The following is a 141878-nucleotide window of genomic DNA, read 5'->3' as shown; positions in this document are numbered from 1 at the left end:
ATTAACACACACATTTGGTTGTGTACCGCCGCCAGCTGTATTTACCATTAGCCACACGCATACACACGCACACACACACATGTATACTCCCCCTAAAGCTCCTCTAAAACATTTCAATATTTCGTATGTTGTCCGTTATTTGCTTTTGTGCAGCTAAGCACATCTCCGATTGAATTATGAATTTCAATTTTACTTCATAGCCACAGCCAAGAGCAGCAGCAACACCAACAAAAGCTGTATCCAGCAATGCTAACAAATGCATAAACAAACAGTAATTGCTACCTAGCCTGTTGGTAATCTTCAAATGAGTGAAGCCTTCCACAACGTTCAGTTTGGTTTTCGATGAGGATGGCCAGAATATAGATGCAGCTGTTGCTCGGCAACAAATACGATTTCAACTATCAGCATGATGATGATGGGACTGACGCTGCTGCTGGCTGTTCCATGGATATCAAATACAAATTTATACATACACAAATACATATGTATGTAATGTTCATTAAGACTTTAAGCTGTTTGTCTGCCGAGCAATGCATACACAGACGCTTGTGCACATGCACACACGCTTTATATTTTATTGTTCTTGATTCCCTCACAAAAAGGCAGGGCATTGCATCACATTAGGAAAGGTGGGGGGAAAGGTAGAGATGTGTATGTGTGTGTGCGCCATTATTTGATTGAGTTTTGTGCTGTTGCTTAAACTCAAACATAATATTTGATGTGATTGCTACTTTCGGGTTGTGATGGGGCTGTTCAAACAAACTATCCACATGATTTTCATTTGCCCTGTGAAGAAATATTATCTAATTGATGCTGCCGTTATAAGCTTGTCAAGGCTTCCAGGCTTTTGGGGCCGAGCATGCCAAGCGAGCTGCCCAAGTTTCTGGCTAATGAGCCGCATTTACTCAACTATAAACAACATGTTCGAGAATCAGATGCAGCGGCAACAACATGTGGAATACAACGCAAACTGTTGTTCAGCATTGTAGCTGTACCTGCGCAGCAACCACGCCCACTCTTCAAAAGAGCCGAGCACGTCATGTAGCTGTTGCTTGGCCTGCGGCAACTTTTGCCAACTTCAGAGCATAACACATGCGGCAGGGCGCACCGCCCAAAATCCGTGGCTGGGGACTTGCTCATAATACACTCGGTGCGGCTTATTTCATTAAATATGGCAGCAGAAGTGAGTAACATGGCCAAAGAGCCGCCAGCAAAGTTCGTAGTCGGCGTTAACAATGTGGCTTCAAAACCACTTTTTGCTAACCTGAAACTGTGAACAGCTCACAAGCAACGTCAAACCAAAGTGTTCAGATTATAGTCGCTGAAAATTACGCACTTAACCGGAACTGTAGTTGTAGTCTGTCATACGGCCATAATTACACGGAATCAAGGCACACAACTCAAGTATTGTTTATACCTACATATATAGTGATCCAATATTTAAACGGGGAACTCAGCATAATAAAGAAAGTTACCACAATATTAATTAATTTGTGCGATATTTGAATTATGTTAAATATCTGTCGCATAACCAGATAATCGAAAGCTTTCAGAATCCTCAATCGACTGCTTTTGCCAATCATATATATATATATATATATATATATATATATATATATATATATCTATATATATCTATATATGAACGCTGGTTTTTCTGATGTCAATTGTTATATTTGTAATACTAAAATATCTTCAAACACTGCTGATCATTATCCAACTTTGAGCAGAGCTGCAGTAAACCCAAATATTCGAGCATGTCAAGTTAAACACATTCATTTGATATTTTTTAATTTGGTTTTTAATTGTCGATTATTTTGTATTTTCAAGCTTAAACACCTTGCGTTCAGTAATATTTTTTCTCGGCAAATATCAAAACGCATTAACAGAAAAGATCCTTTTTATTCAGTTTCTTCTAACTAACACAGTGTTCTTTTAAATAAAGTGCGAAAGCTACTGCTCCCACTATGAATAACATCTGAACTATTCAGCTCAATACACATACAATCTTTCAAAAGAACTTCACAGACCAGTCAATATAATTTGATTACAAACACTTTCATTAAGCATATTATAAACTGTTATCTATGAACAGTGGAATGACTCAAGTCAAATAATAATTGCAGTATTAATTATTTACACTTCAATTAGACGAGAATGTCAAGAGTTGTTATTTGCAAATAAATTGCTAAGTCAAATACTTAATTACCATGTTCATTGCTTTTTAATGAATAAATGCAAGAAAGAATTATATAGCTAACTTTGTCAGCAAATCCGTCACACACACGCGTAGATATATTTCTCAGCAAATTATGTGATGGCATTTTAATTAAATCATGCAAATATTTTCAAAGAATCGCCAAATCGCACGGGAAGGGACTTAACCCCAAGCCCCTGCGCCTGCTATAAGTGGCCTCATCAAAGGAGCACTCTAACTAATAGATAACACGAGCGTTAAATTACTTTAACACCACAAGGACATCAACCCTTTTCATTTACACGTAGCTAAGCAACTTTAATTAAATGCAATTGCCTGGCAACAAGCAATTGACCGTTGCACATAAGGTAAAACAAAAAGAAGACAAATAAAAGAGAAGAAAAGAAGAGAAACAATTAAAAGTCCGAAGTTCAAGACAAGAGAAGTTCTATATTAATTTGAAAGCCAATCGCTTGGTGTCGGATGTGCGAATATGTTCAATATGCAAATCGATTAGTCCAAAGCCGAACGCAGGCGGAAATGGAGGCTTAAGCTCAGAGCAAAGCGGATGGGCAACGGGCCAGCATGGCACCTGCAACGGATTGTTATCCCGTGCAAGCCGCAAACAACAGCTACGCATTAGGCTTCAGAACAAAAACAAACGCAGCAGCAGAAGCATCTGTTTGACAAGACTCGAGAGCGACTTAGTGCAGCAGCAACATGTTACAGCAACAACAATATTCTGGCAACAACCTAAATCCCAGCACTGGCAAAAATCTCTTGCCTTTTGGCATGCAGCACTTGGGAGCCTGCTGGATGCTGGCTGCTGGCTGCTGGCTGCTATTATTTAGTGCGTAGGCAGTGCGAGTGCTTAATTACTTACATGCCCATTGACCATGCCCACTTTTCGGTAGGTGCGAGCCGCCTGCTACTTGGCCAAGATTAAAATGCCAGCTTAGTGTAGACTTTTGCATGTGAAATTAGAAGCTTAAACTGTGTGCGGCGTTCAACGGCATGGGGAGGCAAGAGTCGTGCCAGTATATAGCTGCAACTTGTTTGTGGCATGCTCCAGCAACATGTATGTATAACGGCATACACACACGCACACAGCTGTAAATTTGTGTGTGCTTGTTGCTGCATGCGTATGATAAAATAATTCACTCGACTGCAACTCATAAATTCTCTAAGGTAGCGCATAAATTTTCGACAAATCTCGGCAAAATGCCGCAAAGCAGCCTCCAACCTCAGATGCAGGACCAACCAGGGAGGCAGCACATGAGATGAACCCCAACAGCAACAGCAACAACAATAACAGCAGCAGCAGCTGCAGACATCGCCGCAAGTTGGCCTTTTCAGCTTAGTCCACGACTCTTGGCCACGATTGTTCAAGTTGCTGCTGCTGCTACTTAACTTTTACTGCAAGACAACATAACAACATATTTACGTAGCTAAGTATATAAGTAAACAGCGCCAGCACAGCATGACTCATAGCCCGACAGTGAGAAAGAGAGCTGACCATATGCTAGAGTTCAACCATAAATTGATTTGTTGATTGATCTAATGCAGGTATTCAAAAGCTTTAATGATCTAATTAATAATATATATACGAAGAACCAAAATAAGGTAATGAAAAAACACTCATCAAACGAGCAATTGAACTAAAAAGCGACACCTGCTCGCAGCCTGTCCACAACTTTCCAATTGTATATTTTGTATACAAAAACGGATCTGTCAATGAGTTTGATTTTTACACTTGTTAAAGTCAATGCATTTTATAGGGACAAGGCCAGTGGGCAAAAACAATTGGGGAATAAGTGAAATCGAAAAGAAAAACGAAACAGTACAAGCGATGCCAAAGTGTTTACAATGTAATGTGTTGCCCGAAAAAAGAACAACAACAATATCTGCCAGGCAGCAGGCAGCAGGCAGCACCAGCAGCAACAAAAAAATTACCATTTAAAAAATGCCAAAAATTTGTTGCCGTTGCATTTTGCACGCATCATTGGGGCTCAATGGAGTGTGCACACACTGATACAAAATGGCGGCAGGCCATGTGTAAGCGTGTGTGTGTGTGTGTGTGTAGCAAAAGTTTGCATGCACAGAGAACGCCTTGCTTCATTGGCTTGCGTTTGGGCGCAGCTAGTAAGTAGTTTGTTTGGCAATTGTTTGCGGCCACTGGCAAAGTAAATCAAAAGGTTGCTCTAATAAACGGAAACGGAAATGCGCACATGCAACTTTTGTCAGCGCAGGCCATGAAAAATGCACAGCAAAAGTTGCTGCTACAACCGAAAAAATACAAGAAAAATACAATAACTAAAAGCAATACAAAAATAAAAAGCAAACATTTCGGAGTTGAAACTGACGGGCGGAAGGTTACCCTGTTATCTATTCCAAATTTGGTGTCTGTTGTCTAGGTCATCTTATCCGAATCTTCATTGAATTTGCTGTTGTTGATAGTTAACGAAAAAAAATTTCTATACATGAGATGGCATATAAAATGTTTCCAGGTTTACTTCAGTTTCTATGTCAAATTCTCTAGTTCTAAGGAAAGACTGAAAACGACGAATTTCATCATACAATTTTTAATATTTTATAAATGAATTCTTACAGAATCTGCGAGGCACAAAAGACAGAGAGACAGACAGATGGACAGATGGACATATGAATATATGCAGATTCATCGACTAGACCGCTCCTGCTAGCTAAAGCTTAGTTAGCACAATAAAAATCCCGTTTTAAAGCTCTGTGCAAGACATACAGGGTGCGCAGCATGCACATAAATTTCAGAGACCAAACGAAAGCCCCCTTTGAGCACTGAGCGGCTTGTTCGCAGTTATTGACTAACTCGACCTAAGAAACCAGGAAAACAGTCAACGAACAGACGAACGAACAGCGTAGCCCAGCATTGGCAATCCCTTAAGATTCTAATTTATATCAGTGGCAAACTTATTTCCTATTTCCGCGCTGCTGCGAAAATGCCGTACGTGATTCAATTATAAAATGCGGTCTCTCAAATCGTTGCAAAATTTATGTATTTCATTTTATTCGCAGCGTCTGCGTCTGCCACTGTCTTCGGCTGCTGCTGCTGCCACATGTGGCCCAAGGGTGGCTGTGCCCCCGTTTTAATGGACTGCCTCGTAAAATAGCACAAAAAATGTCACGAAATTTATGCGCACCATAAAGAGCGGGAATATCTTAAAAACAAAGCATGCCAAAAAGGACACCAGAAATGGTACACTTCAAGGATCGCCACTCGAGCTGCACTTTGGCCATTGCGCTTACTTAGGCGCATTTCAAGCGTTTCCGTATTTCACGGATATCAAATTAATTATGCACTTACCGGGCAGATGAGTGCCGTACTTTGGTTCGCTGAACGGTGCCTGGTTCTGGCCGTGTCTAGCACTGCTGTTGATGCTGATTTCCTAATGAAAGCCTCTTGCGGTTGCCATTGTTGGAGGCAACTGCACTTGCATCGCTTGCTAATTAAGGTGGTTGGATGGGCTGCGAGGGTCGAGCGCCACTAACTGCACTTTGTACCTGCGACCGCGTTTGCGTCCATCAATTTGCACAGTTAATTGCTGATTGAGCTCAAGAGTTGCTACTAATGTTACCGATAATGTGCGCTTGCGGTTAGTTCGCGAATTCATTTAGCATGCTGCTCCCCGCCACTTCTCGCTCTACGGGCGCCATTAAAAATGCAAAAATAAAAAATATAAGAAAAAACAAGAGAACACGAAGACATGAAAGCACATGAAAAATGTATTTTCATAAAACGGCGAATGGCATTGCCAAGAAATGACAGACAGCTCGCTGGATGTTGCATTTCGCAGTTCTTTTGCGTTATTTCCTTAACATTCGTTTGTCCTGCCATCACTCAGCTCTGTGCGAAAGTCATAAATCGTAATGCGTGGATTATGCAATTTTCATGTTTGCATTTGCGAGGGCAGCGCACAAAAAGGCTGACAACAATGCGTTACATTTAGCATCAAGGACAGCAGCAGTAGTAGAAGCAGCAGCAGCAGCGGCCTCAGCAAAAAAGCTCCAATTTTAAATCTATTCTGATGTGGGCAGAGGAAGGCAACAGGAAGCGTCAGTGTATGGAAAGCCCGAATAGCTAGGAGATGCGGCACTTGCAGCAGCTACAGAAACACCGGAAGCCATCAAACAATGACGTCTATGACGGCAGCAGCACGACAGCCTCACATGCAGCACACAGATGTGTAATACTGAAATAAATGCAAAACATATTTTAGAGTTGAGTACAATTCGGATAAAAAGATTGCAAAGAAAAGTTAAATATATCTAAAGAATGTATTAAATGTAATTTCAGAATCGAGAAAGAGAAGGAAAATGTCAAAATTATTTGTATTATTTAATTCAATATAGTTCAGCTCTCTACATGTCTATACGGATTTAGCATGTCTATACGGTTTCGAAGCATTAAATTAAATATAATTATATTTTTGGATACTATGAAGATTTTACTCAAATAACTGCAGCAGAGTCTCTGCTCATTATCAAATTTGAACAAGATTTTATTTTAATAAAGATTTGCCTTTATGTTTGCCTAGTCTTTCCCATGGCAGCTGTGCTTCTTAGTAATGTAAGAAATGGCTGCTATATACTGTGTATGACATATGTGTATATGAATATCTATATATAATATTCAAATATTTGTATAGTTTGTATTATGATACAAATTTTACATTTTACAAGCGTTACTCTACCATAATAAAATGTCAGTCCAAACTTAATAAGACTCAACTTTAAAATGAATTATTCAATAAAAAAGTGTTGCCAACTCAAAGTTGTTAGCTTTTACAAAATACACTACAGATAATGTAACTTTTTTGTCAAATGTCTCCTATGTATATAAGTAAAATAAAAAAAATATTAAAAAGTATGACAGCTTAACAATTAATACTGTGCACTCTTTATCAATTTTTATATCATTTGTATTCAGCAGGAAAGTGCTGCCATCCAATATCACTTTTCTTTAAGATTAATTTAATCAAATACGCATTAAAGCTAGGATCTAACGCTTTCATTAATATCGAAGCTCGGATAGAAGTTAGAACTGTTGCTAAATGAATTTTTCACAAAATATATTTTTAAGCTGCAAGTTTTGCTTTGTGTTGCACCAAAATGTTCTTGCCTTCGGCTGAACCACTGGCGGCTTATTAACATTGCGCTTAATATCGTGTATAAAAACGCAGTGAATTGTGGGCTGCTGACTGGTCAGCCACACACTGCAACAGCAGTCGGTCGGCGTAGAGCTAAATTATTTAGTTGGCTCTGCGGCCAGCTGCAGACACAAGTTATGCCCCTGCGCCGCTTGAAGCGGGTGTGTGGCTGACTGGGCGAAGTGGTGCGGAGTCAGCAAACGCGACTCACTGACACGGCCATTCGACAGTCGACGGTCAGACCAGGCATCAAATGATTGCCCAGACACTTTATTATGTATGAGCTGGCAGTAGCAACATAACTGAATAAGCAACAGCAACAAGGGCAGCAAATGAGAATGAACAACGAGCATGAGTAATCAAATTATTTATATTTAAATTGTTTGTGTGTGTCTGCATTGTTGGCGCTTATAAGTTTTGCACAGCATACATATGTAGACATGTTTTCATATATCTAACATATATATATATATATATATATATATTATATATAAACTTATATGTAGTCGAGCTCAGCATGATTATGTTGCGGGTGCAGCGACTCTTTTTGTTGTGCCTTTGACGGCTGCAGCGAAACCAGACCAGTGAGACAGACAGGATACGTGTCCTGCTCTGCAACGAGATCCCTGTGCAAAGTTTATTTATGCATTTCATTTGGGGCTGCACTTTGCTGTGGGCACACACAGACTGACTGCAACGAGCTTGTTGGAATGGGCTGGCATTGTGGTCCGCCTTTGAGTTGATGTATTAAAAATTTTCACACATGGCAGTTGCTTGGCTATCAGTCGCCCTGCTGCGTTAGCATAGAGCAAAATTTGATTTTCCTTCTGCTTTAACCAGATCAACACTCCCCCAGCTACCCCCCAGCTCCCGCTAGCTTAGACTGTACAATTTTGAGCGCTTGATGTGCGTTGAGTTAGCGCCACTGGATTTGGCTTCAAGCATCGGTAGTTGCAAAAGTGTCGCTAGATGCGTGCTGATTAGCGTATGCCTGGCTGCAGCTGCTGGCACTCAGCTGCCAGTGTTTAACTTCTTAACCGAGCTTAAAAACTGCACTCACAATTTTCATTAAAAATTTCATTAAAATTTTCAGTTGCCGTTAGCACAAGTTGGAATCGCTGCACTTTTCAGTGCTATTTTAGAATATTCCATTATATTTTATGATCATAGACCAACTTGCCAAAGATCAACGATTACCGTGTGCATCTCAGCTCTTAAAGAAGCTTAAAGATTAACCAGTAAATTTATTTATACAGCAAAGTTAAACATTAACAAATTTTAGATTTTTAACAAATTTAGATTTTTTCAATTTTTAAATTGGTTTTAATATAGAAATAATAGTAGATTTCCTTTATACTTAATTTCCCTTACTTTTTTACTACTATATATGGTATATATATATATATATATATATAGAGAGAGAGAGAGAGAGAGTAGCACTCATAAGTGGCTATGTGGCGCTCAGTCGACTAGAACACAGTTGTTAATGATGCAAATTTCGCAATTAATTGATATTTAAGTACAAGTAAGGAGATAGGCATGCCATGAATAGGAATGGTTTGTGTATAGTTTTGCAAACAAAGCCAAATTAATGTAAGCTTATCAGCCTTATTTATTATTTGTTATTTGTTTAGACAAATGCTGCAATTGTCAGGATCGCATTTCAGTCAACACGCATCGAAAATAGGCTGTAGGAGAAGAGGAAGGAGAAGGTTTGCGTTTGAGCAAGACAAGAACATCTGGAATGCAATTTAATCAAAGCGTAGTTCAGGCAAACGTCAAATCATTTTTGTTTATAATTAATTTGCATTTTGATTGGAATTTGACACTGTCAGTCGGCTGACATCTGTCGGCTTTCCTTGCAAAGCAATTATATTGCAAATTTCTTGCAGGAGCATTTTCTGAGCAAAGCGCCTCAAGTCAATTCGATTAGTGTTAAAATTTCCCATGAATTTTTTAATAAACGTTCAACTGACAGTTGCCCTAAAAACAACGCAATAAATTGCCTGGCAATAATTGATTAATGCGAAAGGGACTGTTTATCATACCAGCTATGCGCGATTTCTTATCGTGCAAAAGCTAAAGAGAGCGCTAGTTGAGAGCTGAAAAGTGAAAACTTTTGCCGCTTACTTGGCGAAACAGACTCGTCTAATTAACATGGCCGAAACGCCCCAAGAATTTGGGCTTTGTGCGGCAGCACCGCAGAACTAATTTAGATTGATTGAATATGCTTCGATGGCAATTCAATTAACTTTACGCGGACTTGTGGCACAGTTTTCGTTGAATTCTCTTCTACGGTGCATTTAAGGTGCAGAGTTGCCAGAGCGGCCAGAGTCAAATGAGATTCGGTTTGTCATGGCATATGCAGCCAGTTTGCATAGCAAGTGGCCGCGTTGGGTGCGGAAGTAGCGGACCAGAAACTGTGCCTCGTCTCATTGCATTTTGTGAGCCAACTAAATCACCAGAAATCAGTTATAAATCCGTTGGACTCCGTGCAGCTGGACACTCGACATACAAATACGTATGCATAATTCCCTTTGCCGCCGACGGTCCTTGACGCTGATAGCACTTCAGCCAGTATGCTCATATATTCTACTGTGCGACTGTGTGTGTGAGTGTGTGTATGTGTATGTGTGTGTGAGTGTGTGTATGTGTGTGTGTATGTGTGTGTGTGGGTGTGTGTGAGTGAGCCTTTCAATTATTCAAATAACACAGCATTTTGGCAGCAATGGCTGTCAGGATGTGTACAGCAACGACCACGAGGATTCTGTGTACAGCCGTCGCGTTATCCTGGCCGCCCAGAGCGGTATGCAACGCTCATTTAGATCGTCAGGCAGCTAACGACAGCCCCACAGTCCGTTGGTCAGTCATGGGGTCTGCATGGCTGCCCATTAGTATACGCCTTGGGGCTTACCATGCGCTGACTTTAATCTATTGCCTGAAATGTATACACTCACACACACACACACACATACAGCTTCAGCTGCTTGTGTGCGACATGAAAACATCAAACAACATTCGTCGGGTTTTAATTATTATTTGAAATCACGATGGCGCTGACGTTGTCTACCGCCCCGTAGTTATGTTAGCCCGTGCCTCTGGTGTGGGCAGTGCAATCTAATGAAACATTAGCTGCACGCCTACAACAACAGCAGTAATCGGCAGTCAATGTGTGTGTGTGTATAAAGAGAGTGGGTGAATGTAAACGACAGACAGACAGTGTATTACACTGTTATTTGCACGGCAAAACAGCAGCATCAACGAAACAGGTACGAAATGTGATGCTCGCATCTTCGTTGTCAGCAAGCGAACAGAACAAAAACAAATGCGAATAGAAATGTAACAAGATATTCAGCAACAGTCAAAGTTAGAGACAAAAGCTAGCTGGCCAGTCAATCCGTGATGGACAGCAACAAATAGTGGAAGAGTGCCAGACAACAGATAATTATGGCCACGTATATACAATCATGAGTGTGTAATATATAAATTAATTAAATGAAAATTCATTGTCGTATTTAGAGCAAAGATATGGTTTACAAGCTTTTGCCGAAACACCTTTACATTCACAAAATATTTGTCTATAGTGCGTTTTATGGTCTGGAGGAGTCATTGATCGATATGTCATGCTCATGATTGTGATGATTATGAAAACTGGTGTTCCAGGTTGCATCATCGGGGCGGAAATATAGCTAAAGTTATATTTAAGCAATAAAGTCACAAGATTTTCTATGTAGTAAAGTCCGTTTCATTGACATTACGAATATATTGCTTTTATTTTATTATAATTTAAACTCGGAAGTAGGTAAGATCCGTGAAACTAAATACTCGTTTATTATACAAAAACACCTCAATTTGTTATATAATCAAATGTTATACAAAGTCAGTCACAATTTATATTTGAAGTGTGGAAATTCGAAAAGTTTGTAAAAGATATTTTTATTGCCTCCATTTGACACGTTTCCTGAATACAAGCCTAAATAGCAAATCTACAGCGAAATTTACTATTCGAGTTTTCAAGCAGTCAATTTTGAATGTTTTCTGATTCTCTGCATTTCCAGAAGTTCTTTTTAACTGATTCAACCTAATCTACACGATTATATATTATAAATTTGAATGGCTGTGTACAAGAAAAATATTACCGAAACTTTTAATTTTGTGAAAATATTTGTTGTTTGTTATTTTTGACAGAAAAATCATATTTCCCTATCATAAATAATAATTGATTTTTAGGATTTTTAGGGCGAAGCTTGAATACTGCAAGAGCTCGAGGTTTCAAATTTATTGTGTTTCCAAGTTGAATGTACAGATTTTGTATTTTGATATTTACTATTGACTTATTATTTTATTAATTAAAAATTTTATATGACGCTTATGAAAAGGGAATATCATGTCTCATTTATTTTATACATTGAAAAGCTTGAATTTCAGCTTTTGGCTTATACGAAAAAGTTATATATCACATACGCTGCTCCGGCGATACTTTGACCTCAATAGTTGTGCAATCCAATGAGTAAATCTCTTATAATCTGCCACACATGTGCTGATAACCGCAGTTGAAGGAGCCAATTTGATTGATAGCACCGGCAATGCCAGCAGCCTGTTGTCCACACTGTCAAGTGCCAATTAAACTAAAGCGTGGCACGAGGCAACAAGCGTTGTGTGTAGGCCGATAAAAGTGCCAGTTATTTTTTTTCTTGTTGCCTGATCCTCTCGACAAGTTTTTTCCCCGCACTAATGACAGAGGACACTACCTTCCAGGGCCCACACCACGCACCGCCGCGCTGACGTTGATAGGCCACAACAATTTTCATTGGACAGCCATTTACAATAAACGTCAGCGATTGCGAGGCAGCAAGCCTGGGCGTTTGTTAAATGCTTGTCGGAAAAAAGAAAAAAAGAGAAAAAGGAGACAGAAACGTCGTGTAGTTTAGCTTAAGCGCAAAATCAAAGTGCCATTGAGGTCGGAGCTTGATAAGCGCTAATGAATGGTTTTCTTGTGCGCTTCAATGGGCCGTGTCTATGGCTGGCCGCAACCATGGCAGCCGTCGCAACAGGACACTTGTCGCGGTTTGGGCAATTTAAGTGGCGGTTGATGTTGTCGTCCATGTCGCTGTCGCTGTCGATGCGCCGACGTTGACGCTGATGCTGATGCTAAAGCTGAGGCTGACGCTGACGCTGGTACTGCGGCTGCAACTGCGGCTGCAACTGCGGCTGCCATCGCTGCCTGTGGTTGGGCTGACGCAAATGTTTGGTTTCGCTGGCAATTAACGTGGCCAAAAAACAATGCTGCTCCAGCTTTTTTCCATTGGCCATTTTTGGGGCTTGTAATAAAATGGCAAACGTATGCCTGCAATCAATAACCAAAGCGAACTGCCCCAAAAAGCATGCTACAGTTTTTTTTCTCACTCCTACTGTGTGTGTGTGTGAGCATTGCTACAATGATTCGCACACAGCGACAACATGCGACTTAATACAGGCCAAGTTGATGAAGACACAAGACAGATGGATAACGGCAGGTAAGCCAGGCATACAAATAAGAAATTTTTGCAATAGCATAGCATCAAGCCGAAGCTGCAAGAGTGGACGATAGGATAGGTATATGGGTCCAATGCTAGCGGCAAAACTTTTGAACAGCCACTCCATAGCACACGGCACTCGACACAATGGCCAGACTCCATTGTGCTGGCCATTGCAATACAAATCGCTACCAATTTTCAACCGGACACACCAGAAAGCAGCAGGAAGGCCGAGCTAGCCAAGCCATAAGCAACGGTCAACTATATGGCCAAACATGCGGCGCACACCTTTCATTTGTTGTACGTTTTATACACGTAGCCAGCTACTTTGCCACCTCTCTCTCTCTCCTTTTCTCTTTACCTCTTTAAATACAGATGCAGTTGCATGTGTTGGTGGCGTTGCCAACTTTCATAGAGAACCGCGCTGGGTATTGAAAGCTTTTCGACCACGTTTGTTACCGGCCACCTGCCACCTGCCACCTGGTCCATGTCTCTGCAGCGGCTTTATGTTGTGCATGTGTCTGGCCGAGGTCTTTACGTTGGCTTGATTGGATTTGCCGATGCAAATGAAGAATCCAATTTTTAAAGTTTGTTTTTCGTTATCGTTTCGTTTCTTGTTAGTCCTGCTGCTTCTGGCTCCTGCTCATCCGACTTAGCTTTTTTCCTTCACATTTGTGTTCTTTTTTCCTTTTGTGCACATGCAACGCGACTGTCTCATCCAGAGTTCAAAATGTTGACCGTTTCTTGGACTATCTATCCTATCACGGCAACAGCTGCTTTTGGTTCTGTGTGTTTGTTGTTTGCACGTTTGTTGTGCATATTTTTTGGTCACATCAACACAGATATGCACACATACACCTGTTCAGCCCTTGACACAAGCATCAGCATTCCCAGCCAACAACAACAACACTAACAGGCGATTTCAGCCAAAGGGAACCATACAAACACAGGCTAACCGAAAGCAAACGGGCTTAGCTAGCAAGTGACCGACTTCAAAACACTCTAGCTTCCAGCTATAGTTACATAATTGCCAACAAATATTTATCTTACTTTTCAGTTTATCCTTAGATCGGCTTTAATTGATATCCCGAATATCAAATATCGATAGTCAGCTTCCATGCTGATCAAGTAACACAAATATATATTTAAACTCAATATGCCCTTTCCGAGCACTTATACAAAGTCAATCCACCCTTTCCATAAGGTTGAGGCCATAAAAAACACAATTTTTGTGCTTTTGATTTTGGACGCCAATTGTCAGCTGTGTTTTCATTGTGCCATTGTTGCCGCTGTTGTTTTTTTGTTTTTTTTTTAGTTTCTGTTGGCTCTGCCTCGCCACAAAATCGAATTTGCACTCCTAAACAATTGACGTGGCCACACCCGCACGTCATAGACTTTTTTTAGTTGTCACTCTTTATTTTTGTTTCATTGGTATTTCATGAATTTCAATTTGATATTTGCTTCTAGTTTTTGCTCGGTTCGGCCTAATGCCTCAGACTTTAGCTTCTCATTTGGTATGTTAAGTTAGTTAAAAACGCTTTCCCACTTCTAGCCTGCCAGAGTGTCTCCATTTAGCTGCTGAAATATTCAGTGGAGGACGCAAAGTGCCCCGAAAATAGACTTCCAATTTAAATACAAATAAAAAATATATATATTAATGGCCATTTACGTCTATTACGATAATTTATTTACAATTAGCAGCACAAGCAATGCAAATTTATTATTCATGCCATTTGAGTATTCATTTTATTTATCTGCAGATAGGTCAAGTGGATGGAAGCCGCAAGTTGTTTAATTTTCCATCTGAATTTGTTGCTCGAGCTGAAATTTAGCGAAATATTCATAAGCAGCCATAAAACGATCAAATTAAATTGCTTGAAATTTGATAGCAGCTCTTGGTAGCGCGTAATAAAGCCGACTCTAACGCGCCGGACACTACATTAAATAATGGAACACCCAATGCTGGTAATTTATCATTAATGATTGCCACAATACAAAAACAAAGCATTCAGCTAATGTTTAATTAAGAAACTGACTATGCAATACCCTGTAACTTAACTTTTGATCAATTTACGAAAAAAATATGTAAAAATATAAATTAGAGCGTAGATTGAAAAAAATAATAATTAACAAATATAAATATTTAAATATTCAATAGAAATTTAATAAGTAAATTTAAATAAGTAAATAGAAATTAATTAAGTTTTTCAACTTAAGTTAAGTAGCAAAAAGTCTTAATCATTGATATTAAATACCAAACTGATTCTTTCATCTTAAGCAACCCTCCTGTACTGTTGAGCTTAGGGTATTTTAACAAGGTATGCTGTCAGTGTGCCCCGGCAACGTACACGCCTCCAAGGCAAATTACTTATAAATTTGTGTGCCATGCGAGCCATTGACAGAAGCTACAATTACCGCAGGCACAAGATACTCTGCCGCGGGCAATGAAGCAACAGAAATTCCCATAAATAAATCAGCTTTGGGCATGCATTAATTTCCACAGAAAGAAAGAAAAAAGCGCCGCTAATTGCTTGCACAACATTAACATATTTAAGGAAGCTATAAAAGTATCTCATAAATAGATGCTTCGCTGCTTATAATATAAATACCGGAATTAAAAATGTTCTACCTTTAATATTAAGATTTGGCCTCAGTTTGGAATTTTTCGCAGTACATTCCACAGTTCAAATCCCACAATTCAGACTATTGCTGAAATATTTTGTAAGGTAAATAAAAAGAAGAACGATAAAAAGAACTCACACAGCTGATGAGAATAGCAAGAACTGTGTTAATCTGTTTGCATGTTAAGCGGCATTCAGAATTAGCCCCCGCTTAAGCCATAAATCGTATCGCGAAGAGAGCGTTAAACGTTGGTCAAACAACAAATATCAAGTTTTATTGACCCACAAATAACGTGCAGATAATTACAAAAACAATGGCAACCGCCAGCGGCCAGTTGGTGGCCAAAACTAACGCGCAAGTAGTCTCCGCCTCGGCATTTGTGGCGAGGGTGGTGCAGTGGTGCGATGGTGGAATAACATGGCAAAGTGGAAAAACTACTTACAAGTATGTTAACATGCGCAATTGTTAGGACCCATTGCCGTCGTCTTGTAGCCCTCAGGGAGAGGGCGCCAAGGCGAAGTCGAGTAGCAACAATAGCTTCAGCATTTTGCTTTCCTTTCTCTACGCTTTTCCCACTGCTCAAGATGCTTGAGTTTATCTGTTGCGGTCATGGCAAAAAGTAATCCAAAAGATAAAATACAATAAAATAAAAGGCCAAGCGGTGAGTAATGTGTGCTCTCAATGTTGTTGTTTTCTATGTTCTATATATATTTTTTCTTTTGCGCTGATGTTGTGGCTAGCGCTGCATTTGTGGGTGAGTCGCTTAGACAATACCTTCGAGCTGGCAGCTTGTTGTGTGTGCATAATTTATACGGTGAGCTACTCATGTTTTTGGCTAAATTATTTTCCTGGGGCCGGCACGTGCTGCTGCGTTGCCTGGTCGAAGATTCAATGGTTCCGGCGCAAAGGCTTCAGGTCAACAATTTGGTCATAAATTTTGGCGCCTGCCCTGCGACACGCTCTATGACATTATTGAACCCGAAAGGGAATATGGCCAATAAAAAACACCAGCAGCAACGGCAGCAACAGCCAACGGCCAAAGGCCAAACAATTGACCTTGAAAATTGTTGAGAGACCGCAGAAAATGAACTGTGAACTGCATATAAAGGTTTTTCTAATATGTGTAACTTATATAAACACAATACAATGTTAATCAGAAGCTAGGCTGAGCCGCAGATAAATTATTATTTGATCTGAAGGCAACTTCAAAGCAACATAGATAGCAGCTGTAAATAAATTTGACAGTTGTATTTTTTGGCTAACATAAAGAGAAAGGTAAGCAACACGAATAAAAAAATATAAACTAAATTATGCTTTGATAGAACGTGGAGAACTTTGCAGGAAACTCGTCTCTCTCTCTTCTAAAATTGTGCTATCTTAAGAGATAATTCAGTATAGGAGATAACTTTAACTTTACTTAAGCAAGGATTACTATTTACATATCCCATTGTGAATCAGAGCAGGGTCATCTACTCTTCTCTTGAAATTACATAAATGGCATAACTCTGAATTCCACTCTAAATAAGTAAAATTAGAAGGCAATCGACAATAAAATCAAAGAATGTTTAAATTAAATTAAAGTATAATTTAAATTAAATTATACATACATATTTCGCAACGAAATTGTTATACCCGCTCTAAGAAACACATATATAATAAAAGCACAGACTTATGAATGTCTTGATTAGGGATCTTTTTTATTGGGCAAGCAATTGCTCAAGACTGAATTTTTCATTGGTCTGCTCGGGTGTTTAAAGCCAACTGATGCCTTCCCGTGTTGCTGTTTTTGCAGTTGTTTCTACTGTTGCGGCTGCAATTGCTTTGGGACCATTTAGCATTTTAGAAGTAACCACATGGGGCTAAGACCAAGCGGCAGCAGCTCACCCGTAAATGTTTGAGAACGCCGAGTCCAGACAACATGGAAGCAGCATCTTCTACGAAACGCAGACGCCGAAGCGTTGAAATATTACAAAACTCTAAACAGGCGTAAAAGTTTCGCAAAAAGGGAAATTTTCTTAATTTGATTTCTTCAACGCCCCTGGAGTGTAGTGCCTAAATGCGCGTGTATATTATATATATATATATATATATATATATATATATATATATATATATATATATATATATATATATATATATATATATATATATATATATATATATATATATATATATATATATATATATATATATATATATATATATATATATATATATATTACACAAGCTGCAGCCCAAAGCCAGCCGACAAGCTATAATACAACAAGGAAAGAAATTTCCAAAAAAAAAGGCTTGGGCACAAAGTTTTTAATAAAGTTTTTATACCTTGCTGTCGAAATAAATTCGAGCTACGGTGCGGACCAGCGCTGCAAACGGAAATAATTGAGCCAATTTGTTGTTCAGGGAATAGAGCAATGGACCTGAATGACGAACAAGGTAAGAGATGGACTTCAGCTCGCGTGGATTATGGGCAACTTAAGAATGTCTGAATAAAATTGACACTTAAAGAGCTCTCCGCTTATAAGAATTTTAATTGGAAAAATTAACAGATGCCAATTTCATATAAGGGCTGCAAATGGCACTAGTTTAGCACAAGCTTCTGATGAATATACTTGTCTAGGCGTAAATTACGATGCCGAAGATTAGGTCAAGTCCTACGACTAAACAAAGCTTTTTCATGCGCTGATTCCACTTAAAAATGCTTCCAGGTAAACTCAAGTTCTAAGGAAACTATACCATTCATAACTACATTTTCTTGTTAAAGGTTGCTCATTTCAATAATGAAATAAAGAAGTTATATTTGTAGTCACATTTGTTGTACTGCCTTTAGATAAAGTTTATAGAGTTTACACAAGTTTATTTTAGTCAGCAATAAAATTCATACTCAATCAAATCAAATTAGCAAATGCTATCCCAGACAATTTATATTTAAGTATGCTTTAAAGAAATTTAAAATCTAGCCATTAACATAATGATTCAGATTGCCTGCTGATCATTTGAGTAGAAAATTACGAATAGAGAAATGCAATTCCTTAGGAATTTGGAATAACCACAAGCTTCTCACTGCTTGAATCTCATTTCAACACAATTTGTAAAAGTATCTAGCAAAAATTTGTTTGGCAGATAAGCAAATTTGCAGCCATCCGCTGTTGCTGAGCCAGCAGTGGCAAGTGCGTGCCAGGATCAGGAACTATTGGCCTTCGCTCTACAGTTCCCTGTCAATAGTTTTACATGTTCGTTCTTTATTTTTTTATGGCTATAGTATTTTATTTCTATTTTTTGATGAATTGACATTGCAATGCCATTTGTCAGCAGTCAATATGCTTGTTACATCAAATTGCCAGCTGACTGCTGGCGGCTGCAGTTGCCGCAGCTCCTGTTATTGCTGCTGCTGCTGCAGCAGCACTTGTTCCATTGTTAATATTAGACGCGCTAGTAACAAGTATTACCCTGAGTTTTATATATATATATAGATGTGTGTTTGTGTGTGGATATTTAAAGGGCTGACTGACAGTAGTTGAACAGAGCGCGGTGGCAACGCTAGCAAATTGTTTTGTATTGTGCAGCCGACAGGCGACAGCTCGATTTGCATGGTCTCTCTCTTGCTCTATGTCTGTCTCTCTGTCTCGCTCACTATTTGAAATAGGTTACGCACATGGCATGTTCAGCCGGAGCGTGCCAATTGGCATCCGCATTTGCATCTACATTCACATCCGCATCCACATCCGTTTTCACATTCGCATCTGCATCGAGCGTTTTTCGCTTGAACTTTATGAAAAATTGCAATTGAAATTGAACATTTGTGCTCACTGCCACAACAGCAGCAGCAGCATCATCAACAGCAGCAACAGCAGCAGCAGCAACAACGGCGATAGCAGTCCAATCAAAATAGTTCTGTTCCACGATTGCAATCAACTAGTTGCAAATTGTCATCAATAGAATATTAGTGTTACAGAGCTCAAATTGCATTTCCGGACAGGTGTCTTTATTGACGGAAATAATTTGGGGAAATAGGTATACGTATGAATGAAACGCTGCACGCATCGAATCGAATCGAATCGAATCGAATAGAAACGAATCGTAAGCGCAAGTGTTACTTCCCCATGACTTCATTTATTTTGTGGCTTTGCAGCCCCCTGCTATAAGCCTTTGTTAGTCTTCATTCTTATTTTCTTTATCTTTGGCTTTCATTTCATTTCATTTTGCACCTAGCCACGATTTGCATGTGAATTTCTATGCCCAGCTGCGGCTGCGAAGCAGCGGAAATGAGATTCTATTTGCTACGTGCTTCACGCAGCTCCAGCAAATACTTTCCGAATGGCAACTAGTTGGGTCTTTGTTTGCTGCCACTAAAGAACAAAACAACTTGCATTAAAACTTTGCTAAAACCAAATAACAAAACGTACTGACTGAGAGATATCCTGTAGATATAATTGACAAAGCTGTTCGACTGCAATTCATCTGTCTCGCATGAAATCTGAATCATTCAATAAAACATAATCGATTAATTTGCTTTTCGAGCAGCTAAAAAATTCGGATTTATAGATTCATAGATTTTCTTATTTTTCAAGCATTTTATTTAGTCAGAAAGCCTATCATACCCCACTCAATTGGCATACTTTTCCACAGGGTATTGCAAGAAAAAGGCAAGCAATTGTTGAAATAATAGGAATAAAAAGAATTCACATCTATTGAGAAGGAAATCAGTTGAGGCTGAAGGGTTAGAAGTTGGTTTGCTATTGCGTGACCTTTTTAGCTATTCAAGTCTTGCGATGTTGCGTTCGAAATGCGACTAATATGCAATTTGCATTAAATATTCAAAACATTTCGCTGACGTCAAGCCTTTTGGCCGGAAATACAACGCCCCATAGACGAAGTTGGCGTTTGTGTTAATGATGTTTTCCCCATTGCCATTCCTCGCGATGTGTTCTGAATTTTATAAATAAGTGCATGTCAACATAAATTATAAATATTCCCAGTTGATTAATAATGCACAAGAAAAATGTCACAAAGAAATATGTTGGAATACATGTGGCTGTTGGAATAGCCTGCGCCCCGCATCCCGTTCAACCTGCACGCACTTCACGTCCCATGGATGCACAGGGCTGAAGCTCAGCCAAAAGCACAAAAGTAACAAGAATTAAATAATATGCAATGGGCAATGGAACGAACAGGGAATGCCCTTTAAGGATGATAGCCAAAAAACCGTCGTCCATGTGCATATTTTATTTCAAATATTATAATTGCTTACAGTAGTGCCTAGGATAGTAATTGGCAACAATAATATTTACTATTGATAATTCAATGTAAAATATTTATTCAAAGCAACAAAAATTAGTTTCGATGTAAACTGCAATTGAAACAAAACAACTAAATCGATTGTTCAAATAAAATGCATTTAAATACAAATTTGTTATAGTACAACTACGCCGAAACAATAAAAGTAACAATAAAAAAAACAAAGATTATTTTTGCCATAATTGAAAAATTCATTTTCGCTGGCTTAATTATATTGCGGACATGCACAAAAGCCGCACACTTTTTATTACAGCAATAATCCTGTTACGCACTTGCCTTTGTGTTATGGCCATAGAATCATAACATTATTTGGGACTGCAGCTAATTTAAGGCCCAACTCGTATCAAATTTGCATTGTTTTTCATTTCAATTTCTGAATAATTGAAAAACTGAAAATTAAATAAAAATTAAGAAAGCTTTTCTCTTATGACGGAGAATACTTTTATCCCGAGTTAGGGTATTAAAATATTGCACAAAAATAAAGTCATTAAATTTGTGTATGTGTGTGCAAAGGGGAAATGTAACAGTTGCTAGGTGTACGGGGCGTGGCTGGGCGGCTTGGCAGTGGTGCTGTGGTCGTTCTGCATGCGTGCAAGAAATGGAAATGCGGTTAATTTCCGTAAAGTATGCAATAATTTCTGGCTCGGAGCATAAGTAAATGTGTGTGTGTGTATTTGCGTGTGTGTGATTGTATTTGTTTGTGTGCGAGTTGCGAAGAGTGCAGCAACAAAGGCAATGTGTAAAGTAACTGCCACGCCCCACGCAAGCTTTGCATGCAGCAAGTAAATCTCTTTGGCAGTCTGTGAAGACGGAACTAACGAACAAACGGACATTCATCAATATAAATCAAGCAGCGACCACAAGGATCAGGCACAGGACCTGGACCACCCTGGACCCAAAGACCGTGCGAGCGCACGCGGCCCTGCAGAGAATAAATAAAAACATTTTCGTATGAAAATTGCTGCGAATTGGTTGGCAAACGGGCAGATGCCAGGCGACGGCGGAGGTGGCGGCGGAGGCTGTTAAAATGTTGGCCAAAGAAATATTTGCATGTTTTTATTTATTTTCCTTATGCAGCAAGCGGCCGAGAGAGAGACCGAGAGATGGTAGATGGTCGACGCTCGATGGCATTTGGTAGGCGGCAAGGGGACAGACGGCAGTTGACTTTGGTTGTGGACGCCGCATTGTGCATTTGGGAACCAGGCTATCCAAGCTGTCTGCCTGTCTGGCTGTCCAACTGTCCGACAGCCCTTGCCAGAGCTGTGGCCATAGCTCTGTAGCTGTGGCTGTAGCTGTGGCTGTAGCTGTAGCTGTAGCTGCCACTGTAGCATTTTCGTTTCATTATGTTCCGTGCGCCTAAAGGATTGCGATATATATTTGCATTTATTTTTATTATTACCCTTTTTTTATTTGCTGTATTTTTTGCAGCAAGGACAACATGGGCATTGGGTTACAGTTACATCAACTGCATTCGCGTTGCTATGCTTTGCAACAGCAGCAATGCTTTGGGCCAACGCATTTTGACTTCGGAATTTGCGGCTTTTTATGTAATTCATGGTCATTCAATGTACGACTGTGCATGCCGCTGTACATGTGTGTGTGTGTGTTGTGTGTGTGCACAAAAAATATGTATTGCATTTTTTCGCAACGACTTTAATGCTCGGATTTGGCCAAAGAAGCGTACCCGAAAATCACGTAATTTATGTGATTTCCGTGCTGTGCCAGTCGGAAATCGCATGATGCAATTATAGCCAGGCAGAAGTACACTTATTACTCACACAACCGCATACGCAAGCATAAACTACGCTGTCAAACGCCAACACGAATATCAAATACGATCAATTTCGTTAAGCTTCCTTTAAGTAGCCAGAGTGAATGACTCAGACAGGACGAGAGTCCTTGGCTAGCCAAACGGCAAACGGCTATATTCACGACTTCAAATTGAATAAAAATAAAAATAAATAAATACTAATATTATAATATCAGCTCAATGTTCTAGTCAAAACACTATCTTTGCATACTTGTATTAAAAAATAAATCATTTTTTTTATATTTTATTATTTTTATATTTTTTTATCTCTTTGTTATTTTTTCTTGTTATTTATTATTCATATAGTTGTTACTTAGGTACATCGAGTTACATTTATTTAGTACTAAAACTCATCTTTATAATATATAATATATTCTCTTATTTAAGGACAGCATATTACAAGCTCTGAAGCAGACATATTTAATTGGATTTGCTTACTAAGTTTTGATGTTACCCTTATTTGATGCATATGTAGCGACAAAACGTATTCACAGCCTGTGTGAATTACAACGTTTTGACCCGAAAGAGCGATGCTATTTATTTGAGTTATCAATGAGAAACTTGAAATATTCGTTTACCTTTTCATTAAAATATATAATATATAATACTTCCCTCTCATCTGCCATATATCTTTATCTATATCTCTATATATATAAGTATAAATTGTAATTTCCGCTGAACTGTCTTCCACCATGTGTTTTTCAGAACGACAATTTCTTTAACTCTGTCCTGGTTCAAGTGCCTTTTAGGCACCTTCTATCAGATTCTCTATTTCTAGTCGTATTCTCTTCCTTTATCGAAGTCAAACTTACTCGAATAATACAAGCTATCAGTCTTTCTCCAATACTATAACATAACAGCTAACAAACTTTGTTGTTCTATCGTTAACATAGTAGATAAATGGACCCAAATGAGGTGGCAGTTGATACCATTATGCTTGAACAGATTCTATAAACGGAGGTAAAAAATCGGGTGTATAGGCTTGCACATTTGAATAACAATAGTTGTGTCTGCATAAAAATATATAATTACTTTATTATTATTTTATATTTATTTAGTCTTTTTTATATAAATTACGCAAATATTTCTCTCAAACTCTATTAAATTATACATAATAATTAGCACCACTTCTGCAAAGCATAAAAACTCTTTCCAAATTAGGCAGTTCAATGCAGCTAGCCAAACCCATAAAGCTTCTCACAGCTACAAACATGTTCCACTTAAAAAGCGAATGCCTCCTACGGCTATGCAATTTAATTACGATTGCATTTGGCGACAGCAAACGAAATTTACGTTTTCGATAGCAGTTTTTGCAGTGCATACGTGAATGACGCAGCATTTTATTTGTCATTTCCGGTTTATGCAGGAAGTTTAAATTATTGAATACGACAGGAAGTGCAGACGAGTCAATGCATACAGAACGTCGTAGCTGAAAAGTGCGTTTAAAGCGCCACATCAGAGCGAAACAACGTCCCTCTGTATAACTCATATACATATATAGAGAACAGCAATGCTGTGTGTTTGTATTGTCAATGGCAATGGCCATAAATAAATATATAAATTTAAATAAATGCCAGGAGCGCACACAGACACACAAGCACAGAGATACATGGGCATACAGTTTGTTTGTCAATAAATCAGAATGCTTATCAACGTCAAACGGCCACAAAGACTTTAAGCAAACAATATAAGCGGCCAGCGGAGCAGAGCAACAGTAGTTGCTCTGAGTACGCCTGTGTGCGTATATATATATATGTATATATGTGTGTATGTATGTTTATGGAGCATCTATAAGAGCCTTGTATATTGAGCCTGCGACGGTTTATTACGCGCGATTAAATTCATTAAAGAAATATGCCTGGCAAGCGACATCAAGCGGAATGAAAACAACGGCAAACGGAACGAAACGAAACGAAATCAGCTGCCTGGCTCGACCAGGCGTAACCACAAAATGGCAACAGCAAGGACAATAGCAACAACAACAGAAAGAACAAGTACAACAGACAGGACAACAACTGACAGCTGACATTTGCCGCTCTATCTGGGCGCTTGCAGGCATTGTGGCCGCCAATTTATGGCCTGGCCGCAAAGTTTGCCCCACTAAACCCGCTAATTGTGCCGCTTTAGTCGAGTATCCACCCACTCAGAGGGCTCCCCTCGAAATTATGCTCGATTTACGCCTCATCCTGGACTGTTACCGCTCTTATTGTTTGCATTATTAGCTGACAATTTTTGAAGAACTCCAGGCGCGGCTTGTGCGCCGTCTTGCTGTACGCAGGATTATCTGGCGCTTGGTCTCTGCCATAACACGAAAGGCAGCAGCTGCGGCACTGCTAGTGGCAACGGCGGCTGTTGAACCAGATGCCTGATAAGCCCTTTGGCCCAGCAGTGGCTGTTGCTCTTGTACTAATCCTTATTGTTTCAGGCCGAAGCTCAATGCTAATTTGACTTGCTGAACTACGCAACGGCCTCTAATAGTTCAGTCAATGATGGCATTTGTGAATCTTTCAAGTTTCATTTAAAGCTAAACACACTATTTAAAAGCTCATCAAACTTTGGTACATTCAATTCCATTTTACATAGATTTTAATACTGAACACGTTCAAAATGGGACGCGGATCTTATTGGAAATGGAAAAATAAACTCAAGCAATGCAGAGTAAAAGAGCGGGAAAATGTCTGTCTCTCTGTCTGACTCTCTGTTTGACTCTCACTCTCTCTCTATCATACTCTCTCACACTCTCTCTCATACTCTCTCTCTCTCTCACTCTCTCCCACTCTCTCCCACTCTCTCTCTCTCTCTATTTCTCGCTTTCTCTGTCTCTCTCTCTTGTACATCACTGCTAGTAGGAGGCATAATTGTGATCTGGAAAACTTGTTATATTGGTGAAGACTAATCTATATTCCCATTTGTTAACACGATCACTTTTTGAGATCGTGAAGATAAGCTTACAATATTTATATTCATATATTATTAACTGAGCAACTTTTAAAATTCTTTATCATCAATCTATTAACGCGACCTACCGAATCGAAGACATCAAATTTGTTTGATGCTTGGCATACAATTATTTCAAATTCTCATAACATATATTCTTAAATTATATTATATTAATTATATTCTTAAATTATAAAATGTGATAACTTATGTAAACATAACCAGGATCACATCTCAGGGTATTCCCAATCCCCCATTGTATTTATATATATACCTATTCGATTATTTGTTGAGTTTTTGTCTAGTGATTTTGACATGTTCAAAACGCTGATTGTGCCCTTTATGCAACGGCAATCGATTTAACCCTCAGCCGTGTTCGGCGTTTTTTCTAGCTGATATATCAAAGAACTGCCGCCAAATATATAAAAATCAAATAATTGACAATTTTTTTTTTATAAATATGATGGTTTTTAACAGTGCTCCTCAGCTAAGTGAAAAAAGCGGTGCATCCATAAAAGGTGATGGCACATTAAAGGATTCAGCGCACTCAATAGCAATGTGAAAAAAATGGAAAATAGAAGAAAAAACTTATACATAGCTCTGCGATTTTATATAGTCGTATATCATGATGAGATAACATTCAGTTTTCGACCGCCATTTCATTGGCAATATAATAAAGCGTTATTAACAATGGTTTGGTTTTTAGTGCGGTTCACTACACATTAAGCATAATTTATGGAACACAACAAAATATATTGAAATTATTTATATTAATGGCTGTGCGTGCGGCTATGCAGGTGAACTAAAAATAATCAACATTAATCGAGAGATATAGCAGCAGAAACATTAAAATATTGTGCTGACAAATTACTCAATATAATTTAATTTATATAGGCGTGCATTAATAACTCAACAAATTGTATTTGTAACCTATTTAACCATATCGAATATCAATAGAGGCGCAGAATAAAGCTTTACATTTCATAAATACCGCAACCAATTGCTGCATCTTCGCTATTTTGCATTCAGAGCTATAAAAACTAACTGAAAACCTCATAAAGGCAGAGACTTGAAGTTTCGAATATACATTTGGATACAATCACATCTGAAGTGACCAATGCTATTATATTTGATGCTTGTGTTTGCAAAAGTTTTTTGTTATAGAGATATGCTCGCTGGGGATGAGATGTAGAAACATCAGCCAAAAGCTGCATTTGGAATTGGAAAATGATCTGAAGCACTCTTGTGCTCGTCAATGAATTTTTCTGACAATGGAATATTTAAAATTTTAATATTTTGCCATTGACTAAGTCCTTGATGAGGTCAGTTGAGCTGTTTTACTTGTTATAAATTAATAAAAGCTTATGAAAAGTTTGATTACAAAACAAATAAAACAAAACCAAACACAAGAGTTCTTTAGTTGAGAAGGTTCGACTAAGAGAAACTCTAAACCCAGCAAAGAGCAGATATTCCAACCATTCTACGCTTCTCATATACAAACATTATAAATCACACATGCACATGCACACACACACACATACACACACACACACATTCAAGGTCTCTGCTTACTGCACAGCTTAAGCAGCGAATGCGCTTGGGCTTAACTATGGGAAGGACTACAAAAAAGTCTCTCATATTTTTCATTTTAACACACTTTAATTGGCATGCTCCAAGCATTTTACTTATCAAACTTTCAGAGCGTGATAATGACATTCATATAAGCGTATTTACTAAAGCTCTTACTTATGTTTGTAATACACGAGTCTATATATGTGAAATTTCAAGTCTCTAGCTTTTGTAATTTACGTGATTGTTGAAGGATAAGCCTAGATCGACTCAGCTCAGTCGCCCTGAGCCAAAATCTAAATACTTCAGCTAGTTCAGGGGGTAACTAATGAAAATGTGTGTAGATATAAGTTAGAATCAAGCGAGAAATGGAGAACTCAGTATCGATGTTATAACGAATTCTATTTTGCTTATTTAGATGTGTGGCATTCGCATCCACGAACCTGGCAATGCTTTCAGTTCAGAGCAAAAAATAAAACTTTATTCACAAAATACTTAATCTTTATAAATAATAAGTCCATCCATTTCTTATGAACCATATTTCTTAACTTAAGCAGACTCTAAATTTGCATCACAATTAAAGATAAGTGCTTGAAAGCCACAAAGAGCGAATCAACTGAACGAAAAGACTAACAATGTTTGGTTGAAATTATTTTTTAATTATTTTATTGAATATAAAATTGCTTGTTTTTAATTCAGTTCACAATATAATGTTTGCATTAAATTCGATAAGTAGAAAAGCGAATGCAAAACAAATTACCCACGGGCCGCAACGTTTGCCTGCTGTGGCGTTCATCAAAATGGCAGGGATGGCAGCAAACAAAGCGAGTGCACGGCCCGCACTTCCTGTCAATCCTTGTATACTTATGCGCATCCGGTATGCAAATGCAGTCGCCTATAGTCATCTCTGTGCCGCTGTCATCCTGCATGTCAGCCTGTCGGTGTGTCTGTGCGCATCGAACGTAGCGACGTTCGTTGTCATTCGACCGGAAGAAATTATTGTTATTCGAATTGATCTGCCATGGCAACCGATGTTGCTGGCATCGATAGGCAATGTCGCAATATCGCCGCGCTGGCCAACTGCTGGCAGAGGGCTGATAACGTCAGCGCAGAAGTATGCAAAAGTATGCATCCAAACGGCCCGCTCACGTTATTTATGGATGCTCACATATGCATAAATAAAAAAGAACAACACACAAATGGAGCACTCAGCCTGGAAGCCTACGAATGCACAATAAATTGCAAAAATATTATTTTATCAACAATAATTAATTAAATGCACTTAATTGCGTGCCGCAGTCACAGTTGCCCATGCAGCTGCTGTCGACAGACGGGCAGCACTGGCGCTGGCCAGGGCATTGGATTGTGTTCGGGCTGAAAACATGGTCATCTGCATATGCTTAAGCAGCGTTGTAAGTAGACGTGTAAGTGGGCAAGCGACCGGAGGGCAACTGTTGCCACATCGCTCCCCAACTGCCAGCTATGCAGCAGCAGCACAATTTTTGCCAGGCGACTCACGATTTATGTATATTTTTAAGTGGCATTAAGTGCGCGTTAACATCTTATGCGAGCGAACACACAACAATAACTTACGAGTGCTCCAGCAACAACGGCAACTGAAGCAGAAGCGCAGCAGCAGCAGCAGCAGCAGGAGATGGAGTGGCCATTAAGCGCACTATTGAAACGCCCCAAACAACAGTTAATTGACAATCGGTGCGCGTGCAAGCCATGCTTTAAAAAATTTGTCGTTCGCTCTTAATGAGCCGTGCGGCTAATTGTGGCAGCTGCAGCAACCAAGTTGCCACACATTGTTGCCGTCGTTGCGTGTTACATTTGCATTGACCAACTTGTCTGCTGATCCAAGTTTTGGAAGCAAGCTCGCATGGACATATGCTCCAAAGGAATATTACACATACGCCATGTTGTACCCTGCTGTTGGGCAAAAACTTTGCACGTTTTTGTTGTAGCACGTGGCCTGGCCACTGACGTCTCATTTTGGCTGCTCAAGCAAGCAGTATCTACAAATTCAATTCATTTGCCTGCAGCAATACAAGCGCAGTGTGCGTGTGTGTGTGTGTGTGCGTGTGTGAGTTTGTCTGTGTAATTTACAATCCCATGTGCATGCCATGTACGCATGCATGCACGTGTATGGGTAAATTGTTAAATTTATATACAAAAGCAGCGCAGTTGCAACTGCCAAAGTAATTTGCGATAAGTGCGTCAGATTCTTTGGGGAAAAATCGACCGCACACTGCAGCAGCAACAAAAACAACAACAATAACAATAACCTCAACAAAGAGCAACCCAAAAAATATGCTATATAAAAAGTGAATATTTATTGAATGCAGCTGCAGCTAATGAAGCTGGAATTCACTTGTTACAATCCAGAGCAAGTTAAAAAAATTAAGTTATTATTAACAATAATATAATAAAATTAATTTTTTTTAATAATAATTTTACTATGAATTATTGTAAAATACTTATTAATTGAATGCCCAGTCGGGTGCTATCGACTGCATAATACTCCAAATATTTGGTATACATGTTTTTTCGGATTTGCCATGCCCCCAAGATGTTAATAGTTGTACATTTTAGGTGGTCAAAAGTAATTTAATTTTTATATTTTAAGTACCAAGCTTCACTTCTACCTGATTTGCCATGCCCCCAATGGACGATGATATATCCTTGCCATATCTTGAGTATATTTTATATGTTTAACTAATAACGTTTCTGACATATCAAATATAATATTTCTACGCCCCTAGTAGGCGTATCGTAAAAATCTTGACACTTCATTTGACTCAAGGTGCCCAAGAGTAAATACATACGGATACGCAGAAGGACGGACGGACGAAAGGACGGACGAAAGGACGGACAATATACTCTTTCACGCCGTGAAGAACTACAAAAAAGTCTCTCATATTTTTTCATCTTAACACACTTCAATTGACATGCTCGCTGCCAATTTCCAAGCACTCAAATTGAAACAACAAACAGGTTAATAGCAACTGATACTTTACAAAGAAAGCAATAATTGAAATTTCATAACTTTGCAAAGACTTTTTCAATTTGCCTCTATTAGCTGACAATTTCAGTCACAATCTCTCTCAAGCGCACAGTCTTGCCTTCGAGATTTAATTTCATTCTATGAAATGTTGCATTGCATCAAGTTTGCTGCGTCTGGAATATGCTTTGATCTCCTTTGCAGCGCTGCAAATGAAATGTTAAAGCTGTGATACCCGAATGCGCAATAGCCAATTGGATTGGGTGCCAGCGGCAATCAGATGAAGGCTACGGCAACTATTCAAATAAGCAGCAACTGACAGGACGAGGCGAACGTTTCATTTGTGGCTTGTCCTGTTCGCCGCAATTCCGTGTGTATGTGTCTGTGTCTTTCTGTCAATAACTCACACAATGCATGTGAGTAAAAAAGAAGGCAATTTGTATTTCAAGTGAACTTTTTGCTGTTGCTGTTGCTGCTGCTGTTGTTGCTGTTGCTGTTGCTGTTGCTGTTTTGTTCTGCAGCTGCCTGCTCGCATTGTAATAATAAATTGTATGAAAGTATGCAATGAAAATAAAAATGCCAGTGCGTAATTAATGAGTCAAGGTGGTGTCATATGGCGCATACACACTCACTCACACACACACACACGCACAAAAAGAACGCGAGCACATTGCGTGTTAAGTCGCGTATTTCATGGCGTTTATTTATTATGCACAATGTGCCAGCGAACGTACACTGCGACAGAGCCAAATTATTGACTCAATTTGTAGACACACACACACACACATATATGTACACACACTCACGTGTATGCCTACAAGATATTCCATGCGTGTGCGTCTGTGTCTGTGCGTAAGCCCTGTAGGCGCGTTAATTGCTTATGTAGCGCACATTATTCAACTGTCATTTGGCAAGCAGCTGTGCGACAGTGCGGCACAGGGCGGGGCAGCAGAGCGAACGTCGCTCGCTAAGAAGCGCCCCAAAGTTGCGGCTTTGGCAAACAATTAGGCAGCTAATTTGCAGCGGCTCAGAGAGGAGCAGGCGTGTATATGTGGGGCAAAGCGTGCTAATCCTGTCGCACACAGACATTGCCAAGCAGCAGAGTCCTTGTCGTGCTGTCCGTCAGAGGCGTTCGCTGGGCGGGCGTGAAATTTGGGCCAGTTGCTAAATCACAGGAAAATCCTTTTGTCAAATACCCACAGAGGGACGGCAGCTGGGCTGAGCTGGGGCTAACTCAGCTGAACTGAACTGAGCCGAAAGGATACGAAAACGGAAACGCTAATATGGCAAGTTATTCAAAAGGCAGTCGCTGTGGGCCACCGCGCCACGTCGTCCTGCGCCACCCCAGATAAATGCACTTGCCGTAAAGCGGAAGCCATGTCAACTGTATGCGCTTGTCAACGCCGAAAACTAAAAGGTGACAGGGATAAACGCAACCCATGGCACGGCTTGACAACGCACACATGTCTGTGGAGCAACTGCATCTACTGTGGTTTACAACCGAACCCAGCCAACCACCCAACCAGCCAACTTTCCCAGATGGGCGCATGGCAGCTGTCATGCGTGCAGCGCTGCGATTGGGAGGACCGGGAAAACCCTTAGCAAAAGTTGCACTCGCTGCATAGGCAAGCACATCAATCAGCCATTGCTGCCGTAGACGTCACTTGTCAGCCGTAATTTACGCGCATTCACGGCGTTCCACACGCGCCAACAAACAAAAGATTCAAACGCACCCGGTGTAAACGCAGCAGCCACAAATCGTTTTGATTTTGCCCCACACGTGACTGGGGTCATCCACTCAGCCATCAACCAAACCAGGCAGCCAAAAGTTCCTGACAAAATGTCTCCGAGACAAGCTCAAGCTGCGCTGATGTTGCGTTTTACGTTCAACTCAAACTTGAGCCACGGCTCACCTCACCGTTCGAAAATGGCAGACAACTTGTGGCAAAGTTCAATGCTTAGAGTCATAAAAGACTAAAAATCAGCAATAATGAAAATTTAAATAGAAGAAAATTGTCTGCACTTTCTTGTCTTATAAATAATTACAAAAATATTTCTTGTTCCAAAGAAAAATGTTAAATTGAAAACTGGTAAACCTTTTAAACGAGCAAAAAGTTTTCTGAGAAAAAGAAATACCAGCCAAAGTACTTAAATGGATGATTTCATGCAGCTTTAATTTTTCTCCGTACTCCAAGCCGCTATGGACCGAGCTTCGATAGATGCACCAAATAGCAAAAGGTGTTTCCAAGCGACGGGCTCTAAGAAAACATTCAGCTGAAGTAGAGATGAAATTTCTGCAGAATTTGAATTACTTTTGCGGCAATTAATAGGTTTTCAGCTGAGAACTTAGTTTGCATTTAGTGAAATGGTAATTAGTGAAGCCTCTTTAAAGACGTCGCAACAATTGATGCACTTTTTTAAAAATCAAAATCAGTTTCGCATATATTTTTGTTGCCTATTCATTTATTTTGTTTTGCTGTTTAGATGGAGGCTGGCACACAAATTTCATTTTGGCTGCCATTTGTAATGAAAACAATTTAATTCAATAGACAATAGTTGTGTGTGTGCCGTGACGTGCTTGGATAACGAAATCAATTTCTTCGCACTCGCACACACACGCACAGGTGATCAATAGATTTGGCAGGTCGCAACGATTCGCAACGAATTTACTCTATTATTGTGGAATGGCTGTCTATTGAATTATTATAACAGTTTCTGCTGTCAACGTTGCCAACATTGTTAGCGGCGCTGTCCGTAATCTGTGGCTGTGTATGTCCTTTATGTGTGTGTGTGTGCGGTTGTTGTTGGCAAGTACGTGACAGACGCGGTTTGGCGCGATTAAATTACGTTTATGATTATATTTTGTTACAAAAACACAATGTCATACAATGCTAACGCACACATAAGCCATAAACAATCGCTGGCTGGCATACACACACACACACAGAGGCACACACACATGTGCATAGCTGCCAGCCACAATGTATTGAAGTGTAAACGGTTAACAATTGTGGCAAACAGAACAATAAGCTACGCATCAACGAAATTGAAGCATAGCTACTGCTTCTGATGCTTTTGTCATTATATGACTATAGCTAAATAATTTATGTAGACATCGTTTTAATTGCATTTTCATAAGAACAATGCAGAGGCAAATTGAATAGCTGTGAACGAGGCTTAGAGAATTATTAAAAAGATATTTGCGCTATGTAATTAAGAGTTAATCGGTCTAAGCTCTGATTATCTATGCTAAGTGCATTGCAATTGGTAAATCTCTAGCTCTAGCTATTCGCGTCATCTACGCGCCCTTAAACATTTATTACAGTATCATGGAGTGTTACTTGCCAGCTGACGTTGAGTGCTCTCATAGCCGTTTTTCCACTCAGTTCGGGGTGACACTAAATATCATTTGGGCTGACACTTATTGCTTATTGCAAAAAAGCAGCGCCTGTTTATTTCTATATAATGCGAAATTAATAACAATCATACGCCACGTTGCCCGCCAGCCAGTCTCATGCTCCGCTGCCAGTTGCAACTGACAGACGCATTCACGGGTTCATAACTTCTGCTCACCATGATTTTCTAAAACTGTCAGAAATTGCAGTAAAATTACTCGCAGAATTGAAACAGGCGGCGGAGCGCAGCTGCAAGAATGCTTATTAAAATATAAATATGCTAAAATACAAAAAGGCGCCGCAGTGAGTGGGAAAGCGGGCGCGGCAGAAGCCCAGCAGCAAAACAACAGAACAGCAGAAAAGCAGCAAGCGAACGAGAGAGCAGGAGCGACGAGCGAGCCAAAGTTTAAAAAACTAAAGTTTTATACTATAAAATAATTTCAACTACTCGAAATGAGCACGCGCTAAGGGCTGAAGTGCTTTGGGGTATGTCGATAGGGCGGATGAAAACAAAGAAAAACATAATAGAACAGCTATCTTTCTCAACGCTGAATATAGAATGCCCTATCATGGGTTATATAAAAATGTATGTCAAATATCTGATCTTCTTGAAGCACTCAACTGTTAAGACCCAAACGTAAATCCTTTTTACAATATAGAAATAAAAATATGCAAAGAAAAAAAATTCATAGAACTAATCTTATGTATGGATAGATATTTTATCATATAATATTTATTGGCCTTATCTAGCTTTTCCGAAGCTCTATGTAATTTGAAATAAATTTTTTAAGTATATATATTGTATATTTTTTAAATATTTATATTAATATTTATTTATATTGTTTATATATTTTATATATTCAATTTAGACAATTTAGATCATTTGCCGGAATGCTTGAAGCACGAGCATTTGCACTGAAATTAGCGAACGATCATTAGGTTCTGAGTTAAGCTCGAACTAACAGCGCGGCCTGAGCATGTTCAAGCCAATGTTAATAGTACAGAGAAAACAGAACCAATGACCGAAATTTCTTTAAAAATCCAAATCTCTTACAAAGCTAGTCTATGGAGCCCACAGCTGCTTTTAAATTATGTTAATAGTACAGCCATTTGCTGGGCACAACAATATTCACAACGTCAAATTTAGATTTTTTATTTCATTTGGACTTCAACTCCACAGCAGATCAGTGCCATAAAAGGCAAAGAAAGATAGAAAGATGCCCACCTTGGTGTGTAACGACAAACATTGAGCTAATTTTGTAAGACCCGCTGCAAGGTATGGCAAAAAAGAGAGGAAAAGTACAAAATTTACTACAGTACACAAGTAAAGTAAAAATTTCATGCGCGCAGTCCAAACTTTGGCACTTTACAAGCGTCCCAGCGCAATACCGCGGCCAACCCGCGCTGCACCGAAAGCAACCCAAGGGACGGCAAAAGCAAAGTTATTCTTTGCAAACAATGCACAGTTCTTCTTCTGGCGCATTTCGGACCAAGGTTGTTTCTATATACATTATGCAGGCGCTGCCAATCTGATGGACGCTGCTGTCGGGAATCTGCGTGCCGGCGAAAGAAAGAAAAAAGTCTTTGCACAACAGTTGTCAGCACAGCTGAAAGCCAAATACAAGTTGTTTCACCTGCAACTCGCATTGCAAATGGCGAATGGCGACTGTACGTTGAATACAATTAGTCAATGCACTATGCTTATCATACACTCACGCCGTCTGCCCGGCTGCGCGTCTGCCTTATTCACAGTCATCAATCAATTAGCCACTTAGCTCAATATGCTCATCAATTTCCATGGAAAAGTAACTAATTGCCGACAAGCAAACGCTAAACACATCTAATCAAATTTAATTAAGCCATCGAGCAAACAAACTTGCAAATCAAATGCACCTGGTTGGGATCTGTGCCTACGCCCACGCACACGCCCTACCTTTTAGCTGGCGTCTGTTTGATTTGCAGTTGAAATATGTGAATACTGCACGAACCAAGAGAACTCACACCTTACACACCCCAGACACACACACAGTTTGGGTTATCAATTGCAGTTGCGTTGCGCCTAAAAGTAGGCACTGCACAACGCAAAAAGGCGCACAATAAGCAATGCGTGGCACGACCGACCTTCCTTAGATATCCGTATCCGCTGTATCCGCCCTAACCACTGCTCTGCAACATGAAGGCTGTGCTTCTGTTGCGTGCCCAAAAACAGACTTGAGGTAATTTTAAGAGTTTTTATAGCCAAGTTGTTGACTGTTTATTTGCGCATTATAGACAGACTGTACGAAGCTAGACTATCTGCCCGAAAACAGCGAAACAAACCCAACGTTGTCTGATTGCATTCGACTTGGGTGCCCATTACGTAAATGGGCTTTTGCAATTGGAATTGTGGATTGCACAGCTCAACCATTTTGCCTGGCCCACGCGTTGAGATAATCAACTAAACACTTCATTATTTCGTCGGCGCGCGCAAATTGTTTCACCAATGCGTTCCCTTTTTCCATTTCCAATACCCTGTTCTCTAGTCAAATGTTCAACGGGAGTGTTTTCACCTCGTCCTGTCATATATCTCTAACATACAATAGGAGACAGTTTCATCAACTTGATTCATCAAAACTACTAAACATAAGAAAGCGAATAAAATGATTTTTCTAAATTAAACATTCCTTAACTTTGGATGATGTTGGATGTACCTTTCAGGCATTGAGCAATATATTTCAGTAGTACACAGGATAGCAACGTGTCGATCCCCTCCCAAAAAACGCATTTTTACTTGTTTTGCCATGGTGTTGGCGAGCGAAGGAATAGTGTGAAAACTTTCCGCTTTCATTTCACACATTTCGTATGCATGCGTTTTCTTTTTTTAATTGAATGATAAAATTCCAATTGTGGCTGTTGTGAGTGAGGGACATCAATTTAGATTAGCGACTGAAAAGCACAGCTAGTTATTATAGCGCTAAACGGGTTAAATTTCCACATTAAGTTCTCTTTAAAGAGGTGTTGGTTTAAGATTAAAAATTAACTCGAACGTTTAAGTCGGTTTATGATCTAAATTTCACGTACGAGCGGGATAGAGAGAGAGAAAAAAAAGGAAAATGGGAAAAAAGATATAAAGTTATAAAGTTATAAATATATAAAGATAAAAAGATATAAAGATATAAAGATATAAAGATATAAAGATATAAAGATATAAAGATATAAAGATATAAAGATATAAAGATATAAAGATATAAAGATATATAGATATATAGATATATAGATATATAGATATATAGATATATAGATATATAGATATATAGATATATAGATATATAGATATATAGATATATAGAGATATAGAGATAAAGAGATAAAGAGATAGATATCGAAATAAAGAGATATATTGAGAGAAAGAAAGAGAGATTGTGAGAGGACTTTATTTCTTGGGAATTGCATAGTAGAACGATAACAAAAAAATAGCATGTAATTTGTATCATACCATTATTGACTTATCTCTAAGTGTTTTTTTTAAATCCAGAACCGTATATGAGCTTAGCTTAAAAGCATTGCATAATATTGCATTTACATGGAAACATTTCAGTCTATTACTTGGTGCACATACTCACACAGAAGAAGAATTTATACTTTTACTTTTACTATACTTTTCAGTACATCATTACGTAATGTCCTATAAATTTATGCTTAGATGAGGTATTTGACTAATTCCCAAGAAACCAACGGACCAATGAATTATTATATATTAGTTTAACATCTCAAACCCTAAGCAACATCGGCCAGTAATGGACCTTAAGTAGCAGAAGATGCATTTAATTCAAAGTAGTAATATTTTTTCTTTTCACAAATGCTTTTCTACTGAAATATGCTAACGATTATTGATCTTGCGCTTGAGCGAATTTTGAGAACTCCGGTCGTGCGTGTATTGCAGACTAAGCATAGGCCACAGAAGCTTTAGCTACTGTTAAAATTTAATACAACCAAATTAAAGTTCATGTAGCTCAATTAATGCAATTTGTGGCACTGCAAAGCATCCATATATTTAATTATTAATACAGTTATAGAAGAAGTCGTAGAAATCTTCCGTTTCATTACTAATTAATACATATTAGCTCATGGAACTACATGGAATGTGGGAATTTGTTAGCAAATGTACAGTTTTATGCCATAAAACAGGAAAAACTAAGCCCTGCTAAGCCCCAAAAGGTTAATGTACACAAAACATTGTTCAAAACTCATCGGCTGCAAATAAGCACAAATATTAGTTGATATGGCAGAAACAATATACTGCATAATTCCTTTGTAGCCAACCAAACGCATTGCGCAGATAAAATGTTATAAAATAATGTGAAAATTTGTGTATGCAAAACAATAACGAGTGCTTGGGCAGATGGATGGATGGGAAAATAATACATTTTCCAAAAAGTTGGAGAAAGCACAACACTACAAAACCATAGCGAAACGCGAAAGTATCGCTGCCTAGCTGAGCGATACCCTGTACTTAGTCCGAGTGTGCCCAGATGGGAAGCTTATTAATGAGACTTCAGCACTCTCAAATATAGATTTGAGTTTTTATTTTTTTTTGTTTGTCTTAAATTTCCTAATAAATATTTAAATTAAATTAAATTTAATTAATATTGATTATATTAATCAAGGTAAAATTCGGGCAAATTCACCATATTTCCCCTAAACATATAATGCAACTATTTTTATGAACATAAAAAATTTTTCTTGATTTTACAGTACGTTAAATATAGACTGAAGGTCTCTTATTCCTTTTCAGTGCATCAAATGCATATTTGAACACCTGGTTACTGAATCATGTTGCCATGTATTATTATTAGGCTCAAATGAAAATATTGAATAACTATCAGAAACCTTTAACAGTGCGCGAGCGTAAAATGATTTGCTATGCATGTGCATTTGTTGGGGGCACACCAATGCTAAATGCACTTAGCGCTGCAATATGAACAGCAATAACAAAATTTATAATCGTTTTATAGTGCAAATCGCTCACACACAAATATTATCAGCACAACGCGCCTAGCGCCGAGGCGAAACAAAGTTCAGCAAGCACACACAGTCGCAGGAGCTCATGGACACATATTAAATATGAACCAAACCAGGCAACGAGGCACGCGGCATCAAAAATAACGAAATGCTTTTTCATTATGCACATTTTGTCAAAAATTTAATAACCAACTAAGTTTAGCATAATTAAAACGGGCGCCAAAGCTTGCGGGCCTGCTCCACCTTCGCACTGCTCGTTCGGTTCGTATTGATTTTAATAATGCAAAAGCATTCGCTGCTTGCGAACGGAACCAATTCCAATTGATATAACCATCCAGAACGAACTTAGCCAATCCAATCGATATCTAAGGTAGCAACGTATGAATTCTAGGAAGTAAGTCAGCGAGCCTAATAGTAGTATCGCCATTTGATCTTTGTTGATCAGCAAAACCCTACTGACAGCAGACGGAGTGCAGCCCATCCTTCATTGACATGCACATTGTTTGAAATGCAACTTTAATTAAACGTATTTTGTTATAATTGCATATTGTGAATAATGTAAACAAAAATTATATATAACAGTAGAAAGCACTTAGGCAATGCTGCAATCAGATTTCTTTAGTAGAAAGTTTATTTATTGAACCTACAAAAGCTAAATCCAGTAGCTGCTGGAGTAGTCAGTGCTCAGTCTACACTGAAGGGTTCTCATTTAGTGCTTACCAGCAAGCCAAGTCCTGACTCTATAACGATTCGAAAGCAATTATGTTAAGGTTCGCAGAGGGAGGGATTGGTATGTGCCTTTGTTTTTGTCTCTGCTGTCAGGGCTGGCAGTGCACTCGAGACGGCCCATTGTCGTTTTATTGACAAATGAATGAGCTGATTTGCTTGACAGCATTTGCAGCAGTATGGACAAAATCCAGGGTCTGTAATTTTCTGAATTAACTTGCTGTTGGAAATGTCAAGTATTTGAGCATTTCACACTCATTAAGTTTAATTACATATTTTGCACGCTCCGGCAATTGTGGCATTTCGATTGCAGCTCTAATTTAAAACTTGCATCAAGAACTCTGAACAGTGCTCAGCTTAGAGCTAGTGTTAAGTAATTAAATCGAAAGCTCACTGCTTGTCGAGGCTTACCATTGACATTGTATTGCATTAGCTGAAATCGATTTATTATTTTGTCCTCAATCTTCATTCAATCAGCTGTCATTGCGAGCGAACAACTAGCTCGGCCAACGTGCAACGCATTTGCTTGACATTTTTTAGTGGCACACACAATGCACATAAGAGGCATAAAAAGCCACATAACAAATCATTAAGCGTTCGCTGTGTATGCATTGGGGAGACCGAATAGACAGCAAACAGATGTGCTCTTGCCCTTTTAGCGGGCGAGGTCTGTAGCCAGGCTCGATGGTGGCCAGCAGAATCGTAAAATCGGGGCTCGTTAGTACCGAAGCTTGGCGCATTTTATTGCTTGGCCAACACGAGACAGCACCACGTTGTGGTTGTCTCCCGGCGCACGTAAAAGCAAATCAAGCAAATGGACAAATGTTGAGCCGAATGCGAGAAACGCGACAAATGCGCTGCCAGTCGGCAAACCCGACTGGGCTGCATGATTGCATTTTATGTTTGCGTTAATTTTTTATGTCTACTTTGCGAGTGCGAGCATCATAAATAAAGCAACAATCAATTTTCATACGCACCGTTGTACGACAAAGTAGAGAAAGATTGTGGCCTAGCGTTGCCTGGTTGCCTGGCACCGCACAACGAATCGTAAAAAAAAGGAATGTCAGAATCGAAATTGTATATTTTAACATAATATTATTGCACAGCTGGTTGCGGTGAACGCTCCACCCACTACACCGGGCTCCTCAACTGCGACGCCCGCCCCACTACTTAAACATCATAAAATATGAAAATTCATCTGCAATTCATCAATTATTTATTTATGGCAATGTTCTTCTGCGTTTTACGCATGTGTTAATGAATAATTTTTTGTCATTTTTCGCCAGCGTGTGCGTGAGTGCGTGTGTGTGCATACGTGTATCAGCGTAATCAATTCGAATTCTCTTCTGCATTTTTATTGCACTTATGCGCATTGGCAGATATACATATACATTTGTACATACATACATACATACATACATAATAACAAAAAGCAACCCATCAAACCAAATATCGCACATTAATGGACATAAAATTTTCTTTGTATACTCTGCCAATGGATATTTGCCATCTGGCAAGACACTGGCAAAGATGGACTAACTATATTAATCGAATTCAGTCAATAAAAATAATTAAATAAATAGAAAGCAATGTAAAGCAATGTCTATATCTATGAATTAAGTTTTCAATGTCTAGAATTTCAGATGTGATTTCAGCCTTCATACCCTCCATACGCTTATTCCACTTGATTTTGCATCGTTAAGTAATCACAGATCAAATCGTGGAATCGTATTTTTACCCAATTTTGTATCAATTTCAATCACTTTTACCACAAGTTTTATTAAGCAGCCCGCCTCTTTCTCTATTTTAAATCTTTAGATCTTAGGATCGACTTCGTAATTTTAGTAGACCTAAAGAGTGATTGAATTAATCTTATATTCACTTCAATTTATCTTGCAGTTTACTATTTATATTATTTTTTTTTCTCAATTAATAATTATTTACCCTTTAATTGTCATTTTTGATTCATTTTAAAATATAATTAAATTTGTATATATATTTACTTTCAAGATTTTATGTATCATTTTATACAGCAATATACATCATTTTTATATCAATATATGAACACATCTAAATTGAACAATTTCTCTGACTCTACTTGGCTCTGATGTGGTTGCACGGGCAAATAAAATCTTGCTTTTTTGCATTAAGACAGGCCACACTTAACAACATTCTTTTCAGTTCCAGCTTAATACATGTATTTAAATGTATACTGTATTAAAATGCTATTAATATGTAGAGTATAATATTTTGACTTAAAATTCTTTCATATATGGTAGGGCCGATGGGGACAACAGCTGCCAAAGGCGGCAATTCGATTCAGGCCCAGCCTCGGGGCTTACCAATCACACATATTCCTCTATCGATGCGCACAATTTGCAATTTAAATGCTGATGTTCGTTAATGCGACGAACAACTCAATTGGCAGCCGGACAGATTGTTTAACTGAATAGTATAGTTTATGCGAGTGCGAACTTTCCAACTGCCTGCACATTGTAATGAGATGAATTGTATTTCCCATTAAAGTTTTCACACACATAAATCGCATTCCTATTGCAAATGGGCTACAACTGTGCACTCGACATACAAATTAACTGTTTTTGAGCCGTTAAGCTGATTTCGAGAGGCTTCAATTACACAATAAATGCACTCGATAGATACATAGCAAATATATGAACACATGCTCAAAGTGCATAAGTCTCTCATTTGTAAATTACTTTCTTTTAGGGTTAAGTCCACTAGTCTATAAATAATTAACTTATAATGCACTTACCATATTCATTAAACTCATTATAGAAGCCCTGATGTAGTCGTGATAGTAGAACAGTTAAATGCTTCACTCTTAACGTATCAGTTAATGTATTTCTTCGTTCTCGTTGAACCGTTGTATAACTTAGCATTATTAACTGTAATGCTTGACATTTTCAATAGCATTGACAACTAAGTCTAAGGAACATTTCATCTACTCAACAAACCGGAATGAAAATCTCGTTGTTCAGCTGCCTAACCAACAAGGCCAATTAGGTAAACACAAATATCGAGTACTTCACATCTACAATGCCTAGTAGAATCCATGGGTTAAGTACTACAGCGAGAGCAGTCTTACTTAATATTTCATTTGAATGCCGCTGCTGATCTCTCAGTATTTTATCTGCTCTCATAGCTGCCTCATACAGAGTCAACATCTTTGGGCATGTCATTTGCTCTTCGAATTCAAGCTTAGGAACTGTCAATCACGTTGCTCAGTTTGTCATTAGAAGATCATTTTAATAGTTAGCAAACATAGAAATCATATATATATAAAAGGAACACAATACATGCTCAAAGCCTTTAAAGTGCTTAAGCAAAAAGCTTCTTTCGTTTTTCACTTTCCATTAACATCCATCGGAAGAGAGAACATCAAATGCGATTACACGAAGCGAATTCGGTCGTGCCACATTTGACAGCTTTCAACTTCCGCAACAAAATGCAGACGAAGTTAACTCCGACGATGGCAGGTGGTAGGGAAAGGTGGCGTGTCCACGTACCGGTCCAGACCATCAGCCGTCAGCCAGCCAGCAAATAGGCAAAAGAAAATTCCATTTTCCATTTTCCATTGGCGCTACTCCAGTACCTGCTGCCGCCATTGGCAAGCAAGCGCGCGCAAAAGTTCTTCCGCCGTACAGAGTCGAGTGCAAATTAAACCGAACAGCGCTCGAGGTTAATTTCACATGCATTTCACTGGTAATCAGTGCGTGTGGCAATGGCAACACGGCTCCAAGGCTCCAAAGCTCCAAGGCTCCACTATCGCTACTGGCACTTAGCTCCAAACTACTTATGCACCCGTCTGACAGCTGCCCCTTCCCCTGGTCACCCGCAACTCTGTTGCTCTTAAGCTATACTCTCTCCTTCTCTATCTCCCTCTCTCTCTCTCTCTGTGCTAATTTCAGGCTGACTACTGGTGTCCTAATCCGAAACTCATTTCCTTCCGTGCCAGCTTCACTCTAGCTCAGCGGAAATGAAGCGCTGTCAAGGATGGGCCCCAAATGCAGTCCGCCCCAAAACTTTCTTTGCATGTGGCCGGATAATTGCGTGTAACAGGTGTGAAAGACGGAATTTCCAATGGGTTAGTTAGTCAGCCAAATTCAGTTCAAGCTGTCCTGAGTACCCATCCCGCATGTCGCTTTGTCCTTGGCTTAATGCAAATTATTATTCACGCGCTGCGCGCGATAAATAACTCAGTTCATACACACAAACGCGCTCAGAGCACTATGGAGCTACCTGTAATTTACAGTTGCGATGGTCGTGCCCTTCATAACATATTTTAATTAACCAAAAAACCGACTCAAAACTTCACACCATTTGCTATCCTACCCGGTGGACTTTGATACCGTTACCTTGGCTCCTGGCGCTAGATGCTCATTAAGCCAAACGATGAAAAACTGCGTTAGTTTGTTTTTTATTTATTTTGCTTTTTTTTTTGCTTTTTGCTGCCTTTGACACTGTCGCATTATATGCCGCCAAAGTGTACGCACTGCGCATGGTCCAATTAAATTATTAGCCAACATGGAGAGGAGCCATCGCCAGATGGCCCCAAATGGAATGTGGAATCTTCAAATGCTGGCAAAGGCGCAAAGCGCATATGTTAATTATGTTTAGCGGGCTCAGCTCGGAGCTTGAAAGGGAATTTTAAAAGGGGCCAGCGTCAGGGTAATTTATATAAAAGGCGCCAGCCTTCGGTACAGTCGCTTCAAGATGTCGGAGTAACAAGCAGCTCTAATGCTAATGCCAATTCAGCTTACGAATTTTCAGAGCCCGACGACGACGTCGGCAAGGAAAAAAACTTTTATCGTACAATAGCAGTTATCAAATTGAACAAGGTCACAGCACCAGGACAAATCAGTCAGTTGTAACAACAACAACAGCCGTTAACAGTTACAGTCAAAATAATAACATGCTGTTGTTATTACAGCTGCAATCAAAAAGTTGCTCCTGCAGACAAAGGATCATCGGCAAGTCGTAGATTGTGCAACACACACAACTCAACCACCCAGCCACCCACACACGCTAAACCCTTGTTAAGTGGGCAGCTGGGCGTGCCACATTTACATGCAACGCCATCGCGCTGCACACGCATTTGATGCAAATGAAACATAATGAAATTGTAAAAGTTACTTTCCCAAAGATAACATTTACATTTCTCACACAGGCAATGGCTGCGCAGCAGCAGCAGCAGCAGGAGCAAACTGCAGCACAACTTTGACATTTTTATATGCTACGTTTTGTGCGATTTACTTAGGAATTGTGTTTAGCGTTGCGTATTTGACATTTAAACGTGTAACAAACATGCGCAACTAACACAGGATGGCACCACAAGGCGTGGCCCAAAGTTGCATTTGCATTCGTAAATGTGAATTTGCAGCGACAGTTTTAAGTGCAGCCGAGCGAAATGCTTGGCGAGCTGAACCACAAGATGTTAAATGCTGAAACTGCTCTGCAAAAAGCATAAGAAATGGAACATTGTTTAGTCTAACCACGACGAAGAAAATCTTAGCCTATGATATAAATTTGCTTATCAAAAATAAAAACTTTTCTTATTGATTGACATAAAAAACTCAATTTTTGTTGCCAGGCAAAAGAGCTCCTATATGGGCTTTTAACTATACTGTTGAGGCTTATGAACTCATACATCTGATGGATGCTAAAAATTGATTCGTCTGCTAGCACCATTATACAATAGATCGTTAGTTGACTGCTAAACAGCAAATTGCTAAGATCGTTTTTCATTAGCCAGCCATTAGACAGCTGCAAAAAAAGAGATATATCTGCTCATTAACTTATATATGCTTCAAACAGAGACAGATCTCTGATTAATACACAATCCACGATGAGTCGTTCACTGACCATGTAACTTATGGAGATTTGTAAGGCATATCAGATTAAAGTTACAATCATAGCTTTGAATAACAAGTAAGAAAACTGTAGTCGGGGTGCCCCCGACTAGGAATACCCTGATCCCAGTCCTATCTGCGTTTTTTAATATTTTCCGTAGTTTGTGTCGAGTATTAAAGAAAAACAAATAAAATTCAACATTACGACACCAAGATTCGAACCCATAAATTTTTGCGCAGCGCGCATCAACTCTACTAACCCCGACACTTCATAATTAAAAAAAATAATAAACAAATGAAAATGTTCTTTCACCGCCAAGAAATTTGGAGCCGTTATCCAAAGCAGCCACTGCACTGCTTACTCAAGCAGTTGCTAATTTAAAGCAGCTGATAATTCAAGCAGTATTTAATCACAATTTTGATTCTTGAAATAGAAAAGAAAACACGCATTTGAATGCCTGTGTTACACGCATAGGAAAAATCCGTGCGCGTGGCGCTGCTGACATGTGCAAATTGGCCAAACGTTTTGTTTAATAACTTCTGTTTTATTCAATGGATTTTAATGAAATTTTCAGCATATGATCTACATATTCTATTGGCTTCGTAGACATGCAAACGCCCCCACATAATGGCCCTACTTCCAACTGAACTTAAATTCTAAGAATTTGGAGCCGGTATACAAAATCCAACAAAAATCAAAATTGCTTAAAATACACATAAAACTAAATACAAAATTTGGAGGCTCTAGCTCTAAGACGTACGAGATATAATTTATTGAATATTTATGCAATGATATTCAAGTGTCAACTAAAATTAAAAGGCAAAGCGATACATCGCAAGTTGCGAATGTTCCATGTCTTTATCTTTACGTAGTAAATTTGCAAAATCAAATATGAAAAATATACGAATATTGTAATTTGATCACCTAATTTCATGTGATATTTAATGCCATTCAAATTCATTCACAATAAACTCATTAAACACATCTAACTTAACGTAAATAGTTCATATAATACCATAAAAGTTGCAAAATTGCTGAAATGGCGCGTAACTCAATAATGCGCTGGTCCTGGTATCATAGAAAGGTTGTGCGTCGTCTGAGTATATTCGGTCGTTTACTGGAAATGGGTCTGCCCAGCTCGTCGTTGGAGTGTGCACGTTTCAGATTCTTCGGTGTTGCCTCAGTCTCACTTATAATTTTGGCCTTGCAGTCATTGGCCATGCATATGCGTGGCATTGCCTCCGTTGAGACGAATACATTGCTCCTGAGGCGCTTATTGCTGCTGCCAGTGAGTTCCTGCAGAGGCCGATTTACCAAAACAGTTTTCTTTTCGCTAGAGGATTGTTCACAGTGCAGCGCAACTGCGTAGTCGGCCATGCGTGGAATATAAACTTGATTATAAAAAGTAATAATATCCGTGTCAGGGAGTCCATCAGCAAAGTGAACGGCTCGATAGATGGAACTGTGAGCATGCGGCTGGCGTCTGTACTGTTGAATGATGTCGCTAAAGGTGATGCGCAGATGCGATTTGCGCCCGCACAGGTAGATCGCGCACATCAGCAGCTGGTCGAGGTGTCGCTGCTGCAGCAGCTCTTCACCATGCACAATGATTGAGTGTTCCACAATGTGCCAGATCTGTGTATAGCTGGCAAGCAAAGAAAGACACTTACAAAGGTATGCCAGCCGCTGGTTAGCTAAATGGTAAAATTTACGTAGGCAAATTGTAACTGAGCCTGGTGCAGATCTGACATTTTCCTGACCCGAGCTCGACTGCACGTCTTGGCATCTTGGCAGGCCTGCACTGTTCACTAGGAGCCATAGTTGAGAATTTTTCCGCCAAATTAGTGTAGTCAGACAGTGGGTCTCGATCTCGTGCAAATGCTTGATCAGATTACGCGTCAGCAAGCCGCTTTCATAGCGAACAACTAGCTCGATTATCTTTTGGAACTCGTAAGCATCGATATCAAAGCATTTTAACAGCCATGGAAACTTCGTTTGCTTCTCATCCGACCCGAAAATGTGCAGCATCAGCTCAAGGCAGCAGGCAATCAGTGTAGCATTAAAGGTGCGCTGCAACTGCTTTAGCATCTGTGGGATTTTGATGGCTGGCCTGCGACGTAACTCGGCACCAATGATCTTATCCAGCAGTACATAATACAAGCCCCGAACAAGGTTAAAACGGCATTCAGTTGTTTCTTGATTCAACCCGGATTTGTGCTCAAGCTTATGGCACATCTCTCGCAGCGATTTCTCCAAGAGCCTAACATCCTCCTTGCCCAGAGCGCCGCCTATGTAAGCAGGTAGCGTTTGCGGCAGTCCGTCTGTCAATAGTTTTGCAAGATTGTCGCGCTGTGTGGCGCTCGTTAGCGAAGAGATTATCTTGTGGTTGGCTTCATTTTCGATGGTTTGCTGCTTTGTTTCTCGCAGCGTCAGCTCCTTGTCTGTTGAAAAATGTGTGGCGTGCTTTAATAGAACCCGTTCGTCAATTTCACTGATGTCGGATACGTGGACTGCGTAACTGCGATTCAGAGATGCCAAATTCACTTCCAAGAATCCATCTTTTACCAATTCGCGCATAACCCGATCGTTCCCCAGCAGTCGTTGATCCATAAACAAACCCATCACAGCCTTATGAAAGAACGAATTTTTCATAATGCGAGCCCCTTTTACCGGCAGTTCGGGTATGAGTCCACATATGGCATCGATGGCATTATACTTGAGTAGCAGATCGATGTCAAAATCATTGCTGCTCCACCTAGAGGGGACTCCCTCAAAAGACATGTTAATTACATCCGATTTGTGCACCTCAAGGGCATTAACATAGACCAGTTCCAGGGCACAAAGGAGTACCTGGCAGCCATTGACAATGTTGGTTGTTGCGAACGACGGCAGCTCGTTGCGTACCACTAGAAACAACAGCCAACCAAATTCATATAACATTTGATAATGGGCCCGACCTTCTGTCGTCGTTGGCTGAACATAGAGCTGGTCGAAAATTCGTTTGTAGTGCTGTAGGAGAAGCAGCGTGATGCCGAGACGTCTCTCCAGATCATTGATTTCTTGCTGAAACACTTCGGAGTTCTGTGCCAGCCAATTCCAGTGCTCCATTCTTTTTAGAAACTTGTTAATATTTATGCTAAAGCTGCGCAGCAATTTGGTCAGTGAAATGTTCCAGCTATTAGAGCGTGCTTTCTTTTCCCATGGCTCAAGATCGTTATCAATCCTGCTCGTGTTGTCTTCTTGGCGCATGTCCTTCATTTTGGTCTGCTGTAGCTCACTGTATAAGGCGCAGCATAGCCAATCGTCGGCCTCGTTGGATAGAACGCCATCTGCGTTTAGTTTGTGAAATGTTTTTGTCGCTTTTTGCCAAATGCTTTGCTCAATTTTCAGCATTTGACAGTTGGCAATAAAACGCTGAAGGATCATCCCCTTGTCGTCGTTTTTCATCTTTTGTATGCTGCAAGAAAAATATCAAATAAAGTTTCAATTATTGAGTGTATTTTTTACTTTCTATTTAATTACATTTCTATATTTTAAATTGTTGAATTAAATTTAATTTTAGGTATCTTTCGGCGCGAACATCAAAATGCGACGCAGGGCGAGAAACATGGATTGGTCACACTGTGTGTTGCAGTTGCGTCTGCCAAATTCGGAAATAAAATACAAATACTGACTGCACTACTATATCTTTATAACGAAGGATTAACTGATAATGATATAAAACTCTTGCTTAACTTGTAATGTATTTTATTTTAGCTTGAAACAGATTATGTGACCAAATGAGTTAAAATGTCATACCAAAGCGGCTTGTACTATAAAAATACTTAACTATAAAATAACAGAAGCCAAGCGCTAGCAGTTAAATTCAAATTTGTAGCTAATTTATAATTTCAAAAAAATAATTTTACAGCATTCGATCATTCGTAAATTACACATTTAATGTCCATTGAAACAGTAAAGATAAAAACTTCAAATAGTACATTTGTATTTTAAATAGAGGTCTATCTCATTTACAGTTGTACAAAATGTTATCTTAACAGTCAACAAACCATGATGTATAACAACCCTGAAATTGTATTGCTCTTGTTTGCAGCTAAGTTAAAATGCTACAATCAAATCGGGTATTGCAAAAAGAGCAGACTGATTTATATGCTATAGAGAAGAAGCTTGTTAAGGTGTTGCCTGCTATTCAGGAAGCATTGAATTCTCTTAAGGTAAAGCGATTTACACTGACGTATAAAAATTGCCCCAAAGTTAATTTTTTCAGGTCGAGGAGCTGCATTTGAAATCGCATTCAGTCCATCAAGTGATGACCATGGAACCATCAAATGTGGATGTGCGTAGTGAAGTCTCTGGCCAAAGCGTTGTTACGCCGAACGAGCACATAAACCGCCAAGAAATCGACTTGCAATTATTCAGAAGCGACTTGCAAAACTTCGACGTAGAAAACGATTCAGACTGATCAAAATTACAGCTGATCAGTTATTTATTGGTACAAATTTAGCTAATGTAAAAGATTTTCCAGACGCATTGCGTTCTAAATTAAAACTATTTTAAAATAAAGTAGTTATAAAATGTTTCAATATTTGTGAATTTCCGGTAAAAGCACTCAAACAAAGTAAACTAAACTACTAAAGCTATGTATGCATTATACGTATTGTTACAGTTATTGTAGTACAGTTATACGGCTGATATATAAGAAGTTTTTACACATCTTGTGCGTCGTCTTCGGACGATTCAGCCGAGCTATCGCGACGTTTCTTCTTTTTAGGTGATGAGTTTCCTTGCTCATTGCTGCTGCTAGAGCTGGAGCCGTCATCTTCACTGTCACTTGAGGAACCTAATTCGCCATCTGAGGAGCTGCCATCGTCGTCTTCATTTGAGCTGGAACTATCGGAGTCGCTGCTGCTGCTACTATCTGAGTTTGAAGACTCTGAACTGCTTTTTGAACTATCGGATGAACTCGACGATGAAGAGCTATTGCTGCGTTTTCTTTTGCGCTTTGACCGTTTCTCCCGATCCAGGCGTACTTCTCCGCCGGCATTGGAAGAACGCAGCTCATTCGTCGGTGTAGACTCCGCAGCGTTTGCACTCTTCTCTGCCAAATGCTTGCTTAGCTGTTTTGTCCGCGAGTTCCGGTGGACATATTTTCGTTTTTCCTTACACTCGTAGCTCCAGTGTCCCAAATTCAGACATTTCTGACAGCGAATACCATTTGGAAAAGCAGCGGCCAACTTTGCAGACCTGCAAATTGATAAGTAATTTGAAATATTTTAATACTTAAGGTTCATACTTACCGTTGCTTTTGAGCCAGCTTGCGAGCTGCCAAACCCACCAAAGTCATCCTAATGTAATATTCCCTAAGACGGTGTCTGGAGCCAATCTTGATAGCAACTTGTCAGAACTTAAGAAAAAAAATGTATAATAGGGTAGCTGTAAAAAGTTTTGGTACTATTTTGTTTTGTTGTCGTACGATAAGTGTGACCGTAGTTGGAATATTTGAAAATATTGATTATGCCAAAATACTTTGGAAATGATTAATTGTATTCGATTACAAAGTCCATAACATCAAAACATTAGTTATTTGCAATTAGTTAAACAATTTGTTGTAGAGCAATTAGCGTGCAAATATGTATTTTCAGTGCATACCGCTGTATTAGTTAATAATATAACAGTTTGCTTTCAGCGCATGTTCATTGAGGGAAAGACAGACACCATTTTGATTTGTAAGTGGCGATACCTGTCCAAGATTACCCAAAACAATAACATATCATTTTGCTGACTAAGAAGCGAAAGCTGAAGCCGATCGCTGATTGCGAAAAGAACAGGTAAAGGTCGTTTATTAGTCAGATGGTGGCTTTATAAAGATACCTTTTACATCTCCCATTTACGCAGAAACGCTGTTCAGCCATGACCGAAACTGAAGGGACGGGGACGGGTGTGGTGACTGCAGCAGCTGGCGCTCGATTCATGCCACCTGAGGAGTTGGCTATGCAATCGCTTATCAAACAGCTATACAAATCTCGACTATTTCGAGGCATTTACCTTGCGCGTTGCTTTGTAGAGCAGCTTGGTGGCTATCGCGATGTTATAGTCCTACAGCGCAGCGAACGTGATCTGGAAAAGCTGCTGCTATCCAGCACAGACAAACTACAATTGTTTTATCAACGCTTTGTGCCCAACATGTGGGTTGGCATTACCAAAGGCAGCGTGGGCAGCTACAAGCACATTCCACATCCTGCACAGTTGGACACATGCATTTGGACCGAGCTCACTGATTTGGCTTTCGCTGAATACTGGTTTAGTATTAAGACACTGCGGTTTCGAAGTCAGGAAGTTCAGATCAAATTGAAAATGGTTCGCGCTGTTGAAGCCGACCCTATGCCAACACCACGACCCTCACTAATGAAAAGTAGCCCAAGCAGAGCCCTCACCTCTAGCGATAGCACCAAATTGGGTGTTGATGACGAACGACAACCACCGCCAATCGGCTTGGCTGATTTTCTGGATGTCCTACAGCAGTGGCGTCAGTCAGTTGTAACGACCACGTACGAGTTTATGGCCAATGATGTGAATAAGCGCAATATAATGGGAGCTATACGCTTTCTGGGCCTGCTCATATTTTCCATAATAAGCGGTGCTGCAGTTGCACTTCGTTTTATGGGCATATTTGCGGTGCGATTTCTTTTTGAGCTCAGTCGCTTCACACACACCGCCACCCCAATCGTCTTCAAGCTGATCGAGTTTGTCAACAAAATAGTAGGCGCAACCTTCGTATTAATAGCGATGATATGGAAGGATTTGTTTGTAAATCGTGGTGGCTCTGCCCCTCGACAGCCACTCGAAGCAAACAATCAATTCAAGAGCATTACGTATGAGAAGTCCGAACAGCACCATCGCAGTCCGCGTTATGTATCGTCTCATTATCGGTAATACTATTTGAATTATCTTATCTCTATATCTTGGCTGTCGAAATTGTTAGGTTGCATCTGCATTTAGTCACCGGGTTAAGGGGTTTCGGGGCATTGGTTTCCCTCTCAATTTGTGTTACTAGCATTAAAATATAAACAGCACTCAGTCCTTCGGATTTCGTAGATGTTTGCACAGCAAACATTCAAAAACAGAGATTTTGATATTTTAAATTTTTTATTGGTCAACTATTTATATTATTTTAAACAATCGCGTGTTTTTTAATTTTGTATATTAATTCAATGTGTATTGTTTTCAAAATTATATAGTCTGCTGTCTGGAAAAGTTGATGAAATTTATTAAATTATTAAATTTATGTGAATAAAATGTGTTAAATATATATTGGAAAACCTTTTTACGCATGGAAGAGGGATATTATATGTATATGTATATATGAGATAATAAATATACATTTTTCAAGATCATTGCGCTGGGGACGTTCATTAACATATATGATCGATACGAAATTAAGATTTGCTTTATACCCAGCTCCTAAATTAATAATATTATTATTTACTTTAAAAATACAAATTTATTAAGAGATTCACTGAGCCTCTAGCCAGCAGAGAGACGAATCTTAAAGTCTACTATTACTGGATATATTTTAAAAGAATCTTCAGCTCTGGCAACATTTGAGGCATGCGTAAAATTAATGGAGTTTGATATGGTTTTTACTCGATTTCATGAAAATAGAAAAATAAATGGGAAGAAAAGAACTCAAACAGACGTGCCACAGAAGAACCTACGTGTAAAATTTGTAGTATCTAGATCGTATACAACAATAATCTCGACGAATGGTTGGACAGACATTCTAACGGACGAAAAGTACTACATATATGTATGTATATATATTTGTATAAGCTTTAAGTGTTCGACTAACTCGCCATCGGCTTGTTATAGGATTTCCAATATTATATAAAATTGTATAATAAATATAAAATTGAATGATTTCTCATAGTTTACTATTGCTTAATTATCTACAAGTATCCAATGTTGTTTTTATGCACACAGTATCAGCTGTATATCCTGTAAAATAGCAGTAAGGGATAATTAGCCAACGTGTTACCAGGTGTTCAGTTTTTAATAATTTACTTACCTTTGTATATAATATATTATCAGCAAACAACTTTACTTTAAATAAAAATAAAATATGATAATTAGCTACCAGAGTAAATACTAACTGCTTATATTTAAGTAAAAGCAATTTAAAACCGACTGCATGATACTAGTTCATGGTAACTAAATTTATTAAACAAGCTGCAAACTAAAATAGTGATCTACCAGCACAACTTGGTCATCCCAGCTATGTTCGAATAGATTTTCCCAAGAGATTCATATAAAAATTGAATAATATATAGTCATTTTATTTCAAAGGGCATACCAATCGAAATACTTTGTGCTCACAGATGTAAGAGTAGCAAACAAAACCTATATACTCTATTGACTTTGTTAACGAGCATACGAATCTAATTGTAGCTGCAAAGTCCAACAGATGAACATTAGGTCAAGTGTATATATAATCCATATACTATATTCCATACATGTACTTTATATTCAAGTAGTTATCAGATCTAGCTCTGTGTCTATAAAAGAAATGAAGACTTGTTTGTTTTTGTTAGTTTTAATAGTTATACACTTTCATTTTATTACTTTACTTGATGTTATTCTCATTAAATTGTTGTATATATATATATATATATATATATATATATATATATATATATATATATATATATATGTATATGTAGACTAGTATAATTTGTCGGTTTGTCACTAAATCTTATAGAAATGATGTTCTTTCTGTCAGTGTATTTAGTACATTGGTTGCCATGTTTCCAATCTTTTTGCATTCGGGTTGTTTTGCTGTTTACTGGTACTCCTTTAGTATGCGCTCTAAATATTACTTGACATTCAATGTTCGTTTTTTCTGTGCTTCTTCTTCATTTTGCTGATAAATATGCAGTTTTTCTGTTTGCATGTCAAACTTTAGTTAACGCCATCTCTTGTGTCTAAGTGTTATAGTTAATAATGTTCGCATTTATTATTAGTCAACTAAATTATATATATATGTATATATATATTGTTTTGGTGATACATATGTATACTTTAATTAGTACATAAACATAATATATGGTATATTTTTGTTTTAATTATTATTTTGCAATGTTTTATACTTATGGAAATTTCTGCGTGTGTATTTTATTTTCTTATGCTTCAAATGCTTCAACAAACGTTTTTTCATAAAATTTAATGAACTTTTGCTTTGCTTTGCTGTAAATTGTAAATTGTTTGACATACTTTAAAATTTGTAATATGCAGTTTTTGAAGTTGCTGTTGGATTCATTGTTTCGTTATTTGTCATATTTTGTTTATAGTTTTAGTAGAAAGGGAAACAAACAATTGAAAGGCAATAGAAATTGAAAATAAGTTAAGTTAAGTTTTGCTTGTTATTGTTATTGTGAATACTTTCGATCAGTTTTAAAAGTAAAATGTACAATATACAATCTCAATTTCAATTTTTTAACTTTTACATTTACTTGTTCAATCATCCAATATAATTCGCCATTGTTAACAAATAATTACACATTTATATAGCATACGTCATATGTTTTTTTATATATGTTTAACACGTCCTTGCCTGCTGAAAATAATTTATATATTTTTTTAACAATTAGTTAGACATTTAGAGCAAAAACATTGATAATATAGATTGTTTGCTTTGTTATTTCTTCTTCTCGTTTCATGCATAAAAATTGTTCTAGTGAAATATATATGTAAATATATATATTTTAATAAGGTTTTTTGTTTTGAACTGCTTATTGTTTATAATTGCGATTTTGTTATTTGTTTTGTGTTTCTGTTGTCCATTGTTAATTGCCTTGTTAATTATATTTTGTTAAAATTGTTATCTGATCTCAATTACTTTTTTTGTATTTTCTTTTTTTTGGCATTTATATTAGAAGTAATATATGCGTGTGTTTTGGTTAATATATTTATATTGTAAAATCAGCCTAGGGGTAAACACAAAACTTGATATTGTTATAATATATTTGCGTGACCATGTCGCCAAATCTAATACCATATTTAAATAAATTCAATTCAATAGTTATGTGAGTAGAACGAAAATAGTTTTTAATTTGGGTAAATTCAAAGAAAAATGAATTTTGTATTAAACAAACTTTTGCAAATGTGTTTTTATTTAAATAACTTTTTAATTTAATATTTTTAATTGCATTTTATATATGTATATATATTTTTTTACAGAGTACACACATATATATCTATATATATATATGTATATATATTGTTATATATATCTATATATTTATAATAATAATTTTTTACACATTAAATTCAAATGCATTAATTTTATCTGTATCTGTATTTATATATATATATATTCATATATATATACACATATACATACCTACAGACATATATGTATATATATATATATATATTTATATAATTTATTTATAAATATAAATAACAAAATGTTTCGCCTTGAAGCTTCTTTATGCATTCATTACTATATTTTAATACGATTTATACTAATGCTTCGATTTGTTAGTTATTTTTGTTTTGTTTTTTTGCCTTGTTTTATATTCTAGTTTAACCAGTTTCATGTGGAAATTACTGTGTATGTGTATGTACTTGTATATATTAATGTATATGTTGTAGTTAACTGTTTGCCATTTTCGTGTGCTGAACAATTGGCGAAAGTTTCCGACTCGTCAACCAATGTGACAAAACGATAAGGAGAATTCGTCGTATTTGGATTGTTTGAATTTAGCCAAAGTGGTTTTGAATCGTAACGTAATTGAACTGTTTGAGTTTAGTGTCTTATATCATCTTTTAAGGTAACTGAATAAAATGTTTGCGTTTTGCGCACTGCCAATGGCCAGATCTCAACCAACTTTTCCAATGGGACCCGAGGCACACTCTATTTACATTTAATCGTCTTTATCAACGAACTTTTTACGCAAACATTAGAAGAGCGCAAAGAATGCCTCGTCTCATTGATAGCCCAACATGGTGCGTTTTAGGCACTTCAATGTTCTGTTGATGCGGCAATAAATTGGTTGCGGATCGGTTTTGGGTTTTGTTTGTTTGTTTTTTTTTCGGGGTTTCGTAACAATAGTGAGAGAGTAGTACAAAACAAGTAAGGTTGTTAAAAAAGAAACAAGGAGTAGAAAGGAATGGAAAGAAACGTTAAGTTATAAACTTAGAGCCAACTTAGAAGAAACTACGATATAAGCTCTTAATTACTTTAAATCATCGGTATCCTCAATTAAGTCGGCATACTCCTCCCAATCGTTGTTAGTTGAACGTGTGCGCAAATTGGATATTGTCGGGGCCTCATCTTCATCGTCATCCTCCTTGTTCTGGTTCTGTTTCTGCTTCTGTTTGCTGCGACCAGTGCCTCCCTCGTCGACCACCTCGTAGTCCTTGAGCTCAGCCTCCAAGTCCTTCTCCCACTGTTCCTCTGAGAAAGATGCATCAAACTGACGATTACTATGTGCGTGGCTTATAGACAGCAGAGGTTAGACATATAAGTTCATATAAAAAATGGTTTCTCTTGGCATACATCATATTTAATATTATTGATTATAAATGTGTCTAGCAAGCATTGAAGTTTGTAATTTAGATTGGCCCTCCAAGCAAGTACATGTGTTTCTTTTCTTGTCATATTATGTTTTTACCTTAGCAGCTTTGCAACTAATCGCGTGGCATATAGCTAAGGAGGCATAGGTTTTCACAGACTGTTATTCGTTTAGGTATGCGCACCGTAACTGCAAAGTAATCGTCTACAAAAGGTGGAAAATGTTCTTTTAATATAATAATGAGGCCAATGTAGTACATTTTTGTTGTTATTATTGAACTCTATGCCCATAACCTGGCTAATTAACAAGTAGCGTGCAATATGCCCACGCACCGCATACAAATGATGGAAAAGGTCCTGCGCCATGACTTGCTTGTTGTTCTGATACCAAATCAAGTGCCAGAGATGACACCAAAAATATAAGCTATATATATACATATATATACATATATACATATATATATATATAAATATATAAACATTTGTGTGAGTAAAAACGTTGAATAATATGAAATTAAAATTTGTTACGTGTATTTACAGCATATTTAACATCGAAATCAAAAGCAAGCTAAATATTTTGATCTTTTTCCGTTTATATATATATAAATTTACTTATACAAAGCACGCCAAATATATAGAAAAACTAACTAAAAGCTATATTGAAAAGTCTGCAATAATTATTGAGCAAAGTAAACAAATTAGATTTCTGAACAACAATTAAAATTGAAAATGTGTTCGAACATGGGACAGACTGACTTACGTTATTGGAAAAGGGATTTTGTTTTTGACATTTGGTTGTGGAATAAAGTTTCTTTGGATTTTGTGTGGCGAGTTGGTTTGGTTTTATGACAAATTCGAAAACTCATTTCAAATTGGATTCAAAATCTGGAAACGTTTTTCTCTTGTGCAGTTAAAAAGCTTCACATATCTAGGTAGAATTGCTTCTTTCTTTTATAGAATAAAAATCTACATTTAAATAGCAACTACAAAAATATATAGAAATTCTTGTTTTTTTCTCTTGTTAAACGAAAATTTAAAGGAAATTTGAGGTCTTAACTGAATAGGAATAACAACAAACACATCGAAAGATAATATTATTATACTTATACGTATTGGATACACATTGACAACAGCGATAAGAGAAATGAACTTGGAAATTTGTGGCAACTATTTTGTGGTACATAATTTGTATGCAATTGAAAATCAACAACAAAATATTCACAAATTTTGTTTATTATTTTTTTAATATGTGAAAATTGGATTTTTGTTCAACAATCAATCAACAATTTCTAACTTACCACACAAAATTTTGTTTCAGTTTTTTTAAGTAACATTTTTGTTTTTTTTTTTTTTAGTTTTCTTTCTTTTGGTTTATATAAATAATATGTTTTTTAATGTTTGTCAAGTGAATATTTTATATATGTATATATAATTTGGTTTGCTGCTTTTGGGATTTTTTTTCTTTGTAAATCGCTTAACATTTTGTTTTTATTTTATTTGTTTGTTTGTTTGTTGTTATGTGAACAATTTTGTTTGTTTTTTTTTTGTTTTTTTTTTTTATATATTTTATTTTTAGTTTTTGAATTTAGCGTTTATCCATTCAATCTTCTGCAAGATGATTTGAGAACAAATTAAGAAATACATGAAGAAAAATAAATGCTTGTTAAATGTTTTCAATATATAATTCATATTGTGTTAAATACTAAGGAATTTGCATAGCTTTTTATAGATCGTCTGATGTGTTCTGTATGTGGGAGGTGTTCGTGTCAGAGAGGGAAACGCGATTTAATTTTGATTTTTTTTTTCATGAAATTAGGCCAAAATATTTATATATTTATAAATGGAAAGAATATGTTTAAAAAACCATAAATAAGTAAATTGATAATCATACAAAATTGATATAGCGAAATTTTGGAAAGTTGATGATTTTGCAATTGAATAAAAAGCACAAGATTGCAAAGAGTATTTCAATAATAAGAATTTATAACATTTTGGTCATACTCAACTTGTTCGAAATTGATTTGTGGCTAGTTAATATTTGTTAATATCTTGTTAGTTGTTATAGATAGTTTATAGATACTTAAAGTGGGAAATTATTGAATTTTATTTTAGTATTTTGTATGCTAGTTAGAAAAGAATGGCAACAACAAATTAGACTAGACTTCAGTTGTCTCTTGTGTTATATTTGCTTCTTTTTTTATATACGTATATATATATATATATATATTTCTTGATCGTTATGTAATTTATAATACTTTATTATCCATAAGATGCCATAGGTTTTGCATATTCATTTTGTATTATGTTATTGGGTTGTTGTTGCTTTCATTTCAATCGATATTTATTGTTTAATAATTAAATGCCAGAGCTTTGAGTTATTGTTAGTATTTCGACAATAAAGAAAACGATTCGACAATAATTGAATTTATACAAAAGAAAGAAACAGAGCAGAGGAGAAAAAAGAGAATTGTTTGGTTTTTACACTTTGTTTTGTACACACATTTTTTGTTTGTTAAGAGTTTAATTTGTGTTCTTGTTGACAAAAAAAAGAATTGATTATATTAAGTATTTAATTAAAGTTAGTCTATGTATGATTAAATGATAATCAAAGTTCGTACAGCCAAACAGTTCAAATGTGGCAAGGGCAAAGGCAAAGAAAAAAGAAAATAAGAAATAAAATAAAAAAAATTATACCGAAATGTTTACTTATGGCACGTCACAATGGGGCATGTAATAATGAGACTATATATGAGTCAAAATATGCTGATACGAACGTAGAGAGACTCGCATATCAATAGAATTATTAGATATTTGCATCAGAAGCTCAGTCGAGTGTGATGTTGTGCAGGTGCCATGAATTCTTAAACTATAAACTTTTCCTTCAGAATTTGCATCTCTATAAAATTATATGAACTATGAAAAATGCGACGATTTGAAGCATCAATCGATGCTGCATGTGTGTATGTATGTATGTATGTGTTTGTGGGTATTTTCACCGCATCCAATGAAACTTGTAGAAGGACAAACTTCAAGGGCGCAGCAATAGAAACAAAAAAATGTATGTACAAAATTTAAAGAAATAAGCAGAAATAAATTAAAATTAAGCGTGCCTGGTCAAATTATGCCCACTATTTGAGGTATTGAAAGAGATAATTGAAGTGGGAAACAAAAAAATAAAATTAAATTTATTATTTAATATTAGAGAATCACTTGAAATGGACTTGAAATTATTTAACTTATTTAAAGTTAAGAAATTGTAAAAATATTTTCCTTCCGAAATTCACAGATTAAAGCCCATGAAAGCTCATCGTTGTTCTCTTGATTAATTCTCTAAGAGTAATTTCAATTTGCAAAGGGCATAAGTCAACCAGAAGTTGCAGATCAAATAAATATACAAAACTTGTGACAATTTAAACTGGAATCAGAAAGTCTTAAACACAATTAAATACTAAAATATTAGCCAATAATATTTAGAATGGAACTGAATCAAATCAAGTTATAATCTATAACTTTGCGTCTTTAGCGAAGACTTCTTACCATCGGTGCTGGCGAGCGCCTGTTGGGTCATGCTATCGATGCCCAGCTTGCGCATGCCATCTTGGATTTCGGCTAAGTCGGTATCATTGGATGTTTGAAATTCGTCCGAGACGAATTCGGACTCGGAGATTTTTTGGGTCAAATCATGCTTGAGCTCTTCAGCGGCCTTCCTATCAATGACAGGCTTCGGTTGGTCAGAGACAGCCGCAATCGCTGCAGCGGAGTCGGCGCTTGTCGTACTCTTGACAGCGCTGACATTATGATTACTGTTTTGTTTATCGGGCAGTTGTTTAGCTGCTATTGAGCATTTCGATTCATTACAGTTGAGTTTGATTGTTTTGTTTTTTGTTCAATTTTCAGAACATGGTTTTGTAATTTTGTGTTTAGAATAACCAAAAAAATAAACATGAAAAGAAAAATAATAAAAATAAATATATTTTTTTAGATAATAATAAATAAAGAAAAATCAGAAATCAGAAAGACTTACGAAAGAGCATCTTTGAAAGGCGAAACGTAAAATTGAGTTGATCTGATATTTGATTATTGATTTTAAGAGCTGAACGCACGACAGGGTGAATTGGTGAAAATGATTTACGCAATCGAAAGGAAATCGAATCTTTAGCACAGGCGACAGACAGGCCGGTGCACTTGAAGGACAATTACAAACTAAAACCGAACCGAAATTGTTTAAAATCATTAAAACGGAACAGAAACAGAAACAGAAACTCAACGTTCAGAGCATACTATAGGCGGTGTGTGGTACAGATACTAGCCGAAAGATAAACGAGAGACTTGTAACTTGGAGCTAATTCAAACTTAAAAGAGAACAGGCGCGTGTGTGAAAAGAAACTGTTACGAAATCATAAGTGGAAACTTAGACTTAGAGAGAAAGAGATAGAGAGACAGAGAGAGAGATAGCGAGAGTGACAGTAGATTGACAGAGTTAATTCAAAGAGCGCGCGAATAGCGAGTTTTAGTATGTGTATGTGTGTGACAGAGAAAGAGAGTTTAGTAGTAGAGCAAGATACTGAAGAGGAAAGCGCAAGAAAATCAAAAACTGGCGCATGTTAACCGCTTCTGTGCCAGCGCTTGATTGTGATCTATTCTTTGGTCATTGGTGTGATAGCTGATGGGCCATTAACTGCAATGAACTTACCATCTTCACCGCTGGAAGCCTGGCCCACACCATCAGCGCCCAAGGTGCCCAGCTCGGCGGCCTGGATGATTAGTGAGACTCGATAGAAATAATTCCGCCAGAAGTTCTCCTCAGTGATGCTGTGCAAGGATATTAATGAGAATCTTTCCAATTGGCATAGAATGGACTGCGGCTGCACTTACATCTTGGGCACCAATTCGAAGCGCATCGTTTCGAGCGCCTTGTCTTCGGCCATAATGGCTATGGCAGTGGGATATGCAGAGTCATAGCTAAACTCAAAGTCCACGCCGGCTGGCGGAGCGCGCACAAAGTTGCGGCGATCCTGTGACAAGCCCAAGATCTCCTCCTTGATCTTTGACTCATTAGCATGGCCAATCCAGGGGGCAGCACCATTGCCGGCACCGCCCTGGCCCTTAATGAATGCCTCCTGCTCCTTGTTGAACGAATCGAGTATGGTCTAAGTGTTCAAGAACAGCAACAAATGACATATACAATATGTGGTTGTGGTACTTTACGATTTTACTCACATTATCCTTGACCGTTTCCTTGATCTTGCTGCCAGCCTTGCTGATGGCCGACGACAAGAACGAACCGAAGTGCTTGGCCTGCTGTGTTACTTTTGTGGTAACTGTGGAAGCGATACAAGGTTCAATTAGTGTTTTGATTATGATGGGCATGAAGTTGAAGTAAAAGTGGTTCCAACTAAGTGATGCAGTCAACCAAAATTGCTAGGCTACAAACTAAACAGTTTGAGGAATTCGGAATTATCAACTATGGGTGTATAAATAGGTGGGTGCTATAAGTTTGTGAGCATATCAACTACGGGCAGTAATCTTAGGTAGTTAGTAACCTGTCACCGCTCTCTATAATTTAGTTCGATTTTCGATTTGGCATTTTGCAATTGAACTTTACTTTAGATTGTTTTTTATGTTTTAAGTTGACTTTCATTTGACTTTTGTATTGATGTTTTTATTACCAATCAAACTGTGACACGTACTTTTCAATTCATCGCCCTTACCCTGTCCAATTTGACCCTCGTCGCCAGTGGGCGTGCCGCCGCCCGATGCTGGATGCGAATCAGCACCCTCTGTAGCGCTGTAATTAGAAATTGCGTCAGCGTGCAACACAGAGAGATAGAGAGAGAAAGAGAGAGAAGAGAGAGATGGCAGAAAATTAAGCTTGCGTCAGATTTATATTTGTGAAATTTGAGCACATTTATATATAAGTATTGTATATATACAGTTTATCTGGTGTGGATATTGCAGTTGAACTCATGCAGCATGCAACATTCTAACCAGTCAAATCAAAAAAGCCAATAATCGAATTGGATTTGCGTTAGCAAAAAATAAATAGGCTGAAAATGGGTGCGACTTAAGTTTAGAGTTTGTTACTAGAATAGTTACTAAATCTTATCATAGACTAAATTAATTAAACCTCAAACAAACATATACTTATATGTATATCATATATATATTTGGACAATATTTGTTAAGCTAAAGTTTTATTTTACTACAAAGGGCACAAATTTAATTGATAGTGTTAATTAATCAAGTTCACTTAGGTAAGTAAGGGTGACAGAGGAAGCCCAGTGTAATTTGAAGTTTCTACTCTGCAACGATTGCAAATAGATAGAAACCAAAGCAATTAAATATAAAGAAATATTCAGAGTGAGGGCTCTATTATAGACTCTCATTTCATGCAGGGTATTGCCTAGTTGACCACGCCCGATTGGTTGGGCTTGTTATGCGAATGCCAACTAATTGATAACGCGTTGCCCAGAATATTTGTGAATTGAGTTGCAATGAGGATGAGCAGAGGCATGCCAATTTATCGGCTGCTCGATAATTACATTGTAATTGTGTATATTGTGTAATTGACTATTTGAGTTCAAAGTTCGATTTATTAACATTAATTGCGTGTATTCATTGAGTCTGCGACAATTTCTATTCAAGTCAACGTTTATGTATATTTACACGTTTTTCAGTTAAGGACAATTAATATTTAAATTTTTATGATGATTGCGAGTTAAATGCAATGTGAGTAGGTAATTCAAATGAATGTTGAATGAATGGAATGGAAATCAAATCGAAATATTAAAAATGCATGAAACTGAAATCAAGAGGCCGAAGAAAGGACACTTAGACATGCACTAAAAGACAATTCTGTGTAGCTTAGAGTTCTCGACTTTTCCATTGTTTGTCTGTGAGTTTATGGTCAATGCGAACTCTAGCACAATTAGAGAGTGTATTTGGAAGGAGCTGTAGAGCTGCAGATGAAAATATAGTGAGAGTAAAATGTTTACTGAGACAGGATGAGCTACACATCGACACTGAGAAATTAGGATGGAATAAAAACATTGTTAACTAATATCAAATTAAATGATAACAACTATTAACAACAATTAGTTTTTAGTTTTTTGTTTTATCTACTGCGTAGCCATAAGAATATTTCCAGATTTTTGGTGTGAGTTTCGCTTAAATCCTTTGAGGTTGTTTGATGGGCCGCTCAATAATGATGGAATCTGATACTTGAACAATTCTTTCTGCACTAAATGCTATATATATATATTGATTTTATTTTATATAACGCGTTACGAAATGAAAATATGAATTGAATCAAAGTGTGAAACCAACTAATGATGGGCTTTGGTCAATGTTGTATGGGGCGTGTCTCAATACTGCATGAATTAAAATTAAATGATTGTATAACTTGATTATGAGCTTTATGAGTTATGTTTTTTATGTTGCCGTTTCTTATAGAACAGTCTTGGAACCTCTTTATCCACAATTGTGTCCCTTTACAAAGTGTCGATTTTTATATTTCTGAAATTATATATAAAATAACTTACCTTAAGTGCACACTTTGTAAAAGGACAAAATTCTTTTTGAAAATCGGCTCTTTGGCTTTAGTCGATATATAGTATACATACAAAAACGTTTCAAAGAGTTATATGTGGGTAATTGTCTGTACAGTATTAAAGATATGTTTTAAGGCAAAGTTTTAAAAGGTCAAACTAAATTTTAGCAGAAGAAAAAGTTTAAGTAAAAAGTTTAAGTAACAAAAAAGGATAGAATTTGTTTTTAGTGAATTTTGTTTCCATAGCTAAATAATTATTGACGAAAGTTGGTGAATAGTGAAAAGCAAAACTAAATGACAGTAGTATATTTAGGGTATATTTAGGATAACTTGTGTTTAAAATATATATTTATAAATATGTTATTATTAGTTGTATTTTATTGTGTAGTCACTTTAGTGGGCAGTATCAAAGTAAGGCTGGGGCTGGGGCTGGGGAGCTGTATAATTAATTTGGGTTTCGTTTCAAAATTCAAAGGTTGCCCTTATTCATTCCTCAGGGTGAAACCAAAAGCAAAAAAAAAAATTATCATAATAAAATGAACAAAAACTGACGAACAAAAGCCGCCAAGTGAGTAAAATTTGAACAAAAGGTGCCCCAATTGTTACACAAACTAAAGCTAAAACAAAAAACTTACGGAAAAAAATAAATTATATATATATAAAAGAAAAGTAAAGTAAAGTACAAACGCGCTTTAATATGAGTTTTGCTTTACTGCCGCTGTATCGTATATAATTCCGTCATTCTTAAGCATGGGCCCATACCTAATATACCTCGACTTGTCGTCATCGTCGCCACCACTCACAGCACCCGCAGCTGCGGCGTCTGCGGCGCCTTCGCCGCCCTCAGCTCCATCGGCGGCGCCGCTCTTACGCAGTCCAGGAATCGATGGTATCGATGGCATCGCTGGCATCGATGGCATCGACGGCATTGCCATGGCCGGCATCGACGGTATCGAAGCATTGCCCAACCAGCCCTTGGCGCTGCCCAGCCAGCCGCTGTAAGTAAGAGAACAGAAAGGACATAAGTTTAAGTTAGTTAACAAAATTCTAGCATCCGTCAGACCGATAATTAATCTTGGCTCACTGCTTGGCTGTTGCTCATAGACTCGATAATATCTTATCATGTCAAGCAATGAGCAAGCGAACGCGCTCGCAAAGCTTATTTCAGACCAGCACATACTCAATTATAGGGTGTTCCAGAACAGAACAAAACAAGAGTATTAAAAATATAAAAAGAAAAACTATTTTGCTTAGAGATTTTTATAAATCTCCTAAATTCTTATTACAATTTATTGATTTATTAATATGTATTATTTGCCAGGCACCCTGTATGTTGTGTGCCTTGCGATTTATTGTATGATTCATTTTATGATTCGTTGTTTTTGTCATAAATAAAATGAAGTTCGTGTAATACGTGGCGTATGCTTAACGTATGATAGATGAAACGCAAGAGAAGAGAGAAGAAAGGAAAAAATTGGAAAAAGGAAATGAAAAATCGTCTTTGCATTAAACTTCACGGAGTGTATGACTGACTCGTTATTTTTGTAGCCCTTTTATTGAATAACAAACATTTATAAAAATTTTCCCATAACCAAACAACAAAACCAAATGCAACAAATGGACGAGGCTGAGGACTATTGTGCAATTTGCCTCTGCCGCAAGCATCGCATTGTGAGCACTCCGTGCAAGCACACATTTTGCAAGCGCTGCCTCAAGAAGGTCTACGATGTCTGTCCCGCCAAGGTTTGTCCGTTGTGTCGAGCTCCCTTCGAGTATTACATTGTGAGTATTTGGCCAAGACACACACGCACCTGGGCAGCAACTAGACAATGGCAAGCCTGCGCAGCGCTTCAGAACTTGCTAATTGCCTATTTACTGCGCCAACTCGCTGCCACCGTTCATCTTAACCAGTTTCCCAACTCTCCCAGCGTGAACGTGGCTCCGGCATAAAAATCGTATTTTTGACATAGTTCTCCCTTTGCCAATAGTCGAAGTTGACATACTGTTTAACAATAATGTTTAGTTAATTAAATTTTTCCGTTTTTTTTTAAATTAAAATTTATTTTTTTATTTTTTTTTATTTGGTTTAAATTTGTTAAAATAAAGTTTGTGTTAATTCTCTTTTATATTCTCACGAAACACTGAAGTTTGACAACTTTTGATTAAATAAGCTCGAAACATCATAAAAACGAATTTCTATTCACTCAATTAAAATTAAGATTTTATTTTATTTACAAAACGAAATCACTTGACTTAGATGCATCAATTTTGCAAGGCTTTATTCACACACTCTCTCTACGTGCAGCAATGTGACAAAGGCACAATCGATGTAAGGCGATGCGACTCGTTGCGATTGATTCGATTTGATTCGATTCAATACGATTCTCGGTAATATGCAATGCCAAAGGAAAGGCATTGAAATATTGAATGCTTTGCCTGCGGCAGTACAAAGCGAAAGAAATTTTGAATTGCCGTTTTGCCATGCCACAAACGTGTCGCATGCAAAATGTCGATGACGATTATGATTATGACGATGATGGCGCGGAGCACACGTTAGAGCAGTGAAGGCTAAAGCATATGCAATAAAAATTGACAAGCAACGGAACATTGCAGGCTATCTGACACTCCGTCTTGTTGTGCTCAGGGCCAAAGCCAGGACGGCATTACAATTATAATGGATACACGCGCCACATGCTCGTCGAGTCGCCGGGAAGCGTCAGAGGAGCTCAATGAAGCGGCAAGGTCTGAATGCATTCGCACAAAAACTGACCATAAATTGAGGTAACTTCATTTCATTCCATTGCAATATTTATTGAGTTACGCTTTGTGCAGCTCTTACGGATGACATTCAATAAATTCAATTATTTAGTGCACATATTGCATATGCATATCACGTATACGTCACGTTGAGCTCAATTAGCCAACAGAGTTTATTTGCAGCTGGCCTGACAAACAATTCAGGGCTTATCTCTCGCAGCTTTGCAGCTTTCTTGCTGATAAACCTTATAACTATCATTAGCAAATGCCATCTTATCCAAGTGGCCAAGCGCTCAAGCGCCCAAGTGGCCAAGTGGCTGCCACCACTGCCACTTTTTGATGTGATTTATGCGTTTTGAGGGGGCGCGATGCTTTTACGCAATTTTGTACGCCTGACAGGCGGCGACAGTGTTTATTTATGGGCCGCCTTGGACTATCCAACATTCGCATAATACTGCTCAGGGTCTGATAAGTGGCGTACTTAAGGCCAGAGCGGAGCAGCGACGTCCTAGCAAGTCCTGAATTTAAGTGTATTAAAGCGTATCGAGCCCGCTTCTGTTACGCAAAAACAACAAATTTCGCTTTACTGCTGAACTCATTATATTAATTGGCGATGGGGTCGACTCAACATTTATGCCCTTGAGTGTTAAAGTTCTTGCGGCTTTCAATACAAATAAATTTCAATCTTCATTTTCGTTCATGGCCAACATGTTTTGGGCTGAGACCGTAGAGAATTCTTTTCATGCAATTTTTGACTTTTCGTGATGTACAACATTTTTTGGTCCTTGTCGAGGAAATATTTCACGCATGTATGTAGCTCTGAGCAATTCATATTGATGTGGCTTTTTGTTGCTCCATTTTTTTCGGTTGCAAACCGAATCACAGACAAAAGTTTTAATTATAAAAGTTTGCCGCAGTTGCCGTTCTGCAGAAAAATAAGTCATGCCGCAGGACTGGAAATTGAATCACACCATACAGCCGGGCTAGGAGTTTAGACAGAAACATGTTCATGTTGAGCTAAAGAATCCCTTTAGCAAAAAAAATTAAAGCAATTACAAAAACGTCTTCTCTGCTTACTAACTACATTTGACCTTAAATAAGCTGTTCTGCAATTCAAACACTTTGACTTAGCTAGTTATGCTGAGATATATTCATTAAAAATATAAATATTTAAACCACTTAGTTTTTAAATAAATTATTTAAACCATAAACTTGACAATTTAATAGAAATTAAGTATTTGTATTTGTATTTGAAAACTATTTGCTTTTTTTAGATTCAAATAGAGAACATTAACTGAGTGGCAAAAACTATAAAATGATAAAAATAGGTTGACTGCTAATTCCATTGACCTGAATCTTAATAACGGGCGCCTTCTTTATTCATAAAATAAACAAAGAAAAAACTAATTAATGTTATTCCTTTGTCTGTGCTGTCCGCACAATGCAACTCAATGCAGGTCATATTGTACTCTGTATACGAATCCCTGCGAATGTAGACACGTACCACGTGCAGTATATATATTCATAAGCAGGACGAAGAGTTGAATAGATCTAGCCATGTCCGTCTGTTCGTCTGCATGAATGTATTGCAAGTTAGAATGCATAAAAGAGCAGCTGCTACAGCAGTCTTACTTTCATTGAAATATATTCATATATATTCTGTATAAGGTGTCTGACAACAAATAAAGCATTCTTAAGCATAGAACCTATGCACTCTATAATGTTTATTCATATTTTCAGAACACTGTCAGCTCATAAAAGACTACAAAATCACTGACTTTTGTGTATCAAATGTATAGGACATCAAAGACAAGTATTCTATAAGCACTTAAGAGTGTTTATAGTTTATCGATGAGTTTAACTTTCACGCTGATTGAACAAATCGAATTCCCTTTTCTTTTATTTCATGCACAGAACACTAGGGTCTTTTGATTAAATTTCGCTCTAAACGAGACCAATATGCAATTAAATATAGCAAAGAAATTTGTTTTTGTTTAAAGTTCATGGCAAGCCAAGGGATAGCAAGCTAGACGAAAACATTCAGCCAACACACAGAACGCACTTATGCAAATTGAAGCGAGGATAGCGAGGAGCAAAGCGAGCGACAGCAGCTGCAATTTGCCACTGCAGCGCGGAGAACTGCAATGTGTGGAGGATATGTCAAAGCGACACATCGCATTGCTCGACTCAACGCTGCCCCGCGTCCCTCGTGCCTGCCGATGCGCAAATTGCACTGCTAGCCAACGCCAACGCCAACGCCAACGCCAATGCCAACGTAGATGGCTTTTCCCTTCGCTTTTTTAGTCTATCTGTCTGATTGCTTATCGTCGTTTTATGGCTTCTCGCTGAGAGAAAGTAACAAATAGCGATGGCCAGAATAGTTGGATGGACGGCAAAAGTGCGAGCGCGTTAAAATTAGTCGAGTTTATTTCCATGGCTGCAGGCGCTATTTTTAATTGAGTCTGTGTCGAGAGTTTGTACTTTAATTGGATTACTTTGGCGAGCTAAGATTTCGCTAGCTCTGATTTCAAAGTCTCGGAGACACGCAATTTTAAAGAGCAGAGAAAAAAGCTGCTGTCCCGCTTAGCAACGCCCCCGTTGCTACGTTAAGCCTCCGATGGCTCCACGTGCGCAAACAAGCTCTCCCACACCCTAACACACACCCACACACACATACACCCTCGCCCAACATATTAAGGATAATGGCAAGGGATATTTATTGCATTTGCACAGAAAAATAACGCTAACTGTGAAAAAAGCTAAATAATAACAGGTAGTACGGCAACCAGGCAGGTGGTATGAAGCCGACGCACAATACTTAATGCTCAGCAGGCATCGCTGTGCGAGGGTGGTTACATAAGTTGATTAGACTGATAGATCTCTTAATTCTTACATTTATGCACATACAAATTCAATTAAAAACACGAGCTGAAGCAACTGAATTAAAGTTTAAAATTCCTTTACAATGTAGAAAATAACAAATCTAACTTCAAATAAATAAATTTGATATTAATTTTGAAATGTAGAATTGCTGTTAGTTAAAATATGAAAATAAATTATTAAATCTTTTATTTGAAAATTTAAGACGTTACAATTCGAACATAATATATAAAGAAATCTTTTAAATTCAGCATGGTTTTGAATTATTTAACAAATTTACTTTGCTCTCAACACAGAACGATAAACTGGATACATAATTTAGTAGAAGGTTCCTAAGATGACAGGAACAAAATGTTGCAAATTTTTGTACTTTACACAATAAGGAATAAGGAATTTAATGTGAAACACGTACAGCATGTTAGCCCGATGAAAGCGTTTTTGTTGGCGCTAGCGCTCAACCTCTCCAATGATGAGGCAGAAGCTAATGTTAGGTCCTGTCAACCCTTTTCACAAGCTCTTGCACAGTGTGTGAGGGTAACCATATCAGACATTCTGCATAAGGAGTGCTGCTGGAGTGCCGAGATGTCACTCTGATCGTATTGCCAACTTTAAGGGATAAAAGTTGAATTTTCGAAAAAAGCTAACGTTACGAGCTACCCTCGCTTGAACTGCTCGCCAGCCAAAGACGCAACAGCTAAGCAAATGAAAAAGAATGGCCAAATCCACATTTGACAAATTACCAGCAAGCAGGTAAATAGCAGTTTAAGAGACATCTGGGAAGGTGTATGAGGCAACGCAGTGCAAGGCAAGCAAATGGGAATATGCTATGGTTGCCAGCCAAGGTAAACACTGTGAAAAACGGATCTTATCATTGTGATGATCTTGTGTAGCAATTAATAACACATGAAAGGATCATTTAACGCTTGCACAAATGCCACGCCCAGAACCGATAAGTAATTATTACTTGACATTTGACATTTGCCTTCTGGAGATAAATTGATTTGAGTTGAACTTTTCGCATTCGTTTCATGCCAGGGGGGTTTCCTTCATATTTACCTTCCTTTCATATTTACCGCACGGTCTTGAATTTATTTTTCCGGCTTTGAGCGCTGACTTTTTCCAATTATATTATTTTTATGACGCCCGTAAAGTGTGTTATAAAATATGTAATACAGCAGCAGGAAAAAGAAAAATAAATGCGGATGCTGAGAATTTTGAAAAAACTCGCTAAAATTGCTGTTGATTTGCTGAAAAGGGCAACTGAATTGACTCGTGACCTTTCCTCGCAGCATCAGCTGCAACTATGATTGCCATAATAGTGTGAAATACATAAACGTCAGCTACTATGAAAAGTCGAGCTGAATTGATATGACCTCAGACTCTGATAAGACAACTAAATATCCTGAGAGTTCAGCCAATTCTTAACACAATGCAGCGACTTGAGCTGTGTCCTTTTATTAAGTTTGGGATCGTCAGTCTAATTAAGCTCTTCTAAAAACATTTGCTAGCAGAGCTCACCTTAATGGCACCTTGTTACCCCTGACAGGTTAGCGTCCATTAACTAAGCGTAGGTTCATTATGCTCTCCCACGCTCTTAGTTTAAAGTAGTTTGGCTGAGTCTTGTCATGTGCAGGCCATTCGGTTGTAACCCTAGGCGCTCATCTAATCATTGGGCAACTGTTAAGCTTTTGATGGCTCCAAATCTACAACATAACACAACATTTAATGGCGCTGCCGCCTAGCAATGGGCACATAATTGAAGTGTGCAGCGCATCGCCACCCAGTGCCAAGTCCCATTCAGGTCTTTAGCTGTCGCCGACGCCTTCACAATCTACTTAATGTGATTGTTTAACGTGCGCTGGCAGAGCCACGGACCGAGAGGAGCATTAAAATATCCTGTGACAGAACAACGCTGACGCTAAAATGGGCGAATGAAATGGAACAAACGCAAAATATAATTATTAAGGGAGGCAGCAGCAACGACAACGACGATGGCTTCGAATGTTGGCATGAAAACAGAAACTAAAAAACTAAAACTTTGCACAAATGTCTAAAAATATCAGAAGCAAACTGCAAAACGTTGCGTGCCGTTGACAGGCGAGAGAAAGGCTCTGAGAGGTCCTTTGGTTGCCCTAATGTGCTCTAAAACTTTTGACATTTACCGGGGCACGCATAAACTAAAGCCCCCCACACGCTCCTATGTGTGTGCGTGTGGCTGGCTTCATGTATTTCATTTTATTTTCATCTCTACACAGCATTATAATGTGCCTTGGCCTAAGTCAACAGACAAGCACACGCAGGTGTGTTGGCTACATAATACAGTAACAAATAAATCGCATTAACGGCTGTTCATACCTTATGTGATTTGTGCGTGTATTTGGATAATATGTGAGCAGTGGCAAAAGTAAGTTCCATTGTCTGCACATCAATAACTAACGGTAAATATTTGTTCAATTCTGAATCGTCAACTAACTGAACACCCTTACAGCATGATCGATGGAAATTTGTGATCTAGATAAAATTTTCTATTACTATTGCAACTTTTCTTCTCTCAGAAAATATTTTTAAGAACTACGAAAATATTCAAATAATATGCATAATTAATATTTCTTTTCATTGAATTTGTCATATTGGTATATTTATAATTATGTAGTAATTATAATAATATTTATTTAGAAAGGAAAGTAAAGACAAATACAATGGAATGCTAAGTTTTCCTGTTATTAAGGTAGCTTATACGTTGGGCATGACAAATCTTTGAATGATAAACAATCAGGACACTCCGCTTGCTACCCTGGCAGCGCACTCAATCAAATGCAGGATGGGATGTGTCTGGGCAACAAATAAACCCAAAAAAAGCGGAGAAGGTGCAAATGCCGAGGATTTTATGCGCATTAATTAAAGGTAAGCTAGCACAAAAGAAGAACCCAAAAGGTGACGCCTGAGCACAGGCACAAATGATATATTTAATATGATATTTAAGCTGATTGAGATGAATTATCTCGAAATGAATAGCTGATGGATTGTTGGCCGACCATGGGCCTATGGTAATTTAAGGCTCAACATGTGTGCCGCGTGCTGACTCTGCATGAGATGGCCGCCACACAATTAGAGCAGCTGTGGACGCCAGTCGAGAGCTCAACGAGGCAAAATTACACAACGCCCAAAGGGGACAGCGACATCCAAAGTGTCATTAAAAATCTTGTTGCATACGCCGCGGCGCTATAGCCGCCAGCCAAGCGATTAAGTTGCGCAACTTTTCATATGAGCAACTTCGCGTATGTGTGTGGGAGGTGGGCGTGACACTCACGAACACTTTGGCGCAATTAAAGTTTCGAAATGCCATCGGGACGCGCGTCCCACAGCAGCAGTAGCTTTTATTTGACTTTTTCTACAATTATGGCGCAGAGAGTTCTTTTTTGTCGTCGCCTTTGCCAGCGTGGGCGTAGCCATCTGTTGGGCTTATGGCATAAAGTTCCGCCAGCGTTCAGTTAATAGTTTCGTTTTATGTTTAATATGACGTACTGATGCCTTTACGAGTCCACTTAGAAGCTTGTGCTTGTGGCGTGCAAGTAAATTGGCTTGAAAAATAAACGACTTTGGGAAAATGTTGATTATGAAATTATAATCGAGGTGTTATAAAATATAATTCAATTGAAAACGTATATAAGTATAAGAAATTAAATTAAAAGTAAAAACTTACGTGGCCTCGCTGACTAATGAATCTACCAGGGACGATGATTTGGGTAAACTAAAATAAAGTATGAGTAAAAAGTGAAATTAAAAAAAAAAAGTAAGAATTTCAAAAAACTAAAACTAATAAATAAATATATATAATATGAACAAATTATATATGTATAGCTATATATTATAATCTTAAGAAAATCAAAAGGATAAATTGGCTCAAGAAATGTGGTTTCAATTGTCGACTTCACTAACCTAATCTAAGTTTATCATTACGATATTTTATATCTTTTACAGTTGCTAGAAAAGTTCTTACTTACTTTACAATGGATGGCTAACAGCTTAGCACAAAGAGAGAATTATAAAAACATTTAATAAGCTTTTAAATAATATTCGTAACATGAAATATGAATACCTAAAAGTTTTGAAATACCTTAATGTTGGGATTTCTTCAATACTTTTCACCTTGACCTTTAGTTTAATCTATCATCTACTTGAGCTTGGCCATCATAGTTACCTGAAAAGAGGAAAGTTTTGAATTAATGAAGATTTATATCTTTGCAATGGAAATGTTAATAAATTAATTACACATTTTCCGATGAGGCGCCGGTAATTACGGCTCAAGAAAGGATTATCTAATGACCGAACCGAACGGAGCCGACCCAACCCGGACTGCGCCGGACCGGACCAATTTTAGCATGCAACCAACTGAATGAATGCCTTTTAATTAAGTCTCGAGATATGATTACAAAAGTGAAATTATGCTAAACGGAGCCTCGACATGAAAGGCAGTGAACGCCACTTGATTGTTTTCGCACACTAAGAAAGTTGAAAGTTCACACGCAAGCCGAAAGGTAAACGACGAGGGTCCGGTCCAATAAGCCCAGTCAAGTCCTGGTAAGACATAAATCTATACAAGCGACCGGACGTAAATCAAAATTAACACGGCTCAAAAGAACAATAGGCAAATATTGTTGTGAAACCATCAGCGGGTAATATACGGGTATTGCAACAATTTGCCATCAAGGACTCTCGCATTGTATCTCTTGGTCTGTTCTGTTTATAGAATCAATTGACAAGACTAACGGAATGGCAATGAGAGAATAAACACAGAGAGACAACCACACACTCACACACACACAGTGTAGAGGTGAACAAATAAAAGTTGCACTGGAGCTGGAAATTGAAATGTAAATCGTGCTGACCTTGGCCCAGTGCATGTTGCCTGATGCCCAAGTCCTTAGTCCTGTGATAAAGCATGGAAACCAAACACGAAAGGCTGGCTGCCATCAAAGGGCACCAAGGCAACGAGGATAGCACAAGTTGAGAAAAAAAGCACAAAAAAATAATGCAATATAAATGCAAGGATTTTCACAACGTATGCAAAATATTGCCTGATGCCGCCGCAAACCACAAGCCACACAAGGAATTTTTATTTAATTAAACTCCGAGCTCAATCTCCTCACACAGCGCCTAGGCGGCACGTGGCATTCTAACTTGTTGAAGCCACAGGAAGTTTCAGAGTCAGCTCCACGTATCATGGCGTTACTTTATAATGCTAATTAAGTATACGCAACATATACGAGCCTCGAGCAGACAGAAGGTTCCCACTAATAATTCAATTAAAACGATGACTTCTCCAGCTATTGTCGGAACAGGCCGACAATTCCAATCAGCTAAATAAATAATCGTAATGAATTTCTAGTTTTAATTAGAGCAAAACCAATCTGTTGGATAAACAGTTATAAACATTAGCTCGAGAAAGAAATGAACACATTTATGTTATGTTCCAAGCACATTTGCAGAGAAGAGAAAATTAGTTAATATTTAAAGCTCTTTAGCTGCTAATAGAATAAAAAAATTAAATTGTATTTCATTCCTTAATCAAGCGTAGGCTGTAAGAAAAGAACTTAATCATAGTCAGTGACGGCAACTGCTGCTGCGAACAGTTCAAGGCTTTGCTTGTTGTTATGCAATCTTGACAGGATAACCAGGATAACAGCATAGTTCAAATAACGTAACGGGGAGAACTCGAAGCTGTGCTGACTTGAAAGTCTACGCCAGGCAGACCCCTTGACCTTTGAGGAGCCTGCGTTATTTTCGAAGGGGCCGTGGCTAAACGAGACTTCAGCTTTGTCGTGCTGTTAGCGCACATTTCATTACTCAATTATAAAGCAAACAGTTGGGAGCTGCTGCTGGAACAGCTGCCACTTGCAATTTTCAATTAACGACTGAGTGGCAGACATTAGACTCCACAAAGAACTAAAGCCCGAGCTAAGGTCACGTTACCATGCGACATGGCACACAGAGAACAAAGAGGCCGACGCTATGGATAATCAACAGAGGTGAGCGGCAGCTGAATAACAACTTAATAAAGGATGCAGCTCCTGAAATAATGCAAACCGATTAAAACCGCACACCAAGCCGCAAGTATTTAATTAAGAAATGTTTTCCATTGACACGATAAAGAGGACAAAGCTGTCGTGTCTGCAATCACATATTTCAATTGAATAAAAATAAATCAAAAGCCATTGAAAATCAGAAAAAGAAAAGTTAAATAATGATGCAAAATTAATATGATTTTATAGATGAAACTGAACTGGAAATTGAGTTGATTAAGCAACAGATTTATAAATAAAGAGATTGAAAAAGCGTCTTAAAAGTCGTAAAAAGCCAACAGATTGAGTCAGAGAAGAGAGTTTGGATGCCCATATATCAGAGTTGGCTTTATATGTATCTTTAGAGTACATATATTAGCATATTGGTTTAGGACTTAGCGAATCTTTAAAGGTTATTTAAACTTTAAGCAAAAATTTCTTAAAAAAGAGCTGCCACGCAGTTGGAGATTTATAAAAGAAAAACATTGAGAGCAATGTCAACATCTTGTCACTTTCTTTATGAGTCAAGGCGTTAGTCGGCGCTCTCCAGGCGTCCATAAAATAAGGATGCTGCCAAGCAGGAAACGTCGGGTGCTTTGTTTGGCAACGCAAATGGCACCCACGTCCCCCATAAGCCGGCAGGATGTAGCTCAGGGCGGAAATTGTATTGGCCATAAAATGTTTGGTGGCTTTTGAGGCGCAGACAGAGACGCGTCGTACATGGAATCAAGGAGTTGCTGTGAGCTGGCAGCTGCGTCAGCTATTTTTAGCTGATACCAAAGGTCGTGCTGGGTCTGGCCCGCCAGCATGAAAATTTAATAAGTTTGTCCAAAATACATGGACAAAGGTTTGCAGTTACTTGATGGCTTGTCAAGTGCACTAAGCCAAGAAGAATATCGTTCACTAATAATTTAAGCAGAGCTTGTCAGCTGAGTAGTTGAAGAGTTTGCGCACCTCGAGGGATTCAGCTGGACCAAAGAGCTGGTGTACTTAAGAATAGCAACGATATTTCAGGCACACACTAAAGCTCAGCCATGCCAACTAATCGATGAAATCATTCAAGTTTATCGGAATTATAAAATATTCAAAATTACATTTAAATATTTTTGGACTCAGCCAAAATAGCCAAAGTTCAACTTTGATATTGACTTGGAAGTCGTATTTATTTTTTGAATTTTCGGACTTGGAAGTACAATAAAGTTACGATGCGAATTGCTGACCCTTTTCTCGCCTCTAATTTTCGTGCTTCTAGCCCCAAATTTGAATGGGTCCACGGCACAACAACGTGATAGTCAGCAAGCAAGACGGTCATTAAAAGTTAAAAGCGGAGCACGACCAAAAGGGTCGCCAAATATTGATAACATAACAATTAGATTAAACGAGGACTAAAGCGAAACTAAGGAGTTGTGATCCGAGGCAATGTCACAATGTAAGCCACAAAAGAGAAATTGAGATGCAGCCAGGAAAAACCTTAAATTGCAAATTGCGTGGGCGAGAGGCAAGAGAAAATGCTGTGACATAGTCACAAGGTGTTGGCTCTGGCTGCCTGTTGTTGCCAGAATTAATTGTGCACGGTAGCGACGGGTGCACAGCACAAAATTAAATTGCAAAACGACGTGCCAGCAGCAGGAACAGTGGCAGTAGCAGCAGCCGAAGCAGTAGCAGGAGCAGGAGCAGCAGTCAGCGACTGTGGTCCTTGTTGCCGCAGGCATCTAACGCTGAAATTGAATTAGGCGCTGTTTTTCATTCCAACTATAAACACATTTGCAAGGCCAATAGACGCTGCGCAGTTGTGGCCGCGCAATTGCGTTATGGCGCCGTACAATGGCTGTCTCAAAAAACGCGCATACGCCGCTTGTGACCAAAGCCATCTTTTTCAAACTTAACTTAAAGACTAAGACTTTAAGTGACAGTCACTAAAGAATATACTTATTCAGTGTTTATTTGAAGAAAAGTTCAAACGCTTTAAGATATTGACTTTATATAAAATATATTTTTAGCAAATAATCTGCTGGTAGTTATTCACATTTTTAAGCTCTTGCCATGGCGATAAAGCTCTGTGCTGTGCTGCAGCTGCTTATCCCATTTTAAACCAGGTTCAGGGCTCATAAAAAGCTGCCACAATGAAATGGCCAACGTTGACGCTTTAGGCAGTGAGTTTTACACTTGGGATGACCTTTTCATTCCAACACAGCAAATAGAAACACACAAACACACACATGAGCAACAGGGACCGACTTTTGAAAGCAGTCAGCAGCTATTAACGTTATGCAAATAGAACTAAGAGCAGCCCAAACCCCAGCCCACAACCAAAATCCAAATCCAGACCGAAGCCCCAGCCATCTACATCAGTCCAGGGTTGTGAGCAATTTCAAAAATTTTAGTAAGTGCGCGCTTATCAAACGCAGTTTGGCGTTTTATAGAGCGTGCGAGCTTTATGTAAATTTCTGAGTATTCCATTTGACTAGCTCGTCATAGCTGTGGCAATGCTGTTCACAACAATGATGCGATATGCTGCTACTCTGTAATGAATATCTAAAAATGAAAAATTAAAGAAGAGAAGAGAAAGGTTTCTGTTCTAAAAAAGACACTTTTTGTTTATCATTCACTACTATATCAATATCGATTGAATGCTCAGAGGCAAATTTGTGTTTATTGATAATCAAAAATGTAGTACAGGGTATATATCGGTTTGTCACTCTCTCTCTCTTGCTGAAAACACTGCAAATATGAAGTGTTGTCTGCTCGGGCTTTATTTTACCAAGCGGAATTGCATAGTTGACTAAACAAAAAGCAGATATGAGGCAAAAATTTATGTAAGCACCTTATGAAGGAATTAATGCTGGGAAATTCAAAACGAAATATAAAGAAATTAAAATTATTTAGCCATCAACTAAATACATTCAGTTTTAGGCTATTCTATCTCTATTAAAGAATTGTTGAGGCAAAAAATGAAAGCAGATGTGAGCTATTCGAAATCTAGCGATGGAATTGGGAAATATATCGAAAGAATTAGAAGATTATACACGAATATATATATATATACATATATATCTAATTGTTCAGAAATATATGTAAATAGTTTATGGATTGATCTCTATCTGCTTTTGGCTCTTATAAAAACGTATAAAAAAATATTGCATAAGTATTTTCCGTGAGTTTGGGTTATAAATTTACGTTCAGCAGTTTTAACAACATTTTTCTTATGGAGCCTGATTGCTGATTTTTTTAAAATTGACTTGAGATGACTTTTCAACTTGAAACGTAAAGCAAATGTTTCTTTTGACGCAGTTGAACCTGAAAAGCGCCGTAGGAGAACGAGAAAGAAACAAAAAACACGTAGACGTAGCACTTTTATGTTACGGCGTAATTTGCTATTTTGTAGCATTTTGCCAGCCTGCAGAAATATAACAATTTTTATGTGTGTGCGTGCATTGTCTCACCACACACACACACACACACAGGCACATGCGCAGCACCCCCTTTTTTACTTTCACATCATTTGTTGGCATTACTTTGACTGTCACTTCCGCAGTGCGTTAATATTTATGTCTTTATACGCCTCGCCTTATACTACGCTCTCTGCACTGCCAACTACATAGTTCGGTATATATATACTATATATTATATAGGTATACCTTTGAACATAAGTGAAATGCGTAACTTTTTCCAGTTTTTCCGTTTCCTGTACTCGTCGTTACTTCCGTGCACTTTGGCCTTTGTCCTTTGCGCCCTTTTAACCATTTATCTTTATTTTCCCCATCACAAACATAAACACAGCGGGCTACTTTAGCATATGTTCCAGCAGCAGCCTCCATATGCTCGGACCCAACTAAACTTCCTTTAGTGCTGCAAATCAAATCACTTAAGGCAGTGAAGGAAACAAAAAGTTTCAATTGAATTCGAACTAGTTAACGAAACGTGCTACTAAAAGTATAAAATGGTAAATATAATGCAATTTCAATTACAATTCGGTAAATACATTAAGTAAATGGCTTTTGTGTGCTGTTAAGGCAAATTAATAAGAGAGAAAATGATAAATAAATAGCATTCATCTGATATTCATTACTTGCACACATTGCATAACAATTATAATTTTACAGCAGCTTTTAAAATAATAAATACAATTTATGGTGATAGTTCACAAGAAACAACAAGTATTCATTCAGGTTCAGGAAAATTCACATTCACCATAGTCGAAATGTATTTCATGAATGAATACTTTCATTAAGAATTTTCAGCTTAATTTGCTTGTTTTTTAATACTAACCAAGTTTATGTTGATTAAAAAAACTTGACTTGTGGGTACTAAAATGTCAGCTGTTTAATAGTTTCCGAAAATTAAGGCAAAGGCAATCTTCCTCTTGTCTCTTGCTCTGTTACTTTTTTCACATTTCCAGTGCGGAATGTAATTAGGAATATTGGGTATTTAAAGGGTATCAGTGATTCGATTATGCCATTACCATTTTATATCCTGCATGTGCCATAAAAACAGCTGCCAAACGCTGGTAATTGACCGCCAATTTGATTTAGCCAAGCTGTACAACTGTTGTGCAATAACAAAATGAGGCTAAGTGCAGCTCAGAACAGCATGAAAAATAGTGACTATAAAATTGAGACGATAAAATTGATGCGAGGCCATTGCGCATTAGTGCCATTAGTGTTTGGAATAAAATAAATTAAAATACTTAACTTAAGTATAATTTTCAAGGAAAGATAGAATAAAGAGTTTTCAAATCAATCAAAATTCATTTTTATTAATTATTTATGATCTACAGCAAACAAAATAATACAGAAATCAGTTTTTTTTTTCATATAAAAGATTCAATTTGAGGCGAATCTGCATTCAACATTCATGTTGCATACTTTGAGGCGCGGCCTTTGGCTGGATTGGCAATTATCGTGTGAATTATAGAAGGGCGACCGGCACACAAATGGAATAAAAACCAAACTGGCCACAACTTCGACCCTCTCCTCACTTGACACACAAAATATAAGCACGTTAATATGCCGCAAATGGCAAGTGGCAGACCGGTCGTTAGCACCCACGCCACCCAGCGTTCAGTGTCCCGCCGTTCTGCTTGGCATACAATTTTAATATCGTCCTTAAGTTTAAATAGCCTCAAGTTGCCGGTGGCCTTTGCGTTGTTTGATTTGCCAGCATTTCAATTCAGCACAGCACATTTTATTTGTATTTCCCAGCCAACTTTCTTTCGGGGGCGGCCATAAATTCTCAGCCTTGCGCCGTTACTCTATTTATTTATTTATATATTTATTTTGAGGCCAGCGCTTTGATTTGATTGTGCATTGCAGTGTGTCGACGGACACCCCACCAGAGGTAGCTCTCCACACCTACGCTCTGCCCACAGACGGCACTTCCAGAAATGTAGGCTACGAGAAGTGCACGTGAAACCTTGAAATTGTTGACGGATTTACATATATCTATTCTATATAATTGAATATCTAATATATATATATATATATAGATATATATATATATATATAATGAATATATAAATATATATATATATATCAGCCTCATTCATTCATTTAAAAAAAAAAAGCCAATTATTTCAGTTTTCGAATATCTGTTTCTGTTTTATATCAAAGTGCGCGAAACTGATTAGAAAATCGATTTTTCGACTTGTTAACCATATGTTAAATTCAAAGGTCGAAGTGTACAAGAGCTGAATAGCAATGCAGCTACACGATGAGCTGATTCGGAGGCCACGCCTACTACAAGGCTTACCATGTTTTAGTCGACTTTACACAAGTATCTATTTTAATTTGTCTCTCGGTGAATAACAAATATAAAAATATATAACCAAATATAATAAATAAATAAAAAATATAAAAAATTGCAAGTATCTGGACGATATACAATATACTCTCTTCACTTCAGGAACAAGTAACAAATGGCAAATAACATTTTATGCCTCTGCAAAGCTATTACCAAATGCAAAATGATTTTTTCTGCGTAGGTATTTGATTGGCTATTGATGTTGGTAAGCAATGCGAGCCAATTTCGAATTGAATCAATGCCAATATTGACCAGATTTATTTTTCATGACTACCCAAAATAAACTCGTTTCGTTGTTGTTCTTATTGTTTGTGCGACAATCAAAAGTTTTCAAAAACTTGGCATACACACACAGACACATATGTTGGTGTTTTTGTGTGCATAAGCATAAATTAATAAAAGGCTGTGACAAAGAGAATTCTTAAAATAACATAGCCTCTTTTAAGGCGAGCCTTTCGTCCTGCTTATTTGCGTAGCAATTTAGGCGCTAGCTTTGTTTTCATTGTTTTTGTTGTCGTCATTTTAAAAAATACGCAGCAAGCACTGGCAATGGAAACAACAACAGCAATAACAACGAATGCAAGGGCATTCACACACACTCGCACACACACACAAGCAAAGGCATACGCAGTCACAGAGAGCAACTGCAAATAGTGTAAATGTCCTTGAAAACGCGCAAATGGCAAAGCCAACATCGTTGGCCCTGGCGTCGCGCATACAGGTGAAGGCTTTGCAGGATGAAAATCGGGGCCAGGCAGCTATCATGCTACTCGAAATCCATTTCGACTCGACTTCTTATAAATAGTGTGCATTTCTTTCGAACGTGTTTCGTATAATTCATATTTAAGAAAAAGAGAAATCTTAAAGAAAATTGAATTTTTAATATTAAAAAAAATAAATATAAAAAATTGTCATGTTCTGTACAATATTTATAAATTATATATGGAATATATATATAACTAAAGTGTTATATTGAGTCGACAAATGACTCAACATTTTTTTTTATCCCAAATAAGAGAAGCTGAGCTAAATAAGCTCAAAACTTGCTAATTTATGCTTGGAATGCGCTTTTTATGGCTGAGCCCTTAGAGTAAGGTGTTATTAAGACCTTTATATGGCGGCGATTTCATTTGGCAGTTTAATGAGCAGCATTTATGCATGGCAGCCAAAATTGAATTAATTAATTCAACGAAAATTATAGAGATTTAACGTTGATTGCTGTTTTGGGGGCCGCGTCTGATTCGCAAAGGCTCAGGCCACGTTTACTGAATGCACAATTATTAAATAGGCTGGCAAAAGGACAACAAGAACCACGGCAACGGCAACGGCAAAGGCAGCAGGCGAGGATGGCGTCCTCTGCTCCTCTATTGGTTTAAGCATATCACATGTGCACATTTCGTTTTGTTTTACAGACGCAACAGAGCAAAGGAGAGCGACCCAATCTTTAGCTCTCTCTTTCTCTTTCGCTCACTCTCTCTCTCTGTCTGTCAGTCTCTGTTGCCACTCTCTTTGGTATCGATCCGGAAAGCGTGCAAAAGTCAACTGGAAACTGGAAACCAACCACCAGAATCTTGTCCTGCTGCTGTGCTGCTCAGCATGGAGCAAATGTCTCTGACATTGGTGACAGGATTTCTTTTTTGCGACTCAACGGAGAAAAAAACTGAATGGCAACGGCAACGACGTACGAGTGAGTGGGTGGCAGCATGACTCAACATTTTGTGGTTATGCATAAGCCACGTACACGTGCAATTTGTGAAGAGCGAAACAAAAGCGGAAAAGGAAGCGTAGTCCGCGACAGCATAGTCCCCAAACTTGTCAATGTCAGTTGATAGTGAAGGCAGCAGCGGGAATAGGTTGGGTAATGGGTAAGCTAGGAGACGCACTTCAAAGTCTGGCAGCAGCTGTTGGCAGCTGGCAAAGGCTGCTAACGTGACGTGCTCAGAATTGACTTTCCCCATCCAAACACATAAGCACACCCACACACACACACCTCGCTACTCGCAAACACACAATTAAATATTAATGTGCCAAATTAAGTGAAAAATGGTATTTGCTGGTCTACGCTTTGGTGGGAGTGTCAGGATGCATAGCTCAGAGAAGCTTCAATGTTTTGGCTTTTAATTGTCTAAAGGATTAGGCAGCAACTTCCAGCATTAACAGCATATCAGTTGAGCTTAAATGGTATTACGACATGGCACAAAATGGAATTGATAATATTTGTATAAACTTTGGGAGTTGTTAACAAAAATATGACTTTATGCCAAAAAATATCAAGAAATCGGTATAAACAATATATGTTTTTAATTTTAGGATTGCAAAACTTGGAAATTCTCCTTATAAGAATTCATTAGGAAAACTACAAAAATATATTCGAAAACAATACTAATTTTAAAATAATAAAAATCAAACTTGTGAAGTTTATCTTATAAATACACTCTAATTAAAAGATAAGAAGTCAGTTTAAATTATAAAATAAGATTAAATTAATAATGAATTTTCTAGCAGATTTTAGTACAACTTAGGTATAATTTGCTAAACTTTCGAGGCCCTGTTCTTAAATATGCTAAAGGTATATCACCACCAGAAAAGCCTGAGTATAGTCTCCATTTATAATACCAGTACCTCGATAGGTAAATGGGGAATCAGTAGCTTCAGCAGTGAAGCTCTTCATGACATTGAAAATGTTGATTTATATTCTGAAACAGAGTAAATAGAAGTTCACAGAAACTGAAAGAGATTTTCATGTTTCTAATTTCTCATGCCATCACAATTGAGGAATCAAACCATAAATGAGTTTATATATTACAAATTGATCAGCTATTCGTTTGCAGTTAAGGCAATTATGTTCAGTCACGAAACGCAAGGTGCAATGTAATATGCAACACAAAATACAACGAAATGTGGCTAAGCCAGGGTAGCCAAGCAGGCAAAAGGATTGGCGAAATGCTAAAAGGTAGAAACTGCAAGGTCAATTCAGCACGCCATAAGGAAAACAAAGGGTCGCAAGTGGGTCTCTGCTGGAGGCATAGAACGAAGCGACTTCGGCGTGAAATGCCAATAGGTCCTAGTTTCAAAGCATGTGCAGCTGTCAGATAACAGGCATTGGCCTTGAGCGTTAACTGCCAAAAGATAAACACACGCTAAAGAGTCTAATCTGTTGTGCCAAGCAGCGAGAGAACTTTTTGGCATTTTGATCGAGGCATAGAAGTATTGAAATCTCAGAAGTTTACTTACCTTTTGGCACCTTCCTCGCCTTCGAGCAGTTGCTCGCCACCGGCAGCGGCTGCAGCATCCTGTTCCGCTGATGTGGCAACTGCCTCGGCTGAAGATGTGGTTGCAGCGCCAGCGGCAGCTTCGCCTGTGGGCACTGGCACATCCTCATCGCCAGCGCCGCCCTTGACTGCGCCTACCAGCGAGGTGAATTGATTTGTTAAACCCGAAAACATGTTTGGCTTTGTTGTTCTGTTCTGTTCTGTCTGTTTTGTGTGCTTTTTGCCAGCGATGCGCTCGAAAGGATTAGCCTAGCGTAGTCGTGTATACAACACAAAACGAATGCCACACGAAGCTGAAGCTGAAGATGTAGACGAAGCTGACGCGACGACAAAACCTCAGAAAGCAGAAACGTGCAAACGTCCGCAAAGTGGGCGCCTTGTTTGTGGGCTGTTGATACTTTCGGTTCACTCTCTTGGTGACTCTCTTTATTTCTCTCTCGCTCTCTCTGTCACGCTGCCCCTTGCTCAATTCAATTGGCTCTCTTGTCGTGTTCTGCAGACGTCGCTGCTGTCTCGCAGCTACTTTGTCTCCTTCCTTCGTTTAACTTTTATTACACTTGGCAGGAATTTTGTAATAGGTTTTTCTTTAGCATCAATGTAGTTTCACTTTCAACGGGTTAGTTATGTAAATTTTTTACTCTTTTACAGTTAGTTATGTTAGCACGCTGTAAAATGAATAATGAGAAACAATAAAAATTAACAACAATGCGAATTAAACTTTTGCCATTAGCAAGGAAAATCAATAAATCGGCAAATAAATTGTAACTATTTAAAGTACACTAGGCTTTAACTGTCAAAGTGATTGGCACTGTGAAAATGTCGCGTTGAATCGATATTTGTTTACGCTTCACGCCTTCGACTTTTTACTATATAACGTAACGTTCCAAATTACCACTTCATTGAGTTTGTTTTTTAACTGTTGTCTGCTTGGTAGAGCGAGCAAAACTCGAATTTTCGCCTGCCTGTCTCGAAGGTCCTCTGAAAACTGATTGAACAGCGGAATTTTCTTTTCACTAATACCGTTGACTGATGCGTACTCTCTTCCTCTCTTTCACATACAGAAAAGTCAGAGCTCCTAGAACGATGCTCCAGAAGACACCATCTCTGTGGAAAATCGTCGTCGTAGTCGATGTTGTTGGTGGTTGATTTCAGCGTTTGCTTTGTGCTGGAATTTCTGTGTATGTTCGCGCATGTGCCAGCTGTTTTGCGTTGTTAGAGCTTAGACTTGTTAGACTGCGACAATTAAACAAACAATTGACACGTCTTATTGTACACAAAAAATACGGAATATTTAGTGTCAATATATTTGCGTAGCATTGAATTTTTCTTTTCTTTGTATGTCCACCAGTGCTGCCAAGCTCCAGCTGTTCCACGCAGTCAACTTTGCGTTGCGATTATACAGGGTTGTCATCAAAGAACAATCAGCTGATTATAAACTATTTAAATGTTCAAAATATTTTGTATATTTACAAACAACAAAAATTAGATGGATCTACTTAAAATCTAATTAAAAACTAATTCGTTTTGAGGATGGAAGACACAATAAATTTTTAGCGCCTCTGCCTTGCTCTGCTTTGAGGCGCTTCCTCTGATTGTTGATCGGATTTTGGCTTTTGATGCTGTTCCTGCGCCTTAAGTTCATGATCTAAACGCTCCTTCGCACGAAAAACTTTGGATTGCAGATAAAATGATCCTCCCCTGGCTCGATCATTGACGTTAAACAGATGCTCATAGTTTTTAGTAATGCTTTCCACGTTTTTGGTGTCCTCAATGTTTAATATTTGCTTGGCCTCCTCCAGCGTCATACCTATGGAAAATATTGTTAGTCAAAACCCGGACATTGTTTTTCATTCATAGTTGCAGCCACCTGTACGCAAATTTGATTCCGCACTCTGATCTCCTTGTCGTCCGCCACCGGCACGTTTAGCAGCTTCTTGCGATGCGGCGATTTCTTGCTTCAGGGCCTTGGCAAAGGCGCGTCCTATTGCCTGGCCACCTAGCACAATAATTTGAGCAATATACTTTGCCATGACTGCTTTGGTTTACTGGTTTCTCGACAAAACTTGTATGTGAATTTAGGTGTACACTTAAAATAACGAGCCTAAACAACTTTACGTGCTTGACATTATACAACGTACCTAACCTACAATCAGACTAGGCACGCAGGGCAAGCCAGATACAGCTGTTCGAAGAGTGATGGGTAGCACTAGTTTTATATGTGACCGTTTTTTGTAATTACGATTTAAGTATCGATTTGCTGTGTCAGTCTGTCGATGAAAGTTACTCGATAATATTTATTCCAAATTTTAATTGTTCAACCTTTTCAAGAAATCTCAACAAATTTGCATTTTATAAAAATGGCTAGTTCAAATAAGGAGCAATGGCAAAAAGACTACGAGCATCTTGTCCGCCGGCATCACCATGATCAGAAGAAAGTAAAGCATCTATTGCACCAGATTCGTTGGCTAATTGTCAGGCATACGATCACAAAATATAATGTGGCTCTGGAGAGTCAGAGATATGGCGAGAAGGTAAAAAAGGTGGATGATATGCGCCTAAAACTGGAAGAGCTACTGACATCAAAAACAGTAAGACTCAACGACAAGAAAAGGAAACAGCTGCGCAAGCTGCAGTCAAAGCTGCCCGTCGAATCGCTCTTAGATCAAATTAGACTTATGGAGCTATTGCAGCAGGTGCCGACATTCTCTGATAACATAAGTCATCGGATGAATCACTTGCAAAGTTTTCATGGAAAGAGTTTGAAACAGATGGGTAGACAACAACGTGGATTGAATCGTATCAATGAGAAGACGCAGCTCGTTATCAAGGACATCAATGATTTGACGAAACTGATAACATTTTTGAAAAAGAGCCGAGCAAGTAAATGGGAAATCTTGCCCTCTCTTGTGCACAATTGGCTGGAACGCCAGCGCAACTTTGATCTGAAATGCACAGTTGATACGTCGAACAAAAAGCAACACAAAGCACTAGACGTGCGTTCCTTATACATGTTACGGCATATGTCAAAAATTATGCCAAACATTTATAATTACCTAGGGACTTAGGGGTTTATATGAAATAATTTATTATGCAAGAATTAGTCTAGAAGGCGCGCTACTTAAATGCTAGCAAATGCTCTATGGGCCTAAGCTAATCCTCTCCAGCCATATGTACAATATGCTTAAGTAAGTATTTACAGTACCGAACTACAATTATTACAAGCTAATAATATGTGTTTGTGTGTGCATGTATTTATTGTTTAGAACATCTTAGCTCATATGGCCTGCCTCTTTGCTTTAACGTGCCAGTTTTAGCTCCAGCATTATTTGGCTCAACAGAAGCCCGGATTCGTATGCTCAATGATGCAGCGTTTGCAGTACTTTTTGACCGCTCGATAGCCCTCGATGGATATCTGACAGTCCTGTATGTTGAGCTGCTGCAGGCCGCGGCAATAATAGGCAATGCATTGAACACCACGATCTGTTATCATATCACAATTGCGTAGGCTGAGCTTCTTCAGATTTGGGCAGCTCTCGGCGAGGGCACGCAGACCCGCATCGCTCACATCGCACTTGCCAATGTCGAGGGCGCGTAGGCGGGGACAGGACCGAGCCAGCACTGTGATGGAATCGTCGCTGACCGCCTCGCAGCCGCGTGCATTTAAATAGCGCAGCTTGTAACATCGCCGAGCAATAACCTTCAGACCCGCATCAGAAACCCGCTCGCATTTGGCCACAGAGAGATATCGCAGGGCGGCGCCCAACTTCGCAAGCTCGTACAGACCGAAGTCCGTGATGTTGACGCAATCCGAAACGCTCAGTTCCTTCAGCGAAACACAAAAGCTTGGCACGAATTTCAGACCCGCATCTGCCATGAAATTAGGATGACGTATGTTAACTTTGATAATTATGGTTCTTGCTTTCGCAGCTTACCAGTAATTTGAATGCAGCGTCGCAGATACAAATACACCAGCTGTGGACAGTTCTTGACCACAATTTTGAGGCCCATGTCGTCGATGGCCATGCAATCGGTTAGGTCCAGATATTGAAGGAGCAAACGACGCGGTGGTTCCACATGAGGATTTGGACTTATGCTGCTCACCTGACTGCAACCTACGTGCAAGAAGGTATATAATTAGATCAACTGGATTCTAGCATTTGAAAATAACAATTTCCAACTTACCTGTCACATCCAGATGCTGTAGATTGCTGCATTTGGTTAGCGCTTCGACCAATGCCTGATTGGAAACATCAACACAGGTCTGCAGCTGCAGATGCGTTAGCTCTGGACAGCGACGCGTTAGCAACTGTAGACCTTTGTCGGAGATGCGGCACCCATCGGCAAGCATAACGCGCTCAACCTCTGGGCAGGCGCCATTGCAGCTCTGTCCACACAACTGGCGGAAGATCATCTTCAGCGTCTTGTCGCCATTGAGATGTTCACCGCGCAGCGTGATGCACTTCCACAGCACAGGGCGCCAGGCGAGCTGCTCAAAGCGACGACAGACGCGTGCCACATTGCACAGCTCGCAGCTATCCAACCAGCTAAAAATGCGCACAACGGCCTCGTCGGGCAGGCGGTCAAAGTACGGTCCACAGCGAAAGGGACCCTTCCGGTTCCAGGGCGGCGGTCCGATGGCTGTGCCATTGACCGTGCCGCTGTTGTTGGTCAAGCCACGACGCGGAGTTGTGGTGGGAGTGCTGCTAGCGATGACACCGCCGCTAACAATGTTTGGGCTGCTATTCTTTGTATTGCTGTTCACTACTATGCCCGCCGTACTGCTCGGATGATGGCCAGTGGGCGATGGCGACACCAGTGTGGCATAGCCTTGGTCCAGGCTAGGTGAAAAACGACCCATATTGCACAGTCCATCGGAGAGGCTTTGCACTTTGGTGTGATGATGGTCCAGCTGGAAGGCATTGGCGGGCGAATTCGTGCTGCGATTGAGCAAATAGCGATCCGAGCCACTCGTCTCGCTGGGACTGGAGTTGCGCGGATGATGCAGGCGTTCTATGAAGATAAAAGCGAAGCATTAGTATTTCGTGAAGTCTTTTGTCGTTTCGAATGCAATGATTTTTAGGTTCTACAAGAATATTCTATGTCAAATACAACCAAGCAATAGCAATTGTCTACAGATTACCGAATATCATGTGATAGAATTGTACGATGTACGCTGTGTGCTCACCTGGTAATCGCTCGTTGCCGCTCCCGCTGCTGTAGTCCTCCAGGTAGTAACGCTCGTTCTGATACTGACTCGCCTCGGCTCCCAGCGGCAGAGCACGCAACGCGTTACCCAGATACAGGGACTCCATCTTCTTGTCCAGCAGATATTGGGCACTGCTGTTGCCATTGCTCAACACCGTGGGTACGCTGCAGCGTCCGCCTTGGGCTTGGCCACGTCTTCTGCTGCCGCCGCCGCCAACATTGTTGTCGCTGGAGTCTTCGGTATCGGCGCTATTGCCATGCAACCAGTCGAGTGTCAGAAAGTTGCGCGGCTGTGGCACTGGAGCTATGGTTCTGGTCGCCGGAGCGGGCAGCGTTTGCAGCTCCGGCGACTTCTTCAGTTGCGCATGCCTGCCCACAGAGGCGGTGGAGTGGGCGCCATAGGTGGAGGACTGTTCGTGTCGCGTGTGCCGGCCACGCAGCTCGAATGTGGCCGCCTTCTGTTGCACCATATGCAGCACAGCGGCTGTTGTGGCCGTTGTCGTTGGCGTCTGCTGCTCGCTATGCGGCGTGGAGCTGCGAGAAGCACGCGGATAGAGGTCGGCGCTGTCAGCTGTATCGTTCAATCCGATATTTGGTGACTTTCGTGACATCTTATAGGCTTGCGGATCCAACGGGCTGGAGCTCAAAGGATGCGGATGATGGTAATGCGCCGCCGCCAGTTGATCTCGCACCGCATTGCTAGTTCGTCCAAGCGATGCCAGTGGACACTCCAGATCTGTGGCACGTCGTGTGCCCGTCTTGTGTGACATTATTTTGTTTTTGATATTTATTTTATTGTGCCTTATACTGTGAACTTCGCTTTGAAGCTAGAAGTCTGCAAGGATAAAGAGTAATAATCAATGAATTAATAATCTACTTTGAAGAGCATAATGAAAAGTTGAGGAAAGTTTGCTAGGCATTAAATAAATAATAAATAAAGAAATTAAATTATTTCATGATTTTGGATACTTGGATATAAATGATCTATCAGCAGCAAAATTATGGGTTTATATGTTTTTTATCAATCAAAATAAATTGAATGTATCAAAAAAGGTAAAGACATTTATCAATCATCTGGGGTATGAATGTTGGAAAGATTCATAACCTCGCCATAGATTCAAATCTGTATTCTCATTTTTTGTTCAGTTGTCTGTGTGACTAGGCCACATATCTACCAAAGATAGCAGCAAATAATTAATAGAAACAATTAGTTAATTACGTTAACTAATGTGAGAGAAATTGGAATTTGCGCAATTGTAGGTAATTATTCATTTGAAAGAGTTTCCAGCATTCAATATAAAATATTAAATTGATAAATAAATATCATCAGAAATTAATTATTATTTAAAATTATTATATATATATTATATTTATATATTATATTTATTATATAAAATATGTTAACTTTGAGTTGCTTTTTTCAGTATTTAAAAGCCAGAATAATCAGTTTAATGTATCAAATTAACATATAACTTTTTAAGCCAAAATGAAAGTTTAGAAATTGTTCAAAAATATCTTTGGTCTTCCTTATAATATAAGTTAATTTTTAAAAATAATTACTGAGTATTATGCAGCTCATTTATTGAGAGCAAAATGAATATACTCTAAACTATTACATTTTTATGAATTAAAAATAAAATAAAGTGACACAAAAATATATATATGCAACAATCGAGTCCTTAAAGTTCTTAAAAAGAATATATTTATATATTTGCATACTATTATAATTATATTTAAGTTTTACGAGAATCATCTCTATGCAGCAGCAGCAATCAAAGAATGGAATTTGGGTCAAACGCGAAAAATAAATTATAGTAAAAAAATGTTCATAAATAATATTTAGCCTAAGCTTCAGTGGCCATGGGAATGAATTGTGCAGCGACTGCGTGGGCAGCGTAGAGTGAATTTTCGACGACTCCAATTGGCAACCTAAACAGAGATATTTGTATGCGTATGTGCCTACATGTGCGCAAATATATATACATATATATATATATATATATACATATATATATATATATATATATATACATATATATATATATATATACATATATATATATATATATATATATATATTTAGACTCTGATTTTTTTCTGGGAGTGTATTGCATTTGACCTTTACAATAATTGATAGTGGAATTCTAGCCAATTGATGCCCACGCCAGGCCGCACAAAGTTGAGATTTTGGTTAACCTGATTAGCTATTTAAATACGGCGCCTAATATATTTATATGTAGCTGAAATGTTTAACAATTTAACAATTAATAAGCAGCTCGCCCACGCCTCCAACCAATTATTCAGTTGATTTCTTTGCCTGCTTGATTTTACGGACACACGTATGCTGTCATATATGTCCCCCCGCCATCTTCAGTCATGGGCCTCAGCTTAAATATATATTTTTTCTATTTTGTTTTTGGCTTGAAACCAGTTTGGAGTGCCTCTTGGGATATTGGAAACTCTAATCATAAGCCAGGCGTGGGCTGTTCTAATGTTAGTCCGTGGCCATCTGCAGCTTGGCCTGGCCTGAAAGTCGGTTGCGGCTGCTGGCATTGTTTGTGTTGCTGTTGTTGTTGGTGTAACCTAAGACCTTAAAAAAATGATGTTGAAAGTAACCCAATTCGGCAAATAGAACAAGGGAACAACCATAAACATAACCATGCGCCACTTTAGTCCCGCTTGTCTATAATATTTGTTTTATTTGTTCATCTTCAGGCAGCTTTGCATAATTTTCTTACATACAAATAGACTCAACTATCTAAATAGAAAACAATAAATTTATTTCAAAATTTGTTGCTGTTGCTGACTGTGGCTAAATCTTCTTTAGATTTGTTTGGAATTTCTTGGGTTGGGCCGTCACGGTACACACAAACAAACACACACACCTCCATAGTTGTGGCAATTGTGTGATGGGTCGCTTTTTCATTTGCCTACCTAGAGTCAGTTTTCGGGGCATGTAAATCAAATGCTGCTTACAAGTGGCTCGATTTCGAATCTGAGCTGTGCATGAGTGTGTTTCTGTGTGTGTTTGGCTTTATTTTTATTGTAATCAAATTTGAAATTAATTTTTTCCAGCTATGCCATAAATAAACATTATAACAATAATAACACTAGGCCGCATTCATAACAACAACGTCAACTGAGCATTTGAGGCAACAATTCCAAAAATCAACTACATATATATTTATATATATGTCTTGTCATTTGGCTTATGGCAGCTGATTAATCTTAGCATCAGCATCTCCCAAATGGACGCCGCCTGTCGCGCCTCAAATGGAATGTCGCTCAACTGGTTCGCAGCGAACGTGTCCAAAAATGAGCAAAGGAATAGGCCCAGAGGCACAGCCAGATTTGGGAGTCCGACTCCATTTGAGAGCTTTTTGGTATTTTCTTTCCATAATTCACAATAGTTCGACAATAAATAATTAATAATCAAATCAGTCGCACAGCCGCGTGTGGACAAAAGTGTCAAATGGCTTATTGGGCAACACAGCATGCAATTTGCATAAATTTACATCTGTTGTTTCTCACTTACAGCCACAAATATTTATTAATCGGTATTCTGGGCTTAGCTTTAAAGGGGTTATCGCTAACATATGTACAACTTTTACTAGTCTCGATTTTAAAGCCGACAATATTTTTTTTCTTTTTATTGTAATGATAACTAATGGAATTTTTTTGTAAGTCTCTGACTTTGAAGTGATCAAAGAAGACTTGAATGAGTTTTCAATTATGTACTGTTGGCAGTCCAAATTTAGTTCATTTTTTATTTATTCTTTATTGCTATCAATTTAAATTTTATTGCTTTGCTATACATTTTTTCAAATATGGACCAGATAAACGGAAGTTTAGATGTTGCATTTGCTGGCAGCAGCTGCTTTCAGAATCATATAACTGGACCCTAAAAAAATATCGTTGTTATGTTGTATAGTTTAATGACTTTAATTATATATGAAATATGTTATAACTACTTTAAAAATTATTTAAAATATAAAAATATATTTTATTTTATACTTATATAAACCGAACTACGTTCTTTGCCTTAAAGTTGTAAATTTTTTTATTATTTCAAGTTTAAATTAAATATAATTTTTTATTCAAATTCAAACTCATATTTTGCACTTCTGTTCTTCTAAAAATATATATTATATAGACCTCTCCATTTGCCTTTGCTTAATTCCAATTCTTCCGTAAGCTTTGAAGTTTGTTCACATTACGAAATTGAGTTCGATGTTGCCTTGGCTGGCACGTCAATGGCCATTCAATTAAATCACATTTTTGGCCATACATTCTGTGGCAAAGCCGAAAGGCCAACACTTGAGCTGAGGCTAGTGGAAACTGGTCCTTGTCTGTGCTTAAGCTGCTCATATGCCAAGCCTCTCAGCGGGCTCAGCTGCTCAACAAGCAACAAGCACATAAAATATGACAACAACAAGTACTAATTATTTAATATGCTTAATGAACAAATGTCACCACGATGGTGGCCACAGTGGTGCAGCCACCAAAGTGATTCACATTGGCGCACAGTGGCTCAAATTGCAAGAGTAATTGTATTTTCCCATCAATTAATTTGAAAACTTTCACTTAAAATATATACTGCAATTGTGTAACTTAAACTAAAAATTAAATATAATAATAATTTAATTATTTGCAATTTCAATAAAAATAAAAATAGTTATATTTGTTTTCTTAAAATTACAGCATTAGAGTGCATAATAAAATTACATTTTAAATAGAATATTTAAAAATATTTAAAAATCAATTATTAAATAAATATCCAATCATAATTATAGCTTAATTATTTTGGTGGTCTTAGATAACATTTTAATGAAAGAAATATGTTTGAGATTTGCCTCACTGTGCAGCGTATAAAACTAATAACCGCTGTGCTTGCCATTTGTGTGGTGTTCGTTGTCTGCACATGGCTGAAATCTAACGCTAACACAGAAATTACTTGGCGCCACAAAACAACAACAGCAACAATAACAACAACAACAACAACAACAACATCACACATGCCAATGGAGCTCGGGGTATGGGCACCTTTTGGCCTCTATGGCATGGCACGCTGAGCGCCTGGCCCCAGTCTGGCCCGACAATCAACTATGTGAACGTGAGTGTGTGTGACTAGTTGTGTACGCGTGTGTGTGTGGCTACCGTGTTGCAATTTGCGCTCCGTGGGTTGGCTTTTTGCATAGTGTCAATTTTGATTTAGCAAAATGTTGCAGTTGCCGCTTGCTCTGTCAGCGCCCCGCCCGATTATTCCCATACAAATGGGACTCCTACACACACACACCGTTATATATGTATATATGAAGTGGACAGAAAGTGGGTGGCGCTGACTAGTTTTTGAGAAACAAGAAAAATATTTCTTGCCGCTAAGCAAAAAGTGGGTGCAGCTGCCGAGCTGAGCTGTTTGATTTTCTGCGTTTTGCTTCATAACTTGCATAAAATGCAATTTGTTTTGTATTATAAATGTGGCATTATGTGTCATTTTAATTATTTATATTTATTTTGACTAACAGATATATCGAAACAGTGTTTAAAGCTGAATTTTTCACAAATTTAAGTGTTCACCAAATAAGAGTTTATCTAATATTAATATCTATGAATTTTAGCTTTAGTTACTTCATTTTGTATATCTAAATTTCATTCAAAATAATTTTTTATAATAATTTTTAAATAAAAACGTAAACTTTGTAATCTATATTTTAAATAAATAGGCAAATCAAAGAAATAAATTTAAGAAAACACCAAAGATCATAAATTTATTCAAACTGTTTGAGGCTTTATGTAAATGGGCATGAAAAGAATTGAAAGTTGTCGAGGTTTGGCACAGTTAACGATGGGAAAGAGTGCAAAATCGAGTCCGAAACGGAATTTGGAATGTGTGAGATGAATATTGGAAATATGCTTAGGCGCATATTGGAAATGGTTTATGTAGATAGATCTATAGAAGACGATAGACAACAATTTGAAGATGATTCCAGTGAATGGCGCTCATTAAAAGAAGGTCTGAGAAAGTCCGACCGCATGTATAGTAAAGATAGAAAGTCGAATATATATTCAAAGCTGGCCAAAAATTCTCAGTAATACAACAAGGATTATATTTGTTTTTGCATTAAACAAATACTTAGTATTTAACTCCAAATTTCTTGTATCTTGATATTTTCAATGTTCCTTTAGGCTGTATGATAATCTGCATCCATGATAAGCTTTCTCTTTCTGCTGCGATCATCGAAATTAGTAATAGCCTACTTTTGACCACCAATTGAGAATATTTTTTAATGATTGTGTAGCATTTTATCATTATCTGAACTTAAATTTCACTCTGGAACGGCAGATTCATTAAAAAATGCAAAACATTTTTTAGCCAAACTAATTAAACCGAAACTTATATAATGAACCATGAAGAGTTGAGGCGAATGCCCTTTGCATGCCTTTGTGCCTCGCAATCTTTGGCTCCCTTATTCGTTCATCAGCGCGCGCGGCCAATGGATGAAAATTACCCGTCATTAATCAATGGAAAATAGTTACGATACTCAGCCTCTCTCGAGGTCTCTGTCTCTCTCTTTTCATCTCTCTCTCTCTGTCCGTCGCTGGGGATTACTTGCTCTATCTTATTTGAGTTTGATTGTTGCTGTTGGCTTGGAGGAATAATTCAAATTCCAATGCAAAGTCAAAGCAGACGAACCAGTTCGTTGCTTAAGTCTTTTGTTTTATGACCCAAATTTCGAACAAAGCGACAGGCGAAACAGTCAACTGTGCATAAACGCCACTTAACCTAAAATGTAATGTCCAACAAAACAAAATAAATCACAACAAGCCCAAAAGAAACGCAAAGAAGCTGACTTACCGCAAATTACATGCTGTGCGACAGCAACTGCAACAACAACAATAACAACAACAACAATAGCTTCAACCACTCTGAACGTGAATGATGGCGCATCTAATCCAAGACAGCGCATAAATCCAGGCCAAACTTAATCCAATAAAAATGTCGACTAAATGCAAACGCGACAAATGCTTGACGAACGAATAGACAGCGCTAATTTATTTAAAAGACTTGCCCGACTTTTGCCTAGCACGCGAGGAAGCGGTCTGTGGCTTGGCTTGTCTTGGCTTGGCAGCAAAATTTTAATTAAGACAAAATATTTGCAATTCTAACGATGACGACAACGAGCTGACTTCAACAAGCCAACAATTTGCCGCGCGCAATTTTTCAAATTACATTTCATTAAAGCGCGACAGAGAGAAAGAAAGTAAGAAAGACGCCGCAGCCGCCTGATGAGCAAGTGAAGAGAAAATACCCAGAGGAAAAAGCAAAGGAAAAAAAACGAATGTAAAGCACCGTTTTGTCTGATTTCTGCTGCACACACGTACAGAAATTTAGATGCTGCGAGGCAACAACGACAACAGGTTATCTGTATCTTTGTATCTTTTGTATCTGCGGGTTGCTAGCTGCTAGCTGCCCGATGATCATCGATGGCTGCCCGCATGCAACAACGCCCGCATAGGGTGACGTTTTGTGGCTTAGAACTCAACTCTTTTTGTTCTTTCTAATATGCCACACATAAATTGTTCTGTTCTACAAATTAAATTTTAAAGTTTTGCTCGCTGTTGCCCTGCTAAGCAGAACCAGAACAAACGCCACAGCAAGAACAGAAATGACAACAATCACAACAACAGCATTAACAGCAGCAACAACTACAACAACAATAACAACAACAACTATGTCAGTCACTTGGCAACATTGCCAACTAGCAGCGACAACATTCCAGCTACCTTTGCTGCCCGCCAGCCGCTCCCCTGCCGAATTCCCTCCTCTACATCTTTCAGTAGTCATCAAGCCCGTAACTAGCTGCAGCTACAAGTTGCCGTTTCTAATACAAAACTGTCGCTTGTGGCCGTGAGAGCTGCAAAACTGCACTGCAACTCTCTGGCTTTGCCGCCGTCTCTGGCTCTGGCTCTGGCTCGGACTCTGGCACCATCACTGGCTACGTCTGCGCCTCCCTCTCCATCTGTGGCCAATGCTGGCAGCGGCAGCAAAATAAAAAATAATAAAAAATACATCGCATTGCATTTCAGTATTGCTTATTGCGCCGTTGCAAGCGCTATGAAATCATATATTGTATGTGTATAAAAAAAGCCAAGCAACAAAAATTGTAGACAAGAAAGGTAAATCGGCAGACAGGCTCACTGCGAAGCATATATTACTCTGACTCTTCTTTATGAATCGTTTAATAATTGATTTCTTGAAATATTTAATTTTAATATAGGTTTAATTGAGGATCAAAATTGTTGACTATATATTAATTAATATATTAATTATTGATGATGAGCAACTAAAATCTTTCGATAATTGAGAAGAATTCAAATTAATTTTGCAAATATTTAAATATTTTAAATATTTTAAGTAAAATAAATATTTTAAGTAAAAGTCCGCTTGATCAATACATTGCATACGTCTTTTAATATTAAAATAGTCGTAAAGTCACAGACAAATATAATGCAAATATTAATAATATTCTCATTTACTCAATCAACAGATTTTGATTTAATACAACAAATTAAATGACAAAATTCATTCACTTAAATTAAATTTTTAAAACAAACCCGGTTGGTTAAGTAATTGAAAATATTATTAATTAAATTAAATTAAATTTAAACTTTTCATATGAACAATATTCCTTGCAATAATTAAATATATGAATCCAACAGTTTTATTTTCTTACAGAAAATCTTTCTTTTTCGGAGCTAGTCAAATCAAATTTCATACAAATTATTATGAAAAATCCTTAGCAATAAAGAATCTCATAACGTGATATATATTTTTTTTAAATATATAAATATAATTTTTTTTTAATTATATATCCGAACATAAAAGGCTATGGCCTGTCTCTAATATCATCTAACTATTAATTTGGTTAGTAAAAACTATAATTGGGGCAATCAGTATGTTGCCCATTGTATTGATTTGCTGGATATGAATTCGCAAGCTGCATGGCATAGTTATTGTAGCCAGCTAAAGTATTTAAAAGTTTATTGGAAATCTCATGAAATCGACGCGCGGCTTTTCCATGTCTGCGACGGCGTCGTTGACGATGTTGTCGGCTGCTTTTGGTTTGAAAGCTTTTTGGCTTTGATATCTGAAGCTTGGGGGGCCAGCAGTAGGGGGCTCTGATTGCGGCTGCGGGCCATGGCTGACTGGACTGGAACGGACGGGGCAAAGTTGGTCAGCCTCGGCTGGCTTGGAGCTGGCTTGTCATTGCAATGCGCATATGTTGACATTTTTTATAAAAATACTTTAAATTGTGGTTAAATGCATTAAATGGCTGTGCCAGGCGGGCTAAAACTATGGCCTATGATATTTTTTGTGAGACGATCAAGTTTGTCGCTTAAGTCTTTTGTTTAGCCACGGACATTTGGAAAGCTGGCCCGCAATGGCAAGCAGCAGCAGCCGCCACTTGTCTCTTGTGGATGCTTGGCAAGGAAAGTGCTTTGCTCAAATGTCATAATGTTATGTCAAATCTTTGACAGATATCAAATTAACAATTTATTAACATTTAACCTTTCGAGGCAAGATAGTACACGAAAAAAGACCATATGCTTTCCGCGTTGCTAGCAAAACATAGCGGATGCCTGCCAGGCATTCAAATAACAGACACAAAAACCAAGAAACCATTTGGCACACAGATGGAACAGCATGGGGTGAACATGTGCAGATATATAAAGATAGATATAGATATATATATACATATATATGTAAATAGATGTAGATAATTGTATGTATTTGAGTGGTATATTTCCAAGAAAGGGAATAGACAGAAAGTCGCACTGCGCCGATTGGGCTGTAATTGATGTTTGCTGCGACTGTTCGCATTGCAAATGAGTATTATAAAATTAAATTAAATGGCAATTATCATATCCGTTGCCTAGGCGCGCAGCCTGAATGGCCAATAATGAGAAACTAACTAGCATTGGTGGCTGCGTTAATGTTTATAACTTTTTCGCTCATTGCATTCAGATGTATGTGAGCCTGTGTATGTACCAGTTATGAAAGCAAAAACTAACTACAACAGCAGCAGCAGCAGCTTGCTGCATGCAGCCTGTTACTTATAATGGGCGTCTATGCAGATCAACCAGTTGCTGCAGCAGCAGCAGCAGCAGCAAACGCTGAGGCTGTCTGACTTCCTTTACGTATAATTTGCATGCGAAATTGCCAGGCAGCCAGAGAGGGTGTAGCTGTGTGTGTGTGTATCTGTGAGAGCGCGAACGAGTTATGGGCAAAGTGGTGCATATATAGAAAACCACAACAGCCGCACAGCAAAAACACAAAAAATACAACAAAAAAAATAAAAAAAAACAACAACAAATATTTCTTTGAAGGTGTGATTTTAATGTGACAACTTAGCAACTGGTTTGGACCAGTGCAGAGTCCCAGTCAAGTATCTGCAGGGAGAAGGAGGATGTGCAATAATTTACCAAGTTAAAGTCTGTCTAGGATATCCGTGGAGCTGCAATTATTCCTTTAGAATTTTACGTTCTGGCACCATAAAAAAAGCAAACGATTTTTTTTATATTTTTTTCAATTTTGCGTTTACTGAAGCCACACAAAAACAAGAGAAACAGAGAGATGCACTAAGAGAGAGAGAGGCAGCAAGAGAGAAAACCTGAATTTGAATTGCAATTTAATAAATAGCAGTTGCTACCTTTTTTATACACGTCACTCGTTTAGTTTTCATTTATGCATCGCACAGCTTTTCATTATTTGGCAGTTTTTGCGGCTTCATTAAATTCCGTTTTAAATATATATACACACTATATGTGTGTGTGTGTGTTTTAATTTCCTTTTGCTATTCCATTTCACACAATTTTTCTCTACTTTATTTTTATTGCAAGCAAGCTGGGATTGTGTGTGTGTGTGAGTGTGCACGTATGTGTGCGCTGATCTTTCACTGTGGCTCTTTTACTTTGCTTTATGTTATCTTTTTTGCTGCCTTTGCTTTGAGCACAGCAACAGCAACCACTACACGGACGCACTATACACACTCGCTCGCTCGCTCAATCACTCACTCACACATACGCGCAGGCAGGCACGCAACGTAATGCGGCGCCTCAAGACTCAGTTTCATCCGCAACGACACTGCACGAATTACAGCGCACGGCAACAGGTAAATGGCAACTGAGCATGTGGCCCGTCGCACAGTGACCGAGCCTCTTTGGGCTGCGGCCATGCTTAACATGGTGTGTGTGAGTCACTTCTCTGCATCTCTGCTCATTGACTCTCTCAACAAGATTCTCTTCTCTGCCAGCTTCGACTCTTTGCTGGGCGGCGTTGCCAGTAAAAATTAAAAATTGCTTAAAAACAAACTTGCCGCATCGAAGTGGCAACAAAAAGATAATAAATAAATAAATACATAAAACAGAGATAAATAAATAAATAAATAAATTAATGAATATATAAATAAATAAATAAACACATAAATAAATATAAAAATAAGTGAATAAGTAAATAATTAAAAAAGTGTAAAAAAAAATTTTTAAAAAAATGAATATAAAATATAATTATATAAAAGTTCATAAATATATATAAATATTTATTTTTTTCTTTTATAATATAAGTTGCGTTTCTCAGCCAATATTTTATATAACCAAATTACGGTGAGAAATCGCAATTTAAGCAATGAAGTTGTAAGTTTCATGCTTGAGTCTGCCCTACATTTTCCATTAATATTATATTTTTGGAAAAATATGTTTGTTTATTGTTTGGGAGGCGTGGCAAGCCGCACACGGCTATCTGTTCTATATCTATACTGTTAAAGGAAACAAAAAAATGGTTACGCCCTTAAACCTTTTATCATTCTCAGTTTTGGAGCCATATATTGCCCAAAAGTAATATATCTGTGCCTACTAAGGGCGTTAGTATTATCGCTAGACTCTCCACATTTAACGAACCAACAGTAACTATCCAGCCTATTGGCTCTTAATATGCCTCTTGTGGCATGGCAAATCGTAGGCCTTCCGAACCGCAGTATTGTTACTTGTATACTTTGTTATGAAAGTATGAGTACTCATAAATGTAGTTCTTGAAATTGCTTCAAAGACAACAAACGAAAAGACTAACTAAAGTGAGAAACCATATTAATTTCATTTTTAGTGAAACCGTTTCGCATTAAAATACTCGCTAGCTTAGTTATAAGAGTATATTGGTTTATGTAATCTGCTTCCTTCTGCTGGTCTGTTCTCTATAAAGAGTAAAGTGGTTGTATAACCATATAGAAGTATCTTCAGATCAGTCAGTTTCGGCGACCTCACTTGGATATTTTAAAAATATTTAATTAATAATTATTTTACGAACGTATAAGCCGGAATATTATTTGCTCTTTATTTTGAATATCCACCTAGACCATTCAGTTTTCAATCAATTTAAAGTTTGTTTGCTGGCATTTTGGGTTCTTGGTTCTACCTAGCCTCTGACAGTATCGAAAATTGCTCCCAATATAGAAAAAGCTTTTCCCTGCGCCTCGTTGATGTTCAAGAAGACATCACCCGTGGACTCGCCCACATGTCCAACAGCTTCGACAGTATTGCCCGTTGCGATGACCACGTCTTTTAACTTATTTTTAAGCTTATCCACGCTGATAAATGAGAGTGCGCTGTGCGGAAAATGTAACAGGAGCAGAACTGCAATTACAAAGCAATATTTCTGTTATATTGAGTATTACTTCAACGCCCCACTTCAACGTACTGCCGAAGATTACGTAAGCCTGTAGATGCCTGGCCATATTTGCAGTGCGCGATTCAGTGTTCAGGTTGATAGCAAAAGTAATTCTGATGTCTGCTTTTGGCAGATCTTAAAAGCTACTTATTCGTTAATCGCTTTCGTTATGCATCGTGTAATGTTAATTTTGAATTTAATTCAAAATAGGCGGAACTGGAACCATTTGGACTCATCAGTGTTAGACTAGGTTATACCTTATGCTCGCCTTTTATTGCTTCAAATATGTAAATTATAAGCTTTACGAAATTAAACTTATCATTATGATAGGTATTTCCAATTTCAAGTCTCTCAAGATCTGACTAAGGTTATATATTCTATATAGTTTATGGACTTTTGTTAGTCTGCAGCGGCTTCATTGTCTTCCTTATATTAAATACTATTCTCCTATTTCCACTTATGTAGGCTCCAAGAGAAAAACTTCCTAGTTTATTTAGGAAATAAAATGTTTGTAAATTTTACTTTAAGTCGCTTTACTCTGCTTAGCCGTATATCCGCTGCTTTCAAGTTTCAGATAGTTTTCAGCGCGGCTGCTCCTTCAATGGGAGATTGTTTGGTGAAAATTCTGTGCTACTTTTGCACTGGTCGCATGCTTGAGCAGGCCACTCAGATAGCCAAGACATTTCACCATAGCCTTAATAAATATCTCCACAAGCCAAACGGCTTTGCTCGAAGAGAAGCGCCGAAAGAGAGCGGGAGAGAACCAGAGTTTATCACAGAGCCGACCATATGTGAGTGTGCAAAGAAACTCATCGAAAATGTTATTGTGCTCATGGCCAACAAACAGTGGAACGGCAACGGTCGAGGAAAGAGGCTAAAGAGCACCGGGCAATATGTAAATGTGCATCTGTATGTGTGTGAGAGCTAGGTTACATGCCTCTCTCCCAGCGATCAGTCGCTCGCTTTGGCTCTTTTGTTTGCAATGGAATTTCTTTCTTTTCATAAACATGTTTCGAGCGCACATTCAATGCTAACGTTGTTGTTGCTGTTGTGGTTGTTGTTGTGGGCTTATTACAGCATTTATGAGGCAGGCGGCTTGGGCAGCATTTGCTGAAGGAGCACTCGCTCAACCGCACACACATAAGCTAAAGTGGTATAAAACAAGTTCAGCAGCCAGCGTCCACGGCTCTGTCGCTGTCTCCGACTCGGGCTGTGGCTGTGGCTGTGGTTCTGTCTTCGGCTTCGGCTTGGCTTTGGCTTCTTGAATGACTGCGGCGCAGGAATGCAGTGTTGTAAATAGTTGCAGCAACGACGACGTCGACATTGTTGGCTTGGCTTGGACGCCGAATCAGAGCAAGTCAAAGCCAGAGTCAACCAAGGCAGCAGATCGCGACAACGATCAGAGCACAGAATACAGAGCCACAGACACAGCCGAAGCTGAAGCTGAAGCCACAGTCAGACTCAGAGCCACAGCCATGGCCACGACAACAGCAGCAGCAGCAGCAAAAGCAGCGACAGCAATGAAAATTGCTGAGAGCGCCCCGAGGGCTTCCACTTGGACTTGGCCTGGGCCTGGATCTGACCAGGTCTTAAGTCCGGGCTGTTTGTTGTTGCCAACAACATTGACCACGATCGATAACACTTACACACATACACACACACGCACATGAGTGCCTCACATGCTAGTCACTGTTTATGTTTATGAATTGTATTGCAGATATTCACATAGGGACGGGAGTACGGCATTATGCGTTTATCTCAGAGGGTTAATATTTTTTCTAGACCCCGCATTCTGGACTTGGTAATTAAATCGCAAGAAGCTGATAATGATGCAACACACGAGCGCATTCGGACAACAGCAAAAGGGTTTCTCCACTCCACACTCACTCACAATTACAGCCCCAAATATGCCCTCTAGGAAATTATTCATGATAACACAGATTGCATTGATTGATTGCGCGCGCCTTCCCTGGGCTCGGCACAGTTCGGCTGGATTCAGACTCCGTTCGGCGGCGCGGTTGCCCTCCTGGTAGCAGCCACTCGGCCTGAGTTATTTGAGCTATTAAATGTCTGTGATTTGCCCATAAGTTACTGCTCCGATCTCTAGATCAATTGCTGGCAGCCCAGGCGCTTCCACATGTGCCTGGTGCCCCTGTGGTTACTGTGTGCACCGCTCCACAAATTAGTGAAAACCGAAACGATTATTTCAACTCCGCGTCTTCTTCTTATTCTCAAATATATAAAGCGAGAAAATCTTTTTTTTAATTACAAAATTAAAATTAATTTACAAAATTTGTAGAACTAAAAATATTTTAATAATAATTATAAATGAAAAAACTTATTTTTAGAATATTAAAAAATGTAATAGCCATAAAACAGCAAATAAATATTTATTTTATTTATTTTTTAAATTTTTGTTAATTAAGAAAGTAAATTTATCTTACAAGATTTTTGAAACTTAAACTATTTTAGTAGAATTATAAATGAAAATACTTTTTTTAAATATTAAAAAAAATGTAATAGCCAGAAGACAAAAAAAAATATTTATTATTTTCAGAAAGAGCTATAATATATTTAAGTTTATTTATTTTACATTTAAAATAATTATTATTGATTTTGTTTTATTTATTTTTATTAATTTTTTTACTGTTTACATTTATTAAAAATATTTCAATTTATTTATAGGTATAATATTAATTATCTTCTGTAGAGATTTCATAATTCATTTATAATATTCATTTATAATTATTATTTTTAATATCATCTAAGATTAAAAAAAAACATATATTATTTTGAATTTATCTCTAAATTAAAATGAAAACCAAAATTTTGTGAGACTTAAATTCTTCTCTACTCCAACTGCTTCTCTCTAATTATTTAAGTCAGCTTCGATTGTATTCGCACTTTGCAGTAATAACATAATTACAGGCACGTCAATGTCAACCTGAATCTGGTTGAAGGCACTAATTTGAGATCGTTTAGCAACGGATTAGTTGGCAGCCTGTCAATATTTTGATTATACAATATAAAGCAGTCAGCGGCAACTTTATAACTGTCAATGGCAACTCGAAGGTATTTATAAACCACTCGCAGTAACCCTAAAAATATGCACTGCTCTTTATATTTCGATTCGAAAATGTTTTTGGCCCCGTTTTGCTCGAGTTGAACAACCGGGACAGCGCCCGCGGGTGTAGTTGATTGGAGAGAGGAAGAGAATAGACACAGCCAAATATTGGCACAGATGTGTGAGCGTGCTTTCAATACATTGGTGGCGACAAACGTCGGCCATTTCAGCTATCGATCAAACAGACGCACAGCCAAATTTCAGCGCAGCGGCGTCTGGCACACACAGATTGCAGGGACGTCGGCCGTAGCCCCTTCAAGTGAACGCCACTGGAGACAGTTTGTGCATTCGCACAAATGTTAACATTATGCTGTGGAATTTCTGGCTGGGCACGCCATGGCACCAAACACATTAAAAGCACACTAAACTATATACATATATGCAGCCCGGGCAACTAACCGAGGGGTTGCCTGCCTACCTACATGTGTCAAGTTGGAGTAGAAGAATTGTGTTGTAATAGCGAGTCTATAAAAGCTTTGACATGTGAGCGCGAGCGTTTCAGTTTAACTTCAACACGTTTCAAAGCCCTGTCGTCCAGCCATCCCGTCGTGCCTCGTGTCCACGTTCGCGTCCGGATTTTCGCCGTCACCGCATCTTAACGCCAGCTCAAAGAAACAATTAAAGCATAGCCGCCAAGCGGAAGGAAGTGCATACCACAAGTGCTCTCCCCACTTAGCCTTGCATGCCAGTCCAATTGCAGAACAAATTGTAACAAACTTTTAAGAATCGACCCCCCAAGACCTAGTTTCCGTCGTGCCCCCATGTTGGCTTCGCCCCGCCTTGTGTAAAATGAAAACTGAAAATTTGCTCAAGTACGGCGCTCCTTTGTACAACTTGAAAAGTACTCGCGCTCATTCGCAAGCCCAACCGCAAGCTGTCGGCAACAGTCATCCAAATAGCTTCCCATCTCTCCTGACCAACGAGAACTTGCGGCATCTGACGCCGCCGAATCGCGTCTCGGGATATTCCGACAAGGAGAGCATCTGCAGCTTGAGCAGCGCAGGCGGACGAGTTAAAAGGCGATCGAGGTAGGTGCACAGACATCGTGCGTATAGATGCTTATACGACTGATAAGAATCGGGAATTGAATATTTCAGTGTTAAATATGAATTTGAAAAGCTCTAAAAGTATGCAACAAAATCAAAGACATATTTTTAATAATTTTAAGATATTGAAATATTTACTTGTAATTTTATATGCATGTATTTTCTGTGAAAATAAAATTTAAATTATTTATAATATTTATATATATATATAGATATATATATTTTTTTTAAATAAATTTATATGTATATATTTTCTGAGAAAATAAAATTTAAGTAAATCTGGAAACTAGGTAAATATATATATATATATATTTATTATTATATTAAATAATTTAAATTTTATTTTCACAGAAAAATAAATAAATAATCAGTTACATCTACGTGGCTATGCACGTATATGAACTGAAATGGTTTGAGTTCGAATATGGCTATAGTAAATATTTCAATATCTTTATCTGTAAGATTTAATCTTTGGCTTTAAGCATAATTGAAACATTTAACATATTTTTTAATAATATATTAAACAACAATTTTAAGCTCTATAGCAATTAAGCGTCTAACTAAATAATCAATTTTTAAATATATGTATATATATTTTTGTGCATATATCAAAAATTAAGTATTTCTTAGCGTTTTTCCACAAACCAGAAATGCATTAATTATATTTATTTATAACAGTCTCTTAGAGCAAATGTTTATTTGACTGATGCATGAACAAATCTAGAAATACTGTTAATAATTGCAAAAATATAACTTTTGAAATAAAACTTTTCAAATGTTGAAAACTATTATCCTGTTGATTAAGCAACCCTCGCTTGCTGCATATTGAAAAAGTTCATTAATTTCCACTTACCGAATATTGCATACCCTTACAGATGTATTAACTAAATTTACGGATACGCAACTTACTTAAGAGATAGGAAAGAGGGCTTACGTAGATTAACATTAAAATATTTATGTATTATGCTTAATATATTAAAATAATATATTAAGCACAAGTTGGTTTACACGAAATATTCCTACTAAAGTACAACGCTTTATCAACTTAAGAAAGACTTTCAAATTTACATGCTTTATATCGCATCGAATTATCAAAATGAATTAAGCATTTAATACCCTGGCCGGGAAAAAGAGAAATTGAAAACAAGGCGAGTCCACTGAACCATGACGTGTGTACACATGGTCAAAAATATTGCTGTGTATGCGTGCAGAGGGTTAGAGGACTAAACACATTTGTATGTTGGCCAACTTGTTGTCCGGGCAACCAAACCGTAGCCTGCATTTGTCACCCCCAGTGGAAAGGCCAGCCTCAGTCCTTGTCCAGCTCGCGCACCATGCGCTCTTATAGGGATACATTTTTTACCAACTGCACAGAAAGTTGTACAGGATGTGATTTCTTATAGATGTAGAGTACAAAAGTGTTGTGTGTTTCTCTATTCGCAACTTTAGAAATTTCTCGATGAAGTCCTCGAAGGGCATTGGCAAGAAGAGCAAGACCATGGACTATACAAACTATGCGTACAACGAGGCTGTGGGCCGCCTGAAGGTAATGCTAGCCGACAACTCCTATGTAGCCACGCCCAAGGGGCTGGGGAGTGCATCGGCGTATTTGCGCAACTTCAACGAGGACTCAGGCGATAATTTCTCGGACAACTTGTCGGTAGGTTAAGCTGAGTTTCTATTAACTTGGCTTGCTTAGAGCTTGTGCCTGTTTTAGGTCATCGAACGACCCGTTTTCTCGGACATTTCCAAGTACTTGTCGCCCAGCCAGAAGTCACGCATCAGCGCCTATCGTCCGAAGAAGAGTTATACCTCTGGCTATCTCTCGGCTTCTAAGGAGAACCTAGCCACGACGCCAGCTCTCTATCCAAGCAATATGCCTGTGCCCACTATGCCCACGGACAGCGTGCAGGCGCCGGTCGAGATCTTCAGCTTCATAGAGAAGCAAGAGGATTACATTGAGCAGCTTGAAAAGGAGTCCAAGTACTGTCGCAGCGAGCTGACCAATTTGCTGGGCAAGGTGAAGGATGTCATCAACGAGAATGAGCATCTGACTGAGAATGCGCGTACGGAGCTGGCGGCCCTAGGCGGTGGCACCGCCAAGCCCCCACCCCAAGCGCTGCAGACCACCACAAGCCCCTCTTCGGACAGCGACGAGCACTTGCTCTATGCTGGCCGCAAAACTCCAACCACGCCACGGAAGAGCAACTTGAAGCCGCAATCGCCGCGCTACGCCAGTGCGCCCAACATTGTCTACGAGGCACGCATCAGCGAGCTGGAGGCAGAGCTGATGCAGGCCAACATCGATCTGAAGCGCGTGAAGACCGAGAACGAGGAGCTTAAGCGCAAGCTGGCCCACACGGATCCCCTCAGCGCTGTCGCCACCTTGGGCAGTGTCAACTGCGAGACGCATCGCAAGCAGCTGGAGCTGCTGCAGCAGGACAAGACCGCCCTGGAGGAGTCTGTGCGCCAGCTGCAACGCATGCTGGACGAGGCCAAGTCGCAGCACCACAACAGCGCCAGCTCCAAGCGCTACATAACTGATCTAGTGCAAATGGAACGCTCCCAAGCGGAGGTAAGTGCTCTCGAAACAGTTCATGGACTCAATTTAAGTCTGCTGGCAGCAAGAAGACATAAGTCCAGTGATCAATCAAATTTACCGAGTCTCAAATTTCCCGATTGCAGCTCGAGGTGCGCCACCTACGAGACGAGCTGGACAGGCAGCATGAGCGCGTGCGGGAATTGCAGCATGAGATGGCTCGCCGCTTGGCAGAGGAGCGGGCCAGTGCGGAACGGCGTTATAATAGCCAGGTGGATCAGCTGGGCGGCGATCTGAGCAGTCAGTGGGAGCAGGTTGCCAAGCTGCAACTGGAGCTGGAGCGCCAGAAGCGCTACGAAGCCGATCTCAAGCGAGATGTGGCCAATCGCAATTCCCAAATAGAGGAGCTCAAGATGGAGCTGCGCGCCAATCGTACCACTTTCCTGGCCGACATGGCCCAGGCCAATGCGGAGAAGCAATCGTTGGAGCAGGACATCACCTCGCTGCGCCTGCAGCTTGATCGTGCGGCACGGGAAGCCAAGACGGAGGCAGCTCGTCTCACGGCGGAGATAAACTCGCTGCGCCAGCGGCTGGATCGCGGCGATGCCGATCTGCTGCACTCCAAACGCGAAGTTCTGCGCCTCAATGACGAGATCGCCAACTTGGAGAAGGAGGTACGTGACAGTGTTAACCAGCTATGATAGTCAGCAACTGAAATGATATTTGCAGCTGGCTTATGGCGAGCTGAAGAACGAAATTCGACCAACCAAAAAGGACTTGGACAAACGCATTTCAGAGATGCAGGATAAGCATGGTATGTGAGCAGGTTCTTTATGTTTCTATATAGATACCATTTCTAAACACCATTAGAGAATATCCCAATTAAATAAACCCTTCTCAAGCACCAACTCTCGTTAATCCCACACATTCTCTAAACTCTGGTTGAGCTATTGATTTTCATATTGTGTGCGTGAATGTGCTCAAGCTACTTGTCTTTAATTCGAACTCCAATCAAACCAATTTAATTCCACATCGAAGCAAAATATATATATTTAACGTCAATAGTTTATCCATGAGTTTGTCTTGTAGCGCGTTGCCTTAATGATACTCTTTATACTCGCACCTCATTCACTAATAACTCACCTCAATCTGTCTGTCTGTCTACTCTTTGTAGCGGAAACGGTAAATGAGCTCGAAGAAATGATAACGTCTCAGAAGCAACTCATGGATAAATTGACGGGCGAGTGTAAGACCTTAACCGGCAAATTAGAGGATACAACCTATAAGCACAAGTAATTATCAAATGCATTTTAAAGCTACCTCTCTCGACAGCAACTCCCAGGCACTGACTGCAATATTTTGTGCAATTCACCTGTATTAAATAATCATTAGTAGTTGAACCTGAGCACTCGAACTAGACTTGGGCAATTGTTGTGCCTTTGTCAAGCTTGCAGATTTCATCAAAAGTAGCATCATCCATGCATTATGCATAATCTGAACCTTTTACTATATGAAAATTAAAAACACAACGCAATATGAAACTCATGGCCAGCCAGCCAAAAAATAGTCAAATATTCATTTTGCCACACCCAGCGCAATTTATTTTGTTTTGAGATTCGTTAAACACAAACAAGATCTACCAGAGCTTGACACTGGATTAACACGCTGTACTTCTTCAAACCTCTTTTGTGCTGCCTGCCTGCGTCACTCTGACATTTGTTAAACTTAGAACCAGTGTGCGAATTGGCGATGCCAACAGCAGCAACAACAAGAGCTGCAGCCACCTCGCCAACTGCAACAAACGCAGCTTTGGCCACACAATCGATGCCAATAACAGCAACAGCAGCGACAGCAAGCGCAGGCGAAAGCGCGTACACTTTGCTGCCTGATGTGGAAGTTTTAGATGAAGTCAAGCCCAGGGACGAGCATGTTGCTGCTGTTGACAATGAGGTTGCCGATGCTGACAATGGTGACGAGATACTGAGGAATATAATCGAAAGCAATAAGCGTTTGGCCAACGAATTGGCCAAGATGCCGCCGTTGCCAAAATTCACAAGCTACAATACGCACCGAATGCACGCCAGCAACAGAAACAGCAATGCAGAGACAGCAACAACAACAGCAGCAGCAGCGGCAGCAGTGGCAACAATGGGCGCCAAGCCGAAATGTTTTTGCCCCAGTTTTATGCGACACAAGCACGAGCATGAACACGATCATACAAAGTCTGCAATGCGTAAGCGCAACAGCAGCGCCGAGCTTGGCAACAACAACAACGTCAACGTCAACAACAACAGCAGCAGCAGCAGCAACAGTCGCAATCGAGGAGCTACAGCGCGTACACAAACCACACACAGCAAGAGCATGCATTGTCACGCACATGACTTTACCCTAGACACACACCATGAACACCAGCAACAGCAAAAATATTGCACTGCACCAGCAACATCAACAGCAACAGCAACAGCAACAAGTGCACCTGCAGCAGCCCAGCAGCTGTCCAGCTGCTGCCATCCATGCAAAACGGAGCTGTTGCCTTGGCTGCAACAGCATTTAGTTTTGAATCAGACCATTAGCAGTGCCAATAGCTGTCAGACCCCATGTCAAAGCTCGCATTTGACGGTGGACACTGAGGCAACAGCAACTGCAACAGCAACTGCAACACCAGCAGCGGCAACATGCAAAGGTCGCAACAGCAATGCGCTAAATGCCAGCATCAAGCCCAAACTATATTTTGAGCAATTGTTGCAGCGCGATGGCTGCCACAAGAAGCCGCGCCCACCCGTCAAAGTCGATGTTAACGTACGCCTGGTGCCCAAGCAGTCGAAGCAGCCAAAGCCCAAGGTCAATGCCCTGAACGAAACTTTTGTCAAAGAGCTGGACGCCGTGGCACAGGCGCTTAACAACACCTTCGTCAAGGAAACCTCGCCAGAGTTGGCCAAAATCGATGAACAACTTGCCCAATTCGAGGATGTCCTCGATGACGATGACGACGACGACGACGACCAGGAGCAGGCCACCAAACTTTGATAATGTTAATATGCCCAAAACAATGCCACAATAATCCATACTGCAAACAGTTCATCAATTAGTTTGCAATTTGCTTAGAAAAGTGAACACATTTTTCTGTCAGTGCATTATGCAAAGTATTGGAATGATTTGATTTTTGTTTTCCTTTTGGCAACTATTTAAAATTTTTGGTTTTTGAGTTCTCTAAGTTCTCAAAGTTTTTTTAGTGCTTAAACTGCTTTTAGAGTTGACATTTTATATGCGTTCCAAGACTTAAAAAGAGTATATTGGTTTTCGGCTCTGAGTTGACATTCAAGAAACTGAGCATATTTTAGATTTTTGACATGTTGCATCTGAATCTGAAATTGGAATAGACTAACGGGCTTTGAATTCAGAAATTCATATACTAAACTGAAAAAAAAAATATAAATAAAATAAAAAATTAATGACAAAAAAAAATTATATAAAAAAAATTTGCTCTAAATAAATTAAAATAAAATATAATTCGCCAATATTTTGATAACTCTGAAAGTGCAAATATTTAAAAGCTGAATTCTTAACTTTAATTAAGCTATGTGAAGCAGAAGCTGTTTACGCTTTAGATATATTTATGAATATATATGAATAGCATATATATGTGTATATGTATATTTGTATACATATGTGTGTATATATCATAATATATTTATTTATATTTGTATAGTACATACAACTATTTAGCGAGACATTTAAAGGCTGTTAGATTTTTGTTAAACAACAAGTCATTTAGCATTTAAATCATTTATTGTTATTGAATTATTATATTTTACTCAATTATTTCACTAGTAACTTTTTCGCACATTTGAAATATCTCAATCTCGATCTCCTCAGTCAAGACAAGTTACAACTTCGTGCTACAAACGAACAGCTAATGGCACGTCTGCGGCAAATCTGGTGTAAATACAAGTCACAATTAGTGCACAATGGCAATAGCGCTAATGAGCTTAGCTCGGAAGAGGCAGCGGCAAATGATGAACGCAATTGTTTATCGAAAGTACACCAATCTGACACCTTGCAGGTAATTGTCGATAAAGAATTTGTATTTGACTAACAAGCGTTCTCTTTCCTCTTCTCTGTCTCCCTCTCTGTCTCCCTCTATCTGTCTCTCCGTTTGCTACCCTCTAGAGAGGAAATATCTGCTTTACAATCGAATCTAGAGTATTTGTCCAATCGCATGTTAAGCAATGAAGAGCATATGAGTAAATTAGATACCACACCGCATGATTATACTAGCTTAGGCGCAGGCAAAGGTAAATCTTGAACGACAGCATTTCTCATTAAAAGATACACAAGCCGCGGCAGTGACTGGTGTAGGGGATGCGCCCGGCGGCAACAGCTTCTTCTAAGCTAATCAGCTACATATGCAAACATTGCCCATACTAAACACAACATTTACACTAGATCCTTGCGTTCAATTGGCTTGCAACACTAATCAAAATTTCTGTGACTACAGCCGCATATGACTACCAGCCGTCCACATATGGCACAACAATTGAACCCATACAAAGCACCCCACAACTACACAACAACGCTGACGACGACTACAGCAAGCCGAGCAACTCCTACAACTATGATGCCGCAAGCGCAGGAGCAGCAACAGCTGCCGACAACACCAATGGCAACGGCAACGGCAACGGCAGCGGGAACGGCAACGGCAGCGGCAGCGGCAACACAGCTGCTAACGCAGCTGCAGGAGCGCGCAAGAGCAGCATCAGTAACGGTAGCGCCAGTCTCCTGCCCGAGCCAAGCCGCACTTATGGACTCAACGATAACGATGACGAAAATCTCAAGGACAACCTTGGCATGGGCGAAAAGCAGCAGCAGCAACAGCAACAGCAGCAGCAGCAAGAGCAGGAGCAACAACGCGAGCGCCAGCGCGAACGCGAACGCGAGGAGCGAGATCGGGAGCTGCAACAGCTGCGAGAGCAGCGTGAAAAGCGGGAACGGGAACGGGAGCGCGAGCAATTGGAGCAGCAAGCGCAACTCAATCGACGCTACAGCAATGGCGAGCCGGAGCAACAGCAGCAACAGTCACAACCACAGTCACAGTCACAGTCACAGCTTGGCGATGGGAACGTCACTAATGCCGGCAGCGCCAATCTGGCCGCCTACAATACAGACTACAGCGCCTACGATCAGCAGCAGTACGACGCCAGTGCCTACGATCCCAGCGCCTATGCCCAGCAGCCATACGACGCCCAGCAGTATGGCTACGATGGCAACGCTGGCTACGACTACGGCGCCGCTGACTATGGCCAGTCTGGGTATCAGTATGAGGCCACGTCAGACGCAGCCACAACCAACCAGCCGCAGTATCAGCCAACGGCAGGAGCCGCCGCGGACTACACCCGATCGCCACCGTCGACGGCGACGCCGCCAGTCGCAACGCCTCCAGCCGCTGCCGCAGCCGCAGCCGTCCCAGCTGCGAGCCGACCACAATCGCGCCCGAGCAGCGGAACTGTGGGGTCAGCAACTGCAGCTGGAGCCCTCGCTGGCAGCAGCAGCAAATCCGCTGTGCCACAACAGTCTGCCGCGCCAGCCACCGGCAAGAAGTAGCTGGAGTCCCGAGTCGACCGACCACACGCCAATCGATCCGCTGCTCTTGGAGTTCGGCATTAGCAGCCCCAGTCTGATGCGCTCCAGCGATGCCTCCAACCTCGAAGACGAATCCTGTGCCGACTTGGGCGAAACCTACATCCTGCCGCTAGCTGACTCCGACGCCAGCCTCTCGCCGGCTCACACAACCATTGTCACAGTGCGCAGAGCAAGTGCGCCGGCTTTGGTGCAGCGCGCCCAGGATGTCAACGAGACCATAACCATTGAGGAGGAGCACTTGGAGCATGACGAAACGGTGATCATTGAGCGTGACCACGATCGTGACTATCGCCCATTCTAGTTGTGTAAGCACAAGTTTTCCAGTTCACTCCTCTAGGGAGACTTCCAATATTATTCCACTCATATGTTTCGGATTGGCCTTAACTTAATAAATATTTACATATTTGATATTAACATTTTGTAATTACAACGATTTCTAATGCAATATAAATATAATTCCGTCAACTTAATGAAACTTTCTTTTATTGAATTTTATATTTTTTACAAAATATTTACAAAATTCCTAAAACTATCAAACAAATGGGAACATTTCTCTAACACTATTTGGAGGCAAGTTGGAATTCGTCTAGATTTAAAAGTTCGTGTCAAGCTTAGCACTAAATATAATTCTTAACAATTAATTATTACCTAAATTGCAAATGACTTTTGTTCGATTTTGAGCCTCAATGTCAAGTGTGCCAATGGAGGTCATTAGATAACTGCCACACAAGTAATAAACGTCAAGGTAAACGTTAAATTTAATAAACAACTGGCTGATATAATTGCGAAAGCGCTAATACCATGCAAAGCCGTCAAGAGAACTCGACTGCCAACGTGTGCCCTGAGTGAGTGACAGCCCCAGGAATTGACGTTGGCACGCACTTAAGGCATCAGCAAGTGGCCACGATAGCTCGAGAAGTCCTTAATATTCTCAAACAGGATTTAACTTTAACTAGCAGAGTTGCCTTAGATACATAGACACATTGCAGACAGACTAAAGAGCGAGAGAGTATTCTGTTTAAAATACTGGTCTGAATCCTAGCTTGAAAATGTCAAATGTCAGAAATGATGAGGAAAAAGTGCTCTTTTGAGATTCTAAATAGATATAAGTATAAATGTTGTTCGTGAAGTGATAAGCAATTTTTTTAGGTGCAGCATACCTGACCAATTTAAGGCTTGCTATAGGTAAGCGATTCTAATACTTGACTATAGGTAACTCTTGCTTTAGTGCCTTGCGTATTGTGGTCCAATTAAGGCAGTTGCACATAGGCCGTGGCTATCAGATGTTTGCCCTTCCATTCCCAGACATATGATACAATTGATAACTTGGCCGTGCCCAGCTGTATTTCGCACACTTCATTCTTGGGCGTGGTTAGGAAGCAAACTGTGTAGAGACTCAACTCCAGCTCTGGCGATGTGCCCACAAAGAAGCCATTGAACGACTTCTGTACGCCAAAGAAGCTCATGCGAAAGGCCAGCGCAAACTGATTGTGCTGTAAATGATAAACATTGTAAATGATGCAATGTTCAATATTATTCAATTGAAACAGTTAATTGAACGCACTCTGCCCGTTTCCACACGATTCAACCAGCCCTTGTAGTCGACGTGGCCCTGCTGCTCCTGCTCGGCAAAGTACAGCCAATTGTGCATGCCGAGCACCTTTCGATCCCGCAGCTCTGCCATGAAGACGTGCTCGAAGCTGGAGCTACCCATGATACCGTTTCCTCGAGAATATGGGGTGAACCAGAGCTCCTGGAGGAACTTTAGCTGCTCATCGTAGTCGCTGCCAACAATGCCTTTTAATAGGTGCGAAATTTTATGAAACTTATGTAAAATCATAATTTATCAATCATTTTATTATATTATTATGCAAGGGTAAAGACTGCTTGATATTATTTTATTATGTAAAAATTCAACTTATAGTTATTTATTTATTTATAGTTATTTAACTATATATTTATTTCTATAATAGTTATTTATATTTTTCTTTTTAAATTTTTTTCAAATTATTATAAGTTGAATTAATTGGAACTATTTATTAAAATAATTATTTACATTTTTCTGGCACTCATTTAATCTGAGTTAATAAACTTTTCGATAGTACAGCAACTGAATTGCTTATAAATATTTCTGAAAAGTTGAAACAATATCTGTTTTCATGACAATTCGTCTTAAAACGATTAGCTGAAGCTGTGTAGAAGGAGGGTAATTGAGACCAAGGGAAATTTAATTTGGAGAATTAAACTGGGTGTGTGCTGGTAAAAGTTGCATTGAATATATATATAAATAAGCAAATCTAATTTTGGGTCTATCATAACTCTGTAAGCATTTCAAGTGCCTTGCAAGTCGTGGAAGCTCTAGAGTACTTGAAACAAACTTTAGCAACAGCCAAGTCCCTGAGACTTGGTTAGTTAACTGTGCCTAGACAGAAGTATATACCTAATCCAACTTTATGCTTAAAAAACTATGTTAATATTCTTCTAACTCTTGTTGTGCATAAGAACTTGTTGTCGTCTGAATAACTTACCTTTGTTGGCTAGGAATCGCAGTGAAAGCTTCATGACACGCGTGTTCATTACGGCGCGCAGAAAGTCCAGCTGCTCCTGTTCATGCTCTGCCGTAATCATATCCGGCACGGCGACATCCAACTCGTAGTTGTTGAAGAGCCGCTGCAATAGCGCCGTCGTGGAGTTGGCATCTCTGGCCAGCAAATCGTTATGCAGCTCAAACAGTCTAAAAGAAAATTACATAATGTAATAACATGGCAAGTTAACATAACAGAATTATGTTAAAGTTCTTATACTTACGGTCCTGGTGCTCGATCATCGTGTGCGCCGGACTTTGTTCTGCCCTGCACATTCACCTTGAAGAGGTATGGACTGGTCGCCGTTTCTTCTTTAAATAGCGCCTGCGACAAGGTCAGCACGTCATCTGGTGTCGGGGGCAGCGGCTTGCCGTGGAAATACTCTGTAAATACACAATTGTATGGCTGGCTAGGGCATGCTACATCTGTATAAACTACGCACCATAGAAATGCCAGCTTAGAATGCCAATGGTGATCAGTAAACCGACGATTACGAATCTTTTAATTTTCTGGCATTTGTCGCTGTCGCAGTTGTTGTCGCTGCTGCTCGTTTGGTGCTGCTGTGTGTCCATTGTTACATTTGTGTTACCCCAGCTCAATTGTTTTGGCTTCAGTTTTGTTTTTCGACTGGCTCTTCACAGATTTGCTTTTATCTTGCTATCCCAAAGAGCCAGCAGCAACTGTCAAAAGTGGTCGTTGAGAGAACTCGTTGCGCTCCGCTACAGCAGCGATCTGGCTCTCGCGCTGAATATGACTGAAATTTGATTACGAAACAGACTTCCATATCCAAACTCTTATTATTGCGCTCTCTCTCCCGCTGTCTGTCTAATGTGTATGGGTGTGTGTGTGGGTGCGCCTCTCTCTCTCTCTGGGGAGCTTCCATCTGTCAGTTTTGGGTTTTGTTTTCATTTCATTCACATTCGGCTTCTGGTTCTGCGCCTCTGTTTCTGTTTTATTTCTTCTGCTGAATATTAAATTTTTTTTTTAATAAAAGGTAATTTATTAACAACAAATAACATGTGGTAAGTTAGCCGTACAACTGGGCATTAAAGTCCCATATTTCAGGCGTATCCAATTATTATTCAAGCTCATTTTCATGTTGTTTTTATAAATATTTACCATGTGCTATGAAATTCCGGCTAGTCAAAGGCCTGTCGGCCGCAAATAATAATTCAAGCTAAGTAAACGAATTGTTTACATTTCTTGAGATTATAATTCCTGCATTTCGGAATGGCAAACGTGACTGGAATAGCAACTGGTGTTTAAACAATTCAATTGTTTAAACAAAACAGAAATCTGAACAATCAATAGGAATATTCTATATAATAGTATTTGCCCATTTCAGGGAACTTTCATTAATATTTGCGTCTCGACTGTTTTTTAATGACCCTCGATTTTGGCATCAACAATTGGCTCCAAAAAGCAAAGGAAATAGTTTGTTGCGCATAAAGAATTATTACATAAAATGTGTTTGAATAATTATATTCAATTCTAATATATGCATATTGCATAATAATTGACTTGCCCGAATAATTAGCAACAATGAGGCACAATAATAAATACACTTTCCGAGCAGGTTCCACAAGGCAACTCGGGCAGCATCATTAAAAGTTGTTGATTGAAATGGGAACTTCTCAGATCTTGGAGCAGGGCAAAAGAACAAAGAAATTATGATTAATTAGCTGATTTCTTATGTGACAAATCTTCACATGTTTTTAAATGTTTAATTGGCTTGGTAATCAACCAGTAGAACAATAAAAACTTTTCTGGCGACAAAACTGAAATTCTTCACAACTTGTTCTCCAACTACTAATTATATGAGTCGCTTTCAGGACCAGCCAATGAAACAATTTACAATGATACAAATTTGCTATTAGATCATCAGAAGGCAACTGAGTGGATATAAATAATGAGTGGACAGCAATGAAATAACTCATTGGGCGAAGTGAATGAATTCGTGGGAAGACTTCGTTGAAACATGCAACGTGCACATTAAGTGTCAACAAATGTCTCGTGACAGTCGAAAAAGTCGAAAAGTTATGCAAAGGTCAAGTAAATGTGCGTTTCCCAGTGGGCAAAAGATAAGAAATAGCTGCTTACTTGGCCAACTTAGTGAATCAAATAGAACTCACCAGAGAGAACTGTGCATTCATTTGACCTCTTGACCCTACGCACTGAAGTTATTGAATAACATTAATAAAAAATATTTACATAAATCCATAGATCTATTCAAATTTCGAGATCTAGCTTTTGGTGACTATAAGATGCAATATTATCTTGATCTGACGAAATATTCAATTTTCTGGACCCCTACATAATTCCGATAACCCCGACGCGCCCTTAAATACGATTAATGCAGTGCTTCTTGCTCTTTTCCAACGCTTAGTCGAAAGTTATTCCTCTTTTGTTGATTGTTCTGTTTGTTTTGTTGTTTTCATTCGCTTTCGAAAAGCGCTTAAATAGCCGCTCGAGTCGCCGATGCTGTTTAGTTTGAACTTGAACAGCGTTGAGTGCGGTTGCGACGGTGCAAATAGTGAGTTGTGCTTAAGGAAATGTATACAGAACTTATAATTCGATAGAAAATACACCTGAATACCACACACATGTGGAGTTACTTATATATACAGCGACATATATATACAAAGTGTTCAGTGAATTTAGCGCATTATAAGCAAATTAGTGTTTTTTAGCTTGTTTTCTAGTGGCATTGAAATTTGCTTCTTTTGTTTATTATCAATAAGTTATTAGCGCTGGTTGCTACATACAAACATATACGTGTGTGTATATGTGCTGATAACAGGTAGAAAATCTAGAAACAACAGCAGTTTGCGAGCCGTTTATCAGCTAAAGCAGCGAATCGAAATTTATATAAAAAATTAGTTTTATTTGCAAAATAAAATTAAATTAAAAACATGTTAAGCAACAATTTGTTGATCAGCATTATACAGCAGAATTGCGCAAATATCAAAAGTCTTAAGGTGTCTTAAATATATTTAATATTTAGTAAACGGAAATAAGTTTTTGTTTAAGCTGGCAGACCATCTGTACGTGAGCGGAAGTTTGAGGTGCGACACAGAAGCTGACACTTACATTAGTTGGTCTACAGGTGGCATCTAACAATGTGTGCCCGACAGCCACTCACGCTCAGGTTGAGGCGACCGCATGACATGCATGTATAATCAAAAGCCTATCATGAGCAGCAAGTCGTTAACAGCCCCCTAGTGAGCGACGCCGCTGCGCTGTCGCTCTCTCACCTCTCGGGTCGCGATAGTTTTGCACGTTTTTGGCGCGCACACAACAACAAACGTGCAAATCTGTATTTGCCGGCAGAGAGCGCGTTCTGCTAACGGCTGAAAACGAAACGAATCAGTTGGTCGCACGCTCAGTCGGTCTCAGTTTCAGTCTCAGTCTCAGAGTCTCAGTGTCTCAGTCTCAGTGTCTGATTCGAACGCAACGCGTGCGGTTCACAGTGGAGTCGACAACGGCGACTGCGACGACAGGTTTAACGAACTGACAACAAATAAAAATCAAAGAAAATAAAAAGATAATAAACAATTTGAACAAAAACAAAAAAAAAAAAACAAAAAAAACAGTGCAGCAGAAAAGTCGTAACGCCACAGACACCGCTTGGTCAACCGCTTGAGGAATTATGAAAGAATTGGGTGCGCTTATCTTCTAGCAAATGTGGAACAATGCAGTTAACTGTGAATTCAAGTGCAAATGCGCAAATCAAGCTTGTCGAACTCAGGGCGGGGGGAATTCTTTAAATTTGCCGCGCTCGCGCTCAACAGGCTACAGCTGATTTAAAGTTGTCTGTTTCTGTTTCGGTTTCTGTTTCTGCGTCTGTTTCGGTTTCTGTTTCCATTTCTATTTTTCTTGCTTTTGTTGTTTTCGCTCTTCTTTGCGCTCTGGCGCACAAAATCATGCTTTAAATTTATGGATTTCTCAGATGTCCTTGTGAACAAGTGCCGTTTCGTTGTTGTTTTTTGTCATTATCGTTAATGTTTCCGATGAGCATATGTCTGAAGCTGTATGTGTGCCCTCTCTGACTGAATGTGTGTGTGTTTGTGTGTAGCCTGCTTGACACATGTGCGAATAACGCAGTCAAGTTTTAAATTTAAAAGTTCGTAGGCTGCTAACAGAATTCAAATTTAACTCAATTTAGCTAAACAGGAAATGCCTTTGAGCTCCTTTGAACATTCACATTATTCGATTTACTCAAATTTCGTTCAATTCTAAAGACGTGAATTTAATTTATATCGCATCTTATAAGATTGAACTCTTTTTTGTCGGCAATTTAAAGGTTTCTTGAAAATTACATATACATAGTTCTAAGATATGGAACGAAATTTGATTTAAAAGACACTTTTATTTATTTCATACTTATTGCAAGAATTAAGTGAAATGGCTTCCGTGTAAGTTAAATAATGCATTTGTTTATATTTATTAAAACAATATCAGATAACGTTTTCTAGCAAATTATAAAAAATATTTATAGCTTCAATTTATAGTAGAAGTTTCCAATAAGTTGAATTGACTGGAAAACACTTGCAGTTTCAAATTTCGAAACTTAAACCCTTTTGGCAATAGTCCCAGTCCATTGGATTGTTTTTTTTTTTTTTTTTGGGAAATTGCAATGGAATGCCGAACGACACTTGAGTGACAGCATATACACCAGAGAATGACACACACACACACACTGCCAGACACGCGCATACACACACGCTTACATTGGCAAGGCTAGCGCCGCACTTTAGCAACACCTGAATGATTGGTTGGTTTTAGTCTGGGCAGGGGCAGGGGCAGGGGCAGGAGTATGAGCTGGCGTCAGCAGAGAGACAGGAGCCGGGGCTGTCAGGCCTGCTGCCAGTTGCCAGTTGCCAGTTGCCAGTTGCTTGCGTCTCGTTGTCTAGTAGCTGTCCATCAAGTTTCCTTAATTTAATTAAGCGCTCAATGTCCTTACAGACTGCGCACAAATACACGCAAGGCAAGCGGGGAACGCTTGATTTGTTGCTGCTTTTTTACTCTTGACTGCAACACACACACACACACACATACACACAGCAAACATACACACATATTTATGTATATACAGTTGTGCTTGATGTGTATTTGTGTGGTAGCACACAGGCTTGTAGCGACATCAACCACAAAAGCCACAGGACGTTTTGGCATGAAGGATATTATGTATGTTTGTATGTACATTGCTAGCTGTTGTTGTTGTTGTTTTTGATGATGATAACGATGCTGGTTGCTGATGATGATGCTGGTTCCAACGATTGTGCCCTGAAGCGGGCTTCGAGACAAGGTTACCCAGAGTTGGCACATTTGTAATACCCTGTATCCTAAAAGGACTTAAAGGGTTGCTCACTTTGGCTGATTGGCTATTGAATATGCCTGAGATATGTTCCATTCTGTAGACGTGGTCTTCCAATTAGAAGAAGATTTTTCAACTTTATGTAGTCTTTGCCTAAAATCAACTTGGCTTAGGATTATTTCAAGATAATAATAATTTATACTCTTATAATGAATAGCTTAAATAGCTTAAATATCTTGCATATTGACTAGAAATTTTTATATATATTTTATTTTGTGAAATATTCCATTTGTGAATTTTTAAATAATTTTTTAAATTATAAATTTAGTGCATACATTTTTCTTTAAGAATGTAATCTATGACAACTGACAGTTGAAGGACTTATTAAAACATTTTTAAGGGGTACATTTCGGTCGCATATGCCACATGCCAGCACTTATACTTGGCGTACTCACCACAGCGAGCTGTTTTATTCAGCCCACTCCACCCCCATTCGGCAACAATAACATGGTGGCCACCTGCTGCGGCTGCACTTGAGTCCATTTCACTGTTATGCTATCTGTTTGTTATTTTTTCCACATGATGTCTTTCTCTCTCTACCTCTCCCTCTCACTGTGCCTGCGGCAGGTCTGTCAGCTTGTAAATTTTTAATAAACTTTCAGTTGACTTTTTCTTATTTTATTTATGCTGTTGTTGTTGCTTCTGCTTTCCTCATTAAATCAAGAGAAGAGCTGGCAAAGTGGTATATTTTATGCTAAGCAATAGAGCCTGGCCTGCAGCGCGATTTAGTATTCAAAAAGCCTCATCAAATATAGACTTGTGGGCTGTTCCATCGTTCCGCATAAATATTTATGTATCAAGCGAATTCAATTATCGCTCTCATTTCCCTTAAAACGAGCCCCATTTCTGCCACAAATATGCAAATACTTTCTCTAGAAAACCTTTTAAATTACAATTTATAATTGAGCATAACTGCTAAACAATCACACAATTGTGCAAGATCTAAGCCCTATTTGGGGCTCTGCTTTCGCTGTTTACATTTCCGTTTTCCGCATGGAAACCTATGTCAATCTGAATCCGAATCCGAATTGAGTGTGTGACGCACAATGCGAATCAAGTGCCGCCACAATTTATGTCAACGAGAACAGGCCACAAGAACTGCTTATTAAGACAGGCGCAGGGAGAGGGAAGGACAAGTCCACAGAGCTGAGCAAACTCAATTAGAGATGGAATCTTGTGAGATGCAAACGTTTTCTAAGCTACTTACAACCAGAAACATATAAAAATACATCATGTTACACATGTTTATAAGTGACTATACATCAAATATATGCATAGACATAGTTAGCTAGAGATATCTTTGGAGATATTGTCGAAATTCCTAAGTTGACCCAATCACACGGCCATCACTGTTGTGCTGCGTTGATTGACATATGAACGTTAATTTGATGGATGTTCCATTGTTGCTCTTTCGTTTGTTGACTTTTAGCACGTGTTATGGTGTGCGTATATTTATATAACCTACTGTAGCTATAGCATTATAGTTCTCAAAAGTTTACTTAGGCTCTGCTGACTATGTCATCAAATATGTACTAATATGAATAGTAGTAGTAATAGAGCTGGTTGGAAAAAGGAATACATTAATGAATGAATTAAGATATGCCTATCAAATTTAACCATGTGAGCTTCAACATTAATCTTATAAATCCTTTAACTATATTCCTAGATCTATAGTAATAATCTCATTCAATACTTGTTAGTCTGCAAGTGTATTTAATCTTCGGTGTGGTACAGCTAGACGCTCTTTTTTGTTTTGATTTTCGATTGTTGTCGACGCTGCTCGGAGCGCTTATTGTACATCGAGTCAGGCTATGCGAATAGCAAATGACAATTGCAATGTAAAGCTGTCAATCTCAATTGTCTGCTAAGAACAAGAGAGTGGGAGAGCGGGAGATCAAGAGAGCAAGAGAGCGTGAGAGCGTGAGTGCGCAAGAGAGCGCAATAAAGGGCACATGAAAGAATGCGTGTATGCGAGAGCGTAAAGAACTGAAGAGCGTTTACTCTAAGCTACAATAACGGTAATATAACGCAATTCCTTTGCAGCCTAAAACCCAATATCGAGGCTACCATTTGAAGAGCAGCAGCAGCAGCAGACGAGAACTTTAGCCGAAAACATGAACAGCGATGAGTTGGCAATGATCAAGAAGACCTGGGAAATTCCCGTGGCGACCCCAACAGACTCTGGAGCTGCCATACTGACAGCTTTCTTCAATCGCTTTCCGTCCGCCTTGGATAAGTTTCCATTTCGCGATGTGCCCCTGGAAGAGTTGCCCGTAAGTGAAATGCGAATTGAGTAAATCTGAAAACTGACTAACATCTGACCATCTACAGGCCAATGCACGTTTCCGGGCCCATGCTGGACGCATAATTCGGGTGTTCGACGACTCGATTAGGGTGCTCGGCCAAGATGGCGATCAGGAGAAACTGGATGAGATCTGGACCAAGGTGGCAGTCAACCACATTCCTCGACGCATATCTAAAGAATCTTACAATGTGAGTGCCCAGATCAATCTCTCATTGATATATATATATATTTATAATTTATAATTGTTTTGATTTTATAGCAACTCAGAGCTGTAATTCTGGAAACGCTCACTGCTGTCTGCAACCTGGACGATAGTCAAGTGGAAACGTGGACTAAGCTGGTTGATCACGTCTATAGCATTATATTCAAGTCCATCAATGAAGAGGGCGATGCCATTTAAACAGGGAGAGACGAAAGCACGGACAAGGGCGAGGACGAGGGCGAGGGCGAGAAAGTAACGAATGCAGCTCACATTGCAAGGCACAGCTTATGTAGATTTAAGTAAATGATAAATGGTAAATGATAAATGTTAGCTATTTTCATTTTATATATATGAGTAAAAGTCCAACACACACAAGCACCGGCAAATAAATACACACACATGAAACAACCTATACACTCGCACACTGCTCCGCAAAGCTTTAACCCATTGTCAGCCTTAAGCACTTAATAAGAATACAAATAAATTAAAAGGGTCGCTTGTAGCCGTAAAACTGCAGTTTCTATACCAAACTTATCAATGAGACAATGATAAATATCTAAATCTATTTCTCATTAGTCTGAAGAGCACTAAACAGCGCGCCTGGCTAAAGCATTAAAATATATAAGGACGGACTACTATGCTTTATAATATTTGTGAAGGATAATAAATTCAGTCGAGCTTTAGATGCTTCCGCAGAAATGAGTTCCAGCCATATTGACTTGTTCACAGAGCTCTAACATCCACCTAAAAGTAATAAAATAATGAATAATCTTGCTTTAAAGTTTTTATATTTCCTTAACCCAAAAGCTCTAATATATATGCACAAATACTTAAATCAAGGTATGTAAATATTTAATTGAATAAACATTTATATATATTTTAATTTTATACTTTTATTTGATTATTATAATATTCTGTTAGAATATGCTAAGCTTAAAGTAGGTCTATTTTCTGTTAGCTCAGTTACTTGTTTCAAAAAAACAAAAAATCCGAAAATTTTTCTATCAAGCGTTTGTCACACTTAAAATCCATTTCCCATTACACTTGTATATATATATATATATATATATATATATTTCATGTGGATTTGCTGCCAAATTTCCGCTGATTCGAAAAGCAGCGACAGCAACCACAAAAGAATAGACTCGACGGCATTTTAAACGCCACTCAGCTGGAATTTTATGCAAAGTGCCGCAGATGGGCGTTAAAAGTGTATTAATTGCATACACGCTAAATTGCAACTGCAACAAGAGGCGCAGCAGCAGCAGTGCAGCTGCTCTTGAGTTCTGTGACATGACGTATAAGCAATGTGCTAGCATTTAAATTGCGTATACGACGTGTATATGGTTTTTTAGATAACACTACATTTTCCGGCTGTTTTTCTTCAATATATATTTTTTCATACACCTGGTTGCAAATATATATAGAAAATGTTTCATAAACAAACAAAAACCGCCTAAATTTATGTTGTTATGTTTTAATTTATGTTATATACCAGATAAGTGTTTATTATATACTTCGTGAGTGAATAATTGTATAATGAAATAAATAAGACAGTAATGGTATTTGTATTGAGTTATAAAAAATGACATTCAAAAAGTCAAGCTGTAGGCGTTTCTTGAATTATTATTTGCCCTATCAACGCTAGGCAGATAACAGCGTGATTAACAGCGTGTCAACAGCAGCACTGTTAAGCGACAGCTTGTTAACAGCAATAACTTTAACAGCTACCGGCTGTTTCATGTTATCCAGACGCTTTCTTATCACTAACAGAACTCATTGTTGAGAGGCGTTTGCATTGGTGAATTGTGCAAAAGCGGATGGTTCCTACAACAGTTGGCAAGCTTTTCAATATTTGGCCAATGATAGTCGAAAAATAACAGTTAAGCGGCAAGCGCGCGTTTCGGGTTAAAATACGCGACGAAATGCGAACACCGAAATCGTCAACAATTACGAAAACGCGATTGTGAATGTAATTGGATTCTAATGTGAATACGAGCATATCAGAGCCTACACTCTTCAGCAGGCCCAAGAAAATACTTATCGCCCTACTGATTGTTGAATCAGCAACAAAAGCTAATTGCGTGTAGTTCATAAACGCGTTATAAAAGAATAATTGTCTGAGAAATAAATAGAATTGATATCAGTAAAAAAGTTGACACTCTCAAATGTGCTTGGCATAAAATCAAAGCAAAGCGAGAAAAAATAAATATCAAAGCAATTCCAAAAGCCACCCACGCACAGCACGCATTCAATGCCAAGGTAAGCTCTGGCAAAGAGACTTCATTGACAGCACCACAAAGTGGTCAAAGAATTCCCATTAGTGCATAAATTCTTTTTGCATTTAAGTTGCAATGATTCGAAAACTTTTATCGGATGAAAAACCAACGGCGGCCTTGAGAGACTTTCCTGACTATTGCGGAACAAGCTGAAGTTATTTGAAAACTGAATAAATTAAAGCCAGATATATTGCAGCTTGTAACTCAAATGTAGCGCAATCCCGACCTTTGGGAATGCAACGACAGATAAATGCAGCCCCACTGCGCTGGCCATACGCATATCTTCAACTGCCTCACAGGACCCACTCTAAGTGTGCACTTGTGTTGTGCTAACAGCGAACATCTAAAGCATCTCGACTGTAGTCCAATATTGGATGCTGCTTGACAAGTCGGACAGCTTTAAAATATGTAGATGAAAGCTGTCATCTGTGGTCTGACACATATTTGAGTGTTCATTGATATTATTTTCAAGTCCGAAATCGTTTGCCCTGGAAAGAGTTTAAATTTGAGTTGAATAAAATTTACTCAAAACGCTTAAAGTACTTGAAAATCAGATTCACAAAGGCAATGCTGTAACTACTCTGAATATTACATTAAAATTTTTCAGACAAAGAAAAGTAGTCGCCAGATATCTCCTTTAACTTCTTTGAAGAATGCACTGCAAGCAAATTTTCTCAGGAATATAATAATATTTTAGGCAAATATATAGTTAACACTTTAACATCTTTTTGCATAGGATTTTTATATATTTTCATCATTTCTATATCGTTTCGATTAGATTCTGTGTGCTTAAATAGATTTAATTGAATGAACTATATTTAAATCGCAGTCATCATTTAATCTGACTACAGACGAAACGAAATTCCATTTAAAAAAATAAATTATAATTATTTAAGTCAAAGCAGCTATAAGTTTATCTGCTAATTGCTCTGTCAAACTAAGTGAGCAGACAGAAACATTAATTATCAGCTTTGTATGTGTTCCCCTATTAAGTACTGTCACTTCATTTAGTTGCTTTTCAATATTTACTTTGTCACTGTCTGTGCAAGGGTTCTTTGTTGGCTTTACACGCCCCGCTGCAATTATTTAGCCCAGGGAAGTATGCTGCATCTTTCGAGTAGCTTAGCTCCCGCACACATTGCGTATACGCAATGTTATGCAGCATTGTTCTGCATGCAATTGCTTGCGGCGGCATTCACATCAGATTGTGCACTTTTTGCGACACTTGCTGATACTTCTTTCTCATTAATGGAAAATTTTCACATTATCTTTAGTAGTTTATGTAGATGATGTGATCCCTCAAATATTTGACTTTTCCGAAAGCTGATACCCTCTAAACAGCTCAGGTACCCACAAGAGCCGAGCTGCGAGGCTTGCCGAGGGGTCAAAGCAAACACAAATATTTGCCCACGGGGCCCAACAAAAACAATAAAATCTTTGTGCACTCTTCGGAGGCTGTTTTAGTATTTGTGTACGCATTGTGCACAAGTACAGCATATGGACAGACCTCAAAAGCCTCAGCCCTAATTTTATGCACATATCATGTATTTGCATATGTATTTGCTCGTCGGGCAAAGCTCTTTAACTCATACTCCATATGGAAAACGCTTTAGCACTGATGACGTTCGCCTATCGAGGCGTGGATGGAGGATGTATGCTTGAAAGTCTTCATTTCGCTTTGAATTTGTTTTCTGACTCAAAAGTTTTGTTCAGCAAATGAATATATGCATTTTTCTCAGTTTTCATGCGAGTTTTATGTTAAGCTGCGTTAAATTAGCACAACTCATCGAAGTCAGCTTCGAGCTGATTAGCTGTTTGCCAGTCATCTTTGGCTTGATAATTGAAGTTGAAGAAAGATCCTGCCTGTACCACAATTTTGAATGCTTTGGGTTGTCTAAGAGAGTTCACTTCTTGTCTTCAATTAAAAATTTATCGTGTGTGAAGTAGCTTCATTATACAGCTTATAAATTAGTCTCACATGGAACTCTAATTCCTGCTGCTTTTAAATTCCTCTTTCACCTTCCAAGCTGCAGCACAGCTCCTCCAACACCTTCAAATTTATTGTCGTCGCTTCGCCACAAACACGACATAGCCAGACTTCCACATTTCGCTCCATTGAAGAAGCATGTTCCACGCATATTTCAATTGCACAAAAAATATATATAACAATTCATGTATAAGCTCGTGAAGATTGAAATGTTTACAAAAAAAACTCTAACCCCATGCAGCATCAAAGTTTTGCCCCAAGCTAAGTTTAGAAAACTTCGATTTAGCACTGGGGTTCGAGGACAACAAATTGCATTTGCTGTCAGAAGAAGTCGTAGATAAACATATTGCTCAGCCACACATTGAGTGCTGTGGAAAAGTTTATATCATCTGCTAAAGGCCATGAATGTTCATACGCTTAATTAAAGCGCTTAAAGCCATTTAATTAATGTCAGTTGCGTCTGCTCTGTGCGCTTGCAAAATCTATTAAAGTTTTTCATTAAACTTTAAACGCGCTATACACTTTATGTGCGCAGCGTGTTTTAATAGTGCCTGAACGATTAAATGGGACTGTGATAGGTAACACGACAGAGTGTAAGAGCTTGAGAGAGATTTGATCGTAAAGAATTTATTCGTTTAGATGAAGAGTTCATGATATGATAAAAGAAACTAATACTTCCATGAATATGAAATTATTGACGCTTATATTAGGGTTTTTGATAATAAGACCTCTGGTGTTTGACGAGGGAATTTGCTCCTATGAAGCTCAGGAAAAGCCAAGTCACTTTGTTCAGAATTGAAAGACATCTGAAGTGCACAGCTGATTGGTCTTAGATAAACAACAGCTGTCAACGAATATTGCGTCGTCTGTGCACGTTTATCTTATGTGGCGATTGTCTTTGGTCTTCGATTTGGTGGACTTTAAAAATGAATTCCTGCCCATTTGTGGCTTGTTATCTGGGCAGCCGGAAGGTTGTCTATATTTAAATAAAGCTATCCATGTATTAAAAGTTCATAAATAATATAAATTTAGCCGTGACAAAGCCAGGCCAGGCCAGGTTCAGTGTAAATAGTCGCTATGAATTATGGCCATGATAAATGGACATTTAAGTTGCATGCAAATTACCAGATTTAAAAACGATTAATTAAAATAAAATCATGAAAGAAGCAAAAAAAACAGAATATTTATGGACAGTTATATAAGTTATGCGAACGGCTTAAGCAGGGGCTCGATATCTATGCGCTTACCCCAGAAGCAATTGCGCGAACTTGTGCACATTCCGCAATCTTATCAGGCCACGCTGCCCATTGATTAGAGCTAAATATAAACAAACATCTATAAATAGACGTATTTGAACTGTATGCGTCTTGACTTGGCCAGTCGCTCGGACTCGATAAATTGCAATCGACCTCGAAATGAAATCTAGAAGTAGCCCGACAAGGACTTTGCCTCGAGTGCCCTCAACGTTACACAACAAGCGCTACTTCATCATCTATGGCAATGACGCATTGGAACTTATAAAAAGAAATTAAATCTAATTAGACAGCTAATGGAAGTGCAGTGCTTAAGGCAAGCAAGCTCTGACCTAAGCCCCGCTCCATGATATCGTGATATCGACTAGAAATGCAGCTCGTTTCTTATTATATAAACTCATATTGAAAGATAACGACCTGTTTGATTTAATCAAAGCCAATTAAGAGGTCTATTTGTGTCGCGAGTGTATGACAATGCGTTCAAAAATATCAGTGGTGACAAAAGCAGATTTTATTTTCGACTGAAAAAAAGAATTTTGACGCGAGGTATAATATTTTGACATGCTATAGCTCGATGATGTTAAAGAACTATAAATGGTTCTTACTCTTGGGCTACATCAGCTCTAAACCCAGACGAGATTTCGGCGACAGATTCGAGACATACAAAAACTTGCAGAAAATTATATAATTAAATTTTATTGTATGCCTAATAAGCTCACGCTTAAATATATTTCTAGAAAAAATTTATTTAAATATTAAAAACTTTTTATTAATTTTTTTAGAAATAGAGTATAGAAATCTATATATCTATATAACTATGCATATATCTATATATCTCTATATCTATATATCAATATAAATATATATCTATATAACTATATATCTATACGTATATATATCTTTAAATCTATAAATTTATATTATTGTTGTTTTAGGGTTTTTATAAACACGCACTAAGCCCATTGACCACGTGTTGCTTGACTTTCAGTTGAGTGCCTGCATTAAAGCTTTGTGTAAGTCCAACACGAGCTGTAAATGCTAGAGAATTTGCCTGTGTTTGCATACCCTGTAAATCAATCAATATGGCTATGACAACAGTTAGCCAGACAGCTGAAGGCGTGGGCTTCATTTGTTGAACGTTGCGTAACTCGATAGTTGCTCAATATTTTTGGCATGAAGTAGAAGAGTTAAATGGACTGTGAGCTGTTGCTGAGCACAGGGTATTCGCTGGTCGAGCGCTTGCGCCCACAACAACAGCGAAAATTGTGCACATGTGTGGAGCCGTTCGCTGGATGACTCGCTGGCTAATGGCCAAGCAGACATACCCTGAGTGGCCACACGTAGAGAGCGTCTGTATGTACCTAGCTGCTATGGCTATAAATATTTACACATTTGTACTGCTGGCAATGTGAGTAAATATGATTGATTCGCCCGAGGTGCAGCGACATGTCCCGTCGAGTGGGCCCTGACGCCCCTTCCCGATCATAATCAGTCAGCACTTTATTTAATTTTGCTAACGACCTAAAAATAAAGTGACGGTTGCCAATTGATAAGCGCGGCGATGTTTCAGCCAATTTGTTATTAATTTATTTGATTTTGATATATATTTTTCACTTTTTTTTAACAAGACCAGCTCGACGGCTATTTATAGCTGCTGATCGCTTGCATTTTTAGTAAAATACATTTTTTATTTATTTTTTTTTTAAAGTTAAAAATAAGCTTAGGAAAAGATCAAACTGTCTCAAGCTCTGAGCCTTAGTTTTGCAGACCTTTCGCCTGTTTCACGTTACCAAACTCCCACTGCTAACAATATGCTCCAAATGATTGATGTGGGGGTTTTTTTTACATAGATTCGCATTGTAGTTGGCTTTTGCCATATCATAATGAGGGCTTTTCAAGCGTTCAACTGTGCTGTTGATATCAAGCACATGACCCAAACGAATTGATATTTGGTATCAATGGCATTTTGGTTGCCAGATTGCAATTACCTTCTGCGCCTTATATTTGCACTGTCAACGGCTTGTGATGAATTCTTATTAATTGCGACTACCTGTGACTCCTCCCCCAACTCTGATAAGCACGCCTCGCCCCATGACGCCGCCTTGCCTCTATTGATAATATTTGTGTTCATGTCAATTGCCAATATTTGGTTTGTTTATTTTCTTAGAATGTGCTTCAGAGTACAAGAGAACGCCAGACAATGTGCCAGACGCGTGGCATTCCCGCGCTCTGGCGCCAAGCTCCAGCCGTCAACTTTTATCACTTTGCGCGATATCAAACTTTGAATGCATTCAACACCGGCATACGCACAGCAATATTGTGGCAATTCTTGGCTTTCGACATATTGATAACAATTGAATAGAACATACGAATGGAGATTGTGCTACTGGTTTTCTGTTTCGTGAAACAGCAAATCGATAAATATCGATTATGAATTTTGTAAAAATGCGGACAAGCTTGTGCTTGCTGTCAATTTTAAGGAAGTTGAAGTCTGTCTAATTCATCATAGATGCAAATTATTACTAATTAAAGGGTATTTGTTAGTCGCACAAAATCGTTCTTCTATTTTTGCTAATCGATTTTACTGCACAAAATACTTTCAGCTAAAGCGCCGAATACTTTTAAAGGCTGTTACAATCAAGACTTAAAGATGATTGCTATGGAGTTGTCTGAGTTTTCTTTCAATTCGATTAGCTGCATGCAGTCGCTAATCGAATTGAAAGAAAACTCAGCATGTTATCAGCATGGAAAGTCTTAGCCGAAAAACTTTTCCTAGAATAATTGGCCGCACTGAAAATGCTCATGTCTTAATCCAACTGTCTGCAAGAGTACTAATCTTCATTGTTCATGCACTTCACGCGTAACTGTCAAGACTTGGAATTGCTTTGAAAATTGTTGTCAAACAACTCACAAGTTTTCTGGCGGCGCTGATAAGATTAAGAATCAATGTTGACAAATAAAAGTTAGCGTCATTTAACAATAGTTTGGAGGGTTCTTTTTTATTGTTTTCGATTTGCAGAATTTTCTATACATTTCCAAAATATTTTAATTTGTCTTTTCTGGTTTTCAGCTGAAAGACTGCATTTCCATCGAAAAATTCCATTTCAATGAGCCCTTATCAATAGGTTTAGCTAATGTAAACAATTCCATGGAATTTTACTCTAGCAGTTGAACCTTTTCATACACTGTGCATGTGGCTGATGGGAGTATATTAGCTTAATTGATGTATTCGATATTATATCAGTGGAACTTAGTAATTCTGTCAGGCAGACTAAGTTCTATCTCAATCAAATTATTCCTACAGCAGCTTTCACTGTAAGCAGAGTATGCTATAGTTGAGAGCACCCGTCTATAGCAGCAAATGGTATTATACTTTTAGCACAACATATCCACAATGATTCATTATATCACTTTATTTATAAGTCCATAAAACACCATACGTCAGCCGAACGAATCGCATGTGCACTTAACAATATGATAGCCGGAATGAGACGTTTACGGGTTGCCATAAATAATAATCAAAGTAGCCAAGTAGTTGGCTGAGCGTTGAAAATTCATTTTTCTTTTTAATTAATTTATAAATTCATAAACTTTAATTGGCCTTTAATCCGACGCTAATTTGACGTTGATTCTGTCTATCATCTCGTTTCCTTTTTCAAAGCGTAGGTTCAACAGACGATAAGCTTCACTGTATCAATAGGTGCGAAGGCATTCAATTGCAAGTTGACTAGAGCCATATTTGTATTATTGGGTCTTTGATTTTTTATTGCACTGATTTTGTGTGCTCTATGTGGAATCACTGAAATTGTGGAATAATTATTGTCAAAGCATATTTATAAAAAAAAAACAAGATAAAGCAAATCTTATAACTAAGAAAGTTGCAAAATTAAATTATAACAAGAGGCTCTAGTCGAGACGGCTCGACTAGCAGATACCCTTTCATTACATACATAGACATACATTTACGCAGAGACTATGCTGGGGCTGCAGACTGCTGCAGCATAGGTTTACCATGGAAACTGAATTAACTTTGTATTAACTTTTGTTCTAAATGAATTTTTTTTATTTACGATATTGAATATCGTAAATACAAAAATACATTTAAAAAATGAAACAAAGTGATAGATTTTTATCTATATGATCGAGTAATTGTAATTACACAAGGTTATATACGGACATGGCTAGATCGATTCAACTCGGCGTTCTGATCAAGAATATATATAGTTTATAGAGTCTGCCACGCCTACTTCTGATTCACAAAACAAATACAAACTTAATTCCCATTTTGAATGGGCTGAGAAAGGGTTAATTATGCTTAGCTATTTAATAAAATAAATTATATAAAGGGATAATAGATCGATGAATCTATAAATCAATTGCTCTATTTTGTTATATTGTCCAAGCATCTGATAAATTAATGCGGAATATATTCTTCAATTACATTACTCTTAGTTTCCTGACCACCTGGCAAAAAATTATATTTTTTATATCTTTTCTCAATCTACTTCTCAATTGAAAGTTGAGTTCATGAAACTAACTTTTCAGCTCGTTAAGCTCTGTAATTGATCCAAACTTTTTTAATGCATTTACTTTAAATTAGGTTATAAATTTCCTCTTCTGCTAAAATAAAATGCTAAATTTAAAGATGCTTTAAATTATAAATTGTAATCTGGCAGCAAAGCTTAGCTGAAGAAAAATATTAGAGAAATGCAAATTTAAATTTAGTATTTGGTTTCTTCTGATTCACACGCTAATACTGAAGACCTAAATATCTCCCACAATAGCTTCATTAAAATTCCATTATAAAGATCGAAACGCCAATCTGAAATCTGATCTAAAAATTAACTGAAATTTTTATAATAAAATGAAAAATTATTCAGGTTTCATGTTAGGCCAAATTGAGCTTAAACATTAATTAATTATAATAAATTAATTAACTATTATAATTATAATTATTATATATTTTTATTACTATTAATTAATATAATATCAATTACAAGCCTTACTATTTACCTATAAAATGGATAGATAATAATTATATTTAACAACAACTTTATTGGAAACCCTCTTAAATTACCTTTAAGCAACACCATGCAGCAGAATCAGCCCACATTTGTACTCCTTAAACGATCAAAGCAACTTAATTAATTGCCGAAATCCACCTACAAAGCCAATCAAAGCAGCGCGGGCAAAGCTAATGAGCTCGAAAATCAAGGCAACTCGAAGCGTCTTGGCTTTGATGCCATCAAGCCAACTCTACGACCAAAGGCCACAACATGCCAGTGCAAAAACTTGCAAATCATTGGGATGTATGGGAACCATAGCAGCTGGCACCTGGCAATGGCAACACGCAGGTGTCGCTAATGGCAGCATGAGTCAGTTGCTGTTGCTGCTGGGGCTGCTCTGCCTGGGCGGGTGCCAGGCCAGGTGCCGGGAGGAGCCAACTCGGGACTGTGAGGCCATTTGCGATGCGGCTGGCGGCAACTGCTCCATACGCGCTCTGGTGCTGCTGCCCAATGACGACGGATACGAGGCATCGCTGCAGCGCGTGCTGCCCATTCTGAAAGTGGCGGAGCAGCAGATCCGCCACACGGCTTTGATACCACAGCACATTGACTTCCAGTGGCTGGCCCACGACACCAAGTGCGATGCCTCCCTGGGCGTCATCAGGGCCATGGATGGCATTATCAAGCAGTGTGCGCAAGTCATCTTTGGACCGGTTTGCGACTATTCGCTAGGTAAGTGAGCTGCACAGAATAGAAGCTTCCATCAGATTACCTCAATTCTCATTGCTCCACGATGTTTCAGCTGCTGTTAGCCGCATTACCAAATACTTCAATAGTCAGGGAACACCACTCATAACCGTGGGGGGATCCACTTATGATTTTGAGCAGAAGAAAACCGATTGTGGCGATGAGTTTTATATGCTGCTGCGCACTGGAATGCTGAGCTTTGAGTCCATCTCCGAGCTGACCATAAATGTAATGAAACAGTAAGTCGGCCCTCTTTAGATCAAGTATTTCGCCAGTTATTGCTGCATCCATTCATTTCGCAGGCACAACTGGTCCCATTCAATTTTCTACTACGAGCGCGATGGTCAGCGCAATGTGGCCGGCTTACACACTTGTTTCCTCATGATGAAGTCTCTCGGCAAACAGATGCGTAACGAGAACATGACCTTTGCCCAGTATCCGCTTGAGCCAAACGTAATGAATCGTTCGGAGGAAATGCGTCGTGAAATTGGCAATAAACACTCAAGTGAGTAAGCGCTTCAATAATATATAAGTGATATAGAAATACATAGAATAAGAGTGTTCAATATGCGTTAACAGGCAATGTCTTGCTGTTAAGGCAAGCGCTAACAGCGGAAATCACTGTTAGGCAACTACTCAATGGGGAGCGGCAATCAGCAGCGCTCTGTTAGTAACATTTTCAACAATACTTGTCGCTTAGCAATGACAACAACCATTTGTGCTTGCAAAGCACATTCGTTACCGTTACTGTTGCGTAGGGGCACAACATAAAAAGACGTTGAGTTTGAATTTAAAACTCTAATTTAAGGTTTAAAAGCCCTAATTAAAAACAGCATTTTGTTACTTTAAATGACTTAACTAAACTGGTTAGAAAGTTTTGTAATCTGGTAAAGTTCCTAAAGCTACAAAACCGTCAAAGTTAAAATATTTTAATTTCACTTTCACGTGATTATAAAACATGAACCCTTTGAAAATGTAAATTGAGATGCGAAAGCCAAAGGCTTGAAATTTAGAATTTATAGTGAAGTATACTATAGTTTTCTAAATCTATCTGATATACTTATTTTCAATAAAAATCTGTGACATGATTTCGATTTTAAGCTTAGTTTGAATACTACAAAAAGCTGAAGATTTCATATTTTCTGTATAGGTTCCAGTCATTTAGGCCCAGATTTCGAATGTTTCTGATTTTAAAAATACATTTAAGTAATAGAGAGTTTTAAATTTATATTATATTTCATGAAGAGAGTGCATCAAGATGCAAACTGATTCAAAATATGTTTTCATTGATAAGTTAGGAGTCCAAACTTAACATATATTTCTGATAAAGCTATATATTCCTTATCAATGCCATTTCTGCGAGTTCAATTGGCTCACTTCATTTATTCTACCAAACTAAACATTATTCAAAGTGTAAACAAAGGCCACCCAATTGTAGCCCATTGAAAGCTCCCCCAAAAACGTGAAATGCTTTTTCGAAAAAGAACATCAAGCAGCTGCTAACGCACACTAATGCCGACACTTTCCAAAAGCCGGCTGCACACACATACACACGCACCTACACTCAGCCCGTTTCGAATTCGAAAGGAGCCGTTGTTTCAGCTAGCTTCAGTTGCCGGCGATAAATTGTTTGGTGCAGACTAAAAGTTCAATCGGAAGACAACGTTTTTGGCATTTGAAACTGAAAGTCCGTTAAAGAAAACAATGAATTTGAAATTTGAATTATACAAAGTGAAGAAAAAAAATGTGAATAGATAACAGACGAACTCAATGAACTTTGACAGACGAAGGTGAATTTGATAAAAATTCTGCTTAACTCAACAACAATAAAAAATATATAAATATGTAAAAAAAGACAGCAACATTGTTGATATCTCTTTATGCTGTAAACAAATTTGTTATCCTTCTTCCGTTGCATGCTTCGTCGCTTTGCTGCACAATGCATGGCATGCGTCTAAATTGTGAAAGACATTCTTTGCATTTTTCATAAGCTGTTTACCTGTCAGCCACACGCAGCTTGCCCTAAAAGCCCTTGGAGAATTATTGAACATAAGGGTCGTTGGGCACTCGCTGGCGATGCATTGTTATGCTGTGAATGTGCCACTCTTAACTGTAAATTTAAGTAGCATCAATATGTTGTGAACAAAACGAACTGCATTTCTAGACAATTTAGTATTTTATATTTAAGCCAGAGCAATTGAAAAATGTGACTCAGAAAATTTCCATTTGCTAAGAAAATTTAAGACAAACTTATTTAAAAGTTCGAATAGCTTGAATCGCATAATAGTCTCAAGAGGAAGCTGTTGCAATTGGTTACATTGATTGCCTATGCTCACAATAACAATGAGAACAATTCTCCAATTGCCTGCCAAGTGCCTGCCATCAATATACCAAATCAGCATAATTACTGCAAACCTCACTGACACGTGCTCGCACTGGCCAATCCACATTTGTCAGTACCTGTGACAGGTGCTAAAACTGGTGTTGGCCTGTGTCTGTGTCTATGTTTGTGCAACGTAATTTGCTGATACGAAAGCTTTAATTAATGCACAGAGATTGAGAGCAAGAGAGAGAATGGCAATAAATTGAGTTTAATTCTCTTATTTTGCTGATTGACTTGCTGTATTTATTTTTATTAAGCCACAGTGCAATAAGGTGCAAGTACGCAGTCAAAAAGTGACCTGGTTGTCTTTATTGCTATTTCAAGGACATTCTAACATTCGCTGTATTGACTAATATGATTTAAGACCTTAAAACAGAGAAAACTTTTGGAATGTTTTAGCTGAATTTATGATTAGTACTATAGAGTGAGCATAGCATTTAATCATTTTTAATGAAATTACAAACTTATAAAGCAATAAATACTAATAATAATAAGATAAAGCCTATGGCGATTTATAATGCAAGGAAATTATGATATCGTTCAGCTACAAATTTCAGAATTGTTTCACTTGCCTGGAATATAAAATGGTAGCTATGTTATGAAGATATATAACTTATATTTGTTTATATTTATATTTATTTTTTAATTTAATTTTTAATTCATATTTATATTATTTTATTCATATTTATATTATGTATTTAATATGTAATACATAAATATAAAAATATATAAATTTAATATATAGATATGTAGCATTCATGAAGTTAGAGCCAAACATTTCATAATTGCTTAAAATCTAAAAAAAAAAATTTATTTAGTACAACTTTTAGCTTGCTTTTAAAACATACATATACAATATACATACATATATATTCATCTATGAGCTGTTATCTCATCCTGCATATTGTCCACCATCAGCCACCGAGGATTATTTTCGGTATTTCCAAAGTTCGCATTTGGTTAGAGATAACTCAAATTTGCTTCTATTTTATGAGTTTTGATAAATCATGGTACAAAATAAAATAAATCATTGTATACAATTTTTTTAATAATTCAGCTGCATAAATTTGGTTAAAACATACTTTCATTTTAAAAATATTTTGAATTGCTGTATAAATCGGAAAACTACTTTTATATATATGTTTTATGAACAATAAGGGATATATGTATTTTTTTTTTCGTTTTTTCAGAGCATTTGTTCAGGCATGAACATACTGTAGTATATTAATAACGTATTCATAATACCCGAAGCAATGTAGAGTATTCTACATATAAATGCGTCATATGCCAAACATATGATAGTGTATACTAAATACGCATATAGTGACATTTGTCCCTACTCATAAACATAGAGCGAGCGCTAAGATAAACAATGGGAATATGATCAGCCACTTAAGTGTGGTCTGACCAGCAGCGTGGGAGATGCCGCGTACGCACTTTGCCTAAGGTCTATGCCACTTGCCTAATGTTTATGCCATATGCATATAAGTATATACAAGCTATATATAAGAAGCTACATAGCGGAGAGCATAGTATGTCTCCCGCTTGGAGCTCCACTCATTACATAATGTAATTAGGTTAAGAGACGAAATACGCATGAGCCAGGGTATAAGAACTCTTGCTCAGACGAATAAAGATCATTACAGAACTGAACACCACCACAGTTATATGTAATTACAGCATTCATAAATCATTGTATAAAATTGTTTTATAATTCAGCTGAATTTTTATTCAAGAACTATATGTGCATAAAGCGCACATTTAATGAATGAAATCGAGAATTAGTAATATTACATTTCACTTAAATCAATTCTTAAGCAACAGACGAATTTATTATTTGCTTTCAACAGTTAGCTAAAATCTCTTGAGCTTAAATATATACTTTGTCTATTCACTTACTTTGTCCATTCTATAAATAGCCAAGACTCTTTCACCTTTGATATTCTCCCACATACTTCAGGCTACCCACGGGAGCCAAGGGCATGCGGTCAGCTCCACAGAAACAAGCACAAAACTAAAAGCTGTGAAAAACCTTTGTAAGCAGCATCTGTAACTGCCTCGAGTTGAATTGGTTTATTTGAAATTGTTTAGGTGCTACTGCATCCGAATCAGGATTTGTGCCTCAGGACAAAACCACAATAAAATGTTAAACAGAAATATAACCCATAAAATATATATGCTTAAAATTGATTGTGAACCAATTGAAAATGTGTTTTTTTCAGAATATCAAAAAATAACAATTTGTCGCTGGATACATGCATATGACAGGATGAAATGCACAATAGAATTGCTTATTTGCTTACTCTAAATTATTTATGTTCATCCAATATCTTTATTGTTGCACCAAAAGTTGCTGAATGCAAATATCCTGAACAAATTTTAGTTCCGTTGATTTAAGACTTCAAATTGCAATTCAATTTAACTATTCTCTCTTACATTAAGAAGTGAAAACATTTTGA

The 141878-nt window shown here is 38.4% G+C and overlaps 13 protein-coding genes across 37 annotated transcripts; 7 read left to right on the top strand and 6 right to left on the bottom strand.

The window, feature by feature from the left end:
- Nucleotides 1-46053: 46053 nt before the first annotated feature.
- LOC111602961 (retinoblastoma family protein) lies at nucleotides 46054-48936 on the bottom strand. 4 transcript variants are annotated; one of them, XM_023320340.2, is made up of 2 exons: nucleotides 48928-48936; nucleotides 46054-48586 (listed from the first exon to the last, which is right to left on the bottom strand). In XM_023320340.2, the coding sequence occupies exon 2, from the start codon at nucleotides 48574-48576 to the stop codon at nucleotides 46204-46206; it is 2373 nt and encodes a 790-aa protein (XP_023176108.1). In that variant the 5' UTR covers nucleotides 48577-48586; nucleotides 48928-48936; the 3' UTR covers nucleotides 46054-46203. The 4 variants fall into 4 exon arrangements, with proteins under 4 accessions (XP_023176108.1, XP_023176107.1, XP_023176105.1 ...); XM_023320339.2 differs by lacking the exon at nucleotides 48928-48936 and adding an exon at nucleotides 48865-48923; XM_023320337.2 differs by lacking the exon at nucleotides 48928-48936 and adding an exon at nucleotides 48652-48905.
- A 265-nt stretch (nucleotides 48937-49201) lies between these two features.
- On the top strand, nucleotides 49202-49653 carry LOC111602956. The gene is made up of 2 exons (XM_023320328.1): nucleotides 49202-49343; nucleotides 49397-49653. Exons 1-2 carry the CDS (start codon nucleotides 49233-49235, stop codon nucleotides 49589-49591), a joined length of 306 nt encoding a protein of 101 aa, XP_023176096.1. The 5' UTR covers nucleotides 49202-49232; the 3' UTR covers nucleotides 49592-49653.
- A 51-nt stretch (nucleotides 49654-49704) lies between these two features.
- On the bottom strand, nucleotides 49705-50583 carry LOC111602954 (zinc finger CCHC domain-containing protein 10). The gene is made up of 2 exons (XM_023320327.2): nucleotides 50427-50583; nucleotides 49705-50373 (listed from the first exon to the last, which is right to left on the bottom strand). Exons 1-2 carry the CDS (start codon nucleotides 50471-50473, stop codon nucleotides 49836-49838), a joined length of 585 nt encoding a protein of 194 aa, XP_023176095.1. The 5' UTR covers nucleotides 50474-50583; the 3' UTR covers nucleotides 49705-49835.
- Nucleotides 50584-50664: 81 nt separating this feature from the next.
- On the top strand, nucleotides 50665-52306 carry LOC111602953. Of its 2 annotated transcripts, XM_023320326.2 has the most exons (3): nucleotides 50665-50855; nucleotides 50917-50957; nucleotides 51025-52306. In XM_023320326.2, exon 3 carries the CDS (start codon nucleotides 51040-51042, stop codon nucleotides 52060-52062), a length of 1023 nt encoding a protein of 340 aa, XP_023176094.2. In that variant the 5' UTR covers nucleotides 50665-50855; nucleotides 50917-50957; nucleotides 51025-51039; the 3' UTR covers nucleotides 52063-52306. The 2 variants fall into 2 exon arrangements, with proteins under 2 accessions (XP_023176094.2, XP_023176093.2); XM_023320325.2 differs by having other exon boundaries at nucleotides 50665-50957.
- Nucleotides 52307-55683: 3377 nt separating this feature from the next.
- Nucleotides 55684-86397, bottom strand: LOC111603013 (synapse-associated protein of 47 kDa). 15 transcript variants are annotated; one of them, XM_023320423.2, is made up of 11 exons: nucleotides 85913-86395; nucleotides 84983-85685; nucleotides 73591-73638; nucleotides 65013-65246; nucleotides 62392-62489; nucleotides 61922-62022; nucleotides 61577-61851; nucleotides 61395-61513; nucleotides 60239-60532; nucleotides 56368-56584; nucleotides 55684-56157 (listed from the first exon to the last, which is right to left on the bottom strand). In XM_023320423.2, the coding sequence occupies exons 2-11, from the start codon at nucleotides 85192-85194 to the stop codon at nucleotides 56115-56117; spliced, it is 1641 nt and encodes a 546-aa protein (XP_023176191.2). In that variant the 5' UTR covers nucleotides 85195-85685; nucleotides 85913-86395; the 3' UTR covers nucleotides 55684-56114. The 15 variants fall into 15 exon arrangements, with proteins under 15 accessions (XP_023176191.2, XP_023176187.2, XP_023176193.2 ...); XM_023320419.2 differs by having other exon boundaries at nucleotides 60239-60535; nucleotides 85913-86394; XM_023320425.2 differs by having other exon boundaries at nucleotides 60239-60535; nucleotides 62413-62489; nucleotides 85913-86394.
- On the top strand, nucleotides 65769-67048 carry LOC111603018 (RING finger protein 166). Of its 2 annotated transcripts, none has more exons than XM_023320437.2 (2): nucleotides 65769-66032; nucleotides 66556-67048. In XM_023320437.2, the coding sequence occupies exons 1-2, from the start codon at nucleotides 65859-65861 to the stop codon at nucleotides 66640-66642; spliced, it is 261 nt and encodes an 86-aa protein (XP_023176205.2). In that variant the 5' UTR covers nucleotides 65769-65858; the 3' UTR covers nucleotides 66643-67048. The 2 variants fall into 2 exon arrangements, with proteins under 2 accessions (XP_023176205.2, XP_023176206.1); XM_023320438.1 differs by lacking the exon at nucleotides 66556-67048 and adding an exon at nucleotides 66179-66276.
- A 110-nt stretch (nucleotides 86398-86507) lies between the features above and the next one.
- Nucleotides 86508-87176, bottom strand: LOC111603017 (mitochondrial import inner membrane translocase subunit Tim16). Its single transcript, XM_023320436.2, has 2 exons — nucleotides 86888-87176; nucleotides 86508-86827 (listed from the first exon to the last, which is right to left on the bottom strand). The coding sequence occupies exons 1-2, from the start codon at nucleotides 87048-87050 to the stop codon at nucleotides 86571-86573; spliced, it is 420 nt and encodes a 139-aa protein (XP_023176204.1). The 5' UTR covers nucleotides 87051-87176; the 3' UTR covers nucleotides 86508-86570.
- A 96-nt stretch (nucleotides 87177-87272) lies between these two features.
- LOC111603015 lies at nucleotides 87273-88408 on the top strand. Of its 2 annotated transcripts, none has more exons than XM_023320435.2 (2): nucleotides 87273-88205; nucleotides 88329-88408. In XM_023320435.2, exon 1 carries the CDS (start codon nucleotides 87378-87380, stop codon nucleotides 88083-88085), a length of 708 nt encoding a protein of 235 aa, XP_023176203.1. In that variant the 5' UTR covers nucleotides 87273-87377; the 3' UTR covers nucleotides 88086-88205; nucleotides 88329-88408. The 2 variants fall into 2 exon arrangements, with proteins under 2 accessions (XP_023176203.1, XP_023176202.1); XM_023320434.2 differs by having other exon boundaries at nucleotides 88284-88363.
- LOC111603012 (F-box/LRR-repeat protein 7) lies at nucleotides 88235-101398 on the bottom strand. The gene is made up of 5 exons (XM_023320418.2): nucleotides 100938-101398; nucleotides 90206-91060; nucleotides 89203-90030; nucleotides 88953-89132; nucleotides 88235-88887 (listed from the first exon to the last, which is right to left on the bottom strand). The coding sequence occupies exons 2-5, from the start codon at nucleotides 90993-90995 to the stop codon at nucleotides 88352-88354; spliced, it is 2334 nt and encodes a 777-aa protein (XP_023176186.1). The 5' UTR covers nucleotides 90996-91060; nucleotides 100938-101398; the 3' UTR covers nucleotides 88235-88351.
- Nucleotides 101399-106476: 5078 nt separating this feature from the next.
- On the top strand, nucleotides 106477-115750 carry LOC111603004 (cingulin-like protein 1). Of its 4 annotated transcripts, XM_030222870.1 has the most exons (9): nucleotides 106477-107098; nucleotides 108566-108776; nucleotides 108834-109691; nucleotides 109802-110329; nucleotides 110385-110469; nucleotides 110830-110947; nucleotides 113826-113950; nucleotides 114154-115014; nucleotides 115049-115750. In XM_030222870.1, exons 1-9 carry the CDS (start codon nucleotides 106860-106862, stop codon nucleotides 115594-115596), a joined length of 3573 nt encoding a protein of 1190 aa, XP_030078730.1. In that variant the 5' UTR covers nucleotides 106477-106859; the 3' UTR covers nucleotides 115597-115750. The 4 variants fall into 4 exon arrangements, with proteins under 4 accessions (XP_030078730.1, XP_023176174.2, XP_023176175.2 ...); XM_023320406.2 differs by lacking the exons at nucleotides 113826-113950; nucleotides 114154-115014; nucleotides 115049-115750 and adding an exon at nucleotides 111415-111571; XM_023320407.2 differs by lacking the exons at nucleotides 106477-107098; nucleotides 110830-110947; nucleotides 114154-115014; nucleotides 115049-115750 and having other exon boundaries at nucleotides 108547-108776; nucleotides 113826-113911.
- Nucleotides 115751-115844: 94 nt separating this feature from the next.
- Nucleotides 115845-118621, bottom strand: LOC111602976 (poly(U)-specific endoribonuclease homolog). Its single transcript, XM_023320367.2, has 5 exons — nucleotides 118323-118621; nucleotides 118104-118263; nucleotides 117824-118029; nucleotides 116860-117092; nucleotides 115845-116788 (listed from the first exon to the last, which is right to left on the bottom strand). Exons 1-5 carry the CDS (start codon nucleotides 118450-118452, stop codon nucleotides 116546-116548), a joined length of 972 nt encoding a protein of 323 aa, XP_023176135.2. The 5' UTR covers nucleotides 118453-118621; the 3' UTR covers nucleotides 115845-116545.
- Nucleotides 118622-120349: 1728 nt separating this feature from the next.
- On the top strand, nucleotides 120350-126274 carry LOC111603009 (globin). 2 transcript variants are annotated; one of them, XM_023320414.2, is made up of 4 exons: nucleotides 120350-120413; nucleotides 125301-125530; nucleotides 125589-125750; nucleotides 125822-126274. In XM_023320414.2, the coding sequence occupies exons 2-4, from the start codon at nucleotides 125372-125374 to the stop codon at nucleotides 125960-125962; spliced, it is 462 nt and encodes a 153-aa protein (XP_023176182.2). In that variant the 5' UTR covers nucleotides 120350-120413; nucleotides 125301-125371; the 3' UTR covers nucleotides 125963-126274. The 2 variants fall into 2 exon arrangements, with proteins under 2 accessions (XP_023176182.2, XP_023176181.2); XM_023320413.2 differs by lacking the exon at nucleotides 120350-120413 and adding an exon at nucleotides 121297-121542.
- Nucleotides 126275-127640: 1366 nt separating this feature from the next.
- LOC111602939 (atrial natriuretic peptide receptor 3) lies at nucleotides 127641-137549 on the top strand. Its single transcript, XM_023320298.2, has 4 exons — nucleotides 127641-128026; nucleotides 136368-137021; nucleotides 137092-137275; nucleotides 137339-137549. Exons 2-4 carry the CDS (start codon nucleotides 136481-136483, stop codon nucleotides 137547-137549), a joined length of 936 nt encoding a protein of 311 aa, XP_023176066.2. The 5' UTR covers nucleotides 127641-128026; nucleotides 136368-136480.
- Nucleotides 137550-141878: the final 4329 nt, after the last annotated feature.

The sequence above is a fragment of the Drosophila hydei genome, unplaced genomic scaffold, assembly GCF_003285905.1.
Source record: "Drosophila hydei strain 15085-1641.00,03,60 unplaced genomic scaffold, DhydRS2 tig00000063-arrow-pilon, whole genome shotgun sequence".
Classification (NCBI taxonomy): Eukaryota; Metazoa; Arthropoda; class Insecta; order Diptera; family Drosophilidae; genus Drosophila; species Drosophila hydei.
Note: the sequence above shows the minus strand (reverse complement) of the source record. Positions and strands in the feature narration are given on the sequence as shown.

What these genes read in the sequence shown, in the direction of transcription:
- LOC111603017 (XM_023320436.2), bottom strand. Translation starts at nt 87,050, where the DNA reads ATGGCAAAGTATATTGCTCAAATTATTGTGCTAGGTGGCCAGGCAATA. An exon ending in GGAATCAAATTTGCGTACAG is followed by an intron (nt 86,828 to 86,887) that starts GTGGCTGCAACT and finishes TATTTTCCATAG; the next exon opens with GTATGACGCTGGAGGAGGCC.
- LOC111602961 (XM_023320340.2), bottom strand. Translation starts at nt 48,576, where the DNA reads ATGAAAAACGACGACAAGGGGATGATCCTTCAGCGTTTTATTGCCAAC.
- LOC111603012 (XM_023320418.2), bottom strand. Translation starts at nt 90,995, where the DNA reads ATGTCACACAAGACGGGCACACGACGTGCCACAGATCTGGAGTGTCCA. An exon ending in CGGCAACGAGCGATTACCAG is followed by an intron (nt 90,031 to 90,205) that starts GTGAGCACACAG and finishes TTATCTTCATAG; the next exon opens with AACGCCTGCATCATCCGCGC. An exon ending in ACGCTGCATTCAAATTACTG is followed by an intron (nt 88,888 to 88,952) that starts GTAAGCTGCGAA and finishes ATTTCATGGCAG; the next exon opens with ATGCGGGTCTGAAATTCGTG.
- LOC111602976 (XM_023320367.2), bottom strand. Translation starts at nt 118,452, where the DNA reads ATGGACACACAGCAGCACCAAACGAGCAGCAGCGACAACAACTGCGAC. An exon ending in GATGATCGAGCACCAGGACC is followed by an intron (nt 118,030 to 118,103) that starts GTAAGTATAAGA and finishes ATTTTCTTTTAG; the next exon opens with ACTGTTTGAGCTGCATAACG. An exon ending in GCGATTCCTAGCCAACAAAG is followed by an intron (nt 117,093 to 117,823) that starts GTAAGTTATTCA and finishes ACCTATTAAAAG; the next exon opens with GCATTGTTGGCAGCGACTAC.
- LOC111603015 (XM_023320435.2), top strand. Translation starts at nt 87,378, where the DNA reads ATGGCTAGTTCAAATAAGGAGCAATGGCAAAAAGACTACGAGCATCTT.
- LOC111602956 (XM_023320328.1), top strand. Translation starts at nt 49,233, where the DNA reads ATGCTACAATCAAATCGGGTATTGCAAAAAGAGCAGACTGATTTATAT. An exon ending in AAGCATTGAATTCTCTTAAG is followed by an intron (nt 49,344 to 49,396) that starts GTAAAGCGATTT and finishes TAATTTTTTCAG; the next exon opens with GTCGAGGAGCTGCATTTGAA.
- LOC111603004 (XM_030222870.1), top strand. Translation starts at nt 106,860, where the DNA reads ATGAAAACTGAAAATTTGCTCAAGTACGGCGCTCCTTTGTACAACTTG. An exon ending in ATTTCTCGGACAACTTGTCG is followed by an intron (nt 108,777 to 108,833) that starts GTAGGTTAAGCT and finishes TGCCTGTTTTAG; the next exon opens with GTCATCGAACGACCCGTTTT. An exon ending in TAGCTTAGGCGCAGGCAAAG is followed by an intron (nt 113,951 to 114,153) that starts GTAAATCTTGAA and finishes CTGTGACTACAG; the next exon opens with CCGCATATGACTACCAGCCG.
- LOC111602954 (XM_023320327.2), bottom strand. Translation starts at nt 50,473, where the DNA reads ATGACTTTGGTGGGTTTGGCAGCTCGCAAGCTGGCTCAAAAGCAACG. An exon ending in AAGCTGGCTCAAAAGCAACG is followed by an intron (nt 50,374 to 50,426) that starts GTAAGTATGAAC and finishes ATCAATTTGCAG; the next exon opens with GTCTGCAAAGTTGGCCGCTG.
- LOC111603018 (XM_023320437.2), top strand. Translation starts at nt 65,859, where the DNA reads ATGCAACAAATGGACGAGGCTGAGGACTATTGTGCAATTTGCCTCTGC. An exon ending in CTCCCTTCGAGTATTACATT is followed by an intron (nt 66,033 to 66,555) that starts GTGAGTATTTGG and finishes CTCTACGTGCAG; the next exon opens with CAATGTGACAAAGGCACAAT.
- LOC111602953 (XM_023320326.2), top strand. Translation starts at nt 51,040, where the DNA reads ATGACCGAAACTGAAGGGACGGGGACGGGTGTGGTGACTGCAGCAGCT.
- LOC111602939 (XM_023320298.2), top strand. Translation starts at nt 136,481, where the DNA reads ATGAGCTCGAAAATCAAGGCAACTCGAAGCGTCTTGGCTTTGATGCCA. An exon ending in GGTTTGCGACTATTCGCTAG is followed by an intron (nt 137,022 to 137,091) that starts GTAAGTGAGCTG and finishes ACGATGTTTCAG; the next exon opens with CTGCTGTTAGCCGCATTACC. An exon ending in ACCATAAATGTAATGAAACA is followed by an intron (nt 137,276 to 137,338) that starts GTAAGTCGGCCC and finishes TTCATTTCGCAG; the next exon opens with GCACAACTGGTCCCATTCAA.
- LOC111603009 (XM_023320414.2), top strand. Translation starts at nt 125,372, where the DNA reads ATGAACAGCGATGAGTTGGCAATGATCAAGAAGACCTGGGAAATTCCC. An exon ending in TGCCCCTGGAAGAGTTGCCC is followed by an intron (nt 125,531 to 125,588) that starts GTAAGTGAAATG and finishes GACCATCTACAG; the next exon opens with GCCAATGCACGTTTCCGGGC. An exon ending in TATCTAAAGAATCTTACAAT is followed by an intron (nt 125,751 to 125,821) that starts GTGAGTGCCCAG and finishes TTGATTTTATAG; the next exon opens with CAACTCAGAGCTGTAATTCT.
- LOC111603013 (XM_023320419.2), bottom strand. Translation starts at nt 85,194, where the DNA reads ATGTTTTCGGGTTTAACAAATCAATTCACCTCGCTGGTAGGCGCAGTC. An exon ending in AGGAAACGGTCAAGGATAAT is followed by an intron (nt 61,852 to 61,921) that starts GTGAGTAAAATC and finishes TTGAACACTTAG; the next exon opens with ACCATACTCGATTCGTTCAA. An exon ending in GAGGATACCGATGATTTAAA is followed by an intron (nt 56,158 to 56,367) that starts GTAATTAAGAGC and finishes CCGCATCAACAG; the next exon opens with AACATTGAAGTGCCTAAAAC.